At 37.8% G+C, this 141,048-nt stretch overlaps 1 protein-coding gene and 1 pseudogene across 1 annotated transcript; both read left to right on the top strand.

Moving 5' to 3' along the window:
* The first annotated feature begins 19,406 nt into the window (after window positions 1–19,406).
* ZNRF2 (zinc and ring finger 2) lies at window positions 19,407–107,833 on the top strand. Its single transcript, XM_039472937.2, has 5 exons — window positions 19,407–20,641; window positions 68,906–69,001; window positions 96,622–96,727; window positions 103,277–103,356; window positions 106,581–107,833. The coding sequence occupies exons 1-4, from the start codon at window positions 20,167–20,169 to the stop codon at window positions 103,332–103,334; spliced, it is 735 nt and encodes a 244-aa protein (XP_039328871.1). The 5' UTR covers window positions 19,407–20,166; the 3' UTR covers window positions 103,335–103,356; window positions 106,581–107,833.
* Window positions 107,834–112,013: 4,180 nt separating this feature from the next.
* LOC101032335 (26S proteasome regulatory subunit 8-like) lies at window positions 112,014–113,311 on the top strand (annotated as a pseudogene).
* The last annotated feature ends 27,737 nt before the right edge of the window (window positions 113,312–141,048 follow it).

Here is a 141,048-nt window from a genome sequence, read left to right on the forward strand (position 1 = left end):
TTTACCTATTGAGAATAGTGCTGCTATGAAACGTGTGTAGAAATATCTGTTTGAATCCCTGCTTTCAATTCTTTTGGACATACACCTAGAAGAGAAATTGCTAGATTCTATGGTTTATCTATGTTTAACTTTTTGAGAAAACATCATACTATTTTCCATAGCAGCTGTACCATTTTACATTCTCAGGAGCAAAGGACCAGGGTCCTAATTTCTACCCATTGTCATCAATACTTTTTAAAAAAATAGTTATCCTACTGGGTGTGAATCTCATTTTTTTATCCTTTACCCCTCAACCTTTTCCCCCCAAGTCCCCAGCATCCACTGTATCATTCTTAAGCCTGTGCATCCTCATAGCTTAACTCCCACTTATGAGTGAGAACATACAATGTTGGGTTTTTCCATTCCTGAGTTACTTCACTTACCAGGTTGAGGCAAATGCCATTATTTCATTCCTTTTCATGGCTGTGTCATATTCCATGGTATATACATATACCACATTTTCTTTATTCACTTGTTGATTATTAATGGGCATTTGGGCTGGTTCCATATTTTTACAATTTTGAATTGTGCTGCTATAAACATGTGTGTGGAAGTATCTTTTATGTGTAATGACATCTTTTCCTTGGGGTAGATACCCAGGAGTGGGATTGCTAGACCAAATTGTAGATCTATTTTTAGTTTTTAAAGAAAATGCCACACTGTTTTCCACAGTGGTTGTACAAGTTTACATTCCCACCAATAGTGTAAAAGTGTTTCCTTTCACCACATCCATGTCAACATCTATTATTTCTTGATTGTTTTTATTATGGGCATATGAGTCGCATACATTTTTTAAAAGGTATGATGGTTAATTATGTCACCTTGACTAAGCCATGGGGTGGCTGTTTGATCAAACACTATTGTGGGCATATGTGAGGGAACATCTGAGTCCTGGGCTTCCAGAGAGACGGTTTCTATTAATTGCTTTTTTTCCTGTGTATCAGCCATACTCTTTTGTTTTTCTGACTGTCTTATAATTTTTTTTTGAAAATTGCACATTTAAAATAATATAATGTGGGAACTGGAAATAAGATTCTTCCCCCTCCTCAGGGCTTGTCATTGTTGCTGTTAGTTATTGTTTGTTTAGTGACTTTTCTGAAATAGTCTGTGAAGTCTGTATTCTTTGTCATGTTTGGGGGCTGACAGCTCTGCACAGTTAGCTTAGTGGTCAGGTAATGACTAGATAGAAATTTCCTTAAATACCAGGGACCACTGAGCTTCCCAGTCTTTGCAAAGGGGCTCTTTGGGTAAACTGGGCATGCCTTCAAAGTCAGGGCCTTGACAATTCTGTTTGAGCCTTCACTGCCTGCCTGCTCACAGCTTCATGGATACGTTGCACAGAGGTGAGGACTTAGGGCCTTCTCAGGTCTTTCCTAAGCATGCACACAGCGCTGGGCTCATGCACAGCCCTCTGCAGGCATGTGGCCTTCGAGCTTCTCAGGAATATGTTGCGTTCCTACCAATATCTCATTCCCTGGCTTTTCCTTGAAAGCTTTTTGGTTAGCCTATTATTTGCCAACCAGTATGCACGATTTCAAGCAGCCTTGAAATTAAACAGTTGCCTCCTAATGTTTTCAATAAATGTCCCTAGGGAAAAGGGTTTTTGCACCAAGTGAACTTCAGATCAAGTCAAAGAAAGACTGATTTGCAATTAAAGTCTTCCAGGGAACTCCCAGAGAGGGCAAATCCTGACAGATCTCTGGGAATGAGGTTTTAAAGGAGCTGTAATGCTACTGTGCCTCCTCCAGTGGCTGCCAGGCTGTTGGCTTTCACTGTGATTGTGGGCTGTTGACTTTCACTGTGATTGTGGGCTGTTGATTTTCAAGGCTACCACAGAGCGGGAGGAGGTGGGTGATGGGAGCAAGTTAAGCTTGCTGCTCTTACTGAGATTCAACCATTCTTCTGAAATTAACACTCCCTGGACTGCTAAAAGCCTTGGGTTAATTTACAGAGTTCTGAAAAAGTTGATTCTGACTATTTTTGCTGGTTTTCTCACTGCTTTCCTGGAGGAGAGAAGTTCTGGAGATATTTGCATTTTTGCCAACAATACCCTAATGAAGTGTTAATGGGGAAAGAGAGTGAGTGGTGTGAAAAAAGAGTGCTGGAGTTACTGACTGTCAGAGGTGGAGTTGTTTCAAGTGATGACAGGGCCCAGGGAAAGGCCAGGGGAATGGACACCAGGACTGGAGTGCAAGCGAAGGTCATGGCTGTGGGAGGGGGCAGGCAGCGGATGCTCAGGCCAGGCTGATGGGAGGGTGTCCACATGGAGGCCGAAATCCTCCAGCACCAGCATACTACTTGAGGAGAAAAGGAGACTGAACCAGGTGCCTAAGTCTTCCCTGACTGCAGGAGTGACCGAGATGGATGGACGGTTGCAGTGTCAATGGTGGGAAATGAAAGTTGTCGCAAGCATAGTCAGTATGGAAAACAGTGACAGAGATATTCTAAAGAGGACCAAGAAATTTCAAAAGAGAATTATGATATGTAAATAGATATCTTATACCAAGAAGGGAGAGTTGTTGTCAATTTAACTAGTACAATCTATCAGTAGAAAAGCTTGTTAGTGTCAACAAACTGTACTCATCTCTCTGTGCATCAGGTGGTGAAGGCAAGAGCTGCAGCCCTTGGTAGATGCATCTTCTCATGGTTCACCCCCCGTCTTTGTTCTTGTTTGTTTGTTTTCTTTTCAGACAGGGTCTCATTCTGTTGCCCAGGCTGGAGTGCAGTGGCGTGATCTTGGCCTTGACCTCCACAGCTCAAGTGATGCTCCCACCTCAGCCTCCTGAGTATCTGGGATTACAGGTGCGTAACACCACACCTGACTTTTTTTTTTTTTTTTTTTTGCATTTCTTAGAGACAGGGTCTCGCTACATTGTCCAGACTGGTCTCAAACTCCTGGGCTTATGTGATCCTCCCATCTCGGCCTTCCAAAATGTTAGGGTGGCAGGTGTGAGCCACCATACCCAACCTCTCCTCATTCTTTAAGGGCATCTCCTTTCTCTGAATTTATGTTACCTGTTTTCTCTCTGAGGTTACATCTTGTTAAGGACGACAGGTCTCTGCTGCTGGAGATGACCCACGTCAAGAATCAGACTGGTGACCTGTATATCTTTAGGCCAAGGTTAGTAAAGGACTAGAGAATCCCAGAGAGCCACACGCTGCCTTTATTTTTGGAAAGCTGTGTTTTCCGCAGGCTCTGAGGGTACTGATTTAGTCATCTTTGGTCTTACACAGAGAATCATGAGTATTCATTATGTAAAATTCTTTTAATCCATCTTTTCACAATGTATAATAGCTGTGATCATCAAATTCTAAGCTATAGCAGCCTACAACACTAATGTGTAAAAAGCATTATACACTGAAAGTCCCAACTGGGCCATCGCCAAGTTATGTCTGAATACAAACCAAGACATCAAGATGTGGTGCTGGAAAACACACTCTTCATGTAATTGCTTAAAGCCACCGTCACTTGCATTCAACACTCATGACTGAAAAGCACTTCAGGTTCAGCTCTCAAGACTATGAAGGCAGAACCCAGAGGAGCTGGGGTGGATTTAGCTGTCTTTTCTCTAATTTTCCGAGCATTTATTCACACAAGGCCTAGCAGGGAAACCTTGCCTTCCCATCAAGCTGCTGTAACTTCCTCTCCTGCCCGTCGCTATTAACCTCTGGAAAGAGTGGCCTGTAATTGCCATGTAGTACTCATTCCCATGCAGTCTGCAACATGCGATGGCCTGGCTTCCATCTCCACTCAACAAAGATCAACGTTGATGGATGCTCTGCTCGAGAATGATATCAATCTTCATCATTCTCTACCTGTTTGCGACTTCTGATGTCGTTGAATGGATGACCTTCATCCCCAAAACTTTCCCCGTCTTTCACCCTCCGGGATAAATCTCCTCTGTTTTTCCTCCTACAACTTTCACTTCACCTCTTCCTTTCCTGGCTCCTCTTCCTCCACTAGCTCCTTGCCATTTCGTCTAAGTCCGTGCTAGGTTTTATATTTTTCTCCCTCTTTACCATGTCTCCCTCAGTGATTTGAGCAACTTCCACCTAGTATCCTAACAACCTAATCTACATGTTCAATCCACACCTGCAAGCTCTACGCCTCTTGTTCTAATTGTCTACCGGATGCTAACAGAGATATTTAGCAAATATCTCCAGCTCAGCATGCCTCAGATTATACAAACGGTTTTCCTAAAACCTGTTTCTCTTCTTGTCTTCCCGGTCCCCGTGGCACCCAGTCCGGAAGTGTAGAGTCATCATTTGCTATTCTCCCTCTCTCTTTGTCTCCATGTTCAGTCTGTCTTATTTCTTACAAAACCATTCCTCTGTCTCTTTCCTGTTCATTCCCACTGTCTTTCTAGCCGTCTCCTTGACTGCAAGAACTTCCTCTGTTTTCCAGTCCACATTGGTGCCAGAATTCCCTCTACAGTAAACAAATTTGATCAGTGTTAGTCCTTAGAGGTTTCCCAAAGCTAGGATGCCTCTCGTGGCCTGAACAGTGCTGTTTTCTGCTGAGTGTTTGGTTATTATATCTGCTTAGCATGCCCATTAACTCTCAAAAGTGGCCCATTTGGATGATGAATTCTGCGATCATCCTATCACAGAGTGACAGGTTAAAATCCAAACTCTTTCACCTGGCATACACTCTGTCCCCAGGCTATCCTTCTATTGCTATCTTCTTCCATCCTGTTTAATTGCCATTCTCCAAACACACCAGGCTGTTTCCCAGCTCACTGTCATTGTCCATGCTGTCTTTCTCTTCCTGAACACCTACCCCCTATTTCCCACTTCTCGATTCCTCCTTAACTTTCACTGCCCAGCCAACGTAGCACTCTTATGTGCAACACCATATCCTATCTGCCCTCATTCCCATCTGTCAAGAGCCTCTTCCCGTCCCCTGCTCCCCAGTGATCCTGTAACCATTTGTTCAACTCTCTGTCACGTATTTCACTTTGAATCTGGCACAACACCTGGCACATTGCAGGTCTTCAGAACATTTTAAAAGAGAGGCACATTGCAGGTCTTCAGAACATTTTGAAAGAGAGGCTTTCAAAAAGCATGAAGCCAGGAGGTTGTTTTTCACCTCCCCGCCCCTCCCTGCCCCCGGCTGTCTCTGATTAGAATTAAAAGCTTTTATTTTCCATATGGGATTTGCTTGAGAAAATCCGACATGTCAGAGCCAAGTCTATTTCTTCATCTGTAGAGTAATAAGGAGAATAATTGCTGCTGCCGAAACCTACCCATGTGAACTCAGTAAGGTAATAAAAACAAGTCCTGCTGTTGAAGTAGACATATTGAAGTAGAGAGTAAGAGGAGCCTCCCGTCCCCTGTCATCTATCCCTACAATCTGCAGCCTGTGGGGTCAGGGGGTGGGCAGGAGAAGATTCTGAGAACTGGCAGATGGTTAAATAGAAAATGTACCTATGGGAGGGAACAATGATTTATCCCAATACAAATGAAACTAATTTGAGGAATAACCACTTATTGTACATGCACATGGATCAAATACAGTGCTAAGAATTCTTTTGGTACCACAAAAGAAATAGCACTTGAACATAAATTTTCTCAACAAGGCAATTTTTACTTCTGTAGAAGGGTATGTCTCGTGGATGGAGCAGAGAGCATGCAGAACAAAGAAGAGCAGGGTTTTTTATTATCTCTTAACGCAGCTTGTCCCTGTTAGTGTGTCCTGCCTCCATTAGCTGGAGTTGGACCACACAACCTGAGCTGAACCCAGCAGGCGAACCGGAAAAGTGCAGGAATGTGTTTACACTGCTGGGAAGGTGGGAAGATCAGTTTCTGCAGAAGCCGATGCAATGGAAGGGGTAATTCACAGAGTGGGTAGCAGATGTGGAATGTGGGTTCTATAGATAAGGACTGGTGGGAAGGTTGTTTACCAGGGCAGAGGGAACACAGAGAGTAAGGAAGTCTGGCCTTGAAAGCAGGGAACAAAGGACAAGGAAACTTAAGCAAGCTACTTTTGAAAAAAAAAGTCTTACTGTATTTAACATTTATCTTTCCAACCTTGTAAGGCGATTGATGGATGTTATGATTCCCATTTTACAGTGAAGGAAACTGGAGCTCAGAGAGGTTAAGTAACTTGCTAATATGGTTGGGCTCTGTGTTCCCACCCAAATCTCATGTCAAATTGTGATCCCCACTGTTGGGGGAGAGACCTGGTGGGAGGTGATTTGATCATGGGGGTGTATTTCCCCCCTTGCTTTTCTCATGACGGCGAGTGAGTTCTCACAAGATCTGGTTGTTTGAAAGTGTGTAGAACTTCCCCCCTTTGCTCTTTTGTCCTCCTGTTCCTGCCACGTAAGACATACCGGCTTCCACTTCACCTTCTGCCATGATTGTAGGTTTCCTGAGACCTCCCCAGCTATGCCTCCTCTACAGCTATAGAGCTGTGAGTCAATTAACTCTTCTTTTTAAATAAATTACTCAGTCTCAGGTAGTCCTTTACAGCAGTGTGAGAATGGACTAATACACTTACCAATGGCACAAAGCTAGTAAGTGGTGGAATAGGGATATGTAATAATAATGCCCATAACTCACACATACGTACCAGGGTGTCTATGTGGTGTGCTGCTCAGCTCTTACACCCACCCTATGTATTATTTTATGTTATATCTCCATTATCAGATGGAGGTAACTTTAAATAACTAGCCCAAGGTCACATTGCTAGGAAGAAAGGGTGCCAGGCAATTTACTCCAGTAATCACATGCCTCGTCACTACCCTCACTCTCTCCTGGGTCTGTCTGACTTTGCTATCCTGGCTCTTTTTATGTTGCCAGAGAATCTCATCAGCATCACCTGGAAGCACATTAGAAAGAATCTTGTGCCCCTACTCCAGGTCTAGGGAGACAGTATCTGAATTTTCACAAGATCCATAGGCATTTTCAATCTCATATGCATATTGGACTCCCCTTGGGGAGCTTTAAAGAATCTGTTGCTGGCTGGGCGTGGTAGCTCATGCCTGTAATCCCAGCATTTTGGGAGGCTGAGGACAGCAGATCACTTGAGAACAGGAGTTTGCGACCAGTCTGGGCAACATGGCAAAACCTTGTCTCTACTAAAAATACAAAAATTAGCTAGGTATAGTGACACACACCTTAAGTCGCAGCTACTTGGGAGGCCAAGGCAGGAGAATCCCTTGAATCCTGGAGGCAGAGGTTGCAGCAAGTTGAGATGGCACCACTGCACTCCAGCCAGGGGGACAGAGCAAGACTTCATCTCCCGACTCCCCACCAAAAAAAGAAAAGAATCTGATGCCTGGACACTACTGACAGTGCTTCTGCTTTAATCGTCCAGGTACGGTTTGGGCATTGGGGTTTTTAAAAGCCTCCCAGGGGATTCTGATGTGAAGCCAGGTTGTGAACCAGTCCTTTAAGCAAATACACTGTTGCTTGCCTCCTTCCTTCATTCATTCCAGTGTGTCCCGGCACAATTTGCTGGAGAGATGGATGATTAGAGTTGGGGAGCCCAGAGGAAGGCCTGAGGCTGAGTCAGATTGCCTGGAGATACCACGGAAGCTCAGTCTCAAGGACGAAGACGAGCTCTTGGATTCGTTGAGGGCTATGTAGAGCAGGGTGGGAGAAGGGAGAGTTCTATGCCCATTACCAAAGTGAGAGTCATAGAATTTTAAGCTGTAATAGATTACAGAAATTGTCTAATGAATCTAACGGTTTTCAAACTTTTTTAAAACTATAAACTACATTAGGAGAAATGTTCTATGTCTCAGCTCAGAATATATATAAAGTTTCGTAAAACAATGTTTAGCTTCACTAAATGCCATGTACTCTGATATTTTTATTTATTTATTTTGTATAGATGAGGCCTCACTATATTGGCCGGTTTGGTCTCCAACTTTTGGCTTTGAGCCATCCTCCCACCTCAGCCTCCCAAAGCACTGGGATTACCAGCATGAGCCACTGCATCCAGCCTACTTTGATATTTTGTAGTCTTTCAATACTATTCTCTTTCATTAGAAAAAAAATACTGATCGGCCGAGGCTGGTGGATCACGAGGTCAAGAGATCGAGACCATCCTGGTCAACATGGTGAAACCCCGTCTCTACTAAAAATACAAAAAACTAGCTGGGCGTGGTGGCGTGTGCCTGTAATCCCAGCTACTCGGGAGGCTGAGGCAGGAGAATTGCCTGAACCCAGGAGGCGGAGGTTGCGGTGAGCCAAGATCGCGCCACTGCACTCCAGCCTGGGTAACAAGAGCCAAACTCCGTCTCAAAAAAAAAAAAAAAAAAGAAAAAAAAATACTGGTCATGCTCAGCTGGATTTGTTTTCTGCTATACTAATGGGTTACAGTGGGCAGTTTGAAAGCCTGGACCTTATCCCTTCAGTGTTTTCTTGAGGAAACGATGACCCAGAATAACTACATGGTGTGGCCTGAAAAAGCAAAGTGCGTCCAAATTCCAGTGTAAAGGAATGGTGCTAGAGATGAAGAAACCCTGTATGGCACTGGTTGGTGGATACCTCAGCGGGAGTTGCCTTTCGGAGATATCCTACTCCTCTTTCTGAGTCCTATAGAGAGGGCAAGATGGTAAATTAATAAATGAGGTATCCGGGTCATTTCTGGGCCTGCTGGATGTATCTGTATTACTGAGTGGGAACTGTCAGTTTGCCTAGGTGTGGGGAGGAGGATGATGTCACCTAGGAGGAGAAGGGGGTCCTATTAGAACCACCTGGGGCCTTTGTCTAGTATATATATGACTTCCAGCCATTCTGATATGCTCCCTCCCTCTTCAAGAGCCTATGTGTCTGCTGATGACAAGCCTTATTGAGGCTTGAGCTGATAGGGGTATATCCTATCACTCCAGTATATTGGGGCAGGCAGGGAAAACAAAGGTGAGAACTGCTGATCTCTTGAGCAACGTTCTCCAACATTTTAGATTTCACAGGTCAGAAAAACTTCAAAAACAGTTTAGGAATCAATATCAGGGTGCCAATATTTCTCTGTCCCAAAATCTACATTTCAAAAGGAAAAAACTTCTTCCGGAGGCTATTCATTCTTCCAACATGGAAATTTGAATTCTTTTTTTTTTTTTTTTTTTTTTTTGAGACAGAGTTTCACTCTTGTTACCCAGGCTGGAGTGCAATAGCACGATCTCGGCTCACCGCAACCTCTGCCTCCTGGGTTCAGGCAATTCTCCTGCCTCAGCCTCCTGAGTAGCTGGGATTACAGGCACGCGCCACCATGCCCAGCTAATTTTTTGTATTTTTAGTAGAGACAGGGTTTCACCATGTTGACCAGGATGGTCTCGATCTCTTGACCTCGTGATCCACCCGCCTTGGCCTCCCAAAGTGCTGGGATTACAGGCTTGAGCCACTGCGCCCGGCCGGAAATTTGAATTCTTTATGTCTTGCCTGACATGGAAGATAATTATTTTAAATCATAAAAATATTAAGTAATCTGGAAAATTATACATAAGCCATTAGCTAGATTACACTAAATCTAAAAAACAAGACAATGCTTATTATTTAGTTTCTCAAGCCATCACCATTTCAAATTTGGCCATAGATGGCTGTAATTCTAGTACTGAGCACTGAAGGTAACAGGCACTTGCTTCTTTCGTCTGCATGATGACCGAGTTTACTAAAGTCCTAGGGAAGCTGGCCTAACTTTCCAAAACTCTCATTCCTCTCAAGTCCATATGTGTCAAGCTAAGTAAATTTTCTGCATGGTGGGACTTCTTTATATTTGTTTGTTTTTAATTGTAGATCTTGTTTGTGAGCTCCAGAGGAATTTTTTTTTTGCTACTGAAATTCATGAGCTATTATCAAATAAATATAAATAAACATTTAATTCAGTATAAAAATCCTGCCATATTAAAGTGAAATCCTAATTGTAGCTGTCATTCTCCTCGTTAATGTTGGTCTGGACAGTATTTTTCACTTCTTCACCCAATCAGTAGTAGTTGGAGGGAATGTTAAGAAATGGAGCAAGATTTATTATTAGTATGTCAACTGTTAAAAACTATACTGGAAAAACCAGGTATGTGTACCTCTCAATGTACTGAAAGGTTATGTTTTACCAGAGAAATTCTAGATCATTTCTGATGTCTCCCCATAATGTAAATGAATCACTATTTCAACTGATTACAAACTGTAAGAAGTAAAAACTCATCATTTTCAAACCTTTGAATTTTCTGTTTGTACCAGTCAGATCTGGAGTGCCTTCCTAAAAGTTACCTATCTTTCCCTTTTTTGCTTGCTTCACAGAAACAACTGAATTCTGTTAGTGTTTTATCTCTCTCATGTATTTCTGAGAGTCAAAACTGCCTTACGAGGTTGTGTGTGTCTGTCTGTCTGTGTGTGTGTCTGTCTGTGTGTGCATGTGTGTTTTGTCCTTTCTTTGCTAAATGTGTACGTTTTTAGTGAAGCACATTTTATTTTCTCATCTGTATGATTTGCTTGAAGATTTTGATATTTACATGTTATAAAAGAAAATGTTCAAAGTGTATGAAAAACACATTCCTTATAAAATCTGATTATTTCCTAATGTTTAGGTCTGTTTGTTTTGATGTGGAGATTGTAGAAGTGTTTTTGGCATTAGTATTCTAAAGAGTTTAGTATTTGCTCATGTGTACATTTTGCCTATGAGAATGGTGTGAAAATGTATCTGCATTCAATCATTTGATCTGTCCTGTAGAAGCTTCTTCCATTTCTACTGTTATTAATGCTGTCCAGTCTTCATCATTTTAAAAATTCAAGTAAAATAGACATAACACAAAACTTACCATTTTAACCAATTTAACATGCTTTAGTGCCATTAAGTACATTCACACTGTTGTGTGACCCTTCATTCTTTTTACCTGGGTTACTGCAATAACCTTAAAAATGCAGTTTTGCTTTTAATTGTGCCACCATTAAGGAAGGAACCAGAAATCGTATCTCTGCTGACTTATTTTCATTGGTGTATAGAAGAAAAATGGAAAGAGAGAGGAAGCGTTCTTTGTCATTTCTTCTGTACCTTAGACTTCTGAGTTGCTGAAAATCAACTGCAGACAATGTTCTCAGGGCAAAAAAAGGACAAGTACCTGCTGCACTGGTTCCATCCCCCGCTGCAGAACCTTCCTTGCTTGGGACATCTCAGTCCCAGCACTTGTTCTGAGAAGATATGGAAAATTCAAAAAAACTCATTTGGCGTTAAAGGGTCTGACCACCAGAAGCACAATGAGGCTTTTAGAAGTAAATTCTATAGCTTTAAAATGCGCAGAAATTATCATTTCAAAAATTAAGAGGCAAAACTCTAAAACGGCCAAAGTCAGTTTGTAAGTGCAAACATAAAGAAGCCTGAACTGTTTTGGCTCCCACCAGGGCAGCTGAAATTGTCTGGTGTGCAGAGTCTTCAGCCCTCTTGGGGGGCAGTAGGAGCATCAGAAATGAGGAGCCCACTGCTTTAAATGGCTTCAGCTGGAGCCTTTGGCAGTGCAGTTTTGTATCACTAGATGTCAGTGTGGACTTTCCCAACCTCCACCTTTTCGCCTTTGCAGGAGGTGGACTACACATCACTCGGGGGCCTTCCTCAGTCCTGGCAAACATAAGGCTATTTTCAGAACTGTAATTTCACCAAATATTTGTCTACTTACATATATTGACTTTTAAGAGTTCTAGAAAACACAAACAGAAACTTTAAAGCAAAGGCTGTTCTTTTTAACGCTGTGCCCTTCTAATCTCAGTGATTATATTTGGAAGGCTGCTTACAAGGCTGTTCCAAGGCCAGCAATGGAAAGTTCCACACAGGGTCTTTTAACAGCAGCCTGCTACCCAGATACCTGCAGGCCTATCTTCAAGAAAGCATGGCTCCCTATACTCCCTATCCCAGCATTTTGGCAGGCTGAGGTGGGTGGATCACCTGAGGTCAGGAGTTTGAGACCAGTCTGGCCAACATGATGAGACCCCATGTCTACTAAAAACACAAAAATTAGTTGGGCATGGTGGTGCACACCTGTAATTCCAGCTACTCGGGAGGCTGAGTGAAGAGAATTGCTTAAACCCAGGAGGCAGAGGTTGCAGTGAGCTGAGATCGGGCCACTGCATTCCAGCCTGGGCGACAGAACAAGACTCTGTCTGAAAAAGAAAAAAAAAAAAAAAAAAAGAAATATATGTGATTCGCCACATAAGGATTTAATTGACTGGCCATATATATATTTTTCAGAGTAGTTTGTAATCGGCTGCCTTCTGAAACCTTAAAGAATAGTCATTGTATTTGTTTTCCCATTGCTGATGTAACAAATTACTGTAAATTCAATGGCTTAAAACAACACAAATTTATCTTACTGTTCTAGAGATCAGAAGTTTGAAATGAGGCTCAAGCGAATTCACCTAAAATCGAGGTGTCAGGAGGGCTGTGCTCTTCTTGGAGTCTCAGGGAGAATCTATCTCCTTGTCTTTTCCAGCCTCTAGAGGCCATCTGCATCCCTTAGCTGGTGGCCCCCCTTCTGTCTTCAAAACCAACAATGACCCTGAGCGTTTCTTTGCACCACTCTGACCTTGCCTCCCTCTTTTACTCTTAAGGAACCTTGTAAACACCCTGGGCCCACCCAGACCACCCAGGACTAGCTCCCTATCTCAAGATCCTGAATTTATTGACAACCGCAATGCCTCTCTTACTCCCTAAGGTAACATATTCAGAGGTTCCAGGAATGAGGACACGGACATTTTTGGGAGGGTGGAGGCAGCTCTTTTCTGCCTACTACAGTCACTATTCTTAAAGTAACATATGATGCAATTTTTCAGGTGATGAACTTTTTAACAGACTGATTCAGCGTCACAAACTCTTTCTACAGGAGACTGTTGGAAAATAAAAAGGCCCACATTTTATTTCCTTTGCTCAGAGTGATAACAATGAAGAAAAATGAATTTGCCACACCCAGCCTTCATATTTGGTCACTTTCCAACTGAACTGAGCACTAACTCTACTCCTTTGTTGACCCCTGTGCTCAGGGTGTCCCAGAACAGCTCTGAGCAGGCACAGGGTGAACACACAGAGGGGGCTGGAGACATGATTCCCTTACCGAGAAGCACTGAGCAGAGTGAAATCCTGTGCACTGAGGTATCAGACTAGGGTAACCTGTGTGTACTCCTGTGCAAATTCAACATAGAGCTGCAGACATAAAGCCAGCAGAACCTCACTCCATGCCTTGCCATCACCGCAAGGCTGGTTTTGTTCTGACTATGTAAAGTTGAATTGAGCTCCCTCTCCTCAAATGTGCTCTTCCCTGATAGGCCTACTTAGTGCTAGGACCAGGGACCAGAAAGTTTTGACTGTCATCCTTGACTCTTCGTTCGTGGTCATGTAGGGCATCCAATTGGCTTCCAAGACCTGTGGAGGCTGCTCTCGCAAGAGCTTTAGAATCTGCCCGACCACCACTCTAATTCAGTTTCTCTTCACTTCTTGCCTGGATGATTACATCAGCCTCCGGACTAGTCTTCCACCTCACTGTGCGTTCCTCTCTCCCATCAATCCATTCTCCGAAATACTGCTGGAGTTGTCTTTCCCATACTATGAGTGTTCATCATGCTACTTCCCTGTTTGGGAAAGTGGTTCTTTTGCCTTCTGGATGAATTCCAACTTCTTAGCTCAGCACAGGCCAGTTACACTCAGCTTTCCAGCCTAGTCGCTCACCCACTCACCTGTTACTCTTCATTCCAGCTATAATTAACTGCTTAAAGTGCTTCAGCTGCTCAAAGCTCTCCTTTGCTTCATGCTCCGCCAGCCTGGAATGCCTATGGCTGCTTAAGTCAGATATCTCTCAAGACTTGGCCCAGTGTCACTTCTCGGACTACACCTTTGTCCTTCACCAAGCCCCATCCCTTCAGTCAGTTCCAGTATGCCTTTACCACATGGTACTCTGATTATCTCTTCATTTCTATCTAAGTCTCTTGACTAGAAGCTATGAGGTTTTTGAAGCTATATGGTAGTTTAACTTTACATCCGCAGATGCTCAGCCACTCTGTTTAAGGAATGAAAAATATCTCCAGTGTGGGTCCTAAGGTTCTCTGATGTTTCCCTGCACAAGTGACCCAGCTTAGGACTATGTTCCAAAACCTACCCGGTTTAGGCTTGTATCCCTAGAATTCAGCCAGAGCACAGCTAGATTCTGGGAAACACTGGGTAGGGTAAATTGACCAGGAGCTCTTGTAGCTCTGTTTTCTCACGGTGGAGGAAAGGCAGTCCTGCAACCATGACCTTACCCTTCCTAACCTGGCCTAACTTGGGGGCTGTAGATCATTCAATAGCAACTCAAGGGGAATTAACCCCCTAAGGCATGAACTTGCCCTGGCTGAACAGCGTAGAAGACAGCCAAGTTCACACACAAACTTAATGTGGTGACGACAGTCTGTTTAGTCAGTGGTAATTCCGGATATGCATTAATCACTGCTGCCTGCCCTTAGCGAGCCATAGCTGTAGTCAAAGTCTACTGCATATAGATTGTCTTGGAGCTTTCTAGAAGCAGGCACTGTGGGGAGTTAAAAATAAAGGAGAAAGAGAGTTCCTGTACTTGGGACGCTTAGAGAATCCAGGCCTAAAATATAGGGCTTGCCTTTATGGGGGCTTTTGGCTACCTTTGAGGGAGGAGGTGGTCAGGGAAAATGTCTTATAATACATTTTAATCATTCATGTACAACAGTCATTCACGTACAGTATTCATGATTTAACCAAGTGACAGGAGGCAGTATGGAGGGTGCATCTGCATTGGAGGAGGGACCACATGCATTATGTAGCAGAGAGCTATTTTTTCTCCAAGCTAGTCTTCACTTCTGTAGGCTGGGAAAATCCTCTTGGTACCGACCCCATGGTAAAATTTTCCACTAAATGTTATGTCTTTTCAACAGTATGTCCCCAATAAAGATCTTGGATTCCTTTCAAAACACTATGTATGGAATCTGAGAGGTTCCTTTATAATGGAGTAAAAGCATCACGGGTTGTGTTTGGTTGGTATTAAGGGTTTTTTAATAAGGGATCTTAAAGATAAAAAAAAAAAAGTTTGAAAGCCCAAGTGAATTAATTAAGAATAGAACACAATATACATATTTAAGCTCTTAGTAATACTACAAACCATTTTGGTAAGCAAATATTTCGTTATTTTTATTAGCAGGTGCTGACGTTGTATCTAAAGCTGTTTTTGGAAAGGAAAATGATTCCGGAATCTATGTTAAACATAGCCATAGGGCTTTGGTCATCGATTGATTGACATGAAATGCTTTTGTGACACATTTAAGCCTATTTAGGACTCAAAGACTTTTTAGTCAAAGTGTTAACTACCCTGTAGAATCAAGAGGGAAAAAAAATTTTAAGGCTTTAAATATTGGAATTTCAAATAGGTAGTCTCTGATTTCTTATAGATAATTTCCTTTCAAACTTCATCTATCTAGCTATGAGTATGTGCACACACACACACACACACACACACACACAAACACACACACATCCGATGGTGGAAAGATAGAGATTTGTCATTATGACATGTCATACTATCATTATTATAGCAGTGATGTAAATATTAGTAAACTACTAACCAATTATTACCAATACAAGCTTATGCATCAATAATGTATCAACTTTCACAAAATGATAAAATCAGTTTCAGTGAGTATTAGTATATATTAAACTGTACAATGTCATAACCTGCTAGAGAGAATATGGAAATTATTATAACCTTCTAGGGATAATAACATTGAGATTGAAATTTGTTTCTCTATTAACATATTTCAAAGTACTCTCAAATAGAGAATGACTCTTCTGAGATTCATAACCACTCTGTGAGACTGGTATTACACTATATGATCATCTGTGTTTTACAGAAGAAACAGGTTTAGCCAGGTTAAGTGGCTTGCCCTAAATCCCACAGCCAGTGTTAGACAAAGCCGGGGCCTAACCCCAGCTTGCGCTCAACCACTTCATGGCATGTACTTTTAATCCTATCATGATTGGCTCTTGTCTTTTGCTTTTCATTAAAAAACCAATGCAAGTACAGGGGAGAGAAGATAAAAATTTGTTAAAGACATTGCATAAACTTTTGATGTTTTCTGAAAAATTACCCAACAATGTGATTGATTCCTAAATACTACAAACTAAGCTTTTTAATTTAAGATGTGAGTTTCTAATCACCACTAAGATCTTGGACAGTGTATGTAGAATGTATTAACAGACAGGATGATGTATTAAGAGACATTTTAATGTTTAGGTAGTCCATTTATTTCTTCGAAAAGTAAATAGGAAACAAAGCCTATTTAAAAATAGGTAATTAGACATATAGTCCTATTTTGGTAGAGATGAGGTAGTGTATGAACATTTATTTGGGAAAAAAAAAAAAAAAAGCAAAGCCATGACCATCTCTTAAATCCTATAACAAGAGGAAAAGTGGGATGGCGAAACCTTTAGCAAAATGTGTAGGGCTAGTGCTGGCCGCAGTACAGCCCTCCCTGCAGAGAGGCCGTTGTCCCTGACTGAGAGACCTAACCGGTGTCACTATGCAAATTTGCCGTCCCACACATCAAAGGTCTGATTCAGTAGTTTTAAAAGAGAGAGCAGGAGAGGAAAGAGGAATTCAAAGGAGAGTAAGGGAACACAAAGGTAACAGCGACCACCCACCACACCAAGTCAACTTTAAACTAGACAACGGCAAACCGATTGGTCAGGCATTTTTATTGAAAGCCCAGAAGTAGCTTACCTGTTCCAATGTGGGCTTGTGGTTAATAATTTTGTCAATTTGAAGTGCTTTAACAACATATTCAAACTAATTTTGCACCCCCAAAGCCTTTGGTCAATATATCATTTAGCTGCATCAGGAGGAATATAGTGTATTTTAAAAGCTTCAAATTTGAAAAATTTTAAAGAGCTTGGGCTCTGGTCTTGAAGTCACAAAGGCATTACAGCAGCAGTTCTGATTATACAGGAAAGCATCATTTAGGCCAGTGTTTCTCCAAACCAGAGTCTGAAGTCTGATGGCAGCAACATCACTGGACAACTTGTTAGGATGCAAATTCTCCAGGCCAACCCTGAGCTAAGGAGTAAGAATCATTGAGGATGGGGCCCAACAGCTGTTTTAACAAGGTTTTCACATAATCCTTTTGTGTGCTAAAGTTTGCAAAGCACTGATTTAGACTACTGTTTATCAAACTGCAGATTACAACCTATTAGTAAGTTGTAAAATCAATCCAATGAGCAGTGACAAGCATTTTACAAAAGTGAAGTCAAACAGAAAACAGAGTCCATTTCAGGTAGCACAGGTATTATCTCAAAAACTTGTTTCAGTTCTGCATATATGTATACCTGTGTGTACTAACTTGGATGAAGCAGCACTTTTAATTTTTGAAGAACTGGTAGGTATAATAAAGAAATGACACATTTTCAATGAAGTCAGAACTGTCTGGTTGACAATAATACACATCGACAGCTTCATGCTGGTGACTGGAGAGAGTTGAGAGGGGTGAGGAGAGAGGAAAGAGGGCCAGAAAAAGACTACAGAAGGTCAGCATTTTATTTCCAGAATCCTTGTGAGGAAAGAAAGAAAAGGGCCCACCACAGAGGAGGTGGAAAGGGCACCCACAAGGGAAATGTCAAGGAGCGTAAGAACACGGTAAGTTCATGAGTGACATACAAGAAAGAACTGTTTCAGTACAACTGGTGAGGATATATGTATTCACTCACTCATTAATTCATTCACAGAACATTTATTGTATCACAAGCACCAGGCACTGTGTTAAACACTGGAGGTGCAGATGTGAAGTTTATCATGGAGCCAATTGTTTATTGACATGCAAGATGTCTAATAATGATAACATGATCAGAGCTATGAAGGAGGTATTGTACAGCACTGAGTGGGAACACTGAAGTCGGTCTGTAATGCTGGGGTGGGGAACAGGGTGCCAGGAAACATCTATAAGGAGAGGGCATTTAACCAAAATGATCACCATATCTTAACATGATATTGCATATAAAGCACTGAGTACGTTTTTCCATTTACATAGGTGTTTGTGTACAGAGTTACACAATGCATGTCTTTATATGTATACATATATTCTCCTTTTGTTTAAAAACTTGATTGCCATATCCTAAGAGAGACAAAAATCATTACATAAAAGACTTATTGCAAATACTGGAAAAAAAAAAAAAGACAAAGCATTTCTGTAGTTTTACAAAACACCACTTGCTATTATTTTCAGGTGAGGATATGTGTAGAGACTAGACATTTTCAAAATGGGAGTCTCAGAGCAGGCTGTTCCCTGGGTATCCAGACCCCATTCTGCCACGGAGAGACCACATGAACACCGAGGAATGCACTGAGGAAAATTTTATTACATTCCATTTTAGAGAAATTATAGGATCTTAAAGATGCGGGTACCCTAGGATTTAACACAAACAGTTTAGGTAAGAAACCTAAAGTCAGCAGGATGCGGTAGCTCACGCCTGTAATCCCAACACTTTGGGAGGCGGAGGCGGGTGGATCACTTCAGGACAGGAGTTCGAGACCAGCCTGGCCAACATGGTGAACCCCCGTCACTACTAAAAATACAAAAATTAGCCAGGCGTGGTGGCACCTTCCTATAATCCGAGCTACTCTGGAGGCTGAGGCAGGAGAATCGCTGCAACCCGGGAGGCGGAAGTTGCAGTGGCAGTAAGTCGACACAGCACTACCGCATTTCAGCCTGGGTGACTGAGACTGAGACAGTCTCAAAACAAAAACGAACCTAAAACCCAAAAAGGTAAAAGGTAAAATAATTTGCGCATTACACATAGTTTGGTGTTGGGCCTAGATCCTAGGTTTCATAAGTCAGGTGCAGCGTTCCTGGCACCACGGTTTTTGCCCTACCACGGAGGGTCAAGCTGGATTATCCTGAGTTCTTCCAACTCCACCCTTCCTCCCGGGTTGGTGTTCCATGAGTAAGTTTAATTCAGATCAAGCTGGATTTTGAGCTTCCGTGTTTTTAAAATCAGTGTGTAACACTAACACCCACCGAAAGCAAATGGCTCTGGGCACAGGATACAGCCATTCACGCCCCCTGCCAGGAAAAGCTGCAGCGGACACTGGCTCCTCCGGCGTCGCCGGGCCACGTGCAGGAGGAGGGGCCGCCTTCTGGTTGGCGCCCCGGGTCCGTCCCTCCTAAAGGCGTAGGCCCGGCGCTGGAGGCGAGGGCGCGCCCCGGCTGGGAGGGCAGGGCTAGAGACCCGTCCATCACCGAGTCCGCGGGTGGCGGCACCTACCGCACCGCCGTACCTAGGGGAGGCGGAGCCGGGGCGGCAGGCCGCGGCCGGGGGAGGCGGAGCCAGGCCGGCGGGAGCCAATCGTTCGGGCGGCACGAGGGGGCGGGGGCGGGGTCACCGCGCGCGACCCAAACACAAGGGCCGGGCGCACCCTGCCGTCGCGCCGCTCCGCGGCCTTCCGGCGCGAGGGTCGGGGACCTCCTCCCTTCTTGGGCACCCCCACCTTCGCGGCTCAGATCCTCCCGCCAGTCCGGCCCCTCCTTCGCGGGGGGAGCGAGGCGACGGTTGCCGGGAAGCGCGCGCCACCCCTCCCTCCCATTCTTCGTCTTCCCCTCGCGCGCCACCCGTTTTTCCTCTTTCTCCGCTAATAACAGTTGGGTGGCTGGGGGAGGAGGGAAGGTGGCCCCGGCGAAGTCTGGGCGGGCGCCTCCCACTCAGCCGCCTGCTGCCGTGTGAGCCGGAGGATGGCGCCGGTAGCAGCGGCCGCCCGAGAGGAGGCGGTGCCGAGGCCCGGGGCGCCGAGCGCGGCGGCAGAGAGCGGCAGCGGCCCGTCGTGGCGCACCAGAACCGAAACCAGCGGCGGCCGCACGTCCACCTGAGCCGCCTCCTCCCGCTGGAGCCTGTGAGCGGTGCCCGCAGCCGGATCCCCTTCCTCTTCGCGTCCTCTCGTCTCCTGCGCCCGCGGCAGGCCGCCGGCCTCGCCCACCGCCAGGAGAAGAGCGCGCAGGGCGCCGACTGCCCCTCGGGGCGCCGGGCGGCGGCCCTGGACGTGCGGGAGCCTCTCTGTGCCGGCCGCGGCGCCTCGGCCCTGCCCTCACGCTCCTGCCCTCGCTCTCGCCCTCCCGGAGCTCCGGGCGCTGCGCGCGGGCCCGGCCCGGGGCAGGGCGGACATGGGCGCCAAGCAGAGCGGCCCGGCCGCTGCTAACGGCCGCACGCGCGCGTACTCGGGCTCGGATCTGCCTTCCAGCAGCAGCGGAGGGGCCAATGGGACCGCGGGCGGCGGCGGCAGCGGCGGCGGCGCTCGGGCCGCCGCCGCGGGGAGGTTCCCAGCTCAGGTGCCCAGTGTGCACCAGCCCAGCGCCTCGGGCGGCGCCGCGGCGGCCTCGGCGGCCCCGGCAGCCCCGGCCCCGCGCAGCCGCTCCCTTGGCGGGGCCGTGGGGAGCGTGGCGTCAGGGGCCCGCGCGGCGCAGTCCTCCTTCAGCATCCCGAACAGCAGCAGCGGCCCGTACGGCTCGCAGGACTCGGTGCACAGCAGCCCCGAGGACGGCGGCGGCGGCAGGGACCGGCCGGCAGGCGGGAGCCCCGGCGGGCCGCGTCTGGTGATCGGCTCCTTACCAGCTCACCTCTCGCCGCATATGTTTGGAGGTACGGCCCCTTCTCCGCGCGTTTGCGCCCGGCCCTCCCGCGGCTGCACGTGGGCAGCGGCTGCCGGGTATTTTTACCCTTCTCCTTTTCTCCTTCGGCCGGGGCGCCGGGGGCTGTTGCCCCGCCCGGCCCGCGCCCGGCCCCATCCTGGGGAGAAAGCCGGCAGTTAACACCTGCAGTGCTACTACCGCGTAGACGCGTGGTTTTGTTTCAAAACCTCGTAAGCACCCTCACCTCTGCGGCTCCCCAGTAGAGAAGGTCCATTTTCCAGTGAGGTGACTGGAGCAAATGTTGTTTTACAACAAACCGACGAAACAGCCCTTGTGGTTGTGGCTTTTAGTACCAGGAAGTCAGGAGGAGATACGTTGCTAAATGTTATATCTGGGGACTCGAGTGGGGAACAGCTTTTAAAGGCCAAAAGTCAAAGGGTCTCAAATGAACATTGAGTTACCATCTTTGGGCCGACTTTTCACATAAAGCTGTAATCCTTAAATCTGTGTCAGTCCCACTTACTATGTCACTTTAATTGGATGAATGCGTTAATGAAAAGTTTGTTTTTAAACCCCACTTAAAAATTTAGACTTAAAAAATTAGACTTGATTGTACTTCCAATTACTTAATTTTTAAATATGTATTGCAGCATTATTATATTCAGTTTCAAATTGTATAAATGTTTGGTTACATACAAATAACAGTTTATGTGAGTCCTGCTTAATTTGGACAGCATTTAAAAAATGGATACGTTTCTTAAGGAAATAAAAATTTTGCAACTCTGCCTGCAAGGTACAGTAATTGGCTAGGTTCTTTTGAAGAGCAATATTGACTAGAGTTAAGGAAAAGTCAGTTGTGAAAAATGGACATTTTTAATAGCAAAGTGATATGCTTTTCTATAGAAAGAGGAGGAAGGGTGCATTGTCCTGGGGAAAATGAATTCTGCCACTTCAGTTATGTTTTATGCTGATGTGCTTTATTGAAAACGCTAATAGTAATGAATCAGGACCACCTCCCCGCTCTATGAAAATAAATAGAAGTATAGATAGATAAGCATTCCTATGTCATTGCATTATGTATCTGATATGAGAAAAATTCACAACTGAGCACAGATGAGCAGCGAAAACACCATCCCTTATATTTTTGTGCCTCTTTTACTCATATTTATAAACCTAGGCACTTTGAGTAGAGACCTAGTAAAGTGGAATACTTAGTAATTTATCTGTTCTGATGTTTGTACTATCAGCATTTACTCCAGCATAAATTAAAAATAGGAATGTCTTGTTTAGTTTTACCTGTTTAGTAATGCTTTGCACATTCAATATGGAGCAACGCTTGACTTTTAATTAGCTATGTTGTTTTAAAGTAATTTTTGCTTCTTAATTAAATATATTCATCCTTTCTAAAATTGGGCCATTTTTAGAAGTCATTTGCTTTTGAGTAAAAGAATTCTACTGGTGTCCTTAGAGTGATTTGATCACAACTAATCTAACAGTCGAAGGTGCTGTAGTCCACATTGAAGAATTTAAAAGGCAGCTTCTGAGAATTGGTGATGCGTGCGAAAATGAAGGACAAACTGGTTTTTAATATTTTTTTAAAGTGAAAATTTGCATTTGGCAGTTATCAAAAGGTGAACATTTAATTTTGTTAAAGAAGGGTGAATAGGAAAAGTCTTGTCAAGTCAATAATATTGAATATGCTGATTTTTAAAAATTCATTTTCTAAGACGATAATTCCCTTTGGCAAACATTATATTTGTATGGGTTTATTTTGTTAAGATAAATGCATTTGGTTCAGAGCAAGGGACACACAGTTGAGCCCCATGTTATTCCTAGTAAATGAGTAAGTAAAAATACCTAGTTGTGAAAGTTGGAGGTAAAGCATTTATCTTTTTTCTTATCTAAGTTCTGTATCTGTGCACTCTAGTTCTTTTAGTACTGTTGGGGTTGAATGACTAGGGCCTAGTAGCACAGTGACACTAAGTAACTTATAGCAGCCTTTCTCAACTGGCTTTCTGGAGAGAATTGAGCAGTAGTGTGCGGTGAATTTTAACTTTTAGCTCCAGCACATTTAGGACGGTTTTAGTTATGTATCACTCTTGGAACAATTGAGAAAACAGTCACTGAAATAATTTCCTGTGTTTGGTGATTCAGATGAGGAACCTCAATTGAGAAATGCTAGAAGGGGATCAGAGAAATTACCTGATCTTTTCTTACTATATGACAGATCAGATGAAAGTGCCACATCCTTAAATCTTTGTTGAGACGGAGATGGAATACACTTATGTAAAACCCCTTACTAGTGGCATTTGCCTTAGTGAGTGGCATTGCCTATTTATTAGTGTACGGATTATTAGGAAAACAATAGAACTTGATAGAAGCATGTTTCTCATTATCTTGAGGTTTAGAGAGCTAGATGAAGAATCTCACAATTAAAAAAAATTAGACTTGATTGTACTTCTAATTAATTTTTTAGTATGTGTTACAGTATTGTATTTATTCAGTTACAAATTGTATAAATGTTTGGTTACATACAAATAACTATCTGAAAATTGATAAAAGGATTATTTCTGAATTAATGGAAAGTTCATATTGATTTTTGTAAAACTGTTGTTTTAATTGTTTACATTGTTAACATCTCCTCATAAGAAAATCTGGTACTAAGATTCAAAATTACTCTTTTGTAAGCTGTCATGTAATTTATAGAAAATGAAAAACAGTACCCTCCCCCCCTTTTTTTAACCTTTAAGAGTCTAGCAAGTGGAATTGTTAGTAGTTCCCTCATAATGAATTGACCCACTGAATGAGGAGGTTTTCTGTGTTGGTTTTATGTTTCGCTGTCTTTTGGACGACTAATTTGGCTATATACACTCTTATTCTCTCTGGAGAACTGGAAGAAAAGTGCATAATCCAGATATTTCAGTTTGTAGAAATTTCCTAGAATTGAGTTACTGGACAGCAGAATATGATTATATCTATATAGATTTTAGGTGAAGTAAATCTTGTCTTTGTTACTCTTTTCAGACTGGTGAGTGTTATAGTAAACAGATGCTCTCTTGATGGACCACCTAGTGTTGTCCATCACCTTTGTTTTAAAAGAGGTGTTGAGGATATTTGCTAATATTTAAAAGTCTTGATGATTTAAAAGCCTTAGGATTTGTTTGGCTTTAATTTATGTCTGTTTTTTTTTTTTTCCTTCTGTCAAGTAGCTGTTCATACAAGTAATTAATATGAGTGGTAAAATAGCCTTTACTGATGCAGCAAGGATGGAGTAGATGAATTAGGCTATAGAAATATACAAATAAATGGAGATTATTTCCAGAGAAATCGTGTGGACTTCTATAATGTATACTTGAGTCCAGAAGTGAAAATGTAAATGACTTAATCTAAGACAACCAGTGTTGCTGGGTTGCTTTTGGCCTCCTGATTGTCTTAAGCTTTTTTGGGTGTGGCTTGCTAGGATTTCAGTAGTCTGATTATAATTCAGGTGCCTCCTTACTTGTGAAATATGTTTTCTTATATTGAAGGAGTGTGGGTTTTTTCTTAAAACTGAATATGCTGAATAAAACCTGTATTTCTAGGAAGATTTCTCTTAATTTTTAAGGCAGATGTGAACTCTTGCGGTGTTAGATTATCTTCATCAGTTAATCATTGTTGAATTGGTCTCAGTTATCACTTCTTACCAATATTAAGTGCCAAAGTGTTTGAATTTGGGATATTGTAATTAATCTACTTCATATTTCTGAATATTTTTTTCCGTTGAAGGCTTTTATGAGGAGTGGCAGAAGAGGAATGTTTGCCTCTAAATGAGCCTTCTAACCACCACCCCTGCCACTCCTGAAGGAAGAATTTTGGAGGTTAATGTTTCTCAGTTGTAATTTCATACCTTCATATTGTATACTTTGCTGTGCTTAAGTGTGGCCTATGTCATGGAAGTTTCTGCTTTGGGAATTTTTTTGGTGAGTTACATAGGACATCACCTGGTCTGAGAGCCGCCTGACCTAAGAACCTGGTACTTTGATGCTTTGCTGGCTGCTGCAGGGCCTGAGGGAGTAAGAGCCCTGTTGTAAGAAGAGTGTCTTATTTCTCAGGCACATCTCCAGCAAGTACCTTGCTCTCCTTCAATTTAATTGCTTTGCCTGGTGACCAGTAAGTTCTTCCAATTACCAGATATCATCAATTAGATATCAGCTTTTAAACTATTTATTGTTTGGGTTTTAAGGAGAATTGCCTTAATATTATACTTATTACATGTACTAAGTATTATGTACAATTGGGTATGTTGGCAAATGTGTTAAAAGAGAGTGTAGGAATTGCTTTATGTATACAGCAAATTACTTGCTAAGTTTTGCCTTACGTAAATATTCTTAAGAACTATTGTTTATTTGAGATGTTAGTCTGTGTTTTGATTTTGCATGTACATGACTGGTTCCACATTTATTTGTTTAGAAATGAGACAAAACTTGGGCCTTTGTGAACAAAGGGTTCAGAAATACCTAGGTTCTGATTTTATTCACTTTCTAAGCTGCTTATTCACAAATGACTACAGATTTAGTAGCTTTAAGCAATACATTTATTGCCTCGGCAGTTTCTATGGTCAAGAGGCTGGGCACAACTTAGCTGGGTCCTCTGTAAGACTGCAGTCAACATGTTGGCAGGGCTGGATTGTTGTTTGGGGACTCAACTGGGAAAGGGTCTGCCTCCAGACTTCCTTGGGTTATTGGCAGAATTTCTTTCTTTGTGGCTGTTAGGTTCAGAGCAGCTTGCTTCTTCAAAGTCAGCAAACAAGAGACTCTGTAAGGTGGACTGGTGCTGTGTTCTTACATAATTATGTGCATGTAATCACATATAACCCATTGCCTTTGCTGTATTTCATTGATTAGAAGGGAGTCCTATGTCCAGTTCACGTATAAGGGGAGGGAATTATACGAAGGTTTAAACATCAGGAAGTGTAGGAATCAAGAATAGTTATGTCATTTCTGTCCACCACATGGATTATAGACTTAGATTGACCAGCTGAACATGTAAGTCTGTTTTTTAACTCATTTTTATTTACTTTTAGAAAGTTGTACTAATGCATATGATAAGTATAGTATTAATAAACACGAATTGAGCCCCTTTTAGGGGCCGGGCTTTGTAGATATTGAGGGTACAGATGTGGGGCTTCTTTATGCACTGGCTCAACTTTCTTTCTTTCTTTTTTTTTTTTTTTTTTTTTTGAGACGGAGTTTCGCTCTTGTTACCCAGGCTGGAGGGCAATGGCGTGATCTCGGCTCACCGCACCCTCTGCCTCCTGGGTTCAGGCAATTCTCCTGCCTCAGCCTCCTGAGTAGCTGGGATTACAGGCACGTGCCACCATGCCCAGCTCATTTTTTGTATTTTTAGTAGAGATGGGGTTTCACCATGTTGACCAGGATGGTCTCAATCTCTTGACCTTGTGATCCACCCACCTCGGCCTCCCAAAGTGCTGGGATTACAGGCTTGAGCCACCGTGCCCGGCACACTGGCTCAACTTTCAGTTGAATTTGAGAGATGGATGTATGTGATTATCATGCAATGCAACAAGCTCTGTAATAGAACTATTAACAGAATGCTTAGTGAAGTATCTTTGTCTAGGCTATTCAAAAATGCTTCACAGAGGAGGGTACATTTGAACTGTATTTTGAAGGATTTAGAAGTTTTATGTAGAGAGGGCACTACAGACTAAAGAAAAATCCACAGAAGCATAGGGTTTGATAGGGCTTGCTGAAAAGTTAAATATGTTTGGATTGTAGGGTGCTCAGAGGAATTATGAAAACCGGAAGCTAGAAAAATAGAAAGTGGAGACAGGTGAAGGATTTTATAGTGCTGTTAAGTTTGTTTTATCTAACGAAGTTTGAAAGCAGCCGGAGTATCATGATGAGGCCATTGGGCACAATTAACACTTGTAGTTTACATGGATGGCCTTCAGGCTGTGTGCAGCAACCTTGATCAGGACTCAGTTCTTAAGGAGGGGAGTGTGGTAGCAGGAGGATAAGCTTGGATTCTTTTAGAATATAACTTATAAAAGATGCCTAAATTGAAAACATGGCATTGGTGAGGGAGAAGAAAAGTTGGATTTGATTGAGAATTCTAAGGTAGAACTGATAGAATTGATAACCTGGGTATATAGTGATGTCTTTAGCCGGCATTAAAAATAAAGATGAAGAACAAGTTTTAGGAAATGATGAGTTCTTTCTAGGCCTGTTAAATTTGAGTGGCTATAGGATTTCCATCTGGATAGAAGTATCCTTTCAAGTGGTTGGAAACATGAGTCTCTAATTCAGGATATTACAAAAAATTGAGAAATCCATTTGCAGGTTATAAGTGAATCCAGAAAGTGGGTAAGATTACTAAGGGCTGAACATAAATTGAGAAGGAGCAAGGAAGGAATCCAGAGGAGCAAGTATTTTAGGAGACAGGCAGAGGAAGAGGCCAGCAATTAGAATTCAACCACAGGGAAAGGAAGTTGTTTAAAACCTTTTATAAAAAACAATAAAAATAATATTTGTTCACTAGAGGAAAACTAACATTACAGAAAAGCATGTATGTAATCTTACCACAGAAATAACCAGAATAAAGTGTTGCTGTCTTTTATGTATGTATTTGTTTTAGATATACAATTGGGAACATTATTATATTGTTTTGATTGTAAGCTTTCTGATATTCTAATACACAGTTTTAAAGGTACAAATTTTCCTCCAAGAATTGCTTTCTCTGAATCCCACTGATTTTGAAGTCTTCTTGTTAACATTCAGTGAAAAACATTTTAATTTCCCTATGATTTCTTCTTGATCCATGGGTTTACATATTCTTTGATAACATGCTCTTTACATTTCTACCAGTTTCTAAGGTCACATTAAAAAGTTTTTTTTTTCTTTTTTTTTTTCTTTTTTTTTTTTTTTTTGAGACAGAGTTTCATTCTTGTTGCCCAGGCAGGAATGCAATGGCGAGATCTTGGCTAACTGCAGCCTCTGCTTCAGAACCAAGTGATTCTTTTGCCTCAGCCTCCTGAGTAGCTAGGATTACAGGCGCATACCACCACGCCCAGCTAATTTTGTATTTTTAGTGGAGATGGAGTTTCTCCGTGTTGATCAGGCTGGTCTCGAATTCCTGACCTCTGCCTACCTTGGCCTCCTAAAGTGCTGGGATTACAGGCGTGAGCCACTGTGCTGTACCTGGCCTAAAAAAATTTTATTCTGAGATGGAGTCTTGCTCTGTAGCCCAGGCTGGAGTGCAGTGGCATAATCTCAGCTCACTGCAACCTTCGCCTCCTGGGTCCCATTTCAAGCAGTTCTCCTACCTCAGCCTCCCAAGTAGCTGGGATTACTTGCACAAGCCACCATGCCCAGCTAATTTTTGTATTTTTTAGTAGAGACGGGGTTTCACTGTGTTTGCTGGTCTGGTCTTGAACTCCTGACCTCGTGATTTGCCTGCCTCGGCCTCCCAAAGTGCTGGGATTATAGGCATGAGCCACTGCGCCCGGCCTAAAATTTTTTATAACATGATTTTTAATTATTACCTAGTATTCCAAAAATCACTCAGGAAATATTTAATGAGGATCTGCTCTTCCCGGCAATAATCTGGGGTTAGAGCAGTGAAGAAATAAAATAAAAATCCCTACTTTTAGGGACCTTATTATTCTATTTGGAGAGATAGTAAACAAACAAGTAAAATATATAGTGTGTTAGGGCATTGAGGGTAATGGAAAAAAATGGAGTGCAAAGGCTGATGATAGTGATTCTGGGATGGAGACCTGTCCATACTTGCTATTTTAAATAGGGTTTTAAGGGTGACCTCACTGACAAGGTGACAATTCAAGCAGAAAGTGAAGGCGCAAGCCTTGAGGATCTCTGGGGGAAAAACGCATTCAGGCATAGGGCACAGCAACTGTAAAGGCCCTAAGGCATGAGTGTACCTGTTATGTAGGTAAACTGTAGCTGGAGTGCAGAGGGCTGTAGAGGATGAGAGCAGAGGAGTAGTAGGGTAGCTTGAGGTGGGCACAGAATCATAAACTGCCTCATAACCACTGACCTGTGGTTTTCGGCTTTTGTTTTAAAGAGGTATGGGGAGACACTGGAGTATTTTTGTGCAGAGGATTGACATAATCTGACTTGGGTTTTAAAGGATTACCTTGGCCATTGTGTGAGAGTAGACTCCAAGCGGCAGGAGTCAACAAGGAGGCAAAAATACAGATGAAAGATAACAGTGGCTTGGACGAGGGTGGCAGTGCTGGAGGTGCTAAGCGGTGGCCGGATTCTGGATATCCAGTGTTTTGAAGATAGAGCCACCTGGATTAGATGTGGAGGTATGAGAGGGAATGAAGAGTCAAGGGTTTATTTGGTTGTTCCTTATGGTTGAGCATTCAGTTTGTTTGCAGTTTGAATGGTTATAATAAAACACTGTTTCTGTGAATACCCTGGTAAGCAAATTTTTAGATTTTTTCCAGTTTTTTTTTCCTTTCTTTTTTTGAGATGCTCATTCTGTCGCCCAGGATAGAGTGCAGTAGTGTAGTCTTGGCTCACTGCAACCTCTGCCTCCCAGGTTCAAGCAATTCTTGTGCCTCAGCCTCTCAAGTAGCTGGGATTACCGGTGTGCGCCACCACGCCCAGCTGATTTTTGTGTTTTTGATCTAGACGGGGACTTTCCATGCTTGCTAGGCTAGTCTCTAACTCTTGGCCTGAAGTGATTCTCCCAACTCAGCCTCCCAAAGTGCTGGGACTACACACCTGAACTACCATGCCTGGCCCATTTTTCCAGTTCTTAGAAATTTATTAGTGACATGGGATTGCTAGAAACAAAGATATGCTTTTGTTCAAGGCATTTGATCTTTATTCCCAAGTTGCCCATTAGAAATGGAAACTACTTCTTGCAAGATACAATCTTCAGGACTATGTAAATTTTTCTTAGCCCATAAAAACTTAAGTGAGGTTTTTGATATTTATGAATGCAGATTGGTAGATATATTTTGAGTAATATTATCTATCAGAAGTGACTGTTTCCAGGGCTCTCTTTTTTTTTTTTAAGCAACAAAAATACTTAGTATGTCAGAAAATTACAAGTACCTTCAGTCATTTGAATTTTGTAAGTATTGACGTTGTAGAATGTCCTAATTTTTGCTTGAATTGTGATTAGTCTGTAATAGTTCATTAATTTACCTATTCATATGTGAACTGAGGGGGAAAAAAAAGCCATATATACGTAATAGGTTATTTATCATATGTAATATATTTCAGAGTGCCAGTGCTCAGTTTGAACAATAAATTTGGCTATTTTAAATTTATTTTTATTTTTTTTCTACTGTTGTCTCTATTCTGTTCTTTCTCATTTTTGTAAAGTTAATTCTGTTCTTTCTCCTAGTTTCTTAGTTCTTTATTATTTTTTAATGATAAAAGCATTCAAGACTGTGTTTACTTCTCACTGTATAGTCACTTCCCATAGCTTTGGATACTTACCATCTCATTATCGTTGAGTACACATTTTTTCTTTTAAAATCAGTTCTGTCAAGGAATAATCATGTTAACTGCATTTTGATATTTTCTTTTACCTGGAAGTTATTTTAAAGTATGTGTTTATTGTGGTGGTTCTTACTACTACCCTTCTAGTGTAAACTTAGAAATATTGCATTGTGGCCAGGCATGGTGGCTCACACCTGTAATCCCAGCACTTTGGGAGGCTGAGTGGGTGGATCATCTGAGGTCAGGAGTTCAAGACCAGCCTGGCCAACATGGTGCAACCCCATCTCTACTAAAAATACAAAAACTTGCCTGGCGTTGTGGCAGGCGCCTGTAATCCCAGCTACTTAGGGGTGCTGAGGCAGGAGAATTGCTTGAACCGGGAGGCGGAAGTTGCCGGGAGTTGAGATTGCACCATTGTATTCCATCCAGCCTCGGCGACAGAGCGAGGCTGCATCTCAAAAAAAAAGGTGATACTGCGCCATGGTCAGAGAATCTTAAGTCTTTCAGTTGTAAATGATAGAAACAAAACTCAAAATAGCATTAAGTAAAAAAATTATATGTTGTTTCAAATTATTGAAAAGCATCCTAGGGTAACTAAGAGAATTGAGGGAACAAATGCAAGAACGCAAGGCCCCAGGAACTGAAATTTAGAGACAGAGAGGAAGAGGGAGAGAGAGAGCGTCTGTGTATCTGTGTGTGTCCGGGATTACAGGTGTCAGCCACTGCCCCTAGGCAGTATGGGCCTTCTTTAAGCTGATGGGCCTTGAGACTCTCTGTACTTCCAACTACAAGGAATCTTACAGGCCTGAAGGGAGTACCTTAGCCTCCAGCAGAAAGGACTCAGATTAGCTCACTTTGAGTTCTGCATCTGTCCATAAATCAGTCACAAAAGCAGAGATGGGATGCACTTTATGTCCCGGCTGTATTCTGTTACTGTGACGAAGAGTTTAAGTCTTAAAGTCATGTTTCTTGGCCTGACCTTAAGCAAGTTTCTTATTCTTCTGTACCTCTGTTTTCTCATCTCTAGAATCAGGCCAGACTTAGTGGTTTGCACCTGTAACCCTAGCACTCTGGGAGGCTGAGGGGAGTGATGGCTTGAGCCCAGGAGTTTCAGGCCAGCCTGGGCAACATGGTGAAATCCTGTCTCTACCAAAAATACAAAAACCAGCCAGGCATAGTGGTGTGTGCTTGTAGTCCCAGTTACTCCAGGGGCTGAGGCAGGAGGATCGCTTGAACCCAGGAGGCTGAGGTTGCAGTGAGCCAGGATCATGCCACTGTACTCCAGCCTGGGTGACGGAACAAGACCCTGTCTCAGAACAAAAACCTGCTTTTGTAGTATTGTGAGGGTTAAAGAGGTCCACATACTTTATACCTTTACACTTTTTTAAGCTGTTGAACGAACCTCTTAAAATGAAAACATCCAAGATGTATGCCCACTTCCAGCCTCACCCTCAGAAAGACTGTGTGCTTTACTTGGATACCATATTCCTTTCTCTTCCCAACTGCTCAGATTTTGCAAAAACAACCTAGTTTTCATTATTATTTTTATAATGCATGTCTTCTCTTTACAAAATTCTCCTCTGAACATTTGAATTGAGTGTTCCAGCACATTGACTATGCCAAACACATGGTAAAACTGTAAATATCGAATGTTTCCCAAAATGCATTTGATAACTACATTATGTTTTAAGATAAGATTATCATCAGAATTATTGCTGCGTTTAAATTATGTATGAAAATGTGCTCTAGAAAGAAGTGGTATGCTCTGTTTTTATTTGTATAAAGTAAATATAGGTAAATTAATTTTTGAACCAAATAGGTATAATGTAAATTATACAAATGGGGACAGTTATAAAATTGCCTTAGAAGTAAAATTATACTGTGCTTATAGCTCTTTTGTAACAGTTTGAATGTGTTACAGAGTGTTATCAATGCGAGTGTGTTTTGTGGGTGGTTAGAGATGGTTGGAAGGGTGGTTGATGAGGCAGGTCAGTGTTTTCTTTAAGCGTGTGCTGCTACTTCAGGGCAGAATCTGAAAAACTTAAGATTTTTTTCTTTTTAGTTACATTATTTACTGTATCTCAGGCAACCTGGATGACATGGCATTTAGCCAAAGCATTTCACTATTTGCTGGTGATTCAGCACACTTCAGTCTGAGAGTCCTGAGGTCTTGATTTGGAACTCTCCAGATTTCTTGTCTGTCATAGCATAGCACTTCTTCAAAAACAGCATATCTGGTCACCTTGAAATCTCAGTTCCTTAATAACTCTTTTTGTCCACTCTTACCACCTTACCATACACAGAGGTCTTCGGAGGATTGCCATTAGTTTCTTTAAAACAAAATGAAACTAAGAATAATTAATATTATTGGCCACTTTAAATGTCTTTATAAATATTGAATTAATAGAGTTACTTTCATATAATGATTTATGTGTTAGGAAAGTTACTTTTCATAAGTGCTATCTCTTTTGAGTCTGTGTCATAAATAGTAGATGGTAGAGTAGATAATTGTTTTAGCTGTTATCTGGAGATGAGACTCAGAAGTTAGATCAACCACTTGTGGTATTTTAAGTGTGAGTTATTCTGTATTTAATCGTGAAGTGTATGGAATCTAATTAACTTTTGATAATTCAGAGTCCTTTTCACACTTGGCTGCTTTTCTTTTCCTGTACAATTTTGTATTTTCTCTTTTAAAAATTTGTTTAAAAAACTGTTTAGTTTTACAGCTCTCCCTCAATTGTATAAATCTCTTCTCAGATTATGCAGTAATGAGTATCACCTGAATTTCATCTTCTTGTGAAAGTCTCTTCTGGGACCCTCTGATCTAACCTGTTCTGAATTGATTATTCTATGAGATCCCTCTTTGTTCATCATCATCTTGGAAATTGCATTTGCCTGCCTCTCTCTTGATTCTTTGAATTTATGTCTCTTCTTTCTGGATGTTCTTCATTGTTGTTAATTGCTACAATCTTGTATGTCCTGCTGAGAAAGAGTATGTGTAAGGTAAAAATTTTTTGAGGTTTCCATTTCTGAAAATATTTTATTTCTGCCCTCATTTTTGATTAGTACTTTGACTTGATATAGAATTCTAGGTTGAAGTTATTTTCCCTGAGAATTTTAAATGTGTTGCTTTGTTGTCTTCTGACTTCTAGTGATTCTGTTGAGCACATAGATGTCATTTTGGTTTTTGATCCTTTGTATGAAATTTTCGTTACTGCATGTCTCAGGAGGGAACCGTTTTCATTCATTGTGCAACATGTTTGTTAGGCTCTTTGAATCAACTGCTTTCATTCTGCAGTTTTTTTGAATTACTTCTGTGATTTTTTTTTTTTTGGTGCCATTTTTTTCTTTGATGACTTAAATGTTGTATACCTAGAGTAATCCTTGGCTTTTTCTTTTTTCTCTTCTATTTTTTCATGTCTTTGCTTTTTGTTCCTTTTTTTATTTTTCTCTTGAGGGATTTATTTATTTAAGGACAAGGTCTCGAGGCTTTGTCACCCGGGCTGGAGTACAGGTGTGTGATCATAGCTCACTGCAGACTTGGGACTCCTGGACTCAAGCGATCCTCCTGCCTCAGTCTCTTGAGTAGCTGGGACTACAGGTGCATGCCACCATGCCCAGTTAGGGACTTTTAAAAATTCGATCTTATAACTCTTTTGTCAATTTTATTTGTTTATGTAATTTTAATTTTTAATTTAATTTTCAATGTTTTTAAAATTTCTGAGGCCGTTAAAAATTTTTTCATATATTCCATTTTTGTTTTGTGGGAACAATGTCTTTTTCTAAGAATATTACTGATACGTATTTACTTGTGCATCTGTTTGTGCATATGTGTGCATATGTATGTATATGTATGTATGCTTTTTTATCTTTACTGATGACTCAGTTTCTTCCCACTTGATTTTTCTCTGTTTGGCTTCATTTTTTTGTTATTTATTTTTCTTAAATGTTCAGTGATCTCTGGCTAACTCCTGATACTTTTAATGTGGAGGGCACTAAAAAGCGAATTGGAAGCTCTCTTTGTGTGTAGTGTCATCTTTCTGGGCCCTTTTCTTAGAAATGTTAAATGATTGTCTTTTCTCTTGGGCTGGTCATGTTTTCCAGAAATAGCTTTTCTTGCATGGAAGACACAATCATGTATGCTAGTGATCTAAGAGCAGAGTGAGAAGATTGAGAGTTATAATACTCAAAATGATAACTTTCGTTTAATCTCCATGTTTAGTATCAGTATAGGATCTCTGCCTTCAGCTCTTCCTCTTGTCTGCAAGTCTAGAAACTTTTCCCTCTCAAAATGACAAACTTCCAGTATAGTGCCAAGGTTGGGGTTGCTTAGCTGCTGCAACCCAGGGAGGACCACTGGGAAATCTCACAGCTTTTTACACAGACTGACAATGAATCTTCTCTTTTTAGGCCTGCCTTCGCCCCTGCTTCTAGGGTTATCTTGTGCTTGCCAATTCTTGTGCCTGCTGTAAATCAGTTTGCTTCTCTGCTTTCCTAGTTCTGCAGTGAAAATTATTACTCATTAAATTTTTTTCCACTAAAGATAATGCTTTTTATTTCGTTTTCTTGATTTTTTTTTATCAGCTTATTCCCTTTAAAAATTTACATTTTAATCTAGTAGGATGTTTGGACTGAGCAGAAACTAATGAATGTGTACAACTAGCTATCTTTACTTAGGAGTTTCCTTTTTTAATTGCAGAAGAAATAGGAATTCACTCCTATAAAATTCAGATGATGCAGCCAGGCATGGTGGCTCATGCCTATAATCCCAGCACTTTGGGAGGCTGAGGTGGGTGGATCACCTGAGGTCAAGAGTTTGTGACTAACATGGTGAAACCCCATCTCTGCTAAAAATGCAAAAATTAGCTGGGCGTGGTGGCACATGTTGTAATCCCAGCTACTCAGGAGGCTGAGGCAGGAGAATTGCTTGAACCTGGGAGGCGGAGGTTGCAGTGAGCCCAGATCGTGCCTTTGCACTCCAGCCTGGGCAAGAAGAGTGACACTCAAAAATAAATAAATAAATAAATTCAGATGATTCAAATAAAGTGAAAGTCACTTTCAGTCCTCTGTCGTGAATGTGTTCAAGTAGTCATCTTTAACTGGAAAAGAAATAGGAATTTTTAATTGCAAAAGAAATAGGAACAACTCCTATAAAAATCAGATAATATAAAGACAGTCACTTTCAATCTTCCTTTGCTGATCCCATTGTCTTCCCAGATGTAACTGGTTTTTTTAATATGTATACTTCTGTTTTAATTCATTTACAATACTTTAAATACATAGAAAAAGGTAGTTTCATTTTGTATGTGATTTTTGTGATGGAGGCTGTTACTGGCAAGAATGTGGTCATACTGTGTTCTTCTAAAACCTGCTTTTTCTCCTTAATATGTATTTAGAGGAGTTTTCCATGGGAGAACATTTGAATAGAACTTCTTTTTTTAATGTTGTGTACTTACTGTTCCGTAGTACATATACACCATAGTTTACTTAACCATTCTTCTATTGGTAAATATTTAGACTGTTTATAATTTTCTACTTTCTACGGTTTCTACAGTCTGTAATTTTCTGCTATCTACAAGTAAGAGACACATAGTGCAAGTCCGGGAGGATCCTGAATGCAGAGCTTTCCTTTTCTCTTCTTATGGAATCAGGCTGTGAATCCCTCCTGGCACATCTTTGTGTTCACGAACCAGAGATCTCTCCAAGCCTAGGTGTCCAGACTCCTTATTTGGATGCTATTATGAAGGCATGATTGACTGAAGATTGGCCATCAGTTGATTGAATTCAGTCTCTTTCCCACCTCTCCCCAGAGATCAGGCTGACTCACTGTTCCAGCCCTCTGATCACATGGTTGATCTTTCTGGTGACTAGTTCCCATTATGAATTGTCTGTTTGAAGTCAGGTGTGATCCACAGACCTCATGAATAGCAAAGACACCCATCACTTGGGAAATTTCAAGAGTTTTTGAAGTTCTGTGCCAGGAACCAGACAAATTCTTCATTATACATCAGATAGCTAGAAATAGAATTTTCTGATAGAATGGTAGGCACACTTCGTTATTTAATAAATATTGAAAACTCCCCTTTACAGATGCATACTAATTTAGTCTGTATCAGCAGTATAATTTTCTATAACTTTTCTGTTGTTAGATGGTATTCTATTCTTTTTTCCTCTATTTTGCTTGATGAAAAATTTGATTTATTAAATATATTTTCCAATTGCTAGTGAAAAATGAGCATTTTCCCATGAGTTTATTATTAGCTACATGTTTCTTTTTTTCAATTGCCGATTCATTGGGTTTGCCCATTTCTCTGTTGGGTCATTCATCTGTTTTATATTGATTTGTAGTTTGTTTTATGTGTAGTAGTCTATTTTTTTGTTGTTGTTGCTGTGAATAAATACCTGAGGCTGGGTAATTTATGAAGAAAAGAGGTTTATTTGGCTCATTGTTCTGCAGGCTGTGCATGCAGCACAGCACCAACATCTGCTTCTGGAGAGGGCATCAGGCTGCTTTCATTCATGGTGGAAGGTGAGGAGGACCTGGCATGTGCAGATCAAATGGTGAGAAAGGGAGAAAGAGAAAGAGGAGAGAGTGCTAGATTATTTTTCAACATCCAGTTTTTGCAGGAACTAAGAACTCAATCCTGAGAGAATGGCACCAAGCCATTCATGAGGGGTCTGTCTCCACACCCAGATACCTCCCATTAGGCCCCACCTCCAGCGTTGGGGATCAGGTTTCAACATGAGACTCGGGGGCAGGCCAAGAGGCACCAGACAAACCATATCCAAACCATAGTATTATATTATATGTATTAGTCTTTGGTGTTTATATGTTTTAAATATTTCCTCCCATGCATTGGTTTATAAAATTAAGTTTTTACAAATTAGGTTTATTGTATTCTAATGGTAGAAGGCTATGAATTTAAATTAAAATGGTATTTATAAGTTTGTTGCTTCCTGTGAATGAAGCAAGGGCCTTTATTGCCAAGGTATTTTGTGATTTTAGCTAGCTTGGATATGTTGGATTGATTTTCATAGAAATTTAAATTATAGAGGCTCCTGTCTGTCTCCTTGTTTTTTGGAACATTTGAACTCCTTAAGAGTTGGAAGGAAGAAGAGAATGTTTGTGGCAGTACGATGGATGAAGTCTAAAGGTGATAACTAACTTAAAATTTCTGTGGATGTTATTTATCCAGATCGCCCCTCTTTGTTTTATTACAGGTGATTTAGAATTGGCCATACTCCAAGTAACATAATTCTATAAATATCAAATTCCCTATTATAATTTTGGCATATAGACTATTTGTGTAGCTTTTACTTTTAAAGGTTTTTATGAATTGCTATGTCATATCTTCCATACTTTGTTCTGTAATAGAAGACTTAATTCTTAACCAATTTCTAAGAGATTTTCTAGAAATTAAAATAGCTGAGTTTTTTGTCATAAACTGTCAGAAATACATATTAGAAACAGCTTCAGTAAATATTAATAAAGCTTTGTTTCTAGAACTCTTCATTGTATATGATATTTGAATGTGTTTTAATATGCCAACATGAATGTTATCTTGCTCATATTGATCTTGGGTCATGTTACTTGTTGACATCTGTAGATACCTTATAGCTTACAAAAGCATATTGATACACTTGAATTATAATCTTCAAGTAACGCTTTGCAAAAGGCAGAGAACATAATTTCCCCACTTTAGAAATGAGAAAACTGAGTCTCTGAGATACAGATGTTAGGCTTTTAAGTAGTATAATTCACAATAACTGAATCAGTCCAGTACTTTTTTTCGTTTCACCATGAGTATAGTTTCTGACTGATGCTGTAACAAATTACTGCAAACACGGTGTTTTAAAACCACACAAACTTGTTATCTTACAGTTCTTGAGGGTCAGAAGTCTGAAATGAATCTCACAGGACAAAAATCAAGGTGTTGGTAGGCTGCTTCTGGAGACCCTAGGGGAGAGCCTTTTCCAGCTTCTAGAGACCACCTACATTTCTTGGCTTCTGGCCCCTTTCACCATCTTCAGAGCCAGGAACATTGAGCCAACTCTTAGAACACTGCCATCTCTGGTTTTGACTCTTTTGCCAGACTCTTCCACGTTTTAAGGACCCTTGTGATTACACTGGGCCTGTTCAGATAATCTAGGATAATCTCCCTATTTTAAGATCAGTAGATTTAGCAACTTTAATTCCACCTGCATCCTTAATTCCCTTTTGCCATGTAACGTAACATGGTTCCGGAGATTGGAGTATAGACATCTTTGGGAAGCTATTCTGCTTACCACACTGTGATAACTCTGTGTATCTTTATTGTATAAGAAAAATTGCAGTGTTTTTTTATTATATAGTGAGTTACCAGAAGAGAAAGAAAAATGGTTGAGATTAAACTGTAAAAAAATATAATTTGTGTAAACTTTAGTGAGCCATTAGCTGTTACAGTTGAAAGAAAGCTATGAGTTCTTTCTCTAAAAGAAGGTTAAATGATTTTCTGTGAAACACGATGTAAATGAATAGACTTGGAGAATTGGGAACAAAAGGAAAACAAAAGAAAAAAGTGCATTGATCATCTGGTTTAGTTCCTAACTTGAATAATTCAGAGTTGTCTTTTATTTTTATTTATATTAAGTAAAATGTTAAAATTTTGTGTAGTTATAGAAGTTTTCAGAGTATAGTAAGAACCCTGAAGAGTCAATGGGTAAACTTCAGGTGGTCCATGAAACTTTTGAAATTGTATATAAAATTTTGTGTCTTATGATCATTTTTCTAGAGGAATAATTTACAGTTTTCATTAGATTCTCAAGGGGGAATATATCATCCCATGTTAATTACAAACCATTAATCAAAGATTTTTTTTCATGTCTAATTAAAGTTCTTATTTTTGAGAGTACAGCTCTCTGATGTTTTTGTACGATTTTTTATTTCTTGAAAATTTGTTTAATAAAGTATTAAGCTTTTGCTATGTACTAGGTGGCAGTAATAGTGGATGTAATATCCGTGAACCCTAGCTAGCTTCGTGGAGCTTGGCGATGGCCACATTCTTCTCGCAATCCTTTTTTTTTTAACTGTTTTGATACTTTTTTTTTCTTGAGCTTTTCTTTAATTTTATCATCACCGGTTGCTGACCTGTTAGTGGGAAGGAAACAGCAATTTTTTTTCCTTATTAAAATTGAGGATTGATTTGCATGCAGTGGAATGCACAGATTTTTAAAAATTTTACCTTAAGTTCTGGGATGTATGTGCAAGTTTGTTACATAGGTATACATGTGCCGTGGTGGCTTGCTGCACCTATCAACCCATTTAGGTTTTAAGCCCCGAATGCATTAGGTATTTGTCCTAATGCTCTTTCTCCCCTTCTTCCCCACCCCTCGACAGGCCCTGTTGTGTGATATTCCCCTCCCTGTGTCCATGTGTTCTCATTGTTCAACTTCCATTTATGAGTGAAAACATAATGTACAGATCTTAATTGCCTGATTTGAAGAGTTTGGACAAATATATAAACGGTGTACCAACATATACTGTCAAAATAGAGAATAATTTCATTACCCCAAAGAATTCTCTCATGCTCCTTCCTCAGGCTGATTAATATTAGTATTTCTGTTGCCTCCGACTAGTTTTGCTGGTTGTTGAACTTCATACAAATGGAGTCATACAACATGTATTGTTTCATGTCAGGAGTTTGGACAACTGTAAAACGTGGTTAGAAGTGGGAGTCATTGGAAAGATTAAGAAAATTCTTGCCCTTCCCCTTTTGCCCTCACTCTATTTCCCTCCTCTCAACCCCATCAGTTGCTGTGTAGTAACACTGTACTCTGATTTATGGGCACAAAACTAAGAATACCCCAAATGTTTAATTAATGATGGCTAAGATAGGCTTGAGTATGTAGATATCTCTAATAAAAGATAAACTTAATTAGAATCTAACACTTCCTGTTTTATCTGTAATTTTACATTATCTGATTAGCAGTGTTTTTGGATGATATTAAGTGTTTCAAATAGGATTCACTACAGCAAAGTAGGATATAGTGGTTGATTCATTTGCGAATTCCAAATCCCCAGGAAAAGGACAAAGTTCAGAGAACTTTAATTTTAGGATCAGTGTTTCCAAATTTGGGAGAAATTTCACTAAAGAATACAGAGAAATGGTTGAATGAAGATTGTGAGTTGGGAATTTATTATGTTGTGTTGTAGTCTGAATCTTTAAGTATTAGATAGACAATGGCTAGATATATGTAGTTTTCTTTCTGTTTATGTTTTTTGTTTTCATGTGTAAGCCCAGGAAGTATAAATGAATCAAACAATTTAACTGTAATCCAAAATTATAGCTGGGGCTAAAAAAAAATTTCGGCTTTTTTCAGGAGGAACCAAGGGAGCTCTTAAAACAGTCAGAAAGACTGTACTGTCTTAAATACGGACTCTATCAAAGGTGAGAGCAGAGTCTGCTGTTCTGCTCTTAACAGCTTTTCTTATCAAGTTGCCTGGATTTAGAAAAACAACTGGGATGACAGAACCTCAGCCTAGATACCTTTAGTATCTATGGGAAAGAGAGTGTTTTAAAAGCTAGGAAAGGGGTCGGGTGCGGTGGCTCAAGCCTGTAATACTGGCACTTTTGGAGGTGGAGGCAGGCGGATCACTTGAGGTTAGGAGCTCGAGACCAGCCTGGAAAACATGGTGAAACCCTGTCTCTACTAAAATTACAAAAATCAGCTGGGTATGGTGGCATGTGCCTGTGATCCCAGCTACTCAGGAGGCTGAGGCAAGAGAATCACTTGAACCCAGGAGGCAGGGTTTGCAGTGAGTCAAGATCATGCCACTGCACTCCAGCCTGGGCAGCAGAGTGAGACTGTGTCTCTAAATAAATGAATGCATGAATGAGTGAATGAATGAACACATGCATGCATGCATGCTAGGGAAAGGGACTTGACTAAAATCACTAGAGGCAATCTGGGGCATGGTTTGTTGCATTCACTTTTGATATATTAAATATTTTTGGAAGAGGCACTGGGCATGGTACTTTGAGGTCAATCAGACTAGCTTTAGAACCTTCATCTTTGACTTTCTTGGTCTTTACTTTCCACAGTGGACTGTAGGCTTTAAAAAAAACGACATATCTTTGTCTTAGATTTGAATATACTACGACAGGCAAAAATCCCATTATAACAATCTCCAAAAAGGTAATTAAATGTATAATACAAGAGCAGACGATTAGGTCAGCAGCCTTGAGCAGCATCCGCTTGTAGGCTAGTGCACTGAAAGGAGCCGTGTTGAGACCTGGGGACAGGAGCATGCTGCTGCTTGTTCAGGGAAGGAGGCTGCCTCACTGTTTCCACCAGGCTGGTGAACCAGTTCTGTCGGCTTCACTGGTTGGTGTTTGCAAGGCAGTTTTTGGAGTCAGAAGCTCTAGGGGAATTTGGTAACACCTGGAAACAAATGATTATGATGTAAGTTAAAGTGCTGTTTCTTTTTTGGTAATTTTGTTACCAAATTATGGTATATATGTACATAAAAAGACAAGGTAATATCTATACACTAAAAATTGTAGCACAGTTACCTCACGGCAGACTGAGGTCTGTTGAGGACCAAATTGTCTGCCACACATTGACATTCTTGCTTTTGCTATATGTCCATGTACTTAGTATTTTAAAGAGTTTTTACTTTTTAAAAATTACTACTATATGTAGCAAGGACTAGAGAACAATGTTCCTTATTCTGTACCTGAATATGTGATAGTGGACTTTTATAAACCCAAGCTGTACATGGCTTGGATGTTCTTTTGTAGTTTAGCTGGCTTAAAATTGAGTGTAGAGGAAACTGGAAATGTTCTGTAATTGTCATGCATGGTCTATGTATCTTATTTTTCTTTGTTGCTTTACTTATTCATTTAGTCAAAAAATATTCACTGCCTATTGCAATAGATTAGGTAGGCTTTCTGGTCATAGGAATGCAAGGATGAAGAAAAACTTGTCTTTAAGAAATGTATAGTCTAGTGTCCATCCACCAGGGCCTTGGAAACAAATGATTATAAGTTACAGTGCTATGGATTTTTTTTTTTTTTTGGTAATTTTGTTACCAAATTGATTTCTATATTTACATTAAAAAGACAAGGTAGTATCTATATACTAAATATTGGTTATCTCAGACTAGTAGAAATATTGCTATTTTTTTATTCTTGTATATTGCCATTTATTTTCTATGGTAACACATGTATTTTTTAAACAGAAAAGAACTGGTAGTGGTATCAGCCTCCTTGCTCCTCTTTAACTGCTACCTCTCCCATACTACCACTACTAATGCTTTCAGAGCTGAAATCATACACCAATCTATCTGACTCCAGATGTGTGCCTTTGTCAGGGTCCACAGAGCAAAGCCCACTCTGGACAACTTCATTGGAAGTTTATCCTGTAGAATACTTGTCTCATTAAGATTCTCCTGGAAGGAAGAGTTCAGTAGCTACCCGAGTTTGTAACCTGTTTATATTGTGTAATAAAGAAGTCTAAGGCTAGGCATGGTGGCTTATGCCTGTAATCCTAACACTTTGGGAAGCTGAGGTGAGTGGATGGCTTGAGCCCAGGAGTTCGAAACCAGCCTGGGCAACCTGGAAAAACCGTGTCTCTACCAAAAATAGAAAACAGTTATCCGGATGTGGTAGTATGTACCTGTAGTCCCAGCTAATCAGGAGGCTGAGGTGGGAGGATCACTCAACTTGGCCTCGACTCATACCACTGCACTCCAGCCTGGTTGATGGAAGTGAGAGCCTGTCTCAAAAAAAAAAAAAAAGAAAAGAAAACTAGTCAACTCATTTTAATTCAGTATCTCTCAAATTAATTTTTTAGTCACTTGACCTTTTTTTTTTTTTTTCCCATTAATCTTTTAGATGTTCTGTGGCTTCAAACTTTTAGTGGGCCTGAGAATCGCCTAGAGCACTGGGCTCCACTCCAGGTTTCTGATTCAGTAGTTTTAGAGTGAGGAATGAGAATCTGCATTTCTAACAAGTTTCCAGATGTTGCTAATGCATACTCACCCTTTGTTTTGTGCCTCCCAGTCCCATTTCGCTTTGAGGTATAAGCTCATAGACTGGTGATAAACTAGGATGTTAGTGTTTTTCTGCTGGAAAAAGGTATCTTAAGAGTAGGATATGATTGTGTTGATCACAAAGATACGGGGTGGGTGCTTTATTCAGCATCAGCGTCTCCTGGGAACTTGTTACACAGATGATTGGACCTACCCCAGATTTACTTAAAGAGGCAGAAAGGGGCACTAGCATCTGTGTTCTAATAAACCTTCCAAGTGATTCTGATGCCTGGCAAAGTGTGGGAATGTCAGCTTAGTTGTTTTAAACCATTTAGGAATTATCAGTTCAGACTGTAAAAGCAGCAGGAATTATATATGTGGTTCCAAATTCTCAGCGGCAGTTTTTCTATCCCTTCCCCACCCAGTGTCATTGTTGAATAGATTTTCCTTAAAAGTTGCCTGGGTATTGGTGGTAAGGAGAGTAAGATTATTTTGTAGTTTACCTTCACAATGAAATCATAACCCTAGCTGAAGGCAAAAGCCAACTGCATCTCTTTGGGTTTCCAGCCTCCTCTCATTTTCTGTCCTAAGCATTTATAGCTTCTTGCCAGCTCATTCATGTTTTTCAGATTAAAAAAAATTACGGATTTTAAATTGTTTTAATTAGGATGGCAGGCCCAAGTACTTACTCCAGTATATTCTAGGACTAGCATTCCCTGTTATTACGTTTAATAGATAGATTGCTTTCTAGGGAAATGCAAACTGAAGTGGTAATGTGATAGCATTTTATGCCTGTCAGATTGGCAGAAAATAAAGTAATAACATACTGTTGCAAGTGATACGGCTTGTAAATGATATTGGTGTAAATGCAAAATGTTCTGGTCTTTTAGGAAACTTAAAAAAATGCTTGTCAGGCAAAAACCATCATGATGTTGAGGGAATAAGTGGAGGAAGGTATATTTGCAGCAGATGAAACTGGCCATTGCTTCATTTTTCTTTGATAAAACTGGGGAAAAATATGAATGGGTGTTACCAGTCTTTTGTGTTTAGGGCCATGGGTTGGGTCTTGTTTGACTGAACAGCAAGGATAGGTGGACTTAAGGGACTTCATACAGGCTTCAGATAAGTCATTGAGAGAACTGATAGATGAAAATCATGACTTGCTTCCTTGTTAACACACCAAAAAGTTACAGGAAAATGAGGGAAATAAACAAAGGACTGGGGTGAGTTACAAAGGGAGCTCTGTGCCTCTGGTTTGCTGGAACTAGGTCTTCCTGGAGTTGATAAATTATTAGGACTTCGACAAGCCAAATGTTAAATGTAACCATCAGTTAAATTAAATTATATAAATTACATTTAAATTATATTTAAAACAAAGGAAATACTCAAAACTTGTAACCTAGTTTTATTACATTTTACTGTTATCTGTGTTCTTGAGATTAATCATTGTAGATGTACTTATTTTCTGAAGCTTCGAGCGTTTTAATCTTATGTAAACTTTAATTGTTTTTAGGAAAATAGGTAACTCTACTAGTTTTACTCATGTTTTAAAAGATATCTTAAGCTTCAAGGAAGATACAGCTTATTTTATTTAGCTTTTATTTGTATTTGATAATATGTTTGTAAGTTTGTTTTTTAAAACATTTTCATTTAAAAGTATACTCGAAAAACCTTTATAACAAATGGCTATCCACAAATTATCTTTCTTGTGAGCCATTAGTTTCATTTCTTGAACTCATTTTAGCAAGGAGTACACTTTTTCAACTTTTAATGTGGACATGTTTTTGTGTGTATGATTTAATTCTTATAGCAGTGTTGTAGATGAGGTTGACCAGTTAGCAGCAAGAAATACTATTTCTCTAATATTTTTAGTTAGAGCTAGAATTTGATGTCTTGTAAGATTAAAGTGTTGTATTTCCTACTTGTATATTTAGTTTGTGCTCTGATACTTTGGTAAATAGTGAATTGAGAAATTTTTCGTAAGACTTGTGATTCTTGTTATGTTCATCTGTCATACATGTTTTTAGCACTTAGGGCAATGAACATAAGATTGAAACATTGAAAACATTCTAAGCTGCTTATTTGTTACTGTCTGTATAGCGTAGTGTTTTTGATTTTTGGATCTGTAGCTGGGCCTTTGGGGCTTTGGCCCACTCATCTAAACTCTAAGCTGCTCTTTTCTCAATATTAAAGTAATAATAATAATAGTAGCTATCTCATATAGTGGTTTTAAAGATTAGGTGATGTAGCGTATAGTAAAGTATTTGGCTTATAGTAAAGTGCTCTGCATATGCGAGCAAATACTCTTATTATCAAAATAATAAATTTTCCCATCTGCGAGTTGCCTTAAATGGTGGGTATGAAAGCTAGTAGTAAGTAAAGCATTACATAAAATACTTAAAATAATAAAAGCTATTGAAACAAAGTCAGGAAGAATCAGATTCAATCTTTTATGGCATATGAGTAAACTAGAATAATCAGTGTCACTTTTCATTTGTTTAGGATAATGATTAGGTATCAACCATAACCGCAAATGATAAAACCACCATTCTAGTCACTGAAAAAGTAAACTGCTGCTTTAGTTGTAAGTCAGGAAGAATCAGATTCAATCTTTTATGGCATATGAGTAAACTAGAATAATCAGTGTGTCACTTTTCATTTATTTAGGATAATGGTTAGGTATCAACCATAACAGCAAATGATAAAATCACCTATTCTAGTCACTGAAATACTAAACTGCTGCTTTAGTTGTATACATTCATTATGGATAAACATAGATAATTTTCCCAAAACGTTAGATAATCCAATTCCTATGAAATATAATTTAGGTAATAAAAGGATTCTTGGTTCCTTTAGTAATTAAAGTTGCTCATTGACTTTCCTGTTGACCATATTTTAAATTACAGACTTTCTTTACCTTACCAAGTCCACTTTTGGAAATACCTGTTAAAGTAGCTCAACGTCTACATATTAGGTAAAACAGGAATAAGAGGCAGAAGGGAGGGTTGATAACCCACCTGTCAATACTACTAGAAAATTGGCTGCCTAGTCTCTCATTGTTTTGTATTTATTTGCTATTTTATTCTGGGTGCATAGATTAATATTATGTTGACACTTTTTATCCTTAGTATTGATTGGGTTTTCCCTCTTTTTTCTACTCTGCTACCTCTATTCCTTCTGGAACCAGTAGTTTAATGGTAAGTATTTAAATAAGATTTACAAAGTTTTTGACCTAGTGAGGATTTTTTTTACCCTCACCTATCTTGGTGAAAACTTTGTAGACTTCAGATGGTCTCTGTGGTTTCCCAGGTTTTCATTGTTGCCTTGTTTGTGTGTAGACTGACAAAACTTTAGTTCTGAGGTTCTCCTGTCCTTGCATGCTGTGTCAAATGGCATCCATTGTTTGTGTGTTTCATAGTGATGTTTTTCTTGGAGCTTGCATTTTCTTTTTTGTCTTCTTTCTGCTGGTTTTTTGCTGTTGTTGTTGTTGTTGTTGTTTGGGGGTGAAGGTGGGGACTGGAGTGGGAAGGAGAAAAGTCTTCTTTCTCACATCTATACTCCTATTATTTTCCCTATGGCATATGGAATCCAGGTAGATCTCTGTAAGATGTTTGTTCTGTGTACATTAAAAGCATAGTAACTAATATCTTTGGGCAGAATTATAGACTGAGTCCAAATTCATTAAATGATATGTTTTTTATTGACTCTTAATTCTGCTAAATTTGCTATCACTTTGTGTTGTGTTATTTCTTGTTTCACATTTCAAGGTATTTGAGCCTTTGAAGTGTTTTTTAAAAGCAGAAATATATTGTTAGGATTTTTCATAGCAATACTTATTACACCGTTGCCTCAAGACTTTGTATTTTGATTTATTGAAATTTTTGTTTACCATCTGAGCATGGTGTTTCACTTCTTAAACTTAGATTGTGACATATAATTTAACTGATTAAAAGAATGAGGGTAGATTGAGTGTGTTAAAACTTAAATAGTAAACTTTGGAAAGTCACTTTCATAAAATTCTATCAAAGAAAATGTCTTAAAAATTTTTCTGTGTGAAATATAGATAGGAAAAATACAGAAAATGGAAGAATATAGTTAGAAAGTGAGTATTGATGCATATCATCCATGTTCAGTAGAACAGTGCCAGCTTTCCACAAATCCTCTCCTTTGTCTTCCTGATTGTAAAGCCTTTTTTTCTCTTAGAATAATTATAATCTGTACATTTGTAATTATTTCTTTGCTATTCTTTGTTTTATCATTTATATATGCATTTCTAAAGAAAATGCTTAATTTTGCCAGCTTGATATAAGTGGAATTGTACTCTTATTTTGGGTCTTACTTCTTTTATGTTTGTAAGATTCATTTATATTGTGTGTAGTTGATCATTCTGTCATTTAAAATTTATCATTTTTCTTTCCGTAAATACACCAGAATTTATTTAACCATCCCATTGTTGGGTGTTTATTTTCATTTTGCTATTATGAACATTGCTGCTGTGAATTTTTTGTTAACATGTTTTCTGGTACATGTGTGCACACATTTCTTTAGGACAGTATTACTCAAAATGTGGTCCTTGGGCCAGCATCATTGGTGTTGTCCTCTGTATGCGCTTGTGAGAAATGCAAATTTGTGGGCTCCACCTGCATTCAGAATCTCTGGGAATGGGGTCCAGGAAACCAAAACAAGCTCTCCACATGAATCTTAAGCACATTAAAATTTGAGAATCACTGCTCTGGGCTATGTATCTAGAAGTGAAATTGCTGAATCATAGGTTTTGTATACTTTCAGCTTAAAAGTGTTTTCCACTGTGGTTATATTGATTTTTAGTTACACTGGTGTTTGAGAGTTTGTTTCTTTACATCTTCTGTAACAATGAGTATTGTCAAGATTCTTTTTTTAATTAGAATTTGAGTATTTCCTGAGTTCACTTTAACTAGAGTTGAATTTTGGCTTTTCAGATTTACTGAAAAAATTGAGTTAGATTTACTACAGACTTTCTAAAAATATTATTAGAAATAATAGAAGTAGAGGGCCGGGCGCGGTGGCTCAAGCCTGTAATCCCAGCACTTTGGGAGGCCGAGGCGGGTGGATCACGAGGTCAAGAGATCGAGACCATCCTGGTCAACATGGTGAAACCCCGTCTCTACTAAAAATACAAAAAATCAGCTGGGCATGGTGGCGCGTGCCTGTAATCCCAGCTACTCAGGAGGTTGAGGCAGGAGAATTGCCTGAACCCAGGAGGCGGAGGTCGTGGTGAGCCGAGATCGCGCCATTGCACTCCAGCCTGGGTAACAAGAGTGAAACTCCGTCTCAAAAAAAAAAAAAAACAAAACAAAACAAAAAAGAAATAATAGAAGTAGAGGCAAATAGTACAGTGAACTAAAAACTTCATATCTCCATCAGCCACATTCAGTATTCATTATATTTTACAATATTTGTTTTACTTGTTTCTTTTCTCCGAAATATTTTAAAGACAAGTCCCAACTATGATGTCTTCACACTTGTATACGTAAATGCATATCTAAAATATGTATCATTTTCTTTGCATGACAGTGTCTTTTTTACCCGAGGGCCTTTGGATTTTCAGAAGTTAGAATAGGTGTCATATTAAAATGTAAAAATTCTAAAATAATGGCAACGCAGAGTATATAAGCTGTTATTTGGATATCATGAGTGGGAGGTTTTGAATTATAGTCTTTGAACATTCTCTGAACTCTTCTCATGTATTCAGTCAAATAATTATACTGAATATTTTCTATTTCACCAACAGAGTCAGAAATTTAGATTTCTTAAAGTGATTACTTAACCCAGGGTTTGCTTTTGGGATAAGAATGTGTTTAGAGTACTCGGAAATTTATCACTTCTCTGATAAAACTCAACGTGTATAATGATGATGTCCTAGTTAAACACTGGAGTAGACAGCTAAAAGATGCCCTGACTCTATAATCTTAAAAGCTACTCTTTGAAAATCCAGACGTCAAAACTTTCACATGTGCCAACCATTTGCTGTGGTATTATGTGGAGTTCAGTACCTTGAATTTAAACATCTCCATCTAAACTTCCAATAGAATTAAGAGCATTGGAAGTCAGTGTTTTATAGTGAATTAAGCAGCGAAGATTATTTGAGCATGTGTACTATGTTTGGTTATTGTTGGATAAGAATGAAATTACAGGGGGCTGGGCGTGGTGGCTCATGCCAGTAATCCCAACACAGGAGGCCAAGGCGGGTGGATCATAAGGTCGGGAATTTGAGACCAGCGTGGCCAACATAGTGAAACCCTGTTTCTAATAAAAATATAAAAATTAGCTGGGCATGGTGACATGCACCTGTAGTCCCAGCTACTCGGGAGGCTGAGGTGTGCGAATCAATTGGGGAGGCAGAGGTTCCAGTGAGTTGAGATCACGCCATTGCACTGTAGCCTGGTTGACAGAGTGAGACTCTGTCTCAAAAAAAAAAAAAAAAAAAAAAAAGAAAGAAAAGAAAAGAAAGTACGGGAAACGAACCTGTTAGTAAGCAGTACAGAAAGGTACCCAGTAATTTTTTATTGTTGTGCATTGTAGTGATTCAATCAAATACTAAATTAAGCTGATCAGGAAAGTACAGATATGTAGTATGTAATATATTTAAAATTTTTATGTAATTTACAGATTTTTTTTTTTTAAATGGGTATTAAGGCTTGGAAGATAAATGAGGCTGGAGTTGGAAGGGAACAGAGAGATAGGTGGCTTTGTATATGAATAAAAAGTTGGTATGTGTGTATGCGTATTTTAAACCAGGGAGTGATCAGGTCTGGTTTGTGTTTTGAAGATAACCTGTGAGACAGTTTGGGGAAGGGGAAGGTCAAGAGCAGATGCATAGAGAGGTTACTGCAGTAGTCCAGGAAAAAATAACAGTAGCTGTATTGTGAGGGTGGTGTAGATGTCTGAAGAATTGGTTGAATCTGACAGATACTCAGGAGGTAAAATCTACCAGGCAGATGATGGCTTGAAAATAAATGGGTGTGGCGGCAGGGGAGCAGTGGTAACACTGGCCTGACTGGAACATCCTCATTATTCCTCAGCCCTTTGGTTAGACTAAACTTTTTAATCAGATTTATTGGCAGCTTACAGGTAAGAGTTTTTGTCATAACCAAACTTTTCATAACGGTTTTCTTTTCCCTTTTGAAACAAATATTTAGACATTTTGAACAGTTCTTAATAACTTAATCCAGAGGTTGGCAAATGTCTAGTAAAGGACCAGATAGTAAATATTTTAGGCTTTGCAGACCTTTTCATCTCTGTCTCCTTTTTTATAGTTGGGGGCAAGCCATAGAGACAATATATAAATGAATGCATGTGGCCACGTTCCGTAACAGTTTGTTAGTGGGCACTGAAATTTGAATTTTCTATAATTTTCACGTCATAGCATTTTCTTCTTAAAATTTTTTCCTCCAGCCATTAAAAAATATAAAACATTCTTGACTCAAGGGCTGTACAGAAATTGGCAGTAGGCTGCAGTTGGCCTGCAGGCCTGTGTAGGATAAATGCACCTGATAGTAATATCTTAAGCATACCCTGAGAATTGACTCTGTGTGGGATATGGGCCTGAGTGTGTGTTCCAACTTAGGGAATTGGCTAACTAGTAGATTCTTCCTTCTCTAGGAGAAACATATGTGCCCGGTCTCGTCCTGTGGAACATGAGCTGTATGGGGATTGCGGCCCCAAGTTTGGGGCTGAAAGAAAGTTGACAGGTGGAGGTTGTTAGGGGGAGGGTGCTAAGTGAAAGCGTTACATAAGCTACATGCCTTTTCCAAGCTGTTGTTCTTCTGTCTAGCCTGCCTCCAGTTGACTCTCTGTAAGGTGATTCTCCTGTCCAGTCTACTGCTGCTCTACTCTCTGCCCTGTATGTAATCCCCCAGTAAAACCCATGTCTTGTATGCTGGCTCTGGGTCTTGCCTTTGGCCTCTTAACTTGGTGCCATCCCCCGTGGAATCAATAGGGGTTTGGCATAACAACTTATACTTTACCAACCCCAGAATTTTACCCCAAGGGTAATTTCTTTACAAGAAGCTTTTAAGATAGATAGCAAATAAGCTGTAGGATATTCATTTCTTTCATTCTTAGAGAGTCATAAATGCTTAAGTCTATAATGCTGTATTTGATTCTTCCATTTGTGAATTTGGGGGATGTAGAAACAGGGAACTGCCAGCAAACCCAATATAGCTAGGGAAGTATATAATGCAGAGTAATTTCATGAAGGACAGTATCTTTAAGAAGGTAATTAACACATACCAATGAAAAGTGGTTTCCATAGGTAAGCCCCAGTGGGAAAGAAAATTAATAACTTTTGTCAGACTAAATACAGTTGTGTTAAAAAAGTTGAGTTGGGTTCTGGTGTAGTTGTAAGAAACTTGGCTTAAATACTTAGGAGTTGGTGTGCTACCTGCTAAGCCTGAAGATCCTTGTAGAACCAGCCCTTCAGTTCTGAATCAATTTTTGACATAACTCATAAGGATTATATTATGTATGTGTTGTTTTAGGAAATACTGGTAACAGTCCAGTTATTTGGGCGTAAACAGTAGTTGGCAAAATTTTATTTATGTAAACGACCCTGATTACAGTCAGGTGCTCAACTGCTATAGTTTAAATTAGATTTTAATTGTGATAGTAATCTGTTAATGTATATTTAGCCTTCCTTGTTACCTGTTGATTTGTCATGTTGGCTGTAAAAAAAATTAGATTATTGACAATAACAAAAAATACTTTTAGCCAAATATATTTAAGACTTTAAGGCCCCAGTTGCCAAAAGGGCATTTAAAATAATTCTATCAAATTTTGTTAGGAATGTTTTATATTTGTTGAAGCGATCCTCCTACATCAGCCTCTTGAATAGCTGGGACTACAGGCACACACCACCATGCCTGGCTAATTTAAAACGTTTTTGGTAGAGACAGGGTCTCATTATGTTGCTCAGGGTAGTTTCAAATTGCTGGACTCAAGCAGTTCTCCCTCCTTAGCCTCTCAAAGTCTTGGGATTACAGATGTGAGCTACTGCACCAGGCCTCTGAGGATTTTTAAATAGATTTTTGTTGCCTTTGATTCCGGTTACATCCTGATAGTTGACAGCATAGTAAAATCTTCCTGTTGTGTTTGTGTGTTCATGTGCGTATGGGTGTGTGTGTGGAAAGTGAGACAGATAAACATAGTGAGCCATGCTTTAAAAATGTCCTTTAGCTGTTCAGAGCTGTATTTGTTCAGTTGAGCACTAAGGAGAAAATCATGAAGAGAGAAAACCACTTTATCTTCAAATTTAGGTAAGAAGCAGCATATCTTAGAGGGAGGATATATTCATTCACCCAGTAAATACTGATGTCACTCTGCGTTGACATAGTTCTATGAAGTAAACAGATACTGTATATGAAACATGAGGAAGCTATGTTTTAAAATTATTCCTTATTTTTTTTAGTTGAGTAGAGTTATTTAGAACATTTTATATTTTTATTTGAAAGTCCTAAAGACATTTGAGTGATAGTTTCTTAAGACTGTAACTGCACCTGTAGCCCTTGGATTAATTTTAAGTCTAATGAATTTGTTATTTGGTTGCTGTACATTAAAAGCAATACTTTCAGGCCGGGCACAGTGGCTCAAGCCTGTAATCCCAGCACTTTGGGAGGCCGAGGCGGGTGGATCACGAGGTCAAGAGATCGAGACCATCCTGGTCAACATGGTGAAACCCCGTCTCTACTAAAAATACAAAAAATTAGCTGGGCATGGTGGCGCGTGCCTGTAATCCCAGCAACTCAGGAGGCTAAGGCAGGAGAATTGCCTGAACCCAGGAGGCGGAGGTTGTGGTGAGCCGAGATCGCGCCATTGTATTCCAGTCTGGGTAACAAGAGTGAAACTCCGTCTCAAAAAAAAAAAAAAAAAAAAAAGGCAATACTTTCACTTTTGTTTATATTTTAAAGAAGTAAGTGTTTCAGAAAAATTCAACGGAAATTCAGTAAATAGCTTTTGGAATAGCTAAAACATGATAAGACAACATATATAAGCAAGAGAGGAATAATTTGTATGTATTATGATAGGGATTATATGCATACCTTACTGACAGAACCTAAAATGAAACAGCTGATAAGTATAAGCCCTGTGCGCTGTACCCAAGTTGATACTTTAGTTGTGGAGCTCACTGTCATTCTTTGGTCCTATGTTTTCTGCAGCTGAAAGGAACTGGAAATGTGTGTGTTTGGAAACATTATTCTGCAACATTGAGCTTGATTGAGAATTTTAGCTGTGGCTGGTGCAGATTTTTTCCTACTGTTTTGCTTTAAGCCAATAAGTATAAACAGTAGCCATAGAGGTTAGAGTTTATTGTTAACGATTATTCTGAACTCTATAGCTGTTTAAACCTTTGTTCTCTTCATTTGACTTCTACAATATAATCTAAGACCCAGGTAAAACTAATATATTGCTCATGTTACATATGGCCCCTTAGGCTAGTGGGCATTACATATGTGAGAAGTTAGTGTCGGGTGAGAAGCTGTGGCTCAAAAATGCATTTCTCCCTCTGGTTTGTGAATTCTCCAAGCAAATGCCATTACTTCAGCCTTCTTGCCTCCCTTTCTACCAAAAGTCCCAGAGCAGAGGCTGTTGTCATATTTATGAAAATAAACAAGTAGACCCTAACTACTGTTGAAGCTCAGGCTCAGTTCCATAAGTGCCTTGCATACTTAGTCAGGTTTCTAAAATTGCCCTCGAGAATGCGGACTGTTACTGTTACCCTTGGCACTGAGGCATCCTCCTCCTATTCTGTAGTGTGTTTGTTTCATATCAGTGAAGTGTAAAATACTACTTAACCTCCCTGTGTCTGTCTTTTGATCATTCTGTACCCTCATTCACTACCTTCCTTCCCCAGGGGTGATGTGTGGCCATTTCAAGGTTCCCTGGTGGCAGAATATGTTCAGCATATTAGATTTTGTAAGGTCCGTTTGTATTAGTTAAACCACCAGTCCCTAGGTCCTTGTTGTGTTATTGGCATACGCTCTCATATTATAAATTAAGGATGCCTTATTTATATTGCCACATGGATTTTATTTAGTTTCCCATGAGAGCTGACCTGTCCTGTACGACCATAGTTTAAGTTTACTTTTCTCCCATTGTGAATAGTGGTTTAGTTCTTTCCCCTTCATCAGCTGTTTGATAAGAGCAGTCACACTGTAGTCTATTTGACATTATTCTATAAAATGGATTAATTTCTTAATTTACTCAAATTTAAAAGAGAAATTTTATTATTTGGTTGTTTTCCCAGGGAAATACCCATGTTGCTCAAGATGACCTTTACTTTCTAATAAAGCTGTAATTTTCTGTGTCCGAATTATTTTCTATACATTTTATGGGGCACACATAACATTACATAACATTATATAACATGGCATCACAGTGACAGGAAAATATCCTGTCAGTGGTGGCCCACCGTTAAGATATTTTATTGTTATTTTAATCTATCAGATTTGTAGGCTATATATATTTAAAATGATCTAGACAGTAAACCAAGAGGAATAAAGCTAATGGGATATTTTTGGGAGTGGGGTGGAGGAGACAGAGATGGACAGAAAGTTCATTGATAGGCGAGAAGGTAACAAAAGGGTATCAGTAATAAAAGCAAAAAGGGAGCGTCTTTGTAGTCTTATTTTTAGAAGTGTGAATATGCCAAAGACATAAAAATGTGTGCATGCTTTTCTTGAATTTTATGACTTCAACAATAGCTGTAAAATTTTTTCACTTGTTTTGGGGGGGGATTATTGAATCTCAAATACTTTATCATGCTAGGTTTCTCTACAGTTTTCCAAATATAGGAAGTATATTTGTTAAGATATCCAAACTTGATTCCAGTATGGATTTTGATTTGCTTGTGGTCCCTAAATGTCTGTTCTTATCTTATCCATTCATTCTGGCGTTGTTTTTTGGTTTTTTTGTGGTTTTTTTTTTGCCACTATTGACAAGAAATAAACCCTTGGAAATCTCAAAATAGACCCCCTATGATGTTGCATGGTTGTAACATTTTTATGCAAAGTATTATAAATGTTTTAATTGGTTATAAATGCTATGAGAGAGATCTGATAGAGAGATGAGTGGACTGCAGAGTGTAGTGAAAAGAGTACTAGTTCTGGCCCTACTCCTGACTGTTTTTAGGAGTTTTGGCAAGAATTTTAACCGGAGTTTTCTTACCTGTAAAAGGAGATTAGAGTAGATGTTTCCTTAGAGTGCATTCGCATTCTCACAAAGTTGAGTCTACCTGGTGTGGGAGTCATTATGGTGAACATGGAGAAGTGTAGCTCATTTTGGACAACACGGAGGGCGTTTGCTAGGCACATAGTGTAAAACTTAATATCTGATCCCATAAGTAAGTTTGCTCTTTGGCCCTAACCAAAAAAAAAAGGTGGGGGGTGGGTGGGTATAAAGACACCTACGGGGTGTACTTAAAGAATCCTTGTAAAACATCTAATGAGTCGTTATAGCATGCTGATATCTAACATAAAAAACTGCTTTGGATAGCTTTTCATTCATTTAGATATTTGAGTGATACTGTGTGTCATAAGAGGCACACTAATGATTTTGGGGCTACAAAAAAAAGTTGACAGTTTTCACTTAAAATTGCTTCGTTTGTGTTCTTTCCATTCTCATGAGTGATAGTTTTAAAAGAATATATGAAAAGAATAAAGTAAACGAATTGTCAGGCTGGGCGCAGTGGCTCACGCCTGTAATCCCAGCACTTACTTTGGGAAACTGAGGCGGGTGGATTACCTGAAGTCAGGAGTTCAAGACCAGCCTGACCAACATGGAGAACCTAGTCTCTACTAAAAATACAAAATTAGCCAGGCATGGTGGTACATGCCTGTAATCTCAGCTGCACAGGAGGCTGAGGTAAGAGAATCACTTGAACCCGGGAGGTTGGAGGTTGCAGTGAGCCGAGATCATGTCATTGCACTCCAGCCTGGTCGACAAGAGTGAAACTTCGTTTTAACAACAACAAAAAAGGAGTTGTTATACACAGGTAGATAGTAGAAAGTAATGATTTTCCCCAATGGATTGAATATATCGATGGTCCTGACGTGAACTAAACTTTTGAAGAATGTCTTCTATACAAATTGTTGTATACTGATGTTTTATAGGTTCATCAAGGATTGCTTTGGAGGATTTATTAGAGAATTAGACATTTAGGTGTTTAGCCTGGTGAAGTGCATGTTGAACAAGGTTAAAACATTTCCTACTACCTTGTTTCAGAATATATTCTGCTATATTGTGTTATTGGAACATTTGCTGTCCTGCATTTTAATTTTATTTCAGATATTTTTGTCCCTTATTAAGTCACTGTCATTTTGAAGTGTATAGATTTTACTTAGGGGTCTCCTCTTTGGCTTCTTGAGCAGCTTTTCCTTTACAGCAGAAAGTTTACCTGTTAGAAAACCGTGATAGTTTAGAGAGCAGCTAGGTCATCTGTAGTGATCCTGCCTGTGGTTATAGAAGTTAGTTAGCTTGCGTTTTCTTGGAAATTTTTCATACAAATAATATCTGTATTTGCCAGACTCGGAAGAGATCCTACCAGTAAATGAGATAAGTTCATCTCAAGTCAAGTTACCTAATTGAGATTAGATGGAGTGGAGCTTCAGTTTCGATGCCAGGCCTTTTGCTGTGTGTATGTATTATATGCTATAAAGTTCTTTGCTTATAGAAGTTGATTTATTTGCCTCCTTGTTTTTTTTGCTGGAATGTTCAAAACAATTTTACATTTAAACCGTATTTTAAAAAAGATGCAGTGCATTCCTGCAAGCAGTGCCTATAATTGTGGTTATAATCACCAGTAATTAGAATTTCTTAATCTGCCTTTAATTGTGCCATTCTTGCCTCTAGAACTGAGACCAACTGTATAAATTCCTTAACTTATCCATTTAGATGTTTATTAAGTGTTGACTATAGGTCTAGCTGGGTGCTTGGGCAGAGTGATCAAATGTAATATACAAAATAATATGCAACTTCTGCCCCACAGGTATCAAATTTGGGATAAGACCTATACAGAAGAAGTGTTGTACATGACTTGTCAAACGTGTATTATCAGTAAAAAGAATTCAGTAGGAAAGAGAAGGATATTTTGCTTTTTAGGAAAGATTTAATTGAGATGGTGAGACTTGATCTGGGCTTTTGAAGGGAAGGGAGTAAATTTTTAGTAAAGTGGGAGTAAAACAAGGCATATTGGCTTAAGAGCAAAGGCACAGAGATGTAATGGATATGTTCTATTGGAAAAGAATTAAATGGCAACACCAAATTTTTATTAGGCCAATAGTGGGAAACAGTGGGAGCAGCCTTGTACAGGGAATGGTGGCATGGGGGTGCTTGCATGAATTCAATAATGCAAAAGAGGACCAATAACCAGGATGCTGTGGCAGAAAGCTCAAAGCCTGGGAATCAGAAGAACTGAGTTCTGGTACTTTTGATTTCTTTCCGTTTAGACCTATATTCTCTTTAAGTGAGCAGTTTAAACTGAGAGAGCATAGGTTCCTTATGTTTAATATTCTTTAGTTTCATTTTCAAAGACAGGGAATGACAGCTTCCTTTTTATATTACCTGAAGAACTTTGTATGGCCTGGTGTAGCAGATGGAGGTTACTTGCTGTAAAAGTCTCCTGAACATATTCCTCTGTCACTGATTCATTCCGTTGTTTGTCATATTCAGTATATTTTTACCGAGGGGAGTGTTAAACCTATTGATTCTTTCCTTCTAGAAATAATTTAAATTATTTAGATTACCTAATTGAGGTCAGATGGAGTGGAGCTTTGTTTTAGGGACGATATAAAGGAATGTTTTTGATTTTGGGGGAACTCAGAGTACTGGCTTTGAGTAGAGAACATTTATAGCCAGTGAGGTTGATGACGTAGGAGAGAGGCAGAATATTTGAATTATTATAAAGGTTAAAATAAGAATCCAAACATATGCCATCTATTCTGTCTCTGATGTAATCCCTGTTTCCTTTCTCTTTGGATATAGTGATTGAGAAGATAGCCTCTTCAGTATGACTTTTCCTGGTGTCTTTATTTTGTTTATCGTTATTAGGAACTCTTATAACTAAGCAAGTTGCATTTAGATGACCTGTTTGCAGTTGTCGAATGATGATTTGATATGTAATCTCGTAATAGGGCCTTTGTCTTCTGTCATGCCTAACAGATCTGACTTCATGGTTGGAGTAATTTTTCTACCACCAAAAATCTCACCTGTATTGTTCCTGTCAATTGATATATTCACCAGTGTCAGGCTTAGGATCAGTCCCTTTTTGATTGTGGTTGGCTTCTAGGAGGAAACAATGTGCAAATACTGAGTTAAAAGAAGGGTTGGGCCACTAGAGATATATAAAAAAATCTTTTTGCCTTAGTCATCAACAGTGGAAAAGCACTCGGTTAAAGTAACTTTGTTACAGCAGTATGTGTCATTGAGTAGTTACAGAAAGTTTTTCTTTATAGGAGTCTGGATTTTATTATTAAAGAATGTCATGTTAGAGGCCAGGTGTGTTGGCTCACGCCTATAATGCTAGCACTTTGGGAGGCTGAAGGTTAGGAGTTCAAGACCAGCCTGGCCAGTGTGGTAAAACCCCATCTCTACTAAAAATACAAAAAGTAGCTGGGTGTGGTGGTGCACGCCTGTAATCCCAGTTACTTGGGAGGCTGAGGCAGAAGAATCACTTGAACCCAGGGGGCAGAGGTTGCAGTGAGACGCGATTGCACCACTTCACAGCCTGGGTGAAAGAGCGAAACTCAGTCTTTCACAAAACAAAAACAAAAAACAACAGAAGGTCATTTTAGAACTGTACTTTTTATTTTTAGAGACAAGAGTCTCGCCTTGTTGCCAGGACTGAAGTGCAGTGGTGGGATCATAGTTCACTGAAGCCTCAAATTCCTGGGCAAGAACGGTACTGTTTTAAGAATTTATAAAGAGTAAGAGTTCTCTGAAAAGTGAACAGGGGAAAATTCAGTAAATGAAAGCCACTATTTACTGAATACCTACAGTGTTGCAGGCTTTATATATACATTATAGTCTTTAATTCTCACCATATTTCTGATGTGTAAGTAGTAGTATCAGTGTTTACAGGGAAGAAGTCAGGCCTGGAGGGCTGAAGTGTCTTCCCTGGGTCACCTAGTCTATATGTAACAGAAACAGGTTTTTACCAGGTCTGTCAGGCCTCGGATTTCTGTATTTTTACCAGACTATTAAGGATAATAAGGAGATTGACATGTAAATGAACACAAGGTTATGTGCTGCATTGAAGTATTGGAAGTATTGTCCAGGTATGAAAGAAATACAAAGGGAGGGAATGATTGAATCTGCCTTCGGGCGGAATACTTAGAGAAAGGTTCCTGGAGAAAGCTGACACCTTAGCAGAATATTAGTGATCATCTAAAAGTTCTTTAGGATAGAAGAGTGGGATGAATGGTACTGGTGATTCATTATCTCTGTATGTTTTTTTCTCTGTTAAAAAAGAGCAGGATGATCTGGTTCATTTTTACGGGTGACTCTCTACATCACAATCTTCCTTGGCATTTTATACACCAAGATAATCCTGCTGTTCCCATCCCAGTTTTTGTTAGTTTGATCATTTTAATACTTTACATTTGTAATATTTACTACTGATTTATAGAGATAATTCCTACAGTGGTTTACATGTATTTCTATTATTAAATAGAATCATGCCTGTGTGTACTACCTGCATGTCTATGTGTTTATTTAACTACGGCTTATCCATTCCAGAATTCTTTGTTTTGATTCATCTCTTGGTTGAGTCCTGACTCTGAATATTTAAAGATAATTCATTTCTTGAGTTCCATTTTTTTCCTTCTAAGAGTTCTGAAGACCCCTCTGCCATATGTCCCGAATAATATCTCTATATGTTATATGTGTAGATCTCTGTACATACAGATCTCTCTATATATACATAGATTTCTCTCTATATAATTTGTAGATACATAAATTTATAAATAAATCTCTTACAGATACATAGATTACTATATACAGAGATGAATCAAGGATGAATTAAAGACTTTAGAAATGGACAGGCTGTGATTAAATAAATATGTAAATACATAGTAGTAGTACACACATGCATATTATGTTTATCTATGTATTATATATGGAAAATTCCAAGCCCTACCTCCCCTCTCTTTTTTCCTTGCTTCCACCCTTTATGCTCCTCATCCAACCTACATTGATAGCTTCTAGATCTTCTACACAGTTGTTATTCTAGGACTTCTTTCACCTCTCTCCTATAAAGGATCTATTTGTTCCCTTGCTTTAGTAGAGTTCTTGCTCTAGAAGTTTATTGAGAGAGTACATAGAAGATAAAAGATTTTGATGCCCTATCTGGAAAAAAATGTATTTATCAATCAAGAATTAGGGTAGAAGAGAGGGAGTAATGCCATTGATGATGCATTATCTCTCTAGTTTTCTTCTCTGTTTAAAAAGAGCAGAATGATTTGGTTCATCTCTACTGTGGACTGTCATCACAGTCTCCCTTGGCCTTTTATGTACCAAGTGAATGTAATAGTTTGGGTGTATATAGTCTAAGTTAAATAAGTTTTCTTTCAGAATCTCAAAGTTATTACTTCATTGGTTTTCTAGTTTCAAGTGTTGATGTTGAGAAGACCAGTGCCAGTCTGATTCTGAAACAGTTGGACCTAGACTCCAAAAATGTTACTGGCATGGGAGACAAAAATTTTAAAAGTCTGAGAAACTGGCCGGGCGAGGTGGCTCAAGCCTGTAATCCCAGGACTTTGGGAGGCCGAGGCGGGTGGATCACAAGGTCGAGAGATCGAGACCATCCTGGTCAACATGGTGAAACCCCGCCTCTACTAAAAATACAAAAAACTAGCTGGGCGTGGTGACACGTGCCTGTAATCCCAGCTACTCAGTAGGCTGAGGCAGGAGAATTGCCTGAACTCAGGAGGCAGAGGTTGCGGTGAGCCAAGATCGCGCCATTGCACTCCAGCCTGGGTAACAAGAGCGAAACTCCGTCTCAAAAAAAAAAAAAAAAAAAGTCTGAGAAACTGTTCTAGATATTTTACTTTGATTTTTTTTCTTTTTAAAAACCTTTAGACTTTTTTCTTTATCTCTAATGCTGTTACTTCATAGTAATGTACCTTGGTTTGGCTGTTTGTTTTCATTTGTTTCATTTACATTATTTCAGTCCATGTACTCATGAACTAAAGCAGGCGTCCCCAAACTTTTTTTTTTTTTAATTGCATTTTAGGTTTGGGGGTACATGTGAAGAACATGCAAGATTGTTGCATAGGTACATACATGGCAGTGTGGTTTGCTGCCTTTCTTCCCCTCACCTGTATCTGTCATTTCTCCCCCAAACTTTTTACACAGGGGCCAGTTCACTGTCCCTCAGACCGTTGGAGGGCCACCACATACTGTGCTCCTGTCACTGACCACCAATGAAAGAGGTGCCCCTTCCTGAGGTGCAGCGGGGGGCCGGATAAGTGGCCTCAGCGGGCTGCATGCGGCCCATGGGGCCGGCCGCAGTTTGGGGACGCCTGAACTAAAGTTTGGAAAATGTGTTATAGTATGTCTTTGACAGTTTCTTCCTCCTAATTCTGTTTGTAGTTGGTTGGATGTTGGACCGCCTGGATTGATGTTCTAATTTTATTATATACTCTACTCCGACTTTTGGTTCTGCTTCTTGAGAGACTGAAAAATCTGTATAGAGTCATGGTTAAGAACTTAGCCTCTGGAGCCAGAAGTCCTGTTTGAATTCTCATGTTGCTGATTTCCAGCTATGTGACCTTATACAAGTTATTTACCTTTTCTGTTTTTCATCTGTGAAATACTAGTATCTAGTTCAAAGGATGTGGGGATAATTGAGTTAATTCACCTAAAGTACTTAGATAATTTCCTGGTACATAGTAAAATCTAATTTTTTGTTATTTGGCATGATTATTATAGCAAGTTAATATTTCTACTGTCTTTGAATTTTTAATTACTATCAATTTTTTAAATATTAAGGACCTTTCTTTTGGTTCTCTGTTATTGTGTAGCTTCCTTTTATTGTTGTATCATCTTTGAATTATTGGGATAATTGAGAAAAGTTGGAAGAAGCAGCAAACATGCAAGATGGAAGCCAGAGTAAATAAAAAAGTAGAAAATCTCCAAATAAATAGAAATCATTAGAATGGGGTGGAGGTGTGGTTGCCAGTGTTGACATTTTCTTCTGTGTCCTGCATTGACTTTTATCATAATCCCTTGTTCTATGTATTTTTTTTTTTTTTCTGACAGAATCTCACTCTGTTGCTCAGGCTGGAGTGCAGTGGCATGATCATGGCTTATGGCAGCCTTGGTCTCCTGGCTCAAGTGATCCTCCCACCTCAGCCTCCAAAGTAGCTGGGATTACAGGCATGTACTACTATGCCTGGCTAACTTTTATTCTTCTTCTTCTTCTTTTTTTTTTTTTTTTTTTTTTTTTGGTAGAGACTGGGGGGTCTCACTATGTTGCCAAGACTGGTCTTGAACTCTTGGGCTCACGTGATCCTCACTCTTCAGCCTCCCAAAGTATTGGGATTACAGATGTGAGCCAATGTGCCTGACCTGGTGTCTGTCTTATGTTTTGGAGGCTTTTTCCAGTCTTTCTCATAATTAGGTTCAAATTATATATAGCAGAAATATACCTAGGATCATGTCCTCAGTGCGTCATCTCAGAGAGTACATGATGTTAGATATCAGCTTTCCCTCTTTTTTGGTGACACTAAGTTGAACATTTGTTTAAATCAATGTCAGTTTTTCCATTGTAGGAGTGCCCTTTTCTCTTAGTTAATTAAGTGACCTTGGATTGATATTTTTAGAGTATATAATTATTAATATGTACATTTGCATTCTTTTAAAATTTAGTATGTTGTGATCTATGTCATTATTCATTTCAGTTATTGGATTGTCCAGATTTGGCAAGGAGAAGCCCTTTCAAACTGGCTTTGGTGCCTTTTAATTTTTATTTATTTATTTATTTTAGTTGTATAAATGTATGGGGTACAAGTGTAATTTTGTTACATGGATATATTGAGTCGTGGTGAAGTCAGGGTTCTTAGTGTATTCATTATTTGAATAATGTACATTGTACCAATTAAGTAATTTCTATCCACCCCCACTAGGCCCCCTTCCAAATCTCCATTGTCCTGTCATTCCACACACTGTCGGTACACATTATTTAGCTCCCACTTACAAGTGAAAATATGGTATTTGTCTCTCTGAGTTGTTTCATTTAAGATAATGACCTCCAGTTCTGTCCATGGTGCTGCAAAAGATGTGATTTCATTTTTTATGGCTGAATAGTATTCCATTGTATATATATACACACTTTCTTTATCTGATCATCTGTTGATGGACACTTAGGTTGGTTTATCTTTGCTACTGTGAGTAGTGCTGTGATAGAGATATGAGTACAGGTGTCTTTTTATGCCGTTTTATATGTCCCTATCAGCTTTTGAATACCTCCTAGGTCTGGCACAAGATAGCCCAGGCTCACCTTGTACTTTCACTGCCTGAGAGCTAGAAGCAGCCATTTCTCCAGGCAGCTCTAATTATTTTCCTGAGGGAATGACACTTAGAAACCTAAGTTCTGCTGTGTATGCTACTGGAGTGTCATTGCTTCTAAGCCCTTTTTGGACAGAGCTATGTGTGTGTGTACTTTTCTTTATGGTTATCGGTTTGATATGTAGTTAGCTTTTTTCCTATTTTAGGTAGGGATTTTCTGCTAATCCTTGTTGGTTTGTTTTTATTTTTGAACATGTAAATCATGAACATTATTTCAAAAGTCAAAAACTTTATTAAAAGCTACACTAGCCGGGCGTGGTGGCTCAAGCCTGTAATCCCAGCACTTTGGGAGGCCGAGGCGGGTGGATCACAAGGTCAAGAGATCGAGACCATCCTGGTCAACATGGTGAAACCCCGTCTCTACTAAAAATACAAAAAAGTAGCTGGGCATGGTGACACATGCCTGTAATCCAAGCTACTCAGGAGGCTGAGGCAGGAGAATTGCCTGAACCCAGGAGGCGGAGGTTGCGGTGAGCCGAGATCGTGCCATTGCACTCCAGCCTGGGTAACGAGCGAAACTCCGTCTCAAAAAAAAAAAAAAAAAAAGCTACACTAATGAGTACTGTCTTACCCATGTCTTTTACCATTCTCGCTATCTGTAGGTAGCATGGTGTAAACCCTAGGTTGGAGTTTATGCTTCTTGCTTTTCTTTTTTGCAGATATGCATGTACATGCATTCTTATTTATCTTCTTTGCACAATAGCTAGCATTGCATGTTTGCATTGCATTTTTTTTAACTTAATATAGCTTGGTCATCACTCCATATCAGTTTAGAGATCTTCATTTCTTTTTTTGTTTACAGCTATATAGTACTCATCGTGTGGATGCACCGTGGTGTATTCACCACATGTCTTCTATGTAATGACTTAAATTGTCTCCAGTACTGTACTGTTTCAAATAGTGCCACAATAAATTATTGCCATATTTTTTTTGTATTGTAGGGGGACACACCTTCAGAGTATATTCCTAGGTCTGCGTCAGGAGATAAGTACTTATGTAGTTTGGTTAGATATTGCCACATACCCAGAAATGTAGAGATTGTACAATTTTGCCATCCTGCCAGCAGTGTATGAAAGTATTGATTTGCCCACAGCCTTACCAGCAAAGTGTGTTGTCAGGCTTTTTAATTTTTGCTGACCTGGGATGAGAAATCATACCTCAGTGTAGAGATAAAGTAGAGCCTAAGGAGAGAATACAGTTTGTGCAAGAATCACCCAGATTTCTAGTTAAGAACAGTGAGTAAAACGTGTTTCTCTCCTTCCCCCAAACCCACTAAAATGAGACTAAATGAACATAAAGAACTTGAAAGGAAAATGCTTCTTTTATTCAAATACCACAGTTTTAAAATTTGTTTAAGGAGCCTTTGTGTATCTTTTCTTAGTAAGATGTCGTTTAGAACTTTTGTCCATTGTTTCCAACAATATTTGGGTTTATTTTCCTCAATTTTAAGAGTGCTTTATATAGATGTTTAACTTAGGATTTTTGACTTTATAATAGTTTGGAGGTGATACATATTCTGTAGAAACTATACTTTGAATTTTAATCTTTTTCAGGGCTAGCAATATACATTATGATACTCTGGTAGTGCTGGGCCTAATATCTCATGTAATTTATTGAATACTGTATTGAAAGTGTTCTGAGCATATTTGAGGTAGGCTAGACTAACCTATGATGTTTGGTAGTTTAGGTGTATGCATTTTCAGCTTAGACTTTCAATTTACCATCCTAAGTCAAGGAGCATTTGTATATTAAGGATATTGTCCTTTTGTTTTTGATATACATTGCAAATATTTTAAATTTATTTGTCTTTTGAATTTCCTTCTGATGTGTTTAACCATGACACCTTTATTTTTCTTTTATTGCATAATGCCTAAGAGATGCCCTAAAAACACTGACTGTAAACTTTATGTGCAAAGATAGGGCTTATTAATAGGCAAGGATATTGATGTATCATTCTGTGGGACCTTTTGATTTAAGAGAAGAATCTACCAATTTCTTAATGAATAGAGATGGAAGCTGTGGAGTGGGGCCTTTTTCATTTCATAGATCTTTGTTTATTCTTCTCTTTTCTCCCCTGCCCATTGCTGTGCCTGGTATTCTCAGTTCTGAATATTCTTTGATGTTTTTTGTTTTTCCACAGTAAATCTCCATCTTCATGCTGTAGTGGGGGCATGGTATTTGCTTGGATCTGTTTTTTATTCTGGCTTTCAGTCAGTCTAGATTTTAGCCTCATGAATCACTATTGTCTTGGGAAGTCATGAAGCTCCAGATGCCGGAGTCCTTTGGGGATTATTGAATGAGAATTGGCTTACTTTTGCAGGCACTCAGGATCTGTGTTTGCTCGGTGCCATTGATACTTTCATTTATTTATTTATTTTCTCATTTGCTGCCAACTTCTCTCAAGTTCTTCTTTAACTCATTTTAAAATTTTATTTATTTTCATTTCAGTAGGTTTTGGAGGGGAGAAGAGAAACATGTTTCATTCACTGTATGTAACTAGAAATCCAGGTGGTTCTTTGTACTTACTGTTTTTCTCCTTAGGCTCTACTTTGTAGGCAGTTGGATGGCTCTCAAATGAGGCTTTTTAGCTTCACAGTATTGCTCTTTTGATTTAAGTTTGTTTGCCCATACTCAGATGATTCCGATGATTCAAATCAGTTGCCTCTTGCCCTCTTTTATGCTAAGTTTAACTTCTGGGAAGCAAATTTTTCAAGTTTCAAGGCAGGAATTAGTTCATGCCTAAAATCTGGTTGCAGTTTTAGGATCTCTTTGTTTTCTCCCCATAGTTGGTCAGTTTCACTGTATTCTGTGTAGCCTGTGTTTGGCCATTACAGCTTTTTTGTAGTTTCATTTTTAGGGGTGTCTAATCTTTTGGCTTCCGTGGGCCACACATAAGTTATACTAACAATAGCTGCTCAGCTTAAAAAAAAACACACACACACATCAAAAAATCTCATAATGTTTTACGCAAGTTTACGAATTTGTGTTGGGCCATGTTCAGGTCATGGGTTGACCAAGCTTGTTTTAATTGAATCCTCTTTCCTGTTTTTTTCTTTCTCTTTTTGGTGGTTTTCAAGAAGTTGAAGTAAACATACCTTTTTTCCTTTCTTTTAAAATGCATTTAATACAGTTTGAAAAACATTGTCCAAAATCATATATTTCACTTAGGAAATGGAATACCTGGAGAAGTAGCTGCGCCGAAACCTTTTTCCCAGTCCTTATAACGTTCAGCATGAGGTTTAATTCTGCTTTCACTCATTTGGTTGCAGTGAGTTTCATGTCATAGTGAAGGGAGGACAGTTCCTGTGAGAACGCATGTGCTGGAACTAGAGAGTTGCCAAAACGTCTCTTTCACCACCTGTCTTAGTTGAGTCTCCCAGGGCGTCTGCTTCTGTCTACACTTTAGCTCCGTCTTCTTCATGTGGCCTTCTTTCCTGTGCTTGCCTAGTTTCTGTTCTCTCCTAAGTTCAGCTTACACCTGAGCCATCATGAACATTCCTGTCTCCCTTTTACTTACTTTTGACCTTTCTGCTTAAGCTCTTTACTGCTGGCCAATATAGTCTCTCACTGTTTCTTTTTTCTTTTTTTTTTTTTTTGAGACGGAGTTTCGCTCTTGTTACCCAGGCTGGAGTGCAATGGCGCGATCTCAGCTCACCGCAACCTCCGCCTCCTGGGTTCAGGCAATTCTCCTGCCTCAGCCTCCTGAGTAGCTGGGATTACAGGCACGTGCCACCATGCCCAGCTATTTTTTTTGCACTTTTAGTAGAGACGAGGTTTCACCATGTTGACCAGGATGGTCTCGATCTCTCGACCTCGTGATCCACCCGCCTCGGCCTCCCAAAGTGCTGGGATTACAGGCTTGAGCCACCGCGCCCGGCCCTCACTGTTTCTTAATCGTATTTTCAAGAAAAAAAAAAAAAAAAGGAAGGATTGGCCTAGGCCATCTTTTTGTTCCACTTCTGATTTGTGCCTAGCCAAACTATAAATTGGCTGTCTGGGTTCAGGTGTCCAAACAGCTTAGGGCTGTCATGGGAGGGAATGGTAGGATCATGGTGTATCTGAGGACTGCGTAAGCAACAAGAAGGCAGGGGTGGGACAGTTCACCTTGGTACGTGAAGGGGCAGAATAGAGCTGAATACATTGAAGAGTTTGTTTTTCTGTATGTCAGTTTATTTTTAATGGAGTACTTCAGGCAAATACTTAGTAGTGCAGATTGAATCTTGTAGAAAACTAGCTAATTTTTTTTTTTTTTTTTTTTTTTGAGATGGAGTTTCGCTCTTGTTACCCAGGCTGGAGTGCGATGGCGTCATCTCGGCTCACCGCAACCTCCGCCTCCTGGGTTCAAGCAATTCTCCTGCCTCAGCCTCCTGAGTAGCTGGGATTACAGGCACGCGCCACCATGCCCAGCTAATTTTTTGTATTTTTAGTAGAGACAGGGTTTCACCATGTTGGCCAGGATGGTCTCGATCTCTCGACCTTGTGATCCACCCGCCTCGGCCTCCCAAAGTGCTGGGATTACAGGCTTGAGCCACCGTGCCCGGCGCAAAAACTAGCTAATTTTTAAGTGTCAAAATTGACTGCAAAAACCTGCACCCTGATCTGATGGTATTTTCTGTTTTCATTATGACTTTACTACCTTGGTGTGGCAGAAAGACCATTAAAGCGGAAGTCAGGAGTCTTAGATCCTAGGCCTGTTTTTATAGTTTTAAAAGGCTTCACATTTCTGCATCAGATAAATTTTTAAGGTTATTGAGGTAGAATGGTGTCTAAGGTACTATTTAGCTTTAAAACTTGTGACTCACAGTGTACTATACCACATTGGGAAAGGTAATTTCCACAAGAGTCGTCAGATTACAAAGCTTATAATTACATGAAATCATGAGTACAGGTTAATGTAAAAAGTTAAAAACAAGAGAATAATTGGATGAGTACATTAAAGAGAGATACAGGAGTTTGTAGTGGACTGTGTCCCCTCATTTTTTGTTTGATGAGGAGATTGTCTTTGTAAACTGATACAAAGTCAGATGCTACAATCACAAACTTTTCCCGACCTCAGTTGCACATAAACAGTGTAATACAGTAAGTGTAATATTGAAGTTTCAGATGCTTTTTGATCTTACATGCTTTTTAAAAGCCATAGTTGGATATTCAGAATAGTTAAGTAACTTGAGTTTCTTTTACTTTTTAGGATTTAAGTGCCCCGTATGCTCAAAATTTGTACCCTCGGATGAAATGGATTTGCATCTTGTAATGTGTTTAACAAAGCCAAGAATAACCTATAACGGTAAGTCCAATGCTTTAAAATAATATTTTAAGTTAAAATTACCTTACGTTTTATGAATTTCATGTTTCAAGTATAATTTAGAAGGAGGGAAGGATGTTGTTTTCTATTTTTACCAGCACACTAATGCAGTGGTTCTCAAACTCAGTGATCTCAAGATTTCTGAACCCTTCAAAAGATTATTGAGGACCTCAGATTTTCTTTACCTGGGTTATATCTGTCAATATTTGTCATATTAGAAATTAAAAGAATTTAGATTTTTAAATTTATTTCATTAAACATAAATATAATTGACAACTTTTAAATGAAAAGCAAATTTTCTAAGACAAAAAATATTTAATGACAAGGGTGGCATTTTCTGTATTTTTACAAACTCTTTAATATCTGGCTTGAGGATGAGGATTTCTCACATGTGCTTCTTCACTCAGTTTATTGTGATAGGACATATCTTGTGTCCTCTGGAAAACTCTACTGCTATACCGGAGAGAATGGGAATGAAAAAGGCATATACGGCTGGGCACGGCGGCTCATGCCTGTAATCTTGGCACTTTGGGAGGCCGAGGTGGGTAGATCACTTGAGGTCCAGAATTTGAGACCAGCCTGGCCAACATGGCGAAACCCCATCTCTACTAAAAAGAAACAGAAGATTAGCCTGCTATAGTGATGCATGCCTGTAATCCCAGCTACTCAGGAGGCTGATGCAGGAGAATCACTTGAACCTGGTAGGTGGAGGTTGCAGTGAGCCGTGATCACATTACTGCACTCCACCCTTGGAGACAGAGTGAGATGCCGTCTCAAAAAAAAAAAAAAAGGGGGTGGGGGCAGATACAGTCTTAGTGTTATCGTGAAAATAGTTTTTACTTCGTTAATCTAAAAGGATTTCAAAGGCTCTTCTACTTCTCCTACTCTACAAGATTCTTTGGACCACACTTTGAGAACTGCTGCATTAAAATCTTTTGGGTTAAGTGTAAGTAAAAAGTAATGTTTGTAATGGCTGTTTTCAAAAGTAAGCAAGCATGGTTGAAACGCAGCTTGTTTCTTTTTATCTAAGAGTATAGAGTAAATGAAGGGAACATATTTAGGAGTAGGGAGGATAAAAGTTTATTCAATGAATAGAGTAAATAGATGGCTAATGGGAAAAAAAGTCTTTAAGAGAAACCCAAAACTACCTATGCTGTGCATATCTGTCTTTGTCTATCCTCGCATGATTGTTTATGTTTAATATGAGTGCCTTTAAGTTCAATTTATGAGCTCTGGAAGCTAACTGGTATTTTTGTTAGGGCTGGTGCTTTAGACTGTACCATTCTTTACTGAGCAAAATCTCTAGATACTCCAAAACCTAAAAAAAGATTGTAATGTAGTCTTGGCATACTTTACAATAGACTTGGGGGTGAAAAGTCAAGTAGTTCTGTCCTGACTAATGAGTTGAATAAAGTAAAGGGAAAATGAAAGTGTGTTTTTTTTCTTTTTTTTCAAAATTTTATAGAGAAACAGACTTCAAAAGCTTAAGAGAAATTTTGTTTTTTTAAGATGTAAATTTTGGTTTAAAACAAAATGTGTTGAAAGGGTACCAGTAAACAGTATAACCAATTGAAAGATTGGCTAAATTCAGTGTATATTTTGAGCATCTACTATGTGCGAGGTACTGTGTTAGGAATTAGAGATACAGTAGTGAATGAAGACAAGTGGGACTTAGAGCCTACTAATAATAGTCACTGTTCTCTGAGCTAAGAATTATTGGTTAAATAAAAGTGTTCTGTGAAAAACTTAGCAGATATAGTAGCACTTGTGTGAGATTTCTACTCAGGTAAGAAAAATGTTGGGAGGGAGAGAATTTAACATTGAAATGAGCATATGACTTTGGATAGTGTTTTGCAAGTTGATTTAGGAGTCAGTCTCTCAATTCTTCCCTCTCTTTCAGTCTATAGTATGGTGGTGCTTCAGCCACACTATTACAGTGGTGACAATAGACACTTTTTCCCATTCATTTGCTCATGAAATGTGGAAGTGGCTTTTAGCAATTACTTGGCATAGTAAATGTATCTGTTGATTATATCCTAACAGATTTGCATGATGAAATTAATTGGCTAGTTTGCATTATCTACTTGAAGTTCAGTTATTTAGGAAATAGAAAGCGTTCTCATTCAAAATTCAAAATTTGAGACTAAAAGTGTTTGCGTTTGTTTCTCATGTTTGCTCCACTGTCTTATCATTATACTCCATAATTGTTCATGTTTAATATGAGTGCCTTTAAATATCAATAAATTATAAACCTCTGGCTTTCAATTTGAAAATCGCAAATATGTTTGACCGCATAATAATATATTTACACACAGTCTTAGTATTCTGTACATTTACTTTTTGTGTAATATATCTAGAATACAGACTTCTTGTGTATTGTGATATTTAAAATTTTTTTTAAGTTTTAAGTTCAGGGGTACATGTGCAGGTTTGTTATGTAGGTAAACTTGTGTCACGGAGGTTTGTTTTACAGATACTTTGTCCCTCAGGTATTAAGCCTAGGACTCATTAGTCACTTTTTCTGATCTCCTTCCTACAACTCTCCATCCTCTTGATAGGCTCCTGTGTGTGTTCCCCTCTCTATGTCCATGTGTTCTCATCATTTAGCTCCCACTTACAAGTGAGAACATGTGGAATTTGCTTTTCTGTTCCTGCGTGAGTTTGCTGAGGATAATGGCCTCCGGTTCCATCCATGTTTCCACATAGGACATACTCTCTTTCTTTTTTATGGCTGTGTAGTATTCACTTGGTACATATTAACTCACATTTTCTTTATCCAGCCTATCATTGATGGGCATTTAGGTTGATCCATGTGTTTGCTCTTGTGAACAGTGCTGCAGTGAACATAATGGATGCATGTGTCTTAAAACAAAATGATTTATATTCCTTTGGGTATATACCCAGTAGTGGGATTGATGAGTCAGAGGATATTTCTGTCTTTGAGGAATTGCCCCACTGTCTTCCACAATGGTTGAACTCCCACCAACAACAGTGTGTTAAGTGTTCCTTTTTCTCCGCATCCTTTCCAACATGTATTATTTTTTGACTTTTTAATAACAGCCATTCTGACATTTGAAATGGTATCTCCTTGTGATTTAGATTTGCATTTCTCTAATGGATCAGTGATGTTGAGCTTTTTTTTCGTATGATTCTTGGCCACATTTATGTCTTCTTTTGAAAAGTGTTCATCTCCTTTGCCCACTTTTTCATGGGGTTGTTTGCTTTTTTCCTTGTAATTTTGAGTTTCTTATATATGCTGGGTATTAAACCTTTGTCAGATGCATAGTTTGCACCATTTTCCTCCCATTCTGTAGGTTGTCTGTTCACTTTGTTGATAGTTTCCTTTGCTGTGCAGGAGCTCTTTAATAAGATCCCGTTTGTCAATTTTTGCTTTTGTTGCAATTGGTTTTGGTGGCTTTCCCATTAAATCTTTGCCTGTTCCTGTGTCTACAAAGGTATTACCTAAGTTGTCTTCCAAGGTTTGTATAGTTCTGGATTTTACATTTAAGTATTTAATTCACCTTGAGTTACTTTTTGTATGTGGTTTAAGGAAGTAGGGCAGGGGGGTCCTGTTTCAACCTTCTGCTATGGCTAGCCAGTTATCCCAGCATCATTTATTGAATAGGGAATCCTTTCCCCATTGCTTGTTTTGGTTAGGTTTGGATATTTGACAGTTTTTAATTTCCTGATTTAACTGTGTCTAAATCATTAAACTTTTCTGCTACATCACTTGTTTGGTGTCTTAAGAACTAATATAACTTACATGTAACCTTCCTCTTGGGGATACTGTAACAACCAAAGATTTCAAGTTTTAAATATTTGACAGTATTTCAATCTAGCAAATGTCATTCAAAAAGTTAATAAGGTTGTAGCCATTCTTAACGTTGTTGACTGAAATCTTTGAAAAATTATTATTACTATTATTATTATTATTATTATTATTATTTTAGAGTCAGGGTCTTGCCGTGTTGCCCGGGCTAGAGCTCGGTAGCTATTTATAGGTGCAGTAATGGCATACTATAGCCTCAAACTCATGGGCACAAGTGATCCTCCTACCTCAGCCTCCCAAGTAGCTAGGACTACAGGTACATGCCACAATGTCTGGCTTCTTTTATTTTTTATTTTGTGGAGATAAAAAATTCAAAGTGTGTATTAACTGTATAAACATTCACAGCTAGAAGCAAATATAACCTCTTAATAAAAACTGTATATAGTTTTTGAGGTTTTAAAACTAGCCCTTGGACAGTGGCCAGTTATGAGTAAGTGAAGGAGAAGGAAGTTTTGTCTGGACAGATGTGGAGGGTTACAGAGAGGTTGCAGATTAATAGTGACTTTCCTACCATAGGCAAGGAGAATTCTAATACCACCTTGTTTTAAAGGCAGAACCCTCCCCCCTCCCACCAACAGTTCTCTCACAGGTGATGAGTCCAAATGAAAATTGGCTTATTTAATACCTAGGCAAACCATCTAGGATTGTTATAAAGTAGAACAAGGTAAAGTCAGAGAATCTCTAAAACTGAATCTTTTTAGACAGTTGGATTTCTCGCAATTTTATGTTTGAATTCCTACATGTTGATTCTGTAGAGAGATGCATCAGATATATTGGACCTCTAAACTGTGTTAGTGCTCAAACAAGAACATTTTTTTTCAACATGGTGCTCATTTAACTTACACTTTTTGCAGCCTTTTCCAAAGTAGCTAGATCTGAAATTTTGAAATTTATTTGTTAAGTGAATGTTAATTTAACTGTCTATAAACATTCATAGTTAGCAAGAAGAATAGTGGCTTGTTTTCTTCAGGTTGGTTATAGATTATATAGATAAGCTCCCAAATTGGATGAGTTCCAGAAATTTGAATATAAATTGATGATTGAGAGTTTCAGACTCTTTCTCACAGAGCTAATATTCGAAATATTGGTCTTTTTACAGACTAGCTCGCCAAAACCTTCTTATTTTTTTAAATGCACAATATATCTGAACACCCAAATCCTAGTACCTGAAGAAGAAATTGGCTGAGCAGGTAGAAGCTCTCAGGGCTTGGACAGCTGGCTCAGCAGAGGTCCCGATGGGAAGCCCAAGGCTGTCAGGGCAGGGAAGTATTTTGAATGATGTGGGTGACATTATCTGTTGCAGCTGGTATTTTGGCAGCATGATAAAAATTCAGAATGCCACAGTGAGTGTTGATCAACATTGATTGTCTTCATGTCAAGAACTGCCTATTTCATATACTTTTCCCTCTTTCATGTGCTTCATTGTTGAGTTTATGGAGCTAAAAATTCCTTGTATAGTCTATAAACCTAATATAAATCTTATGAGTATAGAGACTCTCTTCATTTCCTTGTTCCTTATCTTCTGTAATATTTAGAACAAGCCAAAAAATGAACTAAATGTTATTAGCAAATTCTTAGTCTTTTTAAAATTTTTATTTTATGTGTACATAGTAGTAGTAGATTTATGGGGGTACTTGTGATATTCGGATACAGATGTACAATGTGTAATGATCAAATTAGCATAATTGGGATGTCTGTCATCTCAAACATTTATAATTTCTTTGTGTTAGGAACATTGCAGTTCTACTCTTGTAGTTATTTTGAAATACACAATAAATTATCGTTAACTATAGTTATCCTGTTGTGCTTCCAAACACTAGGTCTTATTCCTTCTGTCTGACTATTTTTGTACCCATTAATCAAACCCTCTTTATATTCCCCCTTCCCCAGTACCCTTCCCAGCTTCTGGTAACTACCATGCTTCTCTCTGTCTCCATGAGATGAGTTTTGTTTTGTTTTTTAAGCTCCCACATAATGAGTGAAAATACAGTTGTCTTTCTGTGCCTGGCGTATTTCACTTAATGGCCTCCACTTTCATCCATGTTGTTGCAAATGACAGAATTTCATTCCTTTTCATGGCTGAATAGTATTCCATTGTTTATAGATACCACATATTCTGTATCCATATTCATCTGTTGGTAGATACTTAGGTTGATTCCGTGTCTTGGTTATTGCGAATAGTGCTCAGTAAACATGGGAGTGCAGATATCTCTTCGATATACTGATTGCCTTTCTTTTGGGTATATATCCAGTAACAGGAATGCTGGATCATATGGTAGTTCTCGTTCTAGTTTTTTGAGGAACCTCTGTACTGTTCTCCATGGTGGCTTTACTGATTTACGTTCCCACCAACAGTGTTTCCTTTTCTGCACACGCTTGCCAGCATGTGACTGCCTGTCTTCTTGATAAAAGCCATTTTAAGTGGGTTGAGGTGGTATCACATTGTAGTTTTGATTTAGCAGTTCTTAGTCTTGATTGTATTGGTCTTTAAACTATACCTGGTCATGATATACTTTATACCATATAAGGTTCAGTTTTTACATTAGACTTATGTAATTCAAGGCAGTAAGATTTATTTATATTTAAGGAATCTTCGTTTTACTTGTAGTTGGTATTATGTTTGTTTTTGTGTACTTAGAAGAGGTACAACTTGAAATAAAGTTGTCTTCTGGGAGTTAAATTACAAACTTGTGAATTGAAACAGAGCTCTTTAGAATCATCAGAAAGAAGACCAACTCTATGGACAGAGCAAGACGTGACTGTTATCCTGCTAAAGTAAATGTGTTTGAAGAAAGATTGAGTCAGTTGGAAGGCAATTTGTTCTGCAATAAAGATGATGAAAAAATATCCCAGTTTCTACACTGTCCATGGGAGAATCTGTTTTGTCAAGCTCACCCAAATATTGCAGGTGATTGTATAAGACTGTTAGCACCTTGACTCCAGTGTTCACATGCAGTCTGCTAATAATCTGGATTCATGTCTAACATGTTTGCAGGAAAGAGCATATTTTTTCCCACTGTAGATACAGTCTGGTCTTCTAAGGTACGCATTATAAATTAGAAGCCTGCCTCCTGCCTTATACACTACATTTTCTTGGTTTTAAGATTGTCCCCTGAAAACACATTTTAATCTTTAGGAATTTAGGATGCTTTCTGAAATTGGCATATTGGCATTTTTTTTTAAACTGAAATTTAAAAAAAAGAAAAGAAAAATTGCCAGCTGCTAAGCAGAATTTTAAATAAAAAAGTCTAAGTTATCGCTGCTTGAGCAGGTGTGAACTTTGCCTTCTGTGGCAGGTTTTTGTTCTCTGATTTGACATATCTGTTCCTTTATGTACATCGGTGGTTTCTGTGGTTGAGTTTTAACTTAAATATGGATCCCTAAGTACTTGATAAAGCTTACATTATGAGGCAGAATTGAAGAGCTATTTTAATACTGCAAATTGACTGTTGTCCATGAAGTGATGTTAAAGGAAATAGAAAATGTCAAATCCCTTTCACTGCCTTACAGAAAAATCTCAAAGTAGGTGATATCCCAGAAGAGTCTGGCAGAAACAAATCCAGAACTGTTCCTAAACCCATATGGGATTCCTATACTAATACACAGTCTGTGTTAAAGGTGAGCTTGTGATGAAAAATGACAAATGAGTGAGAGTCAGCAAATATGAGAATTATCACCCCCAAGAACTTTAAAAATGACCACAAACAGCTTTATTTTTAAATTGTTAAAATTATAAACAGATGAATAGGAAATATGGGAAAAATAAGACACTGTAAAGAACAGGAAGTTTTGAAAAAGATACAGTTAACTAGATATTAATCATTAAAATTAGAATCTTGCTGAAAAGATAGGTTAAGCAGCAGATTAGCTAGAACTGCAGGGAGAGTTAGTCAAGGGTAAGGTAGGTCTGAGGAAATTACACAGTGTAACAGAGAGGGAAGCATGGAAAATATGAGAGAGATACCTGAGATAGAGCCTGGAATGAGAGCATACACCATACGTATAAGAATTGCAGAAAAAGAGTTGGAATTGTGGAGGGGCAGTATTTGAAGGGAAATGGCAAAGAACCTTACAGAATTGCTGAAAGCTAGAAATTCTCAGATTGAAGGAGCACAGTGATCCTAACTGGCATAAATAAAAATGAATCCATACCTAGAGACACCGTAAACCACAGATACTGAACAAAAAGAGAAAAATGTTATTGTAACCTGAAAAATAATATTTTACTTTGTTCCATTTGTGTTAACATTTCTAAAATGCTTCTTGTTTTATGGAGTCATTTGAAATTTAGCAGATGTTTACTTTATAAACATAATGGATCAGAAATGGTCATATAAGAAACTTCATAGTAGTTGCAGTTTCATCCAGTTACCAAAATTGTAAGCCCATTTTATATGGCACGAACATCAATTTTACTTCCCTTCTGTAAATACACATAGCTGCCCCAAAGTAGCACCATTTGTGTTTAAATTGTTATGAAGTATAGCAGTACTTTGTACAAACTTTAAATTGAGCTTGTTGAGTCCAGATTCGAATTCTGTCACTTAATAGGAGGGTAATCTTAGTCTTGGTTTTCTCTCTTGTAAGAAAATGAGACTAGAAATAGTATCAGTCTTCATAGTTTTTCACAGGTAATGAGTGCTGTTGCTATTGCTAAGGAATATGACCCTTGACTTTGAGAGGTAAACATACAGTAGATGCCCTGTTACCTTTTAAAAAAAAAAATGTAGGTGGAGGAGGTGGGGTACCTGCGCAGGTTTATTACATTGATCTGTTGTGTAATGCTGGGATTTGGGCTTCTAGTAAACCCATTCCCCAAGTAGTGAACATAGTACTCAATAGGTAGTTTTTCAGCTCTTGTCTCCCTCCCTCTTTTTCCGCTTACGGAGTTCCCTGCATCTGTTGTTTCCGTCTTTATGTCCCTGTGTACCCATTGTTTAGTTCCCACTTGATAACATGCCTGTATTTGAGTTTCTGTTTCTGCGTTAATTTACTTAGGATAATGGCCTCTAGCTGCATCCATATTGCTGCAAATGACATTGTTTCATTTTTTTTTTTTTATGGCTCCATAGTGTATATGTACCATTTTTTCTTTATCCAGTCCACCATTGATGGCACCTCGGTTGATTTCATGACTGTACTGTTGTGAATAGTGCTGCAGTAAACATACGAGTGCAGGTGTCTTTTTGGTTGAATGATTTCTTTTCCTTTGGGAAGAGACCCAGTAGTAGGATTGCTGGGTTGAATGGTAGTACTGGTTTTAGTTCTTTGAGAAATCTCCATACTGCTTTCCACAGGGGCTGAACTAATTTATATTCCCACCAGCAGTGTGTAAGTGTTGCCTTTGCTCCATATCCTCTCCAACCTCTGTTATATTTTTACTTTTTTTGTTCTGAGATGGAGTCTCACTCTGTCGCCCAGGCTGAAGTGCAGTGGCTTAATCTCGTCTCACTGCAACCTCCGCCTCCCGGGTTCAAGCAATTCTCCTGCCTCATCCTCCCAAGTAGCTGGGATTACAGGTGCTTGTCACCACGCCTGGCTAATTTTTGTATTTTTAGTAGAGGTAGGGTTTCACCATGTTGGCCAGGCTGGCCTTGAACTCCTGACCTTAGGTGATTTGCCCATTGTAGCCTCGCAAAGTGCTGGGATTACAGGTATGAGCCACTGCACCTGGCCACATTTGGACGTTTTTTGTTTTTTTCTCCGAGACAGAATTTTACTCTTGTGGCCCAGGCTGGAGTGCAGTGGCATGATCTCAGCTCACTCCAACCTCCGCCTCCTGAGTTCAAGCAGTTCTCCTGCCTCAGCCTCCCCAGTAGCTGGGATTACAGGCACCCACCACCACACCTGGCTAATTTTTGTATTTTTAGTAGGGATGGGGTTTCACCATGTTGGCCAGGCTGGTCTTGAATTCCTGCCCTCGTGATCCGCCTGCCTCGGCCTCCCAAAGTGCTGGGATTACAGGCGTGAGCCACCGCACCCGGCCCATGTTTTGACTTTTTGATAGTAGTTATTCCGACTCAAGTGAGATGGTATCTCATTGTGGTTTTGATTTACATTTCTCTGATGATTAGTGGTGATAAACATTTCTTCATAAATGTCTTGGCTGCTTATATGTCTTCTTTTGAGAAGTGTCTTTTCATGTCCTTTGCCCACTTTTTAATGCGGTTATTTGTTTTTGCTTGTTTCAAGTGCCTTATGATTCAGGATATTAGGCCTTGTTGATATATAGCTTGCAAATATTTTCTCCTATTCTGTAGGTTGTCTTTTTTCTCTGTTGGAATTTCTTTTACTGTGAAGAAACTCTTTAAGTCCCAAATGTCAGTTTTATTTTTGTTGCATTTGCCTTTTAGGTCTTATTTTTTTCTCTAGGCCAATGTCCAGAAGAGTTTTTCCTAGTTTTTCTTCTAGAATTTTTATAGTTTGAAGTCTGACATTTAAGTCTTTAATTCATCTTGATATATGGTAAAAAGTAAGGGTTCAGTTTCATTCTTCTGCATGTGGCTAGGCAGTTTCTCCAGCACCCTTCATTGAATAGGGTGTCCTTTTTCCGTTGTTTATTTTTGTTGACTTTGTGGAAGATCAGTTGGGTTTAGGTATGTGACTTTATTTCAGGGATCTCTATTCTGTTCCGTTGGTCTTTGTGACTGTTTTTGTACCAGTACCATGATGTTTTGGTTACTATAGCGAGTAGTATAGTTTGAAGTCAGGTAATGTGATGCCTCTAGCTTTGCTCTTTTTGCTTAGGTTTGCTCTGGCTATTCAGGCTCTTCTTTGGTTCTGTATGAATTTGAGAATGGATCTTTCGGATTCTGTGAAAAATGACTTTAGTAATTTTGATAGAATTGCATTAAATCTATAGATTGCTTTGGAGGGAGTGGGAAACTCTGTTACCTAACATGCTCACAAATCCAGATTTTAAAAAAATATTTTATTTAAAAATCTCATAGTTGTTTAATTCCAAGTTAGAAGCCTAGAAGTCTTGCATGACAGTATGAGTCCTATAAAATGTAAGTGTGTAGGGAGTGAGAGGATAATTAGAAAACTACTGCTATCATATGTGACAACTTAAAGCTACAGTTTAATGGAAAATATGTAATATTTCTACTTTTTATAAGCAATGTGTTAGCCTACAGAACCGACATATAAAGTTTAGATTTGATGACAAATTGCTTACTAGGATTCTAGCAGAAATTAATCTTTATAGAAGCACAGAACCTTTTATAGTCTGTGTAGAAATAGAAATACTTTAATATACATGAATAAATGTATTTATGTTGAGGTACTTTTTTTTTCCTTTATAGTTTATGTTAAAAGAAGTTGCATAGAAGATAAATTAAAATAAAAATACTTAGTTTGATGAGAAGAAAGGAAGTTCTCATGGATCTAGGAGACCTGAAGTAGGATTGAGGTTCCATTTCTGGTTTCATTAGTAACATCTGAGAAGGAATGTGACATCTGTTTTCTTTGTTTACTGGTTTTTAATTTACCTCATCATTTCACAAATCTTTATATTAACCCTGCCTTGTGGGAGGGGTCTCGTTTTCCTTCTCTCACTTTCATAAGGTTGGTTTTTGTATCATTCCAACATTCCAAGAAAACTTTTTTGAGTTTAAAAGGAAAGAAGAGAGAAAACAGTACAAGAGACCAAGTGAAACAGCATAGCTGTCCTCAAATTTTAAAAGCTTTTGGTGTCCTGGTCACAGTTCTTATTTTCGTTAAGATGCGGTATTAGTGAAATCTCATTTTAAAGGAATAAAATACATTTCCAAATTTATCTCATTTTTGTATTTCATCTATTAAGGAGCATTAGCTGTGACTCAGCCCACATCTGTCAGCAGTTTTACCCTTTTACAGAATAATCATAATAATCATAATAATAATAATTATTATTTTTGAGACAGAGTCTTGCTCTGTCACCAGGCGCCAGGCCGGAGTGCAGTGACGCGATCTCGGCTCACTGCAACCTCCGCCTCCCAGGTTCAAGCAGTTCTCCTGCCTCAGCCTCCCAAGTAGATGGGACTACAGGTGTGTGCCACCATGCCCAGCTAATTTTTTGTATTTTTTAGTAGAGATAAGGTTTCACCATGTTGGCTGGGATGGTTTCCATCTCTTGACCTCATGATCCCGCCTGCCTCAGCCTCCCGAAGTGCTGGGATTACAGGCATAAGCCACCGCGCCTGGCCCAGAATCATTATGTTCACATGTATATTTATATATATGTATACATATAGTAAAAAATAAGTTAGTTTTTAAATTGGTTCTTCATTCTTGACAGGATGAAGATTTGAGAGAAAGGGAGGCCACGTTTAGAGATAACTGGGCAGGTATAGTTGGGGGCAAGAACGAATGCTAAAAGAAAATTGAAGGCAAAAAGATAAATTATAGCTGTATGATGAAGTTCTTTTATAAACTGGAACTCGGAATTTCATATATTAGTATGCAAAGCATTTGTAAGGAAAATAATTTATTTAAAGACTAGTTTTGAGATTGGTTCATTACATGTTCAGGGTGTAGGTGATGTGTTGTAAGGGGAAAGAGGCAGATGTCAGAGACTTTATAAAGAAAGAGTGAGCTGTGTTTAGTGAGTGCTGGAAACAACTTGAGGGTTAGCAGTGTAGTGACTCAGTTTAGGGGTAAAGAGATTATAAGAGTGCCTAGCTGCTGTAAACCATATGCTACAGGTGTTGATGTTGGCAAATGTGAAAATTATAAAATGTGATTGTTATGATATTTCTAAAGGAGGGAGTAAAGATACTACAAAAGATGCTTGAATATTTTGTTGAGTTCAGGAAACATTTTAGAGGAGATTGGTAAAGAAATGGCTTGTGCGTATTTTTCCAGTGACTACATATTGCTTGTATAAAACTTTTAAAAGTGCTCCCCTCCCCGCTTTGTGTCAACATTGCCCTGATTATACGTAGCAGTGCCTTGGATTTGCCTCAGAGATGGCTGTAAGATGTATCTTCTCAGCCACTGAGTAGTTTGGTTTCAGGGTGGGCAGTATTAACACAGTGGCTCTGTTTTGGGAGGAACTATATTTAATTCTTAATATTTTAAGTGTTTTAAGGTAACAAAAATAATAAAGGAAAATAATGAAAGTTTTAATAATGAAAGTATTTTATGCATAGAGATTTTTCTTATATAATAGCTTTAGTTGTCTGAGATTTTAATATTTTTTGTTAGCTTCTAGCTAATTTCTCATTTAATTTTTAACTTTTTCTTTGATTCAGAGATTAAGTAGAAAAGATGCATTATAATTGCACATAAAATTTAGGGGAGCAGAGAGATGTGTAATGGGACGTCATTTTGATCTTGATATTAGAAAAAGCTGTCCATATTTCTCTGTATTTTTTAAATGTTTTGATGTTTTTTATGTGGCCAAGTACATCATTGAGTTCTGGAAGTTGTGAATATAAGAGAAGCATATATATTTTCTTTTGCGGAGTGTAAAATCTGCATTTTTCTGACTCGTGTAGACGTGTGTATGTATGTATGTATTAGAAATATATGTGTGTATGTGTGTGTACTTCCCATAATTGAATTTGGTTGTATTATTGAAATATTTTGTATCCTTACTTCTGTTTGGTCTGTATAATCTGACAAATTTGAAAAGAAGTTTATTAAAATATCCCTACTGTGACTATGATTTTATCAACTTTTTCTCATTTTTAAAGTCTTAGTTGTTTTGGTATTATTTGCCTTGCAGCAATGTTTTCTGGCCTTATATGTTTCATAACTGTGTTGTTTGCACAAATATTTATGAGTCATGTTCTTGTTGGATTGAATTTTTTTATGTTATGAAGTATTCATCTCTATCCCATGTAAAGCTTTTAGCCTTAGATTCTGCTTTATTTAAAAATTTTGTTTTACTTATGCTTGTTAGAAACTAAATGGTTTGAGATTATAGCCTAGTTGGAATCCAGCAAGTTAGTCTGGCTATAGTTTTATGGATTCCCACAGAATATATGAGTCCTTAATCAAACAAAATCAAGAAACTTTATTACTCATAGCAATAACAATAGCTAGAATATCATCAGCATTTTCTTGTATCAGTTCCTTAAGCCTAAGAGGGCCAGGTGACAGCTGCACTCTCAGTGAGTTGCATTGCGGAAGAGGGAACCCCTCAGCTTTGGAAAACTAAATCTTTTATCATGAGAAGTAGTCGTGTCTGTCCTTATCTTCCAGGCCTATTCGCTCTTACAAACATGTTTGAAAATATAGTCCAAAACATGCAGAAACATGAGACACCCATGGAGAACTCTCTCTCCAAATTTTTTTATTTGCATTTGGTTGCTATCTTTGCTTCTTTATTTAAATTGAGAAAATTTAATATTTTTTTTGCTTTATTATAAATAAATTTATTTAAATTAGTAAAATTTTTCTTTATTTTAAATTAATTTTAATTTTATTTTTGAATAGGTAATATGTTTGCTACTCTCACCTGAATCACCTTAGAAAAGGTAGCCAGTACTAACAGTTTCTTGTGAGCCTTCCAGATACATATATTCTTTCCACACTATGCTTCACACAGTGATATCCTGCTGTACACAATTCTGCGTAATTTGTGATAGCAATTATTCCAGGTGACCTTCATCATTCTTTACAATTGCCTTATATTTCATAGGTGGATAAACTGCAATATATTAACCAGTCTTGTGTACATAGATGGATATTTAAACTGTTCCTAGTATTTTGTATGTGTATGAGTATTTCTGTGGGTTGTAATCCTTGAAGCCTTGTTTATTCAAGGATATGTACATTCGTATTTTTGATAATTATTTGCCAGATTCCTGCTCCGAGGTGCTGTGCCCATTTTTTTTTTTTTTAATATGCTTTAAGTTCTGGAATACATGTGCAGAACATGCAGGTTTGTTACATAGGTATGCACGTGTAGAGTGGTTTGCTGCACCCATCAACCCATCATCCACATTAGGTATTTCTGTTGATGCTATCCCTCCCCTAGCCCTCCACCCCTCCACCGACAGGCTCTGGTATATGATGTTCCCCTACCTGTGTCCATATGTTCTCATTGTTCAACTCCCACTTATGAGTGAGAATGTGCAGTGTTTGGTTTTCTGTTGCTGTGCTAGTTTGCTGAGAATGGTAGTTTCCAGCTTCATCCATATTCCTGAAAAAGACAAACTTATCCTTTTTTATTGCTGCATAGTATTCCACGATATATATGTGCCACATTTTCTTTATCCAGTCTATCATTAAAGGGCATTTGGGTTGGTTCCAAGTCTTTGCTATTGTAAATAGTGCTGCAGTAAACATGCTGTGTGCATGTGTCTTTATAGTAGAATGATTTCTTATCCTTTGGGTATATACCCAGTAATGAGTTTACAGGGTAAAGTGATATTTCTGGTTCTAGATCCTTGAGGAATCGCCACACTGTCTTCCACAGTAGTTGAACTAATTTATGCTTCTACCAACAGTGTAAAAGTGTTCCTATTTCACCACATCCTCTCCGGCATCTGTTGTTTGCTGACTTTTTAATGATCGCCATCCTAACTGGTGTGAGATGCTATCTTATTGGGGTTTTGATTTGCATTTCTCTAATGACCAGTGCTAATGAGTTTTTTTTCATGTGTTTGTTGGCTGCATTAAGTGTCGTCTTTTGAGAAGTGTCTCTTCATGTCCTTTGCCCACTTTTTGATGGGGTTGCTAGTTTTTTTCTTGTAAATTTGTTTAAGCTCCTTGTGGATTCTGGATTAGCCCTTTGTCAGATGGATAGATTGCAAAAATTTTCTCCCATTCTGTAGGTTGCCTGTTCACTCCGATGATGGTTTCTTTTGCTATGCAGAAGGTCTTTAGTTTAATTAGATCCCATTTGTCAATTTTGGCTTTTGTTACCATTGCGTTTGGTGTTTTGGTCATGAAGTCTTTGCCCGTAACTCTGTACTGAATGGTATTGCCTAGGTTTTCTTCTAGGGTTTCTATGATTTTAAGTATTACTTTTAAGTTTTTAATCCACCTTGAGTTAATTTCTGTAAAAGGTATAAGGAAGGGATCCAGTTTCATTTTCTGCATATGGCTAGCCAGTTTTCCCAACACCATTTATTAAATGGGGAATCCTTTCTCCATTCTTGTTTTTGTAGGTTTGTGAAAGATCAGATGGTTGTAGATACGTAGTGTTATTTCTGAGGCCTCTATTCTGTTTCATTGGTCCTGTATATCTGTTTTGGTACCAGTACCTTGCTGTTTTGGTTATTGTAGCCTTGTAGTATTGTTTGAAGTCAGGTAGCGTGATGCCTCCAGCTTCGTTCTTTTTGCTCAGGTGTCTTGGCTATATGGGCTCTTTCTTTGCTTCCATATGAAATTTAAAATAGTTTCTTGTAATTCTGTGAAGAAAGTCATTGATAGCTTGATGGCGATAGCATTGAATCTACGAATTCCTTTGGGTGGTCTGGCCATTTTCATGATACTGGTTTTTCCTATTTGTGAGCATGGAATATTTTTCCACTTGTTTCCTTTCTTATTTCCTTGAACAGTGGTATGTAGTTTTCCTTGAAGAGGTCCTTCACATCCCTTGTAAGTTGTACTCCTAGGTATTTTATTCTCTTTGTATCATTTGTGAATAGGAGTTCACTCATGATTTGGCTGTTTGCCTATTATTGGTGTATAGGAATGCTTGTGATTTTTGCACATTGATTTTGTATCCTGAGATTGCTGAAGTTGCTGAAGCTTAAGGAGATTTGGGCCTCAGATGATGGGGTTTTCTAAATATACAGTCATGTCATCTGTGAGCAGATACCATTTGACTCCCTCTCTCCCTCTTTGAATACCCTTTATTTCTTTCTCTTGCCTAATTGCCCTGGCCAGAACTTCCAATAATACTGTGTTGAATAGGAGTGGTGAGAGAGAGCATCATTGTCTTGTGCTGGTTTTCAAAGGGAATGCTTCCAGCTTTTGCCCATTCAGTATGATATTAGCTGTGGGTTTGTCATAAATAGCTCTTATTATTTTGAGATACATCAATACCTGGTTTATTGAGAGTTTTTAGCATGAAGGGTGTTTAATTTTATCGAAGGCTTTTTCTGCATTTGTTGAGATAATCGTGGTTTTTGTCATTGGTTCTGCTTAAGTGATGGATTACATTTATTGATTTGCCTGTGTTAAACCAGCCTTGCATCCCAGGGATGAAGCCAACTTAACTGTGGTAGTTAAGCTTTCTAATGTGCTTCTGTGTTCAGTTTGCCAGTATTTCACTGAGAATTTTCACATTGATGCTCATCAGGGATTTTGCCCTGAAGTTTTCTTTTTTTGTTGTGTTTCTGCCAGGTTTTGATACCAGGATGATGCTGGCCTCATAAAATGAGTTAGGGAGGAGTGCCTCTTTTTCTATTTGGAATAGTTTCAGAAGAAATGGTACCAGCTCCTCTTTGTATCTCTGGTAGAATTTGGCTGTGAATCCATGTGGTCCTGGGTTTTTTTTTTGGTTGGTAGGCTATTATTGCCTCAGTTTCAGAACTTGTTATTGTTCTCTTCAGGGATTTGACTTCTTCCTGGTTTAGTCTTGGGGAGGGTGTATGTGTCCAGGAATTTATTCATTTCTTCTAGATTTTCTAGTTTATTTGTGTAGAGATTTTTATAGTATTCTCTGATGGTAGTTTGTATTTCTGTGGGATCAGTGGTAATATCCTTTTATCATTTTCTATTGTGTCTATTTGATTCTTCTCTCTTTTCTTTATTAGTCTGGCTAGGGGTCTATCTATTTTGTTAATCTTTTCAGAAAACCAGCTCCTGGATTCATTGATTTTTTTTTTTTCTTAAGGGTTTTTCTTGTCTCTGTCTCCTTCAGTTCTGCTCTAATCTTAATTATTTCTTGTCTTCTGCTAGCTTTTGAATTTGTTTGCTCTTGCTTCTTTAGTTCTTTCAATTTTGATGTTAGGGTGTCGATTTTAGATCTTTCCTGCTGTTTCCTGTGTGCATTTAATGTTATAAATTTCCCTCTAAACACTGTTTTAGCTGTTTCCCAGAGATTCTGGTATGTTGTGTCTTTGTTCTCATTGGTTTCAAAGAACTTACTCATTTCTGCCTTAATTTAGTTGTTTACCCACTAGTCATTCAGGAGCAGCTTGTTTCATTTCCATGTAGTTGTGCGGTTTTGAATGAGTTTCTTAATCCTGAGTTCTAATTTGATTGCCCTGTTGTCTGAGAGATTGTTTGTTATGATTTCCATTCTTTTGCATTTGCTGAGGAGTGTTTTACTTCCAATTATGTGGTCAATTTTAGAATAAGTGTGATGTGATGCTGAGAACAATGTATATTCTGTTGATTTTGGGTGGAGAGTTCTGTAGATGTCTGTTAGGTCCACTTGGTCCAGAGCTGAGTTCAAGTCTTGAATATCCTTGTTAATTTTCTGTCTTGTTGATCTAATATTGACAGTGGGTGTTAAAGTCTCCCACTATTATCATGTGGGAGTCTAAGTCTCTTTATAGGTCTCTAAGAACTTGCTTTATGAATCTGGGTGCTCCTGTATAGGGTGCATATATATTTAGGATAGTTAGCTCTTGTCGGATTGATCCCTTTACCATTATGTAATGCCCTTCTTTGTTGTTGTTGTTGTTGTTGTTGTTGTTGTTGTTTTATCTTTGTTGGTTTAAAGTCTGTTTTATCAGAGACTAGCATTGCAACCCCTGCTTATTTTGGCTTTCCATTTGCTTGGTAGATATTCCTCTGTGGCTTTATTTTGAGCCTATGTGCATCTTTGCACGTAAGATGGGTCTCCTGAATATAGCACACTGACAGGTATTGACTCTTTATCCAATTTGCCACCCTGTGTCTTTTAAATGGGGCATTTAGCCCATTTACATTTAAAGTTAATATTGGTAAGTTTGAATTTAATCCTATCATTGTGATGCAAGCTGGTTATTTCCCTCCCTCCCTCTGTCGCTGTCTCTCGATTCCTCCCTCTCTCGTTTTATTCTGCCTCTATAGTAGGTGCCCATTTAATTTTTTTTGCTGTGATCCCCCTCATCTATTACTGCATATACTTACATAGTTAATGTTCTTTCTCATTTATATAATGTTACAAGTTATACAATCTCTCATTACCCATGTCGGTCATACTGTCACCTTTTTTCTCAAACAGAAAAAGATAGAATAAAAGTTATTTCTCGTTTGTGAGCCTGTCAGTAGCTTGTCACAGGAAGTCTTTTTGTTTGAATATGAAACAAAATTTCCTGGGAGCAGGAAAAATTTTCATTTTCAGCTCAACTCTGTGACTTCTCTCCAGTGCTTTCACTATCAGTAAGAGCAACCTTCTGCCCTGTTTTTAGATTCACTCAGGTACTGCTGACTGCTTGGACAATTTAAAGCTTAGTAGACATTGACCAAGTCCAGTGAAAAGGAATAAACCTTTTTTCAAATCAATGTTTTTCACCCTTTCCTTAGAACAATTAAAAAGAAAAAAAATTGATGGTGGCACATGTCTATAGTCTCAGCTACTCAGGATGCAGAGGCAGGAGAATTGCTTAAGCCCAGGAGGCAGAGGGTGCAGTGAGCCTAGATTGCATCACTGCATTCCAGCCCGGGTGTCAAAGCAAGTCTCTGTCTCCAAAAAAAAAATAATAATAAATAATAATAATAATTTCACAGTTGCTCTTTCTTTATTTTCACATGATTACATTACCTGGGGTTTCAGATGAATCTAGTTGTATATTCTTCAGAATCTAGCAATTAGTCAGTTATTTTAGTAGTTGAGGAGCAAGATAAAGGGATTAAGAAAAAATTCTCAGTTGTTCGTGTTGCCTAAGTTCTAATTTAGTCAGAGCTGCTGGTTCTTAGACACTTGATTTTTCTAAATATGTTAGCATTTTGTGCTTTGCCTTATTATCTCAGGAATGGACATTTAAAACATTTTTCCTGTTCATACATACTTTTAATACCTGACCATGTGTAATAAACAAACAAGCATTTATTGGTAAACTTGGCATATTTGCATATTGAGTGCTTTTTGGTTGAGTGGCTGATAGGAATTTCCAGGATAAAAAAGTCAATACACTTAAAAATTTTAAAAAAATAAAAAAGATCTGACCTCAGCTGAGTCACCAAAACCACAGGTAGTCAAAGTGCTCAAGTCAGTGGCAACAACAACCCTTTGCTTTGGGGCATTTTTTTCTGTTCATTGGCTCTTCACTTGTTGCTTGGTGTTTTCCTTAGTCTTCTGAGATCTGTTGCTTCATTAGTTGTTCAAGAAATATTTATTGAGCACTTACTATGTGCAAAACAGTATGTTCCATTCTGGGATAAGCAAAATGTGCAAGGTCCCTACCCTCATGGAATTTACCCTGTTTAATGCAAAGGTGGCAAAGTATTGGCCACTTCTGACCCACAGTCATGTTTTATTTGGCTTACACAGTATCAGATATGTTTTTTGAGTAATTGGAAATGAAAATATTCACTTGAATTAAATTTCCACCTGGTTTAAATCTACATCTGGCCACCCTAGGCCTTTATTTTCCCACGGCATTCTACTCTTAACAGCAGCTGCCCCTTTTAGATAGGACTACATGTACCAGTTTGCCCCTCTATTCTCTAAAAATAAACCAAGACCAAATTCAGTGGGCATTTATTGTCACAATTGTACTGTTCTTTTTTTCTTATAAAATAGTTAAAATCAGCTACATCTTTAGGCATCTGAGTTTGTGACCTGTGCATACTGATTATAGTCAGCCTGCTAAACATCTCACAGCCTGTAGAAGAAGCAGAAGAGAAAAAGCCTTACATACTCCGCTTTGAACAAAAGCATAGGAGATACACACATTGCAATACTACTCCTCAAAGTCATTCTGACAGAATATTGAATCCTGATTTATAAATCTAGTGATAGTTCTCATGTAACGTTTGACATGTACTGTTGCATGTTGTAATAGCTGTTTGAATTGGTATTTTCCGGCTTACTTGAATATTGCTGTAGTAAAATTTTGTATACATTCAGCTAACATTTAGTGCCTTTTACGTATTTTCACATGTATTAGATTTATTTTTAAACACCAGTATTAAAGACCGTGTGAGATGTAGGTGTTATGACTTGCAATTTGTTTTATGAAAATGAGGCTCAAAGAGGTTTGTGACTTGTCCAAAGCTCAAGCCTGTTCTTTCTCCATGAGACTGCCTTCATTTGCGTTATCTCCTTAGATCTTCACAAGGATCCTGAGACAGGTCCAGCAGGTTTCATAGTTATTACCACTTCAGATTGCAGAAAACAAGCTCAGAGTCCCTTCTTGCCAATAATCATGTTGCTACTTTTTAGAACATACCTGCTCTATTCCAGGTATATTGCTAGGCATTTGAGAGGTATTACTTATTTCTGCCACTCCCCTGTGAGGTAGGTACTGTTATCCCGTTATATTCCCAAACAAATTGGAGGAGTTAGAGTTTGAAATTGAACTGTAAATTCTTTTAAAAAATTGCTACATATTACCCACATTGCTAGACTCTTTTATGGCCTTTTTGAGCCTTCATACATGAAAATTTAATACATTTGTCTAATATTAAGAGTACACAGTAATAAGCTTGAAAATCAGATAAGGATATTAGCTTTGTTTTTTCGGGACTGGTGCTTTTCTCTCCATAGTGATTGAAGAGAAATAAACCTGAAATTTTACTTCAAAGTGTAGTTTATTCTATTTTGGTTTGTATTCAATTGTTCCATTTTTTTTTTCTTATTCATGTGGACAACTCATATAGGACAATATTTGTTAAGATTTTAGCAAATCGGTGTAATGGCTTTTAAGTTTTAGTTTCTTCTTTTATGATAAAGAGAGGGCATAGGAAAATTATCTTAGTTTGATTTGATGGTTGGGAAATAAGGAAATAACTGGTAATCTAATAATTTCTTGGACAACTTGTGTGATGACTTGTAGCTTGTTAGGTACTTACTTTTACAAAATACTTAATCCTGAGTTAGCTTTTTAAGGTAAGTTAGGAGCAAAAAGGCCCACATTTATGTCTGAGTGTGGAGTTTTAGTATTCCTTTTGTATATTATAGTTTTTAGAGTTTCTGATTTGTGTTCCATTTTATTTTAGTTACATTTCCTTGGCATATTCACCAAATTTGGATTTCCAGAATATTCCCAAGAGTATAAACTTTTTTTTAAGAAGTCATCAAAAGAGTCACAGATTCTATTTCCTCTTGAAGAATTAGTATTAATTTTACATTAAGTTTATAACAGTGCAGATGAAGGGTAGCTACATGTTTAACAATCAATTCTTAGTTACATTTAAACTAGAGCAGCATTGAAAAAGTAATTTTCAGTGGCATCTAGGCAAAGAAGCCCAGATTAATAAACGTTATTCCCACATTTTTATTGATACATTTATCTTATAGTGAAAATGGCAGCTTCCCTTTGTTAAATATCATTTCTAAGCCCATTTATATTTGAGTACAGTAATAGCTTATGGATCTGTAATTGAAAGAATTAATGTTACATCCTTTTATACCTATAAGATAACTTAATATCTGAAAGTATTATTAAAACATGTGAGCCCCAACTTTTTGTTCTTTGAGTAACTGCTTTTTACTAATGTTGTAAATTTTTTTAATTCTTGATTTTTCTAGGGATTATTTCACATTTCAGCTGCTTTTGTTTTCTACTGCTATCATTGAGGGTTCAAGAACAAAAAATAAGTCTTCAGGTAAAATGCCTGATCCATAGTAGTGCCTGGCATTGTATTTTGCTGAAAAGATCATATACCTGTTTGGATGCTTGATCTGAAAATAAACTTGTGATGATTATGAAATTTTCGCATGAAGTTTCCTTGGCTGCCTCTAACAAATTCAGTCTTATTTGTTGGTTTTGTTTTTGTTTTTTTTAAAGAATTTTGGCTGTTTGCTTTTTCTTTTTTGTTTTATGTTGTTTGATCTGCAGTAACTATATGGATATGTGCTTGGACCTGCTAAATATTTTAATTTTGCATATTTGGCTGCTTGAATTTTAAGTAATTTCTTTGGACAACGCAAATTTTAAGAGCTTGAGAAGCTGTAAGTGAAATATCAAGTAACAAGTTTGTAACTAGTTTATAAATGTGTATTTATTACCTATTATATATTTTAAGGTTTTATATTTTACCTGGATTAAATTAAAAATTCAGTTTCTCAGTTGCACAGGCCACATTTCAGGTGCTGTTTTCAGGCCGTATGTGGCTAGTGGTTACCATTGCGGACAGCACAGGTAAAAGATGTTTTTCATCACCAATAGTTCTGTTGGACAGGGCTGTTTTAAATTGCGTACACAGTTAATTGTAAGGTCATTTTTGATACCAGTTATTTTATCCAGAAGGTAAAGCGTGTGACCAGTCTTGAGAATACTTCCTCCAAATATGTAGTTTGAGTATTTAAAACTTAGTTGTTTGAAACAGTTCAGTTGCTTTGGTATTTATGCTACTTTAAAGTGAAATTGTTTCTTGTGGCAGAATTCATGAGGTAGGAAAATGCCAAGGACTTAGTCTAAATTTGAATCCTGACCCCAGGACTTACTAGTTTAGTAACTTCTGGTAAGTTACTATACTTCTTTGAGCCTCAGTTTCCTTATGTGTAACAATGGTTACTTCATCAGATTAACATGTCACTTAAATATTTCTAAAAGCACATTTAAAAGTGCATGTTTTTAATCCTGTAAAAATAGGGAATCAAGTGAAAACATAAATTAATTAGGCAGTGTCCTTTGCTTGGGGAGTTGTTCCCAGCCTGGCAGTTAGAATAGGGTGCCTAGAAATGACTAAGTCAGGAAGAAGTTCCTGGTCTTCATGGAGTTATTTGATGACACTGTGTAAATTTGAAACAAGTAGAATACCAAGATGGAGAGAAAAAGAAATAGGAAGTTGACTGACTTTGTTTTTGGAGAGGTTCGCGAAGTACTATCTGATGATAAAAACGAATATTTTGTATAGCGTTTTTATAACTTACAAGGTTCTGTCACACAATTCTTTAAAATTTTATCTCTAATATTTTGAGTACCTTTAACAGACTAATATTAAAGAAGAATAAAAGGAAACTCAAGGTTGAACATTTTTCAGGTTACGTAGCTAATATTGAGAATGGAAAACCATATTAAGTTTTCAACTTTAAATCTTAGGCTCTTTGTATTTCAACATGCTATTCTTTGATAGCAGTAGCATTTGTGAACCAGGCATATATTTCAGAATCTCCAGGGATTGGACTCAGGTACATAATAATTTTTGGTATATGTTGAAAATGTACCCTTTGAAGTGATTCGAGTGCCCACTTCTGGTTAAAAATCATTGCTCTTTTCCAGTCTTTTAACTTTTCTTTTTCTGTAATCAGTACATCCAAATTAATGCATTGATAACACGAGTAAGATAAGGCATTAAATTGATAAGCAATGTGCTGAACTGTTACTACTCTAGATGTTGAGCTATGAGGAACAACACTTTTTTTTTCTTGAGGTGGAGTCTCATTCTCTCTCCCAGGCTGGAATGCAGTGGTGCAATCTTGGCTCACTGCAACCTCCAACTCCTGGGTTTAAGCGATTCTCCTGCCTCAGCCTCCCAAGTAACTTGAATCACAGGCAGCTACTACCATGCCTGGCTAATTTTTTTTGGTAGAAACAGGGTTTTACCATGTTGGCCAGGCTGGTCTTGAACTCCTGACCTCAAGTGAACACGTTTAGTTCCCTATTTACAATCACATGTGTTTCCATTGATCATTGCTGGTGGAGGAGGAATCCAGACTAGCCAGCTATGGTAGTTAAATCTGTGAGTGTTCCCTTCTCTGCTTCTTTAATACGAGTTTTAGCTAGTTAGTAGTCTCCCCCAAGATATTCCAGTCCCGAATGTTGACTCCTTAGTCCCTGTGTGTGATATCTTCATGAATGTTTTCAACTGATTGGCTAAAGATTTTTAATCTTTTCCCAGCTGTCTTGAAGATGCTTTAGTATCATGGGTTTAGTGGTATTTCCAGGTCCTGTTTAACTATGAATGTATCACATTACTAACAACTCTTTCGCAATTGTGAAACCTAGTTACTTATGTGAAGGCAAAGCTGAAAACTTTCCTTTGAATGAAAGCGTCATTATAGGGGTGGGAGAGGGGACTACTTTAGCAAACCCCCAGGTAGGTGGAAATTAATCATATTGTACATTGAATTTTCAAAATGGAAAATGTTTTTAAACATACTAAGACACATTCTATTGGAAATAAGACTTTACAATGTGAAAAGTTAAGCATTTACTATTTGAAGCTGTAATCATGAGGTTTTGAAGTCAGAGTGAACTATCTTCTAACTCAGAGTTGCTCATCAAAATGCAAAATCAGTGGCTACAGTGAGTTAAGATTAGCTTTTAATTTTCAGAGCAGAGATTATTTCACTAGAAGCTGTTTTTAGTGGATATTAGGCTGCTTCTGCACTGAAATCAGTGTGTTTGGAATGTTTTTACAGGTACACTTTTCTTGAACAGAAAATACAATTGTGAAGTACAGTTCTGATTATTTTGTATTACTAGGGTTTAAGGGAGCTTATTTTTAAAATGACTTCAACCCAGCATTCTGAATTACACTAAAAAGATTGTTTGAACTTAGAACCTGCAAAGCATTTAAGGGATAACTCTTGCCCCTGTCAATTTTAAAATAGCATTGTGTTCTTAAAATATATATCATTCTGTTAATTATAGGCAGGTTGGATTTGTCTTTGTTGTACTATAAATTTTCTTATAAATAGGATAAAATTTAGACCTTTTAAAATACTCTCATCTCAAAGACTTTGAAGAGCACTGAAAACGAGATGCATCTGAAACCGATGTTGCATCATAGTTTAAGGGAACTATTTTTTTTTTACTTGGTGATATATAAAGCTAACGGTGCATATTATGACCATTGATGTTTTAGGTTTGATAAAAAGTAGTGGTTGACTTTTTGAAGTTGGCTTTGAACTTACATAATTATTTGATAAGACGGTATATTTTTGTGGTGAAAAAATATGTCAGTGGTGAGAATATACTATATTATTTGGAATTACAGACCTTTACCAAGTTGTTTTAGTGTTTCCTTTAGATCCTTTTGTTTTTGTTCTCACTGCTATCAGTTAGATGCTGTACATTATACTTGTTCCTTATCTGAATCTCCTATTGAAAGATACCAGAACAATAAGAGAAAAATGGAGATCAAGAGAACAAGAAAAGGCATGGGATGCAGGATGGGGTGTGAGTAGTGGGTAGGATCTCTAGGGCCAAGAGAAGAAGAATGGGGAAAGCGAGTACACTTCAGGGAAGTGGTAATAACATTTTCCATTTCCAGCTTTGCTTGTCCAGAAGTCTTTTACCTGCTTAAGTTTCTGATTGTAATATATTAGCTTGTGAGCTGTCCAGTAGTTAGCTGAAATCACTCCTAACATATTCCGTCCATTCAGCTGATATAAACCCTTTTTGCTGAGGACTTGCTTATTCTGCAGAAGGTGCCCTGTTACCTCCTCCAGCCTTCTGAGTAAATCATCTGCTGGTATCTTCTCTTGTGTAGACCAAATAGAGTCTCTGTTCCCTCATAATGTGCAGCCTCAAAATGAATAATTTAAGGGAAGAACCACTTCTTAGAGAATGAATTTTTCTGTGTACTATTAGGGATATGTACACAATTGAATTAATGGTTGATTTTTATAGGAGGAATGGGCATACCAAACAAATACTTAACTTTAGAATACTTCCCTGCCTTTCTCTTTCTTTCAGAATTTAGGTAGAGATTGATGTAGTCTTTCCCATTTTGCATATTTGACTTTTTTATTTCAAAAAGCAGTAATTTGTTTATTTCTAGTGTAAATTCATATTGCATGTTCCTGCTTTAGCTTTCCATTGTCTAAAAGAAGAACATATACTTTGGAGAAGTTTATTCACGTTCTTCAGTAATGGCATGTTTCAGTCTGCATTAAAAAAAGAGTCACAAAATAAATCTGACTTACATTCTCTATTTTAGGCAAATTGCTTTTAAAAGTTAACATTTAACATTAGAATGCTATTTAAATTTTCACTATTAAACATGGATTGAGAGAACCTTTTTCATTTTTTTCAAAGGGAATATTTGCATTATAAAGAGATTTACCCTTGGAGATTTTAAGCACACCATAGAGGTTTTTTTGCTTTTGTTTTTGTTTTGTTTTTCTTAATACCCTGCAGATCCTTTTGGAAGCCAGTTCGTTTGATACCTGGAGTAGGCTTGGCATTGTCATGGAAAAAGATTATGAAGAATTGCTGCTTTCAATTCTGAAATCCTCAAATTTCCAAAAGTCTCTTTCAGAATTTACAGAAAAGTTTTAATATTCCTTTGCATTTTCTTGAGTTAAGCAACTTTTAAAACTCCCACATTCAGGGTGATCTATTGAACTTAACCAATTTTATTAGAATTTTAAAAAATAAAATAGTATTTTGTTTTCATGTCTTTTCACCACATTACACTGTAAAATTCTTTGAACTAGCTTGGGCAAACTACAGGAAAAGAAATTCTGTGGTACAAATAACTAGCTTACTGATAAAGTTGTAGAGCAAAATCTATGCAAGTTGGGTGCTTCTGTACTATCTTTGCTTACTGTAATGCTTCAATAAGATACAAATGAAAACTCAAGATACCAGAAGTAAAGGTAAACATTTTTCAGTCATGTATGAATAGTATTTCAAATACGGTGCTGAGTTTTATGTATTTCTGATGAAAAGATAAGCCAAGTAAGGTAGAATCACAACTCTTTATCAGTCAGCATTCACAAAATTCTTTTTTCAATTTGATGGTAATTATATTGTCCTGAATTCATTTTCTCTTTCTTCAGAGGATGTACTGAGTAAAGATGCTGGGGAATGTGCAATATGCCTTGAAGAACTGCAGCAGGGAGATACTATAGCAAGACTGCCTTGTCTATGCATATATCATAAAGGGTAAGTTCACCAAATTAGTATTAGAGTAAAAGCTTATTCTCACAGTTTCAAACATTATAATTAGGACTGAAAAGGAAACTTCATTGAAACCACCCCTTCCCCGCCCCACAAACTCTTCTTAAAACTTAATTACCTTTTTTCTCTACTTGAACTAAGACTTGAACCCACATCTGTTAGAATTCAAAAGTCTGCTATTTTTAAAGCATTTGCTATGACCTAGCTGTTGTTCATAACTTCTTAAATAGGTTATCTCATGTAAGCCTTGTCATCATTGCATTTTACAATTGAGGAAATAAGCTAATGGACAGTATGGAATTTCCCCAAGATTACAAGGCTAGTAAATGGCAGAACTGAGACTCTGGTAGACTTGAAATCTGCTTGACTCCAAAACCTGTCTGGTTTCTTATATGGTCTTCTTGCTTTTAGAGTGATAATAGGAAAAACTGGGGATTAAAAAAAAAATTTAAGGTAACCACAAAAAGAAAACTGTGACTTTCAAACTGATGAAAGTACATTGCTTAATACTTAAAGGTGGGGTGGGAAATAACTTAGAGAAAACAGTAAATAAGACTAAATAGACAAAAATGTATCCAGATATATTAGTTATAATAAATGTACATAGAACAAACTCACCAGTTGAAAACCTGATTGAAAGGTTAGGATATGTAGTTGATAAAAAACATATTTAAACATAAGGATACATAAAATTTGAAAATAAAAGGATAGAAAACTACATCTAGGCAAATATTAACTAAAAGAAAATTTGCAAAGCTAAACTATTACACAAAGCAAACTGTATAGCAAAAAGCATTATTATGGATAGAATTACTTTGGAATGACAAAAAGTATATGACATTCCATTTTTATGTATTTAATAACATCTCAAAATAAAAGATTTATGAAACCCTCAGACGAAATTGACAAATTTATCATCATAATGAGACATTTCAGTACATCTTTTATTGAGTCAAGTCGCATACACAAAAAATGAATCAAGACCTAGAAAAATGGAGCAATGCAGTTAACAAGTTTGATCTAATTGATGTGAGTATATATTTGTATCTGTGCCCATAAATTAGAGAATACATATTTTTCAACCACACATGAAGTGTTACAGAAATTGATCATGTCCTAGGCCATAAGCGAATCACAGCAAAATACCAAGAATTGGTACCATATAGGATGCTGTACACTGACTGACTGCTATTAGATGTCACTAATAAAAAGATAAATAATCCTCATATATACTTTTGAGTAACTTGTGGATCAAAGAAAAAATCATCATGGAATACAGGAAATACTCAGAACTGAAAAACTGATGTTTTTGACAAGTACCTAGAGTGATCCTCAGAAGGTTTATGTTACAGTAGAAAGGAAGTCTGAAAACCCAATAAGTCAAGTTTCTTGCTTAAGAAATTAGAAAAGTAACAGCAGAATAAACACAAATAAAATAGAAGAAAATAATGAAGACCAGAGAAGAAAATAAGTTTTAAAATGACACACTAGAGAACCACAAAGCTATCAGTTGGTTCAGAACAGGATTGCCTCTAGAGGAAAAAAATGAGGAATGTGAATTCATAGTAGAAATTAAAAATAATGAGAAAAAGTAGGCCTATAGAGGCAATGCGACAATGAGTTCTATCAGATATCCAAAGAACACCAAAGAAAGTAGAAGATGATGGAAGGTTCTCCCGTTTACCTTGTGAGAAAAGTATGAACTTGATACCAAACTCAGATAAGGACAGTACAGGAAAGAAAATTAGAAAGTACTCACATTTGTGAACATAGATCTAAAAATCCAAAAACATATCAGTAAACCCAGCTCAACAATATGTATCAAAAAGTATGTATCTAAAATAATGCCTCATGACCAAGTTGAATTTATGCTAGGAATGCAAAGATACTGTAAGATAGAAAATGTATAGATGTAATTTACTACATTAACAAAGGAAAAAAACATTAACTCAGTAAATGTGAGAAAGCCTTCAGTAGAATTCTATACTTGCATATTAATGATTTAAAAATAAAAGCTAAGAATACATATTAGATAAATTATTAAAATTTGTAAGAGTTCAGGGTTGCCAAATATGAGATCAACCTATGGAAATAAGTTGCAATCATATTGCAGTAAGAAAAAAGGAAATACAACTTAAAAAATTATAAATGTCAACAGAGACTAAAATGACTATAAGGCATATTAGGATTAATTCTATAAAAGATATGTAAGACTTTCCTTTAGATAAAATTTTAAAACTTTATTGAAAGATATAGGCAATCTGAAATAAATGTGGACATGTATCATATTGCGGATAGGAAGACTCAGTGTCATAATGATGTCCTTTTGCCTCAGATTGACCTATATAGTTAATGCTACCTTAGTAAAATCTCAACTAGTTTGTTTCTGAAACTACATGGGGACCAACAAGTGAAGGGCCAAGAACGGTTAAGACACTCATGAAGAAGAACACCATGCTGATAAGGCTTGTCCTGTACAGATCTATTATAAGACCATATTAAGACGGTATGGAAATGGCAAAGGTGAGCCAATGGAATGGAATGGAGTCCATAAACACTTGTGCCTATCTGGAGAGACCGCATAGCATGGGAGTTAAGAGCATGGACTTTGAAGTCAAGACACTCAGCATTTGAATCCCAGCTCCTTCACTAATTCTCTATGTGATCTTGGTCAAGTTAGTTTTTCTCTCTCTCAGTTCATAAGATGAGGACAGTAGAAACAATTTCATAGAGTTATAAGGGTATAAAGGAGTTAAGTTTTGGAAAGTGCTGGCACATACATAATAGATGCTATATAAATGTTTGTTGAATAAATGAGAAAAAATTGATTTGCCAGAGATGGAATTACAGTACAAGAGAGAAAGAATGAACTATTCAATAAATGGTGCTGGGATCGATTGGTTATTGATATGGAAAAACAGTTCAGTCCTTATCTTGCATTTGACATAAACGTCAATCCCAGGTTGACTAAATGCCTGCCTCTGAGAACCAAAATGTAAAGTGAGGAGGAAAGAAAATAGTGGAAATGTTTTTGACCTCTTGATAGGAAATTATTTTTTGTCTAGGATACACCTGCCCCCAAGAAGTAATTTCAAGATTGATAAATTTGGCTATATTAAAATTTAAAACTTACTTGTATCATGACACTGCAAAAAAGTGAAAAAACTGGGCCTCAGACTAGGATTGTTTTTCAGCACACATAATAAGAGAGGTTTGGTATTGGAAATAGTGATCTCCTTCTATGACTTTCTGTAATGCAGTGAACTCATTGCAGTTAGTAAATGGGAGAGTGAAGACAGTATAGTAACATGATCTTACTGGGTCTACCTAAGATTTTCCAGCACATTAATGTGCTTCATCAGATAACAGCAGATGAAAGCATATATGCTAACACAGTGAGCTGTGTAAGAATACAGTGTATCCATTTTCCCCATATGCTAACACAGTGAGCTGTGTAAGAATACAGTGTATCCATTTTCCCCATGTTCTTATTCTTAGTTTAATTAGACCATGGACTTTGTTGTGGCATCCTGATTTCACAGTTCTCACATTTTGTGCATTAGCTTTTTTCTTCATTTCTCAGCAGTCTCAATTCTACCTTAATCCTCTTTCTGTAAAGCTAACTTCACCATTAAAAATATGTATATTTAGTAGTGTTTTATTGATTAGGAATGAGCATGTCTTTGTTCTGGTTATAAAATTGTGTTATTTGAGTAGTCTGCCTTGAACCCGAATTTTCTCCCAAGCCCTGTTACTTTTAGCTTTCAATTTTGTGGAAAGCGGTGTTGATCAAAAACCTGTATATTATAACAGAAATACCTGGATGATAGCTTCTTAGAAAACTATCAGTCAATTCAGAAAAAAAAGGATCCTCAGTTGGCCAATAAATATAAACAGATGAATTTGGTAGATAACCCTGGATGCAATACATGTGTACTGCACATAGTAGATAAAGCTGTGTGCAGTACATATACTACAACTCAGTAATTCCACCCCTGCATATATGCCCTAGAGAAACTCTTGATATTTTGCTCTCAGACAGTACCACTATTCAAAGTGCAGGTCCAGAAGGCATCAAGGAGCTTCTCTGCTAGTTAAGTCAACACTATGCTGCTTTTATTGAGAAAGTCTTGCTGTGATTTTTTTTTTTTTTAAGTTATTTGAAACAGTGTGATTAGTGAGGAAATTAACTTCTATTTGGGCGTAAACTCCTTAACCTCAAAGAATGTTCATAGCATCATTGAAAATATCCATCAGCAAAAGAATGTATATATAAATTATATATATTAATATAATGTAATGCTGTACACAGTGAAAATGTAAAAACAGGCTGGGCACGGTGTCTCATGCTGTAATCCCAGCACTTTGGGAGGCCAAGGCAGGTGGATCACCTGAGGTCAGGAGTTCAAGACCAGCCTAACCAACATGGAGAAACTCTGTCTCTACTAAAAAAAAAAAAAAAACCAAAAAAACAGAAATTAGCTTGGTGTGGTTGCAAGCGCCTGTAATCCCAGCTACTTGGGAGGCTGAGATAGGAGAGTCACTTGAACCGAGGAGGCAGAGTTTGCAGTAAGCCGAGATGGCACCACTGCACTCCAGCCTGGGTGACAGAACAAGACTCCGTCTCAAAAAAACAAACAAAAAACCAAAAATGTAAAAACAAGAGATTAGTAATTGTACATCTCAAATTGAGCAAAAAAAAGCAAGTTACAAAAAGCATAATGGTGTTTTATGGTAGAATTTATATAAAATTTTAAACATGGAGGCAGTACTGCATGTTGTTTTAGAATATACGCATACATAGTTATATACAGTAAGAAGATGCCTAAGAATGAAAAGTACCAAATTGAGGATAGTGCTTTCCTACTGGGGCTGAGAGAAGGGAATATAGTAATGTAAATAACAAATGAATATAGCTTAGAATGGAACATATATGGATTGATAGAAGTTTATTAGAAGAGGACCTGGGGTTTTAAATGATTACTTTCTCTTGATGAACCAACCTCATGGTTGTAAAATAAGGAGTACTCATGTTAGATTGCAGATAGATGCGAAATAACACATCTGGAGTATTTTGTTTGATTATCAGAATTTCATTTTAAGAGGTTTTCTGGCAGTGGAACTTCCAGTGCCAAGTGGTAGAGAGCAGGCTGAAAACAATGTTTCAAGCCAAACTGGGCATATATTTAGAGAGCAAACATCTTCACGGCAACTGAAATTTAGTTATTTGAAAGAACCTGTTGATGTGGTATTCTACCTTTCTTCTTTTTAATGTAATCCATCACTTTTACCTACGAAGCCAACGTATTTGGATATGAGGATGATAAATGTGGATTTTGCCCTTCAGCATATTAACCAAGCCTTGTAGTTTTGTGGCATATGCAAATTTGAAATATGTCACCAATGAAGATGTTGAACAGGTTGAATCCTGCTTGGATAACTTGCTAGCTGTTGGGCAAGTAACAGCTAGTTACCAGACCTTGATTTTTGTCATCTATCATGGTACTTTGAAATAGAACTTTCTACCACGATAGAAGTGTTCTGTATCTGTGCTGTCCACTAGGGTAGTCATGAGCCTTGTTGCTGTTGAACACTTGAAATGTGGCTAGTATATACACTGCAGGGGAAAAAGAAACAAAAGGAAAAAAAAAGAAATGTGGCTAGTGTGACTAAGGAACCGGATTTTTTCTTTTTTTTAATCCTTTTTTTTAAAAAATAGTACTTTAGGTTCTGGGGTACATGTGCAGATGATGCAGGATTGTTGCATAGCTACATACATGGCAAGATGGTTTGCTGCCTTCCTCCCCCTGTCACCTGTATCTGGCATTTCTTGCCATGTTATCCCTCCCCACCCACTGCCACCCACTGTTATCCCTCCCCTGGTTCCCCCCTCTTTTATTTAATCTTAAGTAACCAGTGTGTGGCTCTTGTCTACTCTGTTGGACAGTGCCGATCTACAATGATGATGATCATATACACCCGAATATTTAACTTCTAATAAAATAAGATCATGAAATACTTCACAAATGTAAATGAATTATGATATATTTGTGTATGTATATGTATTACACAGTGGGATAGAATTTAAATATTCAATAATCACATATAAATATAGCTTTAAAATGTGAAATATTGGCAAGGATTAAAATTTAAAAGCTATTTTTTATTACATTTATAGGTGACATGAACAGGTTGATAATGTTCATAAATGAATAATTGTTTTGAAAAGATAAATTACCCAAATTTGTCATTCAGTTTTGATATTGGTCAAGTGATAGTTCTTCACATTGTCTTTTGGGAGTAGTTCTCTTTGAATTTTGAAGTGCTTTATAGCATAATTTTGCAAAGGTTTTTTTTTCTTAATGACTTAGAATAATCAAAATATAAACATTCTTAACCGTTATTTATGTATGCCAAATAAAATTTAAAATACTGATTTTTTCCTGCAAAAACATATATTAAAGTCAAGTAAGTATTTCATGATATAAATAATTAATAAAGTATCTCAATTTTTCTGGTTTTGTTCCTTTCTAGCTGCATAGATGAATGGTTTGAAGTAAATAGATCTTGTCCTGAGCACCCTTCAGATTAAACATCAACTTCCTGTTTTGTAGGTAATTTCTTTTTGTAATTATTTTTTAAAGTGTTAACCACATTACACATTCTAAACCATTTTTATTTATTAATTTACTCATTGAGGTGCATGAGTGAGTGTATGTATGATTCAGACACTTAGGCTACTGCATAGAAAAAACTTACATTAAAAATATTGTATAATTCTAATTGTTGGTTGAGTGGGTTGGCTCATGCCTGTAATCCCAGCATTTTGGGAGGCCTAAGGCAGGTGGACCACTTCAGGCCAAAAGTTCAAGACCATCCTGGCCAAATAAAAACTCTGTCTCTACTAAAAATACAAAAATTAGCCAGGCATGGTGGTGCACACTTATAATCCCAGCTACTCAAGCAGCTGAGGCACAAGAATCACTTGAACCCAGGAAGTGGAGGTTGCAGTGAGCTGAGATCATGTCAGTGCACTCCAGCCTGGGTGACAAAGCGAGATTCTCTCAAAAATAAACCAAAAAATAATTCCTATCATTTAGTATTATTATGTACCAGTTGTTGTTGTAAGCATTTTACACCTATTAGTAACTCATCTAATTGTTAGAATAACCCTTTTGAGCTCAGTACCATTACCATTTGTATTACACAGATGAAGAAATTAAGTAGAGAGAGGCCGAGAAACTTGATTTTTCAAGGTCATATAACTAGTTTGTTGGTGAGGATGAAATTTGAACCAAGGTATTCTGGTTCCAAAGACTGTTCTTAGTAATTTTGCTCTTTTTAGGTAGGAACATTTTCTTCAAAAAGTTGCATCATAAATTTATTCTATTTAACCATTTACTTTTGATTTTTAGCATGTAATAAAGTGCCTGTCTATATAGTAGGCAGAAAATAAAGTTGTATTTTAAAACTGAAAAAAGAACTAGTCTTGTTCTGCTGATTTAAGTTTTTCATGGTTCTGCATTATCTGAAAATGCAGATTGATAACCTCAATTGGATATTTTCATAAGGCCTTTTTTTCATATTTCATGAAGTACATTAAATTGGTATCCCTTATCTTTGAAAAAATAAAGGTTAGCTTAATTCCTGTCTTCATATATATGAAAAGCTGTTATGAGAAGAATTGCAGAGATGATGTAAAGCATTGGATTGTTATAATAAGACAGAGCATTTTAGCTAGTCCTGGAATTGTTTCAGGAGTTAGAGTCTCTTTGTTCAGGGACTTATGACAGTAACAGCAAGCTTTTCTGGGAGGCTGAGATTGTTGACAGGGAACTAGACCAGATGATATCCTGAAGTCCAGTCCTGTGCTGGTCCCCCCATTTCCTTTTATTTCATTAACTTTCCTTAATTTTGAGAATAAAAGTATTGAGGTAATAAACACAGTCAAGGAATTCTGTTGCTGTATTGGTGGAAGATGATTTAAGAGTAGCAAATCAGAATATTGACCAAGAAGATCTGAATAATAGCAGCAATAGCACCTGAAATGAGAACTGCAGGTGAGTGTTATAAGACTATGCATGTGTGTGTGAAATGTAAAAGCCTTGGTAAACTCTGGAGTACTAAAAGACTATCAGATTTTTAACCTTTACTGTAAATCATGCCTTGACACATTTAAAATATGAATTGAGGCTGATTGTGGCTCACACCTGTAATCCCAGGACTTTAGGCAGCTGAGGTGAGAGGATTGCTTGAGACCAGGAGTTTGAGGCTGCAGTAAGGTATGAATACACCAGTGCACTCCTGCCTGGGTGATTGAGCAAATCCCTGTCTAAATAAATAAATAAATAAATAAATAAAATGTGAATGGAAGTAAGAATGCTGGGTAAGAGTAGTATAGTGATGGAGTGGTATTTTTAATCTATGTGCTCATATGTTTTTATTTCACTGTAGAAAAGGTTTGGAATGCCTTCATTGTCATCTTATATTTGAGACAATAAAATGAAACTGTGGCTAAAATTATAGAAGCATTTTAAGAGAAGTACTGAAAACTGATGCTAAGAAAATGAGATTTTTTATCTTAGTATTTTACATGCCAAAGTGATAAATCTAAATCCTTTACCTGTAGGTAAAATTTGTCTTTTCAGAGTCTTTCTTAGTGTATTTTGGGCTACTATAACAAAATACCTTAGATGAGTAATTTATACGTGGCAGAAATTTGATGCTCACAGTTCTGGAAGCTGGGAGGTCTAAGATCAAGGTGCCAGCCAGTAGGCTTGGTGTCTAATGAGGGCTCATTCCTCATTTACGGCACCTTCTTTGTGTCCTTACAGGGTGGGACAACAGACTCCCTCAGGCTTCTGCAAACATGCTAACCACATTCATGAGCTAATCACCCAATCATGTCCCAAAGGCCCTACCTCTTAATACTATAGCACTACAGATGAGGTTTCAACATAGCGATTTGGGGAGTACACCAACATTCAGACCACAGAGCTGATAAACTTTGTTTTGTAAGGTGGAATTATATGGTATAAATTTTTTTTTCTCTCATCACCTAAGTTTTTCCTTAGTGTCACAGTGAGCTTATGGGATATGTGGAGCATACTTCTCATCTCACAGCTGAAATGCATATGTCTGTTGATCTTCAGCAGCGCTCCCATTTTCTTAGGTTATCGGTGTTACATTTGCTTATTTGTTTGTTTTCCTATATAGAACCTGAGTTTGAAACCAGCCTACTACATGGGGCAGAATGAACTGTTAGGTTATCTACAGAAATCTCAACCAGCGGAGTCTGCTGCTGTGGGTCTTGAAGAGTTATTTTTAAGAGTTTGTAGACATGGAGTGTCTTTACTCTTGTACATATTTGCTTCTGTCCTGACTTTTCTTATTTATCAAGCAATAAATTTTTATATGCCTTTTAATTGTCCTAGATTAAAGGTATATGGGTTTGAGGAGGATTCAGCGTTGTTAAAACATTATTTAAGGTGCTGCGTAGCCACAAAGCTCAACGTTTCTGATATTCTTCAGCATAAGAATTTAATAACCCAAAATAGAGAGACATGAATATTTTGGTCTTGATTTGTTAGAAAATTGCTGTACTTATTTTGGGGTTTTTAGAACTCCACATGTGTACATTTTTTACTTTGCTGTAGTTCTTATTCTGAAAGGGGGATGACGTCGTTATGTGTTTTTTATGACTAAGCTATAATTGATCCTCCTGTGTCTTAATCTATTCTCCTCCAGATCACTGATTTCATGAGTTTTCAGTATAGTACGGGTATCAAAACTTAAAGTAACTACAGCAGTGTTCATGGGGAAATCTATTTTTACACAGGTTTTCTTGTCTTTACAAGATGCTTGAAAAACCAAGAGGATATGAAGATACTGTCTCTGGAGAAACAAAAACGCAGGCATACTCAGCCAGAAATCTGAGTTTTGTGAGGACTTGGTAATAACAGATGGACAATCGTACTGGGGAAAGACACAAATCCCGCTGAAGAGAGGACAGTGACCACAGAACTCAGTGTACCAAACATGCATATAAAGGACACACAGGGATTTTGAAAATGCTGCACATCCCTTAATAGTCATCTATGTAGGTAATACTGATAAACATTTTGTATTCAGACGCCAAAGTTAACTGATTTAAAAGTTGATTTACTTTTTATTAAGTTCTCCAGAGCTGCACAACTAGTTATGTTTTGATTTGTTTTATTGTTTAGTTTGGGATCTCTTTGTTTTCCCCAACATAATGTTTCTGCATTCATCTGTTCTTAAATTGCAAAACATATAATTTACTTCTTATAAATTAAAGTCTTAAATGTGAAACCAAGAAATTTAATCAAGCAGTAAAAACATTCTCTGAATGTAGACCATGATTTCAAGTTCTTCCATTTTTTTCCCCCAAGAGTGGAAAATAGACTTCTACATAGGAAAGCTATGTTAATATTTTTAAATTAAAGGTTAAATATCGGAATGCAGTCCAAAGAGTAAATCACATTATATGATTACATTTTAATTAAATATAGAATACTCTACTGAATTGCAGTTTATTAAATATACTTATCCTCTTAAATAAAACTGCTCAACAGTTAATCAGCAGTGAATCATCTTGTAGCTATGCAATTTAAAAAAAAAACACAGATTACCAATTTTCAGTGCTGCCAGCTACAGTAACTCTGTTTTAACGGGTATCTTTTGTTTGGTCTTTTCATGTCATTATATTACTGTGCTTTGCATCTCCAGGCAGTTCTCTCACATTTGGGTAAAAAGTTTAGCGGGCTGTAAACTTAAGGGTAAAATAAAATTTTCTGAAATGGAACTTGGAATAATTTGAGGGAGATTTTATATCTTTAAAAATTGGAATTTAATGGGGATCCCAGATTTATAGCAATTTGCATCTTTAATTTTCCAGATAATCTGGAAGTTAGCATTTGATAAATGATTTTTTAAAGCAGATATGAATATTTTGTTTATAATTTATTCATGTGTTATTACTGTAATTGAAAATGTTATAGACACTTTTAAATTCAGTTTGTGTAGAAATGTGTTAAACAAAAATATGTGAATAAATTTTCCCACGTAATACATCTGAATGGTTAAAAATACTGGAAGAGTTGTCAGGGCTATGATAGTGAATGTCTTTTTTTTTTTTATATCAAAAATATCGATAAGTAGGTTTTGTGTTTTCAACATAGGGAAAATGTTATCAATGAATAGGCAGTGCACTTTACCTGGTATAACTGAAAGTTGCACAGTAAGTACTGTTTCCTTATTTTAATCTTTCTTTACTCCTAATGTATTTAAGAAGTTGCTGTTTTATTTAATGCTGCTACTCTTAATCTTCTCTAAATTTGTTCCCCTACTTTCTTGCTTCTGTTTCACGTTTTTTAAAAGGGCAAGTACAGGAGCAACTGCTGCTACCCAGAAAAATTTGTGTATTATAATTAAAAGTTTTAATTGCCTTCTGTATGATTCCAGATCAGATAACATTTTCCCTAAAGTTATGCTGTGAAATGCCTTTTGTTATGCTGCAATTGCTAAAGGAATCCAAAATCTCCATTGTGACAGCTGACAGCACAGTTTAATAGGTGCTTTTTAACTAGTTATGGAAAATATTCTTCCCTTAAGGAAACTATTGTTTTTCTAAATTTTTTGTTACCATGAAGTCTTAATTTGAATTCATTTTATTTTACGATTTCGATTTTGTAAGCTTTCATATCCTCCTACCTAACCCCCTCAAGTAAAACCTCTTAGAATGTGAATAATTGATTCGTTTTCTATTATTGATACACTGTTGTGATCAGAATTATTTTGTTGTCTTCCATTCTGAAAGGAAGATATTTATACAACTATGGGGATTAACTATATTCTCCTGGAAGTTGATTTTCTGATAGGTTGATGCAAAAGTCATTGCAAAACGCTCCATTACTTTTGCACCAATTTAATATTTCACTTGTTTAGTTTTTAAACTATATTGGCTTAAATTCACTTTTTAGCTCCTCTTTGTCATAAGGTTCTGTGCTGCATCTGCTACAATAGAAGGTCCTGTGGTTTTAAAGAAAGTTCATTGTTTGTCAGTGTCAAGTGCTACTTGATTATTATATTTCTCTGAAACAGTATTCACTTAAATCTGTTTATAGCAATCTCTTTTTGACAAAATTTACAAAAGTTGGCATTTTGACTTTAAATTCAGTCTCTATCAGTGACTTACTAAAAAGAGCAGCTTAGAAATAAGGGGGAAAAAGTTTTTAAAGCCCAAATGCTCCAGTTTTTATTCAAAGTCAAAGTTGTTATTCTGGAAGATACAAGTAATATTCTACATAATGTCACTTAAAATATTTGTAAATCTATTATGCAAACACTCAATAGTATAAGTAAGACATAAAATCACAATAGATACTTAAATATTTAGCTGAAACTACTGACAACTAATTACTATGGGGGACACAATAAAGATTGAAAGCCTGGGTTATCAAGTTGGTTTTTGCTTTCTAGAATCTTCGTAAATACTCATATTCAAGTAAGATCACATGTGCATACATAGAAAGCAGTATGTTCTGAAATTTCACTTTAGTGCCACTCTTTGTCCATAATGGATTTATTGCCAATTTTGAATCCTCATCTTACCTTGATCTGGCTTTTTTTTTTTTTTTCCTTGCCAGAATATTTAGGACAAAGTAAAATTCTGTTTTAGTTTTGGCCTTTTGTCGGAGAAATAGACTAAGCATAGTCTTAATATGTGTTTTTCAGATCTGGTTACAAGATGGATTATAGATTGTGTTTTAAGAGCAATGTTGTGATTGAAATATAAATAATAGTATAACTGGTTTTTTGTGATAGCAGAAACAACATTAAAAAGGTCATGTTATATAATACGCAGGTTTTGGTTTCTTAGTGCAAGTCTTAATTTGTTTTAAATGTCACATAGTTATTTCAGTTTTCACCCACTAGATACTTTACTAGAATGTAGCCCCAAAAGGACTGAGGGCCAGCCTCAGCATATTTGCCCTATGTATTTCAAAGATTACAGTTTGAATGAGTTAATGAAAATGGCAGGTTTCTTTTCACAGCTTATTTGACTTGCAGACATATTATTAAGTTTGGGTATAATGAAGTTTAAGAACAATCACTTAATACCTACAGCAATGCTGATATTGTTTTAAATGAAAAAGACTGTAAATCCAATGTAAATATTACCTAACCTTATGTAACAAGTTAGGAAAGTGGATGAGGGGAATTTTTCCAAAAATAAGCTATATTTCAACAAAGCATGAAACCTTTTCTTAAATTTAAGAATAATTGAATTTACCATCTAATTGACATTTGTACTGTGTATGGATAATAATATCCAAAACATCTTACTCTTTCACAGAGGAAGTTCTCATTTAAATCAGATTACTGAGAACTATATAAAACTACATAGAAGTAAATGGTGCTTATTAAATATGAGTATAGTTTGTTAGTTACTGGAATTCTTCTAGTTTATTTGGATCATTTTCTTACAATTTTGATTCATCCTGAGGTGAACTCAGTATCTGTTGACAATGAGTGGTTAAATGTGAAGTTCCCTTTTTCAGTGTCCCTTGTTCTTGTACAGGTATTTTCTTAGTTAAAAAAAAAAAAAAAAAATTCTAGCATGCCAACATTTTCTCTTTGGCCTATTCCCTTTTTTCTTAAGTGTGTAACTTCTGATTTTTTTCTTTGCTATGTTGTGAATAACAGTAGTTAAATTCTCTGTTTTATTATCTACTTATCTTTTCTCTCCAGATCTTTGTATTCTAAAACTAAATTGCTTGGTTTTCTTTAGAGGAAATTGCTACTTCGTATACTCCTAGTAGTGATTCATAGTCAGGAATAGCTGGCAAACCTTTCTAGGTAATAACTTATACAAATAATACTTTGAGTATCATATTTTGTGAATCCCCTGCTTAAGCGAGGAAACAGTATTCTTTTTAAATCATAGAATTCCTGTATTAAATGTGAAATACACGGTCTCCAAAGTCAGCTGATGCTCTGTGGAAAATGAAAGGCATTGGAGGAGACCAGATATGTTAATACTTAGTTTTAGTTGAAAATGCAACATTACTGTCCTTAGGGGGTGTTGGTTTAATTTTAGACCAATGGCTAAGTAATAAGAGGGATTTTTGGTCGCTCATTTAGATAGAGACAGAAACAGCATGGTATAAACTAACATCCGAGAAATAAATGAAAAATTTTAAATAATAAAATTTTGTTGTTTATGAACCAGTGTTATCTATGAACTAACATTGTGCTTCTTAGCTCTGACCTGAACAGTGAGGTACCTGTCTTGGCACTGGAAATGACAAAGTTCTGTTACTGAATTCTCAAGCCTTCCTTTTCTGACTTAGCAGGTTGAAATTGGTAGGTACTAATGATTTATGTTTGATAAATTTACAGTTCAGCTTATATCCTGTTATCAGTAAACCTGGTACCAGAATCTTAAAAGATTTGATTATTAGTAGCATTTTGAGTTCCTATGTGCATATAATATAGTTAGCAGACCTTTATAGAGGTCAAAAGAGACTTTGGAATTTGATGATATGGGTCTTTATTACACTAGTTTATTACATTTTCTTTCTTGATAGTAACTGTTTTTGTGAGTTTCATTGAAAGTCATGGCTCTATTGCTTTATTCATGGTTTCCACAACTCTTTCTGTAAAATCTTAATTTTTTCTATTAGATAAAGTATTTTTCTTTTAAATAAGATATCAAAAGCATCAATCACAAGACATAGAGAAAATGAATTAGGAACAACTTGTATTAGTGTATTCTAAACTAAAATGGAAAAACTCATTCACATTTTAATAAATAAAACTTCCAAATGATCTTACCAAATTATCCCATTATTTAGAAACAGAAAGAATGTTTTTGAGGAAATTTGTCATATTCTCTCTTCTATCTAGAAGTTGACAATAAATTGCAGTAAAACTAAGAAATAACTGAATGCTGAAAAATACCATGAATTAATTAATGTTACGGCTTCTTTCTTTTTCTATATTCATTCCTACAAAATTGAATTTAAAATTATTAATAAAAATTTTATAATAAGTAATAATGCTTATATTAGTAATGGGCAAAGAAGTCTTTCTTTGTTACCTTAATCATAAGTAAAAGATGTACTTTGACATTTCTAATGTAAAACCTATATGTAAATGTTATAATTGAAATATGATTGGACAGCTATTAAATTTTGGGGAGGGAAGCCTCTGCTTCTATGCCAGCATTCTATACTGAAAAGACAAGATGGCACTTGATGGACCATAGCAGATGGAACTGGAGGAGGAAAAGGCAGGCAGAGGACTGCGCCAGTATGATCTGTCCAAGATTGAAGAACTCTAGGGTCAGCTGCAATATAAGTTGGATAGGGGAAAGCCACAAGGAACAGTTCTGAACTCCAGGTGCATTTGCAGCTGATTGTGAATGATAAGGCCCAAAATGTCTGGAGGCAGCAGGTGCACAGGAATGAACTAAATGCTCAAGTGTGCCTATTGTGAGAGGAGCTACAGCTGCTGCAGGAACAGAACTCCTGTGTTAGGGAAGGAGTCCAGGCCATGGCTAAGAAGAAAGTGTTGGTTCAGGTGCATCCCAAGGACAAGTTTGTCGTAGGTGTAGACAAAAATGTCAGCATCAGTGATGTGACACCCAGTTCCTGGTTGGTTCTAAGAAATGATAGCTACACTTTATACAAGATCCTACCCAACAAGGTGGACCCATTGGTGTCAATGATGATGGTGAAGAAAGTGCCAGATTCGACTTATGAAAAGATTGGCAGACTGACTGGACAGGCAGATCAAGGAGATCAAAGAAGTGATCGAGCTGCCTGATAAGCATTCCCAGCTCTTCAAAGCGCACTGGGCATTGCCCAGCCCAAGGGAGTGCTGCTTGGAAGATGCTGTTGGCCTGGGCTCTGGCTCATCATAGGGACTATACCTTTATTCATGTCTCTGGCTCTGAATTGGGACAGAAATTCATTGGGGAATTTCTGTGATGACAGAGAAAATGCTCATCTGTCATCTTCATGGATGAAATCAACTCCATCGGCTCCTCTCAGCTAGAGGGGATTGCTTCACTAGAGGGAACAGTGAAGTGCAGCACACGATGCTTTGAGGATGGCTTTGAGGCCACCAAGAATATCAGGGTTTATCATGGCTGCTAAAACAATTGATATCCTGGACTTGGCAATGATTTTTCCAGGAGACATTGACAGAGAAATTGAATTGCCCCTCTGCAATGAGGAGGCCCTGCTGGACACTTTGAAGATTCATTCTCAGAAATGAACCCGACCAAGGGAACCAACCTGAGAAAAATTGCTGAGCTTATGTCAGGAGCATCAGGCTGAAATGAAGGGCATGTACATAGAAACCAGCCTGTATGCCCTGAGGTAATAGTGAGTCCATGTCACTCAGAAGGACTTTGAGATAGTGGTAGCCAAAGTCATGCCAAAAGACAGTGAGGACAAACACATCCATCAAGAAACTGTGGAATTGAGTGGACATCCTTTGTGTGTATCCCTACAATAAAGCTCTATGGAACAAGCAAAACAAAACAAAAAAATGTTTTGGGGAGGGGTGATCTGCTAGTGCATAATCAATAACTTTTAAAATTTAGCTTGTATTTAGTAACATTTCATTATGTTTTGAAAAGAAGAGTAAAAAATAACCACAATTTTCATGATATAAAAGGTATTGAGTTTCCTAGCATAAGAACGTGAGTTCTGGAAAAAGTCTTAGAGACATTGAACAAGATAAAGCCCCCCCCCCTTGTTTGTAAAAAGAGATATTAATGCCTATATCAGGGTTGGTGTGAGGATTAAATTAAAAAGTACATGTATGTAAGCACCAGACACATAGTAAGCACTTAATAATGTTAGTGGCTAGTATAAACAATAAACATATTCTCTCCAGTCATGAGGTGTAGTCATAGTATCTAAGACCTTAACTGAAGTGTTTAAAGAAACCTAGGTATGATAGAGAACATTATGGGTGCTGATTTCCACTCTCACTAAAATATAGTGACTTTGCTATATCAGCAACTATAAAGCACTACTTGATTCTGTAGATTGTTACAGACAAAGAATGTAGAAATGAGACAGTTGATCTCTAGGAACTGAGTTTTTAGTGGGTAAAGCAAGCAAGCATGTAATAGAGAACAGTAAAAGCTGTGATAGACACATGTACAAGGTATTGTAGAGGTATAAAAGAAAGTTATTCAACTGCGACTAGGCAAGAGAGTGATTAAACTTAAGTATTTAAGAAAAAAATAGATCTTAGCTCTAGGGGATGTGGAACATGCAAAGCAGAAAGTTTGGGAAGAGTATTCCCAAGGCAGAAAGCTTAGCACATACACAGATAGGAGAAAAGCGTGACACTCTTTTAAGAGTTACTATGTTGGCCGGGCACGGTGGCTCAAGCCTTTAATCCCAGCACTTTGGGAAGCCGAGGCGGGTGGATCACGAGGTCAAGAGATCGAGACCATCCTGGTCAACATGGTGAAACCCTGTCTGTACTAAAAATACAGAAAATTAACTGGGCATGGTGGCGCGTGCCTGTAATCCCAGCTGCTCAGGAGGCTGATGCAGGAGAATTGCCTGGACCTAGGAGGCGGAGGTTGCAGTGAGCCGAGATCGCGCCATTGCACTCCAGCCTGGGTAACGAGCGAAACTCCGTCTCAAAAAAAAAAGAGTTACTATGTTGGCCAGGCACAGTGGCTCATACCTGTAATCCCAGCACTTTGGGAGGCCGAGGTGGGGTGGATCACCACCTGAGGCCAGGAGTTTGAGACCAGCCTGGCCAGCGTGGTAAAACCCCATCTCTACTAAAAATGCAAAAATGAGCCGGGTGCAGTAGCATGCACCTGTAGTCCCAGCTACTTGGAAGGCTGAGGCACGAGCCCAGGAGGCAGAGGTGGCAGTGAGCTGAGATCATGCCACTGCACTCCGGCCTGGGCGATAGAGTGAGACTCTGTCTCAAAAAAAAAGTTGTTATGTCTAGAGAGGTAAACAGGTGATAAGTCATGAAGAGATTTATTTGTTAAACTACATCTGAAGGATTAGAAATAGGAGAAAGATAATCACATTTATACTTAAGATTAGAGAGGTATGAGATTAGAGGCAGAGAGACCTGTTAGAAAATTTATACCAATTCAGGCAAGATAATGAGGGGCAGAACTAAAGCAATGAAAATAGGGAAAGCAAGGACAGACAAACAAAAGCTAAAAGATTTAGGGAGCAGATTTGACCCATCTGGGTAGTCATTTGGATACAAGGGATGAAAGACAAGACCAGGACAAGTTCTAGTCCATTCTATTGCCAGTGCTGCACAGTCTGGAGGCAGCACAGTGCATCACATGGTGAAAGGAGTTCACGAGAGGGAACCAAACTAGCTTTCATAACAGACCCACTTGTGGTAACTAACCCCGTCCCTTGATATAACCCATCAATCCATGCATAGATTAATCCATTTTTGGGGACATAGATAGCCCTCATGACCCAATCACCACTTAAAGGCCCCACCTCTTAATACTGATATATTGGGGATTAAGTTTTAACATGTGTTTCAGTGGGGACAGACGTTCAATCATAGCAGTGTCTGTTAGGGTGCAGGAGGTGTCTCGACCCAAATGTTGCCAACGCTTTTTAGGGAGTCAGTAAGTGTGTGATAAGTGGGATAGCTGAGCTAGTTTAATCGTGTAGTTTGCTTGGGTTGGACTTTTCCTCGTCTCTCTTCCCTGCTTAGCTCTAGCTGCCTGTTGGAATGCAGCCATGCTTTCCTGGGTTTGCTTAGTGAAATGCTGAGATGCACTCTGAAGCATTCTTGAGGTTTTCTCTTTCGTTCATTTGTCCCATACTCTTTCCATTATATCAGTCTTCTCAGATCTTCATTACACAAGTAAATCTACTGTTGGGAGCAGGGTCTTGTAGAAGTAGACATATGGGAAAGATAGAGCCTGCTGTCCTGATGGATGCTGCTGCCAAGATAGGTTGGGTTGGCCTAGGTAAGAGGAGGACCAGAAGAGATTTATGACTTCTTGGAAAGCTATGTGTTGCTGCTGGCCCCATCATAATCTGTTTTGTTTAACAAAAGTCAGAAAACAAATACTGGTACACTTAACATTTCTTTCTTGGAAGAGCTGCAGAAACCTTGGGATATCCTAGTGGGTTAAGGAGATAACTCTGCTCATGGATTCCCTAATTTTATGCCACATATTCATGGAAACACCAATTCAAGTTTTCATAAGCTTCTCTTAGAGTTAACTTAGGACTTCCTAGACCAAGAATTCCTACAATACAAGGCCTGTGAAAATAATATAAACTTAATACCTGACAGGGATATATTCAAAGATGTCAGAGCCCTGTATTTATAAATATTACCACGTGGTTTAAGATTTGACTTCCCACATAAAATGAGTAAAAATAGCAATGATTTTTCTGCAGTATTTTAATGATGCTATAATTATAAAGCAGGGTTTTAAAATTCTGCCATGTAGTGCCTTATTTTTATAGTAATGTTTTCTATGAACTTTTTGCATTTAATGTGTATTATTCTGAGATTTTAAAAGTATGTAACTTAAAAATATCTTTCCAACAAAGTCAGCTTGAGATTTAATACTTTTGGATTGGTTTGATCATTTGGTGGCAAGATAACTGGTTGGGCAACTGAACATAGATTATACAATGTTGGCAAATACAAATTTATATTTTAGAAAAATATCTAATAACTGTATACCATAAAAGCCTACGGTAGCACATTAACCCTTAGAATATCATTAAATCTGTAAATGCTAAGGTTATTCAAATAGATGATGTCCATCAAATGGTATATACAGTTCATCTGTTGTTGGAATTCAGATGTTGCAAAGGCCAAAGGTATTTACATATGCAAATTATTGTTTTAGCATGTATTTAAAAACTCTAAAGTGATAACATTGCATTCTTTTTTTAGTCTTTGAACTCTGGTGTGTGTTTTACACTTACAGCACATCTCTATTCAGGACTATAGCTACATTTTAAGTGCTCAAGAGTCATATGTGACCAGGGGCTATTGTGCTGGACAGCAAAGGTCCAGATGACTCTGGGAGACTTTTCTATTCCTATCCTAACCCAAGTATTTCTGAAGACCTTCTAATTCCAACTTTGTGAAGACTCTTGGGTCTCTCTCAAAATTTATTTAACTGCTGCACATGAGCAGAAATTGTCCTAAATTATTAAGTTGAGGCAGTTTTCTCATTTTTTAATGAAAGAGCTGGAAATACCTTTAAAAGGTTTTGAGGGTCTAATGAATCTTCATGTACATTCATAGGTAGCATTGGCTTTCATTGTGATTATGGTGTTTGGTGAGGACATACGGGCTTTCAGTACCTGGTCAGTTTTATAGTTAGGAAGTGTTTGTGAGGCTTTGGCCAAATAGTCATCAGGAATTGTGAGTGATGCTGATGAATAGCTCTAGTCATATTTGTCCCTTGTGTTGAGTTCTATGGGGACATTTTCATGGGTTTCAGACCTTCCAGCTATAGTTGACTTCCTGCCCACGTCAATGCTTAAACTGTTAAACTTGTCCACCAAACCCTAAATTCATAAAGCTGACTCTTCAAAATCCAGCATAAGAGGCACCTAGTAGTCATTTCTAAACTGTCTTCAATAAGATGTTCATAGTTTAGTGCCTAGAGATTCTGTGCTCATATGCTGTGTTGAATGGAATCAGCCAGTAGAGATTGGCAGGGAAGTTGTCTATAAGGTTGGCATACACAGTGGGAAGACAGACATTACATACATCTTCTTTGGGATTCCCAGAAACCAGTGGTTCTCAATTCTTGGCTAAACATTGGATCAACTCAGGAGGGAGGAAGTATGTATAGAGGCATCTCTTTAAGTATATTAAGGTATTGGTCTCACTACAGAGATTCCAAGTTAATCTCGTGTGATTCTGTTGTATAGCCAGTGTACAGCCTATCAAAGGTTTTCTCATACACCTCAAAAATGGGTCAACCTAGGAAGAGGAAAGGGTGCCATCAATGCCTCAGAACTCTGCAACTGAACTCTAGCTATCTGCAACTGAACTCTAGCTATATTCCTTTCAATTTTCTTTCCTCCTTGATCAAACTCTTGACCCTTTTTGGTTGAGAAAACTGCTCTGGCATCATTATTCATTCTCCCCAAATCTGGTTCATAGGACAAATTGTCTAATTCAGCCAGGCTCTGATCCTTGATTTTCACAATAGAATTGGTAGATTCCTAAGAGCTCTTTCTACCTCCAGAATGGCTCTGACACATCAAAACCCTTTAGCTTGCAGACACTTCTCTTCGTTTCGATTTAAAAAACTTGACTTAGACATTCAAAATAGTATCTTTTATTTGTCCTCATTTTCTCTCCCTCCTGAAGCAGACCATCAATGAGTCACTGAATAAAATGCTGTAAGTAACTAGGAACACAAACTAGGAATGAAAAATGTAGTAGTTAATAATTCCAAAATAGTGTTCTGCTACACTCACATTAATCACTAGAAAGCTATACAAATTTAAGTATGTAACTCTAGTCTGATTTTCATTCTTCGAGTTACCTTGGTAATCTTCAGAAATCTCTGACCCTGAAGGAGAACGTGTATTGGCGTTACTTGAACTAGAACGCAGAGTGAATGGAAGTGTTGGTTCATTCATTTAGCACATATTTCTTGAACATTCAATAGATGTGAGAGAGACACTACATAAACACTGATGGGGGAAAAGGATAGTGCCTGCCCTAATGGGGCTTAATCATTTATAGTATCACAAACCTATAAAAAGCTGTTTGAAACCTAGTTCTTGAGTCAGTATTTGTGTCAGTTCTTACAAGGTATGAGGTTATTAAGGTCATTGGAAAACCGCTTATTTGACTCTATATCCAGTAAGACTTTTATACCTTGTACCAGACCTTCCTGTGTGTCAGTGCTTCTAAAACCAAGGAGAAAGTAGGTGAAAGTACTGCAAACACTAGGATCGAGGTAGAGCCAGCCAGACACAGATTTTCTAACTTGTTTTTTACTTTTAGAGGGCTGTGTCATCAGTAAGAATAGTATATTTTTAATCAGCTATTTCTTCATTGCTTTTTAAAGGCAACTTTGTTTTTTTTTTTAAGTAATTTATATTTTTTTGAGACAGAGTCTTGCTTTTGCCCAGGCTGGAGTGCAGTGGTGAGATGTTAGCTCACTGCAACCTTCATAAAGGCAACTTCATTAAGCTATAATTTACATGCAACAAAAACATTATGCATATACAGTCTGATTAATTTGGATAAGACATACATACCTGTGTGACTATCACCACAACCAAAATAGAGAATATTTTCATCACCCCTGAAAAGATACTTCTAGTCCCTTAATTGTTGGTTCCCACCCATCAACCTACATCGACCTGTTCTGTGTCACTGTGGATTAGATGAAGTCATTGAGTATATACTTTATTTGTGTAAATTTGTTTTGCTTAGCATAGTGTCCCTGAGAAACATCACGAATGCAATGATGTTGCTTGAATCATCACAAGACATTATTTCAGTCGGTAGTAGTGTTCCATTAGATGAGTATGCTACAGTTTGTTATTCTCTATTGGTGGGAACCTGGGCTCTTTCTAGTTTGGGGCTATGATGAATAAAGTGGCTATGAACATTTGAATATAAATCTTTGTGTGAACATGTGATTTCATTTCTCTTCAATAAATACCTAGAGATAAAATTGCTGAGTCATGTGGTAAGTGTTCATTTATAAGGTACTGTCAAACTGTTTTCCAAAGTGGCCATGCCATGTTACATTTCCACCAGCGATGTGTGAGGGTTACATTTTTACCACATTATTGCCAACATTCTGCTGGTGTCAGTGTTTTAAATTTTGGCTATTCTACTGGATATATAGTGGTATCTTAACGGTTTTAGTTGGAATCTATTTGACCACTAGTGACATTAATCATCTTTTTATATGCTTATTTGCCATTCCTGTATCATCTTTGGTGAAAGGTCTGTTCAGTTCTTTATACCATTATTTTTAACAGGTTTTTTGAGATTTAATTTACATACCATAAAAACCCACCCACTAAAAGTATACAGTTAAATGGTTTTTCATATGTTTTTTGAGTTGTACAGTCATCAGCATAATCAGGTTTCGAGTATTTGTATCACCCTAAAGAAACCTCATACTCATTAGCAATCACCCTTTATTTTCCCTTCCTCTAGTCCTAGGCAACCACTAATCAACTTTCTGTCTCCGTAGATTTTCCTTGACTAGATATTACATATAAATGGTATGATACAAAAATAGAGTGTTTTGCATTTGGCTTCACCTAACGTAATTGTTTCTGAAGGTCACCCATGTTTAGCATGTGTTAGTAGTTTTTCCCTTATTTTTTGCTGAATAGTATTCTATTATATGGAAATACCACATTTATTTATCCATTTGCCAGTTGATTGATTGGATTGTCTCCACTTTGGGGTCTTTTATGACTAATACTAATATGAACGTTTGCCTTCAGTTGTTTGTTTGGACATATGTGTCCATTTGTCTTGGGTAAGTACTTAGAAGTGGAATTGCTGGGTCATGTGCATGCAGCTTTGCACACCATGCTGTTATCTCACTTCCTAGGTCTGTTAAATTTCTAGCTGATTTGCCTGTCTGTGGCTTGCTCTAGCCAGTATCTCAATTTAGGTGCAATGTTGGCCTTCCCTGTTTGCCGTCCAGATAGTTACTGCTTTCGACAATACCCCTTCATGTGCATTTTTCCCACATTCTGCTCCGTATCAATTCAGCCACCTCCAGCAGGGAGGCTGCAGGCCTTGACAGCCTGCACACACTGGTAGAACTACATTGACACAGAATTTGAGGGATTAGGGGAGAGTGGGATGGGGGCAGCCTCAGACTACAGTGCCATGGACTCCCACTGTTCTTCTAACCAAAGTGCAGTAGGTTTTCTTGAGTAAATGTTTCTCAGCTTGTTGCATGCATTTGTCAGTTCTTAGAATTCTGAAATGAATTGTCAAGTTTTATCATTGCTTTTTGAGGAGAGAATGTGCCAGATTCCTTACTCAGACATTCCTGAAGTCTCTTGGGATGGTTTTTGTTAAATTAAGTTCTGGGATGTGTGTGTAGAATGTGCAAGTTTTTTACATAGGTATACATGTGCCATGGTAGTTTGGTACCCCCATCAACCTGTCATCTACATTAGTTATTTCCCCTAATGCTATCCCCCAAAATCTCCACCCCCTGACCACAGTATGTGATGTTCCCCTCTTTGTATCCATATGTTCTCATTGTTCAACTCCCACTTGTGAGTGAAAACATGCAGTGTTTGGTTTTCTGTTCCTATGTTAGTTTGGTGAGAATGATGGTTTCCAGCTTCATCTGTGTCCCCTTCATCTGTGACATGAACTCATCCTTTTTTATGGCTGCATAGTATTCCATGGTGTATATGTGCCACATTTTCTTTTCTTTGCCTTTTTTTTTTTGAGATGGAGTTTTGCTCTTGTTGCCCTGGCTGGAGTACAATGGCACGATCCTGGCTCACTGCAGCCTCTGCCTCCGAGGTTCAAGCAATTCTTCTGTCTCATCTTCCCTAGTAGCTGGGATTACAGACATATGCCACACGCCTAGGTAATTATTTATTTATTTATTTTGAGAGAAATTCTTGCCCTTGTACCCCAGCCTGGAGTGTAATGGTGCAATCTCGTCTCACTGCAACCTCTGCCTCCTGGGTTCAAGCAATTCTCCTGCCTCAGCCTCCCAAGTAGCTGGGATTACAGGTGCCTGCCTCCACACCCAGCTAATTTTCATATTTTTAGTAGAGACAGGGTTTCACCATGTTGGCCAAGATGGTCGCAAACTCCTGATCTCAGGTGATCGCCTATCTCAGCCTTAAAAAGCCTGTCATTGAGGGACATTTGGGTTGGTTCCAAGTCTTTACTATTGTGAATAGTGCTGCAGTAAACATACATGTGCATATGTGTTTATAGTAGAATGATTTATACTGCTTTGGGTATATACCCAGTAATGGGATTTGCTGGGTCAAGTGGTATTTCTGGTTCTAGATCCTTGAAGAATTGCCACACTGTCTTCTACAGTGGTTGAACTAATTACACTCCCACCAAGAGTGTTAAAACGTTATTTTTCCACATCCTCTTAAGCATCTGTTGTGTCTTGACTTTGCAGTGATCACCATTCCAACTGGTGTGAGATGGTATCCGATTGTGGTTTTGATTTGCACTTCTCTAATGACCAGTGATGATGAGCTGTTCTGTTTGTTGGCTGCATAAATGTCTTCTTTTGAGAAGTGTCAGTTCATATCCTTTGACCACTTTTTGATGGGGTTGCTTGTTTTTTTCTTGTAAATTCATTTAAGTTCCTTGTAGATTCTGGATATTCTTTGATTCTTTGTCAGATAGATAGATTGCATATTCTCAATTATGCAATAATCTAGATTCATAGATAGATAGATATTCTAGATTCTTTGTCAGATAGATAGATTGCAAAAATTTTCTCCCATTCTGTAGGTTGCCTGTTCACTCTGATGATAGTTTCTTTTGCTGCACAGAAGGTTTTTTAATTACATCCCATTTGTCAAGTTTGGTTTTTGTTGCCATTGCTTTTGGTGTTTTAGTCATGAAGTCTTTGCCCAGGCCTATGTCCTGAATGGTATTGCCTAGGTTTTCTTCTAGGGTTTTTATGGTTTTAGGTCTTAAATTTAAGTCTTTAATCCATCTTGAGTTTATTTTTGTATAAGGTGTAAGGAAGGGGTCCAGTTTCAGTTTTCTGCACATGGCTAGCCAGTTTTCCCAACACCATTTATTAAATGGGGAATCCTTTCCCGATTCTTGTTTTTGTCAGATTTGTCAACGATCAGATGGTTGTGGATGTGTGGTGTTATTTTTGCGGCCTCTGTTCTGTTCCATTGGTCTGTATATGTGTTCTAGTATCAGTACCATGCTGTTTTGGTTACTGTAGCCTTGTAGTATAGTTTCAAGTCCAGCTCTGTGATGCCTTCAGCTTTCTTCTTTTTGCTTAGAATTGTCTTGGCTATATGGACTCTTTTTTGGTTCCATATGAAATTTAAAGTAGTTTTTTAATTCTGTGAAGAAAGTCATTGGTAGCTTGTTGGGGATAGCATTGAATCTATAAATTACTTAGGGCAGTATGGCCATTATTACAATATTGATTCTTCCTATCAATAGGCATGGAATGTATTTCCATTTGTTTGTGTCATCTCCTATTTCCTTGAGCAGTAGTTTGTTGTTCTCCTTGATGAGGTCCTTCACATCCCTTGTAAGTTGTATTCCTAGCTATTTTATTCTCTTGTAGCCATTGTCAATGAGAGCTCACTCATGATTTGGCTCTGTTTGTCTATTATTGGTGTATAGGGATGCTTGTGATTTTTGCACATTGATTTTGTGTCCTGAGACTTTGCTGAAGTTGCAGTTGTATATCTTATTATTGAATTGTAAGAGTTCCTTGTTTTTCATTCAAGTCTTAGATATGTAATTTGTGAATGAATTCTCAATCTATGCTTGCCTTTTCCATTTTCTTAATGGTACCTTTGAAAGACCATATTTTTAAATTTTGATGTCAAATTTATTAGTTTATTGTTTCCTGTTTTCCTGCCCTTTTTTGTCCTACGAAATTGTTGCATTATACAAAGTCACAAAGATTTTCTGTGTGGCTCTTAGATCCAGATCTATGATAGAAGTTGAGTTAATTCTTGTCTATTGTGAGGTTAAGGCCTGAGGTTCATACTTAATCATATCCATTCTCCAGTTTGTTCCAGGTCATTTGGTAAAATGAATACCTTTTGCCTATTGCATTAACTTGCCATCTTGCAAATCAGATAACTGTCTATGTGTGGACCTGTTTATGGGCTCTATTCTAGTCCACTAATTTATATGTCTATGTTAATATCGTACTTCTTTGATTACTGTAGAATTACAGTAAGTTTTGAAATAATCACCTTTGGATTTGAAAGAAATTTATACTAGGCCTAGAAGATTGTCTTTTGTTTTTGTTGTGTTTTCTTTCAGCACTTTAGAGATGTTGCTCTGTTGTCTTACATAGCTTCAAACAAGAAGTTTGTCATTATTCTTTTTGTTTGTCATTTTTAGTTGAGGTATTCATATGCCATAGAATTCACTGTTTTGAAGTATACAATTCACTGTGGGTTTTTTTTTTTAGCATATTCACAAGATTTTACAACCATCACCATGGATTCCAGACCATTTACATCGCTTTAAAAAGAAATCCTATGCCCATTATTGGATACTCTCCATTTCCCCCTTCCCTCCTTGTCCCACCAATAACAACCTACTTTCTGTCCCTATGGCTCTGTCTGTTCTGGACATTTTATTAAATGAAGTTACACAGCAGGTGACGTTTTGTCTATTTCTTTAATTCAGCATTATGTTTTCAAAGTTCACTTGTGTTGTAACCCATATCCGAACTTTTTTTTTCATGGTTGAATAATATTCCATTGTATGTACGACATTTTGTTTATGGAAATTGGGGCTGTTTTCACTATTTGGCCATTATAAATAATGCTACCATGAGCATTAGTGTATAGGTCTTGGTGTGAATGTGTTTTTAATTCCCTTGGGCACATACATAGGAGTAGATTTGTTGGGTCCTATGATAACTCTGTGTTTAACTTTCTGAAAACTGCCAAACTTTTGACTTCACCATTTCACATTCCCAACAGCAATGTATAAGGGTCCCCAGTTTCTCCAAGTCTTTGTCAATACATGTTATTGTCCATCTTTTCTATTACAGTTATCCTATAATAAAAAAGCTATGAGGTTGCATGTCATGACTTTAATTTGCATATCCATAGTGACTACATTGACCATATTTTCATGTTTATTGGCCATTTATATATGTCTTTGGAGAAATGTCTATTCAAACCCTTTGCTCATTTAAAAATTCTGTAGAATTTTAAGAGTTCTATGTATATTCTAGAGTTACCAGGGGTGTCCAAGGGAGAGAATACAGTAATGTGTTCTTAGTTTCTGTTTCTGGTTGGGCCAATAAAGCCCTTTCTTCATTCCTCTTTTCCGCTTATCACTAGAGCCAGAAACTAAAAACCATGGCTTCAGGCTGCTAAACTCTTAAAACAGAACAACAACAACATAAGGTGAGTTGGACTAACTTGTATTTAGACTCTTACCAGATATGTGATTTGCAAATATTTTTGTTCTGTGGATTGTCTTTTTGCTTTTTTAATAGTGACCTTTGCAGCACCGAAGTTCACATTTTGATGAAGTCAATTTTATCTATTTTTTATTTGGATGCTTATGCTTTGAGTGTCATCTAAGAAACCATTGCCTAATTGAAGGTTATTGGAACTTTCACCTTTGTCTTTGTCTAAGGATTTTATAATGTTGGCTCTTATTTAGGTCTCTGATACATCTGAAGTGAATTTTTATGTATGGTATGAAGTGTAGGGTGGGGGATCCAACTTTAATCTTTCGCATATGGATGTCCAGTTGTTCTAGAACCATTTGATGAAAAAAACGATTCTTTCCTCATGAACTATTGTCTTGCCTCTGTTGTTTAAAATCAATTTACTATAAATGTATAGATTTATTTCAGAACAGGTAATTTTATTCCATTGAGCTATATCCATTATGCTGGTATCATGCAGTCTTGATGACTACATCTTTAGTAATATGTTTTGAGATTGGAAAGTGTTCTTGGGCTGAGAAATGTAAGAATTTTCCATGGTGTTTGACCTAGATATTAGATCATTGCAGTTCATAAGTATTTGTATATGTCTTAGTCAGCTTTGTGTTGCAATAAAGGAATACCTGAGGCTAGGTAGTTTATTGAGAGAGAGAGAGATTTATTTGGCTCACAGTTTTGCAGGCTGTACAAGAAGCATGACACCAGCCTTTGCAATTAGTGAGAGTCTCAGGCTGCTTCCACTCATGGTGGAAGGTGAAGGGTAGCCTCTGTGTGCAGGTATCACAGGGTGAGAGAGGAGGCAAGGAAAGGGTATGTGCTAGGCTTTTTATTTATTTATTTATTTATTTATTTATTTATTTATTTATTTATTTATTTATTTATTTTTAACAGCCAGCTCTCACATGAGCTAATAATATAGGAAGAACCTACCCTTGAGGGGAGGTATTGTTCTATTTATGAGGGACCCACCTTCATGACCCAAACCTATCTCCCATTAGGCCCCCACCTGCAACATTGGGGGAGCATATTTTAACACGAGGTTTGGGGAGACGAACCAAACTATAGCACTGCAGCTTTCTATTTTTACGTATGGTAAATGATGGCGATAATATCAATGACAGGAGAGACCCCAGTTGGGCATTCTTTAATAGGAGGTGATCGCCATCTTGGCTTTATAGAATTTTCAGAAATAACTATACTGTGCTTTCCCTTGACTGACCAACTGAGAACTCAAACCTTGTTCATTTTTGCTGGTAAGTATTTGAATTGTTAGCTGACAGTCAAGTCAGTGCAGCTTTTTGAAAAACCTGTCTTTAGGACAACTAAAAATGTAAGTACCTACAAATGCAAAGAAAAATAATACAACCTCTAATCCTACTGTATGTGGATAACAACTGTTAATATTTGATGAATGTACTTTTACTTAGTAATCTATGCAAACATGACTTAACATAAATGCTGTCATACCATACATGCTGTCTTTCAACCTGCACCCTCAACAGTACATCATAAATATCTTTGCCATTAAATGTGGATCTACTTCATTATTTTGATGATAGCATTAAACCACTATTGAACCATATACTGTTTCATATAATTTCATTAATAGTTTATTATTATTGAAATTTTAAGTTGTTTATAGTTTACACTCCCACCAACGGGACATATGAATTCAAGTTTCCTCATACTTGTGGCAAAACAAGAGTTTTGTCACCCTTTTACCGTCTTTGCTATACTGTAAGCAAAAAATAAGTTTCCATTTATTTTATTTTATGACTGTAATTGAATGTCTTTTCATTAGTGTCCTGGTCATTTGTATTTCTCTTTGAATTACTTGCTTGTGACTGTTTCCTGGGAAAGAAAAGTGTATGTGACTGAAAACTTTGGTTATATATTAGAGTATTTCAGGCCAGGTGTGTGGCTCATGCCTGAAATGAGGATTGCTTGAGGCCAGGAGTTCGAGACTGGCCTGGGCAACATAGTGAGAGTTTTCTTTCCCATATACCCAAAGCCCCAGTAAAACAAAATCATATGCTATTTTTTCAACAAAGGAATGAATGTCTGGATTCTTTTTCCCTCATATATTTGCTTGTGAACATCCTAGCATTTCTGTATGTCCATTCTTACAGAAAATTGTTTTGCATTGTGCTAGGTGTGAACTAATTATGAAGCAGGCGGTTCACAATTCATATTGTGAAAATTCATAATTAGTAATTTTTAAAAACTTAATCACACCTAGTGCAATAGCTTTTATTATCATTATTTACATACTTGTCTGATTCCATATAGTAGATTTTAAGCCAAAAGGTGAAAATTAAATATGTATATAACAGTCACTTCAATAATGTTTTGAAGTGCCCAGATAATATTTATACTCTATTAACATGATAATACAATAATGAAGAGGGGTCTTCAACTTGGTCCTTGAAAGGCCAGAAGTTCCATTTAAGTTGATTAATTTTTAAACTAAAAGATGTGTATTCCCACGAGCTTTAAAACATCATTGCTTCACAGTGCTTCTTGGTCACAAGCCAGGGTAGTTTTTTCACTCAGAAGGCAGTGTATGATTAGAAATTTTCAGTAAGTTTTCTGCAAATAGTTAACCTTCTTATGGACCACACGTAGTTCAGTGAAAAAATGGATTGCCAGTTCTCTTTATGATCAGTCTTATTTGTGTTGTTCTTAAAAGGAAAGTGTGTTCTTATCAGCTACACTATACTAATTCCCTTTATTGGTAACTAATTGTACTTTCAAAGTCTTAGAATCCAGTTGAGGCTCAGATAGGTCAGGTGGTTTGCTCAAGGTCACACTGAAAACGAACGGTAAGCCAAGAACTAGAATCTGTGCGCTCTCTGTTAAGAATTCCCTGCTAGCTCAGACTGTTTCCCTCAGTTGTGCTCCTCAAAAGCCTTTGCAGCTCTGGAAGAACAGAAGCTATGTTATTTTTAAAGACATCTGTAAGATCTTTTGACACTCCTCAAAAGAAAATGGAGTCTACCTTTCCTCCCCTTGAATAGTAGAATGCTTTGTGACTTCTGAATGTCGTTTAGAAATAGTAATTAGCTTCTGCCTGGCTCTCTTTTCGGATGATTCCTCTCAGTCTATAGTCATCATACTGCAAGGAAGTCCAGGTCTTGTGGAGAGAACACATGTGGGCATCTAAGCCAACAGTCAGCTTCAGCCATCAGTTGTGTGAGTAAGGAAGCCTTCGAGACTCCAGCCCTACCACCACGTAACTGCAGTTCCATGAGAGACCCCAAGTGGAAATCACCTAGCTAAAGCTAGTGGGAGTGTCAGACAATGAGAGCCAGTGGAGTAGTTTGTTATGTAGCAACAGATTACCCAGAAGAGAATTTGGTACCTGAATAGGGTGCTGCCATTACAAAATCCTAAAACCTGGCATTGGCTTTGAGACTGGGGAGGAGGTGGAAGTTGCAAGAGGCTCGAGGAAACTACTGACGAAACTGAGCAGGTCTCAAGGGCCGTGTTAGTGAAGGCTTACAGGAGGATGAGCAAGTGTGTTCTCATCAGCAAAAAGGAAGTTGTTATTGGTAGTTGGAGGAAAGAAATTCCTTGCTATGCGATAAAAGTTTTTGCAACATCACCACATTTGATAGTGATATGGACAGGAGGCAGGGAAATTCTGGGTAGGAGACAGCAATTCCCCTGCAGAGGCCCCAGCCTCAAGCCTGGAAACCGTGGCCCTAAATGAGAACAGTTATTCCTGTTGTCTCAGTCAAATGTTGCCTTTTTTGGCCCGCCCACCCCACCATCCTGTTCCCATGTAAACTCAACCTTAGCTGGCAAAGAGACAAGTGGCTGAACATCAAGAGAAGAAGCAACTGGGCATCAGAGACTACAGATAAATGCAGCTTAACTTCAGATGGCATGACATTGGAAAGGAGGCTGGCCAGAGATGGCTGGGCTTCAGAAAAAGATCGCCTTCTTCCTGCACCATCCCCTTTCCAGCTCCCCGTCCACTGAAAGCCACTTCCACCACTTAATAAATGTCTCCACATTCATTACTTTTCAAACTGTGCAACCTGATTCTTCTGGGCACTGAACAAGAACATAGATACCAAGAGGGGAAGGTGTAAAAAATGGTCACCCTGACTCTCTACTGACTTGATTAACATTAGCTGTCCATGGACGGCAACTGATAAAAGAAACTTAATTGTAACACATCCCTAGACACTGCTGTGGGGCTGGAGCCCAGAAGCACTCGCCCTGGCAAAGGGGTCAAGGGAACACTCCTGTCTCAGTATCATGGAAAATAAGAAATGTACCCACTAATTCTAAGTCTGGCTATTGGGATTTCTAGGGGCCATATTCCTTCTTCTATCTCTACCGATAATACAATGACAGAGGACAAAGTTAAAGAAAGAACTTCTAAATAAAAGAATCAAGACTTGATTTAAAAGAAAACAAGACTTTATCTTCCTAGCCTCTGCAGATTGCAGATGGCATTAAAATTTAAAAATCCTTCTGTCCAGAGAGCAAATCTTGGAAAATGTTCTAGGAAAACATGCTCTGAAAGTGAAGCCAAGGATGTGATTGGAAGACTTCAGGAAGATTTATGGTTGGGCCTCAAAGACCTTGTCAAAAAGACAGATCTTCTAAGCATGTGCCTCATAGATCTCTCCTTAAAAAAGAAAAAAAAAAAAAAATAGGGCTTCTAAGAACCCTAATGGCATTCTCCCAAAGGAGTGATAGAAAAAGCTCATGGTAAAGAAGGCATGTCTCAGAGAGATTTGTATATTTGACTTTTATCTAATGGAGTAAATCCTAAATAAGATTCATATTAAACCAAAAATGTTTAAGGGAATTGTGTTGGTAGGCATACCACAGTTCGAACTAACAGGGATAGAAACAATGCAAAATAAAAAAAGGTCTTTGAATCCCCAAACTTTTGCAAACAGGAAGAAAACAGATTAACTGCAAACAGTTACAGATACATTTGGGGGCAGCGAGGTGGGAAGGGTAGAATAAATAGAGGGCAGGATCAAGGGCTGAGAAGATAGGTGAAAACTGTGGAGACTCATTCCCAGAAAACAGAAGTGAGCCCAAAAGGATTTTAGAATTGCTATGGATGAGTGGCTGCTATAAGCCTGCCCTTTTCCTTCTTTTTGAAAGAAATACAGTGGTTCTCTTCTGTCCCACCATTGCACATTGGGTGTGTGGAGGTAAATAACGTGTCTCTCTTAGTTTACATTACCTCAGATAGGAATGGTTCATGAGATACTATAACAAGAGTTGCTTCTGCATCTAGAACTAATTTACATGCCAGGGTCCTGGAGCCCTAGCTGAAGCCTGATGCTGGAAAATGGAGGACTTCAGGGAATCTTGGGAGAGGCAAATGTATTTTGCAGGTGGGAGACATCTGAGTAATTTTTGGCAAGAGGGTAAGATTGCTGATTTGAAATCATGCCCACAAATTCTTTGATACTTCTCCCATCGAGAAGCAAAATCTTGGCTGGGCACAGTGGCTCACTCTTATAATCTCAACACTTTGGGAGGCCAAGGTGAGTGGATACCTGAGGTCAGGAGTTCAAGACCGGCCTGTCCAGCATGGCAAAACCCTGTCTCTACTAAAAGTACAAAAATTAGCTGGGTGTGGTGGTATGCACCTGTAATCCCAGCTACTCGGGAGGCGGAGGCAGGAGAATTGCTTGAACCCTGGAGGCAGAGGTTGCAGTGAATGGAGCTTGTACCACTGCACTCCAGCCTGGGACAGAGTGAGACTCCATCTCCAAAACAAAACAAAGCAAAAAAAAAAAAAAAATCTTAATTTCACTCATCCTGAGTGAACTGGCCCTAGTAGATTGTTTCTAACCAACAGAATTCAGCAGAAATGCTGCTGTATGACTTCCAAGGCTTAGCTAGAAAAGGCAATACAACTTCTAACTGGCTTTCTCTCAGGGAAGTTCTCCACGGAACCAAGCTTCTATGCTGTGTGGGAAAGCCCTGGCCACATCGACCACCAGACATGTGAGTGAGGACCTTCTAGACAATTCTAGCCTAACCACCATCTGGCTACAACTGGACGAGAGACCTGACAGAGAGCTACCTAGCTGAGTCTAGTCAACCCCCAGAATTGTGAGAGAAGATATTATTTGATTGTTGTTTTATCTCACTAAGCTTGGGATGGTTTGTTACACAGCAGTTGATAACTATAACAGACACCTTTCCTAGAAACACTGGAGAACTTGTGCCCGGCTGGTCCGGGATATCTCCATGTTTGCTACTTGCTTCTCTGCTGTGCCCAGTCAGAGCTGAACCTGGCATGCTGTCTCCAAACCCCCTATTAACCAGAGATTCTCAGCTTCCAGAAATTTCCTGTCTTAGGATCTTGACACTTTTGAGTCTCTTTGAAGTTATGAGACACGATGGACTTACTATCAAAAACTTGGCAGGCAGAGTTAGAGCAGCAAGTGTTACTTTGTTCAAGTAAGAGGGGAAATGGTGTAGCATGGATTAACCCTGTGCTCGGTAAGCTTTTGCTGAAGCCCAGTGGCTCATTCCAGAGACTTGTTAGCAACGTACATGTCACTTTGTTGATAGTCATTATTATTTTCATAGGTGCTGTATATAATTGTTTTAAGCTTAAAGCAAAGAAAATGATTAGTTTATGGTTCTACTATTTTGGGTGTTTTAAAGTAAAACTTTTCCCACTGCAAAATAATAGATATCCATTGTAGGAACTTTTGGAAACACAAGTAAAGCACAAAGGGAAAAAAAAAATCCTTTATAGTTCTCCTTTTTTCATCTCCCCAGAGACTTTTCTCCTTATTTGTTGGCATATGTCTTTCCATACTCTTCAATGCATATATATTCACGGGTAACATTATATGTGGTGTTTTAGAACCACATTTCTAACATTCCATTTATCATGTTTTGTATTTGCATAGTATTCCATTTCATAGTTGTGCCATATCTTTAAATAATGCTTGTGGTCAAATAATTTCCCCCAGTATTTTACTGTTACAAAAAATGTTTTGATTAACGTTTTGGTCTAAAGTTGATGATAAAGTAGGGGTCGTTTTAATTAACAAATACAATGTCAGGCCATGTACTACTCTGCTGAAAATCCTCCATTGCTCCCATCTTACTCAGAGCCAAAGCTAAGGTCTTTACCATGACTTAAAATGCCCTCAGCCATCTGGCTTGTGCATGCATGCATACACAGACATGTGCATGCCACTCACTCCTACCTCTCTAGTTCCTCATTTCCTGCTCACCCCTGACTCGTTCTCCTGAAGCTATTCCTAGATACACCAGGCAAGCAAGCCCCTGTGTCAGGGCCATGGCACTTGCTCTTCCTTCTGCCTATTCCAAGAATCCACAGGCTTCCTCTTTCACTTCCTTTGTTGCTTTGGCTCAGAGATCGCTTTATCTGAGTGCCCTTCCTTAACTGTACAATACAAAATAAGAATGTCTTACCAGTTCATGAATCTGCCCTAACCCCTGCATTCCCGGTTTCCTTTACCCAGTTCTATTTTCCTATAACACTTACCTGACAAATACTATGTTTGTTTATTGTCACTCTTCCAGAATATAAGCACTGTGAAGTCAGGGACTTTGTTAGTTTTGACCACTATTGTATCCAAGGGTTCTGATACACTGCCTGGCACATAGTTGGCACTCAGTAAGCTATGAAATAATAAGACTAACATATTGGGATCATGGCAAGGAAGTAATGTACTCCACCTTTTCAAGGTGAGTATAAAGGGTATCGTTCTTAGAGGGGAGATTTTGGACCTAGGACTTTGTGAACAAGAGACAGATAGAAGGATGTTATTTGGAGCTATGGAGATTGTAAGTATCAGCAGATTAGGAGTTCCAGGGATGTTTTAAAGTACAATTTTTGCCACTGCAAAATAATAGATATCTGTTGTAGGAACTTTTGAAAACATAAGTAAAGCACTTTTTGCTTTACATGGTGTGGGTAGAACTGGAATGGGGAGGAGTGGACATGGAGAGACTGCTTTTTTTTCATTTTGTGTCTTTCTGTAAGATTTGAATTTATAACATGTACACCAATTACTTAAATAATAATAGCATGTTTGGACTTCCAGTTTCTGGTGACGGCTGGTTATGAAAACTTGCAGAAACAAAAGAATGGATTTTTTTTTTTTTAAGTGAAGAAGGAAAAAACATTGAGGAACTTACTGGAACAAAAAGCTGCCTGTGCTGAGGCAGCAGTCACTGATACCACAAACACTTGTCTGTTGTTTCTGTGGCCTTGCTGAGCCAAAAAACATGTCAAAGCACAGAGCCCACCTAAGACAGGGTATTTGCAGAAGACCATACCAACAGGAATTGGATAACAAGAAGCAACCTGCTAAAGGTAAGGAGGAGTCAGAACTGAACCCAGTGTCCTCTTCCCAGCAGTTGTGATTAACTGTGGCTACCTTGGTTCTTGGAGCAGGGAGGAAAATAAATAGAAAATGCAATTTCCCTGGAAGGCCTGTGCATATCTGGTTTTCTGAAGATTAGCTTCTCAAGTATACATAGCTGGTTGGGCCAAGGATTCTCAAAATCTGAATTTGGCAGAAGCACAGCAAGGTCTCTCTGGAAGAGGGCTCATCTCAAACATCAGGAGACTCCTGTTAAATACTTAGTCAAGAATAACAGGTGAAAAGCAATAAAGATTGCAAGTTATGCAAGCAACTTGAATATGAATGAGAATAAATCACAGAAGTCCAGCTTTTTCCGCTTAGCCGAATCATTTGAGTCATCCATGTTGTCATGTGTATCAGCAGCTTGGTCATTTTAATTGCTGAATGGCAATCCATGGTTTGCTTATCCATTTACTAGTGTAAGATTTGGGTTGGTTCCAGTTTTTAATGACAGTGGTTAAGCTGCTGTTAACATTTACCTAGATGCTTTTATGTGAATCAAAGATTTTGTTTCTCTTGAGTACATTCCTAGGAGTGGGATTGCTAGTTATATAATAAATATATATACTTAGTAGGAAATTGCCGGACGGGCTTTTAAAGTGGTGTTGCCACTTGGCATTCTCATCAACAATGTATGAAAATTCCAGGTGATTGACATTCTCACCAGAGTTTGGTATTGTCTGTGGTTTTGATGTTTTTGGTATTTTGTTGTTTTGATTTGGGTATACAGTGCATTTCATTGTGTTTTTTATTTTCATTCTCCCACTGCAAATGATAGGCATTTTTTCATATTTTCCTCGAATATTTTAGTTTTTATAGCTCGTTTGCCCCTCCATGTAAATTTTAGAATCTGCCTGTTAATTACTACCAAACCTCCTACTGGGATTTTGGGATTGCATTGAACCTACAGATCAATTTTGACATCTTAACAATATTGAGTCCTGTTGCCAGTGAATACAGTGTATCTCGCCATTTATTTCAGGGTTTTTTGTTTGTTTGTTTGTGATAGTCTCTCTCTTTCATCCAGGCTGGAGTGCGGTGGCGTGACCTTGGCTCACTGCAACCTCCGCCTCCCGAATTCAAACAATTCTCCTGCCTCAGCCTCCCGAGTAGCTGGGATTATAGTGTGCACCCCCACACCCAGCTAATTTTTGTATTTTTAGTATAGATGGGGTTTTACCATGCAGGCCAGGCTGATCTCGAACTTTTGACCCCAGGTGATCTGCCTGCCTTGGCCTCCCAAAGTGCTGGGATTACAGGCATGAGCAACCGCGCCCAGCCTATTTCAGTTTTTTAAAGTCTTTCATCAGTGTTTTATGGTTTTCAACATACAATATAATTTAGTAGGTTTATACTTAAGTATTTGTGATTTTTAGTGCTATTGTAAATAATACTGTTTTAAAATTTTTAATATTCAGTTCACTGCTATTATATGAAAATGACTGATTTTTATATATTTTCTTTTGTATCCTGTGATCTTCCCAAACTCACTTATTTGTTCTATTAGCTTTTTTTTTTTGGTAGATTCTCTGCAGTTTCCTTCATAGTCAATTATGTTGTCCACAGATAGAAATCATTTATTTATTCCTTTCTAATCTGTACACTTCTTATTTATTTTCTTTTATTCTCTTTTTATTGTTTGCTGCTCCTCCTCATCATCAGTCACTTTCTGCCTCTGTCCCTTCCCTTGCCTTCCCTCTCTCACTTCTTCCTTACTACGTTAGCTAATATAAATAGATCTCACGACTGAAAGCTGAGAGCCTTGCTTGTTCTTGAACCTAAGGGGAAGGCATTCAGTCTTTTCCTAAGAGGATTTTTGTTATGAATAGATGTTGAATTTTGGCGAATTGTTTTTTCCCCATCAAATTAAATAATCATGATTTTTCTTTTCTAATCAGCTGATAGGATGGCTTTTATTGATTAATTTTTGAATGTTGACCGAACTTTTTATGTATTTATGAATTCAGTTTTGCTAACATTTGGTTGAAGATTTTTTTACATGTATGTCTGTGAAGGACATGGTCTGTTGTTTTCTTGCAGTATCTTTGGTTTTGGTGTCAGGGTAATGATGCGCTCATTAAGAAAGTTGGGAAGTATTCAGTCTTGCCCCTTTCCTTTTCTGAGAGCTTGTATAGAATGCTATTTCCTCTATAATCAGTAGATGCTGTACTGTTTTAGCTGCATCTCTCAAATTATGATTTGTAGGTTGAAAAGAAGCCATGTAGGAATGTGGGGTCATCTGTATTGAGAGTGTAAATGATATGGTTTGGCTATGTGTCCCCACCCAGATCTCACCTGGAATTGTAATAATCTCCACGTGTTATGAGAGAGATCCAGTGGGAGGTAATTCATTCATGGGGGTTTTTCCTGTTCTGTTCTCGTGATAGTAAGTCTCAGAAGATCTGATGGTTTTATAAAGCAGAGTTCTCCTGTACATGCTCTCTTACCTGCCGCCATGTAAGACATGACTTTGCTCTTCCTTGCCTTCTGCTGTTGATGTGAGGAATCCTCAGTGTGGAGCTGTAAGTCCATTAAACTACTCGTTCCTTCAGAAATTACCCAGACTCAGGTATGTCTTTATTAGCTGTGTGAGAGCAGATTCATACAGTAAGTTACTTACATCATGATACGTAAGAGCAAACTGCTTGTGCCTGGAGGTGGGCAGATTTCCTGAATGAATGTAAACAGTTCTTGTAAATCAGGCTAGGGAGTCTGAAGAGAACCAACTGACCATAGCCACAAGGCTAGCCCCAGTATTTGTTTCCACTCCTAGTAAGCTGTGTTCAAATGATTTCAGCAGAAGTATTTTGTTGACTCGAGGTTAGGTTCCAAGTTTTAAAAGTTTGAAGGTTGGGGGTAACAAATGTGAGGAAGCTTTCAATATGGGAAGGGACCTGTAGAAGAAAATCAGCTGTCTAAGTTATTTAATGTAACAGCTGTTAATTTTTATCAGTGAGGTCAGGGTGGGAATAAAAACAATCCAATGCCTGTAATCCCAGCACTCTGGGAGGCTGAGGTGGGAGGATCACCTGAGGTCAGAAGTTTGAGATCAGCCTGGGCAGCATGGGGAAACTCCATCTCTACTAAAAATACAAAAATTAGCCAGGTGTGGTGGCAGGCACCTGTAATCCCAGCTACTCCTGAGGCTGAGGCTGGAGAATCGCTTGAACCCAGGAGGCAGAGGTTGCAGTGAGCCGAGATTGTGCCAGTGCACTTCAGCCTGGGTGACAGAGCAAGTTTGTCTTAAAAAAAAAAAAAAAAAAAAAAAAAAATCCAGCAATAGTTAGATTTGTAGAGTAGGAGCTATGGACTGAGAACAAACGAGAATTTGCCTTCTCATGTGATGTAGAAGGATCATGGGAGAATGCAAATATAACAGTGAGAACATGTAAACACAATCTGTGAAGCCTTTCGGTGCTTGCTAGGGGGCACCACAGTACAATAACATAAAAGATTACCACTAGGGTGGGAAAAACAAAAGCAGAGCTATCAGTAAAGTAATCTTGTTCTGTGTCCGGTAGATGCTGTCTAGTTTGTGTCACCATCTCTTCAGTCTGAGGGTCTTTGGTTAATGTCTTCATCTAATCATCTCTTCCCAGCAGATGTTTAAGACTGAAGAGCTTAAAATCTCTTGAAAAGGTCCATTTCATCAAGACTCAGAGGGGTTTTTATTTTCTGATATTAAATGACTGTGTTGAAATTTCTCATGTGATTTATCAGATTTTATTATTCTATGTTTAGACAACTAAAAAGAGCTTTTTCATACGTTTTAAGGTAATTGAAATTTGAAAATACCAAATAAAATGAATTATTTCTGTTCTTCCTTTTATAAGATGAAGAGGCAAATCTCAGGGTTGCCTTGTGGCCATTCTAGGATACTTGAAGAACATTTAGTTGTCAACTACACATTGGCAATTTTATTATTCTCAAGTTGGAAAAGTCAAAATAAGGAAGAGTTAGCAAGCAGACAAAATATGAACGTAAGTAAGAAATACTAACTGCAGGAAATTTTTACAATATCATCAACACATAGCAACAATTTGATGGTGATAAGAAACTTAATTTTTTCAAAAAAACTTCATGTTAAAATGATTGAAGAGTGTGCTAGAGTTTTCACACTATCTTATTTTTGAAAAGGAACACTCTGGGCATAGAATGAGATTGGTCATTTTACAGGAAGAGAACCCTAATTTGAATCTGACTATTTTGTTCTATCATCCAAATAATGATTTGCTCTGAAGGACTTTTATTCCATTAATGTACCTTCCTAAATTTTTGTTTAATGTAATCTATAAATATGTAATAAATTTGAAGTTTTAATTCAGCTTTAACATACAATTACCTTTATGACCATAGTAAGTAAAACAATATATATTACTGAATCTACCATCTTAATCAAATTAACTTTCTCTAATAGATAAACCACATTTGTTATCTCATATGTATGAAGTGTATTATTTTATAACTATGTTGTTATCTGTTTTGTCAGTTGCTATCTCAATGAAAATAACTCATTTTCTCTAAACACAGAGAACTGGAATACCTGCACCAAAAACTAATTTTTTTCTTTACATTTTATATCTTTTATAAAGATAGGATACATTTTATATCTTTTGTAAATCTTAAGATGGTAAAAATAAAGTAATATTATCCAAAGGCATTTCCACTTAGTTTCTCTTTACTCATTCTATAATGTATAAAAATAGGGGACGAGTATAAAACAAGGTTTCATGACCAGTTTTGTATACTTTTCTTATAAATTGTCAAAGTATCTAAACATTATTAACTATTTAATATTAGTCTAAACTTGTAAAGTTAACTATGGATCTGGAAACTAAAAGCTAAGTTCACATATTAAGTCTTTATTGTTTGCAGCACTAATAAGAATTTCACATGATTAAATCTATTTGACCCACAAACCAGTGCAAGAATTTGAGACATTTTAAATCCGACAAACATTAAATCCAATTCTTGTACAAAGTAGCACTTTGTTACTAATGTTTTTACATGGTGGTAAAGTCAGTGAGACAAAATAGAGCTGTTTTTAAACTAAAATAATTTCAGTTTGTTCAAAGGGATATGATCAGAAACGTTACATGAACACTTTTAATATAACTCATTCTGATTTTGATACATGATTGAAACTATGTATTCATAAGCCAAAATTTTAAATCATGTCAAAAGTTTTTAGTTTCCTGCTTTTTGTATCTTACAAGCTAGTAACCAAGACCGTTATTCAAACTAACAGTTAACTTTTTTCTCCTGTATTAGTTTTAAGGAGAATAAAGAACCAATACCAGTAAAACCTGACAATTTTTAAAAAATCATTTGAATTTTATCTGGACTGTATGTGTATGTAAATAACAGCATAATACTTTTTTATTAATTCACAGGTTTTTCTAAGAGCAAGAGACAGAGAAGTAGAAGAGGGAAAATGAGAGCCAGCTATGGGCAGATCAGAGCGGGCAAAAGTTAACCTACCACCTGAAAATGTTACAATTCTGAAAAATTGAATCTTATAAATACAATTGTGAGATTTATAGTATTACCCATGTCAATTTGAAGAGTTTGTTTCTGTCCTATCATTAACGTTATTAATCTTCTTAGGCTAAGGGTATTGTTCGAATTTGGATGCTGCAGTTCCCCTTTGGTGGCCCCTGTCATAATCGCTAAGAGGCTTCTAGTTCTTTCTTTTCTTGACTAGAATGGAACCATTTTCCAGTAACTGTTTAAATTCACAATATGAAGATTTTTTATCCTGGACCCACAGAAAGATGAGCTGCTTGACAGAGGTCAAGAAGGTTGTGGAGTGTGTGGGCCAGGACAGGATTGGCACAGCAGTGGCACAAAGTTCTGAATACAGCCTGTGTTAGACGTGGACATACTGGGAAATATTTGGGTCTTCATATGGAGACTGCTATTTTAAGGAACTTTGGGTTAGTCTGTACATTTCAGAGGCTGGAGGAGGAGGAGGGAAGACAAAGGAGAGGTGCAAACAGGAAAGTGTGGAACAGTATTTGGGCGGATCGGCAAGTGAGGCAGATTTTAAGTTTTTCTTATTTTATTGGCCCAGATACAGGCTTCTAGGGAAGGGTAAGAGTCTAGATGATATTTAGAAGCTTCTTCATCCCAGTTTTTTAAGCTATATTTTAAAATAAATTTTATACTCATAAAGAATTGCAAAAGCCAATACCACCAATTCCTGTGTGCCTTCATCCAGGATTCCCCAGATTCTCCCAGTGACAAAGTCGTAGGTAACCCTGATACATTATCAGTACTAAGCAATGGGCATTGATTAATGCTATTAACTACACTGCACACTTTGACTTTTGTTACATGTTATTTTTCCAATGTATATTTATATGAATTTATGTTATAGATGCATGTTAACTATAGATGCATGTTAAAGTATAGTTATAAATACTATAATCAGCATACAGAATATTCTATCACCACAGTCTCTTATGCTACAGTTTTATAATCATACCTTCACAGATGTGACCCCCAACAACCACTGATGTGTTCTCCATCACTGTTACCAGCCATTTCAATGTTGTTAGGTAAATGGCATCATGTAATACATAACTTTTTAAATTGCCTTTTTGTGTGTGTGTGTGCTCAGCAAGTGTCCTTGAAAGTCCTTCAGCTTGTCACATGCGTCCGTAGTTTGGTCTTTATTATTGCTGAGAAGTATTCCATTGTGTGGACGAACCACTGTTTATCCATTCACTTATTATGGGACATTGTGGTTATTTCTAGCTTTCAGCTATTATGAAGTTACTGTAACCATTTGTGTAGATTTTTGTGTGGAAATGTGTTTTTATTTCTGTAGGATAAATACCCAGGAGTCCTACAGCAAGTCTATGTTTAACTTTATAAGAAATTGCCAAACTTAGAGTACCGTTTTATATTCCCACCATCAGGATATGAGAGTTCTAGTTGTTCTGCATCCTCACTGACAGTATTGTGGAGTTTTGGGGTTTTTTTCTTTAATACATATTATTCTAATAGATGTGTAGTAGTATATCATCATGACTTTAATTTGCATTTTTTAGTAGCTACAATGTTAAACGTTTCTGTGTTTAACACTGAATATCACATACCATTTGAATATCCTCTTTAGTGAAGTGTCTGGTTTTGTACATTTTCTAATTGGATTTTTTGTTTTCTTACCGTTGCATTTATAGTTATTTATATATTCTGGATATAAGCCCCTTGTCAGAACTGAGAATTCCAAATATTTTCTCCCAGTCTGTACCTTACATTGTCATCCTCTTAACATGGCCTTTCTCAGAGCAAAAGGATTTGGTTTTGATAAAGTCTACTTTATTGATGTTTTTCCCCTATGGATCACGATTTTAGCATCATGTCTAAGAACTCCACCTAATCCTAGGCTATTAATATTGAAAAGATTCGTGGTTTCATTCTTTACATTTGGATCTGTGATCCATGTTGAGTTAATTTTTGTATTAGGTGTGAGGTTTAGGTTTAGGTTTGTTTTTGTGACCAAGAATGTACAGTTACTCTAACAACATTTATTGAAAAAAAAAAAATCTTTTCTCCTTTGAATTGGTTTTGCTCTTTTGTTAAAATCTTAGCCATACTTGTGTGGATTTATTCCGTTCCTTTGATCTACATATCTGTCCCTCCACCAGGACTTCATTGCCTAAATTACTGTAGCTATATAGTATTAGAAGACTATATAG

The sequence above is a fragment of the Saimiri boliviensis genome, chromosome 10 (assembly GCF_048565385.1).
Source record: "Saimiri boliviensis isolate mSaiBol1 chromosome 10, mSaiBol1.pri, whole genome shotgun sequence".
Classification (NCBI taxonomy): domain Eukaryota; kingdom Metazoa; phylum Chordata; class Mammalia; order Primates; family Cebidae; genus Saimiri; species Saimiri boliviensis.

Excerpts from the sequence above, each read along its gene's own strand:
- ZNRF2 (XM_039472937.2), top strand. The coding sequence starts at position 20,167 with ATGGGCGCCAAGCAGAGCGGCCCGGCCGCTGCTAACGGCCGCACGCGC. Across the intron at positions 20,642-68,905 it reads CTCGCCGCATATGTTTGGAG|GATTTAAGTGCCCCGTATGC; the intron begins GTACGGCCCCTT and ends TTTACTTTTTAG. Across the intron at positions 69,002-96,621 it reads GCCAAGAATAACCTATAACG|AGGATGTACTGAGTAAAGAT; the intron begins GTAAGTCCAATG and ends CTCTTTCTTCAG.